Here is a 143,094-nt window from a genome sequence, read left to right as displayed (position 1 = left end):
CATCAGTTTGTTTGCCAGTTGCATTGACTGACATATCTGAGCACTACGAGGATAATTTGTTTGCAGTAATGGACTGTAAAAAAGGCTGGAGTTTCAGAGGGCTTTTAAAAACCACCCTTCTACTCTTTTTATTCACCTTCCAAATACTTTTAGAGAAACAGAACTTCTTCAGAAGTTTTACTTCTTTGCATGGAAACATCTTACATATTCATTGGTGGCTCTGCAGGGTGTCATCACGCAGGGAGGCGGCGTGGGGCAGCGCGAGGCACAGCCAGACCCCCCTGGGACCCCACACGGGCTAGAGCCCCCGCACATCCTCCCTCTGCTGCGCTCACGTTCCCCCTAACGTTGCTTTCATCGTTCATTAGCTGTGCAGATTGTGCACTCTCTGTACCTCCTTAAAACATCCAGTTCATCTGTTTTGATCTGTTGGTACCACTGGTCACATACTGGAGGTGGAACCTTGTTGGGTGAGAACCAAGGCTGCCTGTCACCCCCGCGCCGGCTGTCCCACCCCCAGGGCACCTGCGGCCTGAGCTGCGCAACCATCGCTTCCCTTAGTAACTATCCTGCACCACAGAGACTTTTGTGAGCACTTGAGCTTTTTTCCATAGGTCTTCCATTTCTCTTGGAAAGCTCTCCCCCCCCGCCGAACATGGAAATGGTTTTGTGTATGCAAAATAGCACATATTCTTGGGCAAAGTGTTACCGTTCCAACATCTTTTGTAAGGAAGTATGCTGACTGTCAGTGTGGATGTGGCCTTTCATTTTGGTGTAACAGGTATTGATGTGTTTACTCAGTGTGCAGAAAGCAAATTTCCTCTGTTTTTTCTAGCAATTATAATCCTCTCTCCTCACAGACTACTACTGTCATATTCTAGCAGAAAAAGGCAAAACAAAAGGCTTTGCAATTCCCAGAGCTCAGCTGTACTTTTCCTGCTTTTTAATCCTTGTGTTCTCTGTATTGTGCCATGCACAGTAGTATCAGGGGCTCCTCCTGGGTTCCTGTCTGATGTTTTCATATGGTCAATATGTTAAAACAACAGTACTGTTGGGAAGGTATAGTAAAATCAAATCACCATCATGAGGCTGGAAAAGATCATCAGACATCACAAAATGTGACAAGACCGATGCATGACTTTGGGGTATAAGTTTGCATATGAGCACCTTTAATGATGCAAGCAGCGTTAAAAGTTTCCAGACTGACGTGTCTGCACCCTGAGCCTTGTGCAGCAGGGGTTTGCTGAGCTCACTGCCTGCACCCCCCCGACCAGCCGTGTGGTCCACGGTTAGATGATGTGTTACCATTCACCAGCCTCGGTCAGTTCACACTGGAGGTCCCCAGAGCAAGCTTGTGCAAGCCCACTGCAGAAATGAATTTCACCTTCCACGTACCCCCTGCCATGGCCATCAAGAAGGCAGCTTCTCCAGTGAAGCCCTGTGACCATGGATGATGCACCGGTGCTGCACTCACTCTCTGAATCTGCTTCCCAGCCTTGTCACATTGAGGGCATCCTCTGAGATGCTGAGGACAATTAATGCCCAGCTGAATAACTCTCCAGGGCTCACTGAAGAGGAATGAATATTTCAGTGCTCAGAACCCTAATTGCCACCCTCACAGATTACTCTCCTCATCTCTCACTTCCCAGAAAAATAACACGACTACCGTCTTTGCCCTGTACACTTTGTCCCTCAGGCTAAACTGCTTCCCAGTCTTTACTTTTCCAAAAGCCACTGTTTTCCACTGGGTATTGTGCTGGCAGAGCTGCACGTAACTATTGCCTATATTACTTTGAAAGCATCAGGAACTCAATGAGGGACTTTTTTCTAACCGGGTCAAACCGAGAGCTAAACCTGCACAGTGGGAGAAACACTCCAACACTCAAATCTTTCTTTTCTCCCTTAGCTCCATCTACTGATCTTACAGCAGATTGCACATACTTGCAGAGTGCTACACATACCAGACATGCTCTGTCTTCCATCAACAATAATTTTAAGGTTAATTCTTCAAGAGATTAGAAAAAACCTGCTATCAAGCAAAAGACAAGTGCTTGTGTATGTTTACCCCGCAGGGTTTTTACATCAGAAGTGTGAAGTGAATTACAGGGTACAATAACCCAGAGGAAAGTTAGCTGCTTCTTGGTGAAAAGCATTTTGGAGCCAGTTCAATAACCCACTATGAGACCACACATCAGAACTGTATTTATTTAGGGAGCCAATTGAAATGGAGCCTGCAAGGAGGAGCCGACATCAGAGGCGAGATGCAGCTGAGATGTGAGGAGGGTGGTGTTGCGGCAGCAGGGCAGGGTGCGTGCAAGGCCAGGCCTGCCGGGGTGGGCTGGAGGCACCAGGGGCTTTTGCCAGGGACAGGCGTGTTTGCTCAAGCTCTGGGTGATTTTCCGGCCGGGATACAGCTCTGCTTTCACAAATGCTGGCACTTTGGCTGCCTCTGGGCTCTTCTGAGTCTCCTTTCCCTTTTGCTAAGAATCTCATCACCAAGATGAGCCGTGTGCCCCTCCTAGTACAACCAGTTGAGAGCATTTCCCATTTGGGATAGTGGTATTGTTTGATCATTGTTACTTTGTTGGTCTGTGCTGCAGGATGTTCTAAGCTTGTTTTTACCAAAGGAAAGGAAAAAAGTTAAATGATAACAGGCTTTTCCAATTTGAACTTAAACAAGCATTTTGGGGCAAAATGCCAAAATCCTTATTCAGGAAAAAAACTTCAAAATATGGCTCTTAAAATCCACTCAGGTGGCTTAAAGCCATTAAGATCAATAACTAATGGTTGAGTTTGCCTCCTGCTCTCAGGGTACCACGAGTCACACTGCCAACTCCCAGCTGTGAGCACACAGACCAGAATCTCACATCTTAAAGGGGGCACCAGGAGTCCCATATAGCCCAAGGGCTCCTGAAGCTGCGGCTTCAGGTGCCATGGGATTCAGTATTGCACTTGTGATAAAACCCTAATATTGTATATACAGAGGGTCATAGTCATTTAAGAAAAGGCTGAATAAAAGTGTGGTGGGATCACAAACAACTGCATTTTGCCTTTTATTTTCATTTTGGAACAGCACTTTGAGGGCTCATATTTTGCAGAATTTAGTTAGAAAACCCATAGTTGTTCCTGGGGCAAACAGCTTCAAGGAGAAGCAGACACTGTCAACTGTTTCTCTCCTCTGTGGTCCCCTCCTCCTATTAATAGCACTGGGCATATACTCCAAGGTAAAACTTGCTCTACTTATGTTAAACTGATAGTGTAAGTAGTAAAGTCTTTTTCCCTTTTGGTTTAAATGAATTCTTGCCACTTAAGTTCATGTTTATTTTTATAATATGGACTCTCTGTCGTTTATTGCTCCCAAAGGGACTCCAAATACCATGATGGTTATGAGTGAACCTGGGAATATACTTCTGAATTGCTTGTGATTTATCCTGTTTCTGATGCACATAATAACACAGCTCTTCCAAAGCCTGTTTGAGGCTTTTAATTATTAATTTCTGTACTTTGTGTGGCATCATGTGACAGTTATTGCTGCAGTGAGCGGGAATTACTGTGTCTGTGCTTTCTGGTAACAGCATTGTCACTGAGAATTTCCTATTTCAGGCTGAATCCTGAATGACTATGGAACAGCTTGAACCTGTCCCCAGCAACGGAACAAATGTCACTTAAAACTCGGCCCTTGGCAGCATCAGGACACTGAGGGATGCAGAGCTCAAGATGAAAGATGGGACCAACAGGAACTATGAAGATACATGGTGGGAACAGAAGGGCGACTTGCTCTCTAAACATGCTGCCCACCTTCCAAGTTGCCCCAAACTTCACAATACCTCTAACTAAAGACAATACAAGCATGGAGTGACTCTATATACAAGCAAATTTTTATTCCTTAGTACCACTTGCCAACAGCTCCAGCCCCACATAACTCTTTGAAAAGCCAACAGATCCAAACAGGTAACAGTCTGCCCATTTCGGTGCGTCCATCTGCTCCAACACGGCAGGTCCCAACCCGCAAGGACGCTGTGCAGCACCGTGCGCGCTGCTCGGGATCCGTCCCCCGGAGCAGCACGGGACACTTGCTGTTGCAGAGGCTGCATTGCCCTGGGCGGCAAACCGGGCCCGTGGCCTTGTCCCACTCCCTGCTCCCCTCCCTGCCTCGTGCACCTGGACTTTCTCAGGAGAGACGGAGGTGTCACCAGCCCGGACGTGCGCCTTGCCCGGTGCTGTGTGCAGGGCTGGACCCTTGCACCGAGGACACTGAGACCTGGGTCTGTGCAGAGGAGAAGCTCTCCCTCTCCCTCCCCCCTTCCTCCTCTGTTACTAAATCTGTTTAAACTAGGGGAGAGGGGTGAGGAAGTGAGACCTTTTGGAGAAGCCACATAGATGTTTGTTTTCCTTGGGGGTTTATATCAACATTGGTCTTGACATTTTGCCTCTTATTATGTGTGGCTCTTTAAAGGGTGAAATAATATTTTCTTTTGCTTGAGAAAAGGACAAAGTTCAGACAAAGCGCTCAACCCAAAATCATTTTCTTCTTTCCCAACAGTTTACACATTGTCTATGCTGTGGCTCTGTGTAAAGCACCACTCTGCAAACAAAAGGAGACTGGCAGGAGACGCTGCTCCTGCGGGCGCAGCCCCGTGTCCCTGCCCGCACCACGGCCGAGGCCTCACCACAAACCCACTGCATACACTCCCTAACAACTGACTTCAAGAGGTTGCATAATTGGCAAAATGTGCTTCCAAGTTAGAAAACATCGTTTTTCTGCCCATCTAATCTCCCTCCATCTGGCAAAAGCCAGTTTCCAGCACAGGCTGTTTATTTGTGCACCCACAGAGTTGCTGAAGTCACCAGCTGAAGCATTTAGCACCAACCCAGACGGCAGGGGCATTTTTTTCATCACTGCCCAGGAACAGCCTCCTCTGTCTTCTCCAGCCGAGGCCTCGCGCTGCCCGGGGCTGGAGGGACAGGGATGGGTCAGGCATGGAAGACAAAGATGTGGGAAAACCTCAGGCTTCAGAAAGCTGCCAGTTTTTGGATAACTTCTCCCAACAGTTTTAAGTGAAGAGTTGCTCACGCCTCCTGTCACAGCTCCACGATGTGCCCTGAACCTGGTCTGGGAGCCGCGTCCCTCCCTGTGCCCGCTGGAGCAGGAGAGGTCATGGGCAAAATGGATTTGGTGGGAAAAGGTGCAAAAGCCAGAGGCTGGTGAGTTTGGGAAGGAGGATGCTGCTGGGCTCGGTGCTGCTGGTCATGGTAGGGACACAAAGACCAATTTCCTCTGCTAACCCATAAACTTAAGTGTCAGATCTGCAAGTCGTTTCTTATTAAGGTAAAGTTGTACTTCATTTTTGAATTAGATAAGGTTAGCCACTTCTATTGCCCTTTGTAGACAGATTTTATTTTGTGAAAGATGCTGGAATTTTGGGTTGATTATACTCAGTAGAAAGCTAAATACTGAAATTGTAATAGATTTAGATATTTAGAATTTCTATAGATAGACCGTTGCGTTATAAACACAGTACATTACTAATTTGCAGAATTATTTTACCCCAATATTTAATTGTAACCTAATAAATCTGCATAGTATGAAATCAAGTGAAAACAGACCCAAATAATAATCTGTAAATGTCTGGTAGTAAAATGGGATTTTTCTGTAACTCATGCATTTCTATTTCAGACATATTTTTCTTATTCCATGTTCTCTTTAGGAATGTATTTCACAGACAGCCTGCAAGCAATACAAACCCATAAAATATGTATCAACAGAAAGTTAGTAAATGTTTTATAGTGACAGAACTAGTTGTGATAAGAAGCGAACACAGAGGCCGCGTCACGCTCTCCAGGTGGGACAGAGCGCTCACCCGCCGGAGTTTGCTCGCAGTGACGGAACCCACCCAAGCGACTCCAAGTACACGATGCGTTCCCGTTACCTCAAACCAGCTGTTCAAATGCTGTAGGACACGCGGCAGACCTCTGACCCACAGGTAAAGAGGGAATGAATGCAAATCATAATTCCCCAATTATTTGGGAGTGAAATGTGACACTGGAGTTAGTGCTCACCAATCAGGTTAACAAGTTAGCTGAAACTTTATCTTTCTGTACTTGAATTACTGGGAAATCATCTTGCTGCCCTGATTGAATTACTGGGAAATCATCTTGCTGCCCTGATTGAAGAGATATCAATCACCCCTTGCTTACAGAGGGCTGCAGGGGTTGGACACTGTCCCTGACCAGGCGGTGCAGCGTCCCCATCCCCGTGGCTCAGCCACCACAGCCCGCGCTCCGCAACCAGAAGCGTTGTGTGGTTTCTGTCTCACACACGTGGGAGCTGGAGCAAGCACAGCAACGCATCTCTAGTCTTGAGGCCTTCTACGTGGTCGTGCTTATTAGGGATTTATCTACAGACAAAAAGAGTAGCTCGTTGCCAAACAAGAAGCTAACAAGAAGCTCCCCAACACCTGCATGCTGTCAGTGCAGCCACTGGCCTCGCTCAGGACTGGGTGGGTGAGAATGGGAGCGCTGCCCAGAGCCCCCGCACAGCCAAGACACGGACCCTGCCTGTCCCCCCACCACACAACACCCACACAGGCAGCCCCACAGACAGGGACCCACACACCCAGCTCTGCAGAGCAAACCTCCCCTGAAAACTGCACAGTGACCCACAGGCCCTGTTACAGCAGCGATGGCATTCTGGGTGAAAGCTGATGCTTCTTGGAGTTTAACAGCTCATGGTAAATATGGTGTATGTTGTCAGAGTAAGATTTATCCTTTCCTTTCATTCTCCCAGCTGTCAAATGTGTTTGATTTTTCTCAAGCTTTGAGTGTAGCAGGAATTTAGCCAATAAATACAACTGATGATGATTTTCACTTTGGTTTCAAGCATCTGCCATTCATAACGAAGCCCGATTAAAAATGTAAGAAGATTATTTTTAGTTTTAGAATGTGGCAGAGCCTTGCTACAAAACATGGTGTGAGGCATGAATAATTAAAGAAAAAAATAATCAAGGTATATCAAACTCCACAAAGCAAGTGAGCAAATCCACCCCGTGGCGCTGCCTCTGCTGCGACGTATCCTGCACACAGAGCTCAGCACAGCAGCTGTGCCTCCTGTGCAGCAGGCACCCCTTCAGCTCTCTCTGACATTTCTGTACCTTTTTGTGTCCTACTGACAATGAGTTGCGAGGTAGTGAATCCCTGTCCTGTGAACAACTTCAGCACAGTTTTAGAACCTGCAAATTCTTCAGAAAGTGATAGGGGAAATGCAAGAGCAGCTCTCCAGGTGGTGACAGGAGCAGACAGAACTGTTGAAACTGGATTTTTTCTCTCTCCGTAGGGCTCAGTGGCTCTGTGCATGGAGAGAGGCTCCCCTCCCTGCTGAGCTGGGCTGGCACAGATGCAGCTTTTGTACTGCACAAACCCCTGCCAGCAGCAGAACACACAACCCAGCGTTGCCCCAGCAGGAACCTGCCCCTGAACTCTGCCAGCACCTCCCCACAGCAGTAGCAGGGCCCACGGATGCACCTCCGGCTTGCAGCTGCTGAACCTGCTGCTGGAGCCTCTCTGCCTTTCTCCATTTTCACCGCGTGGATGTTAAAAGAACTTTTCCTGGAAACCGCAGCAGGCAGGGCGCTGTGGCATGGAGCAGGGACTCGCTGTGCCGTTCCCAGCTGTGCTAGGAGCCGGTGGGCAATGCCACGGCAGAACATGGAACCGCTGGGGAGTGACAAAGGAAGGGGATGCAGCTGCAGCCCCACTCTGGCTGTGGTGGCTCTCACTCCTGAATGTTCCGTGTATGAAGGTGTAAACTATGAGGATTGGTTGTTTTAGGGATTCACTTACTTTTACTCACATTATAAAACCATCTCTAGTCTCTTGGAAGGAATTGACATTGACAGGACCAAATTGTCTGATAATAAATTTATCAAGATGTTAATGATCATCAGCTTCTCTGTGTACTACTTGGTAAAATCACTACAGGTCTTCCTATTAGCTGGAACTGCTACCCATTTAGGGCTTGCTTTGAAATTTTATCTTTCCATCTTGTTTTCTGTTTCCTCCTCTTTTTTTTCTTCTTTTTTTTTTTCCAGAGACCTCATCTGTTTGCCAGCATTCTCTGATCAACATTTCTCATGTGTTTCCTATTAAGGCTATGATGTGTCTAGCCATTTTACTTCTCCTGCCCTTTTAAGTGGTGTCAGTCTTTTTGCTTTGCTACTAGTTGCCTTTTATCTCTGCAGTCTCCAATTCTCACCGCACATCATTACCTAACTCTTGAACTATCTTTTTCTTACTCACTATGACAAATCTCAGAGGCCTGTGGCAAGCTCTTGCCAGGATGTAGCTAACGATGCCTGACCAGCCGTCAGGAAAGGTGGCTTTCCATGAAAAACCAGAAGCTGCCGTGACCTCAGTCATGGATGCGGGTGTCTGCCAGGCATCCCTGGCGCTGGGCATCGCCTGAGCACAAGGTGCTCTGCCAAACCCGCGCGGGTTCTGAGAACAGCGCAGACCGCGTTCCCCCTGCCAGGTGCTGGCAGACGCTGTGCCCGTCCCTGCACCTGGTCCCATCCTTGGCTCCCCAAACTCTGGGGTGTTGGGTCCACTTTATTGCACTGGGACAACACCCATGGCTGGCTGGAGAGCTCAAGACACAACTCAAGGATGGTGCTGGAGCCTTTAGAGATTCAAAGACCTTGTGTAAAATGGGAAAAACCCGTTGAACATTATCCAGTATTGATCAGGGTGCTCCTTACAGCCCCACAAGCTCTTTGAGTGTAAGAATTTGTTTGAGGTGCCTATTCTGACTAGTGCCTGTGCTTTTATGATTGTTTTTCTTGCAGGATTTTCTCCTCTTAGTAGTTTTCCTGCATAGTGCACTGTGTATGGTCACCTTAATGTCTGGCTTATTTATTTGTATTTCATGCTGCATTTAATTCAAGAGTGGATGTCACTAATGATCCACAGACAACACCACAGAGCACCACAACTTCAATCTGTAACTAACTATGGATAGTGTCATCCTATACCGTTACTAAGAATAGCTTCTAAATATATAACCAAACCTCAAACTCCAGGGCCTCCCTCACCGGGAAGGACTGGTAATCTTCCCATCCCAGCTGTCACAGCCCTTCTGGTGGCATCAGGCTTTGACGCTCTGCCAGGGACTGCCCCTGAGCTTGTGGAGGGCTAATCCGGGGGTAACGGACACTCTCTGGGATCTGCACTGACGAAATAATTACAGAGCTTATTTGTGGGCAGCGGACATGCAGTACTCAGCTGCTGCCTCTGCAAGTCCACGGGACAGACCTGCCAGAAAAATCAGAGCCTGGCACACGAGGCTGGCGAGCTGGGAGCTCACCAGGGCTGGTGGCATGGGGCAGTGCGGCAGGCGAGGGCCCCTCCCGCCGCTGCTGGCTGCACACACGGGGTCACCGTGCGGCGAGCTGGCAGAAGGCTCAAAAATCACAACTTTGAGGTAATGCAGCCACTTTTCCTGTGCCCTTCACAGCAGATGCTGCGGGATGAGCAGATCGCTCTCCTGAGTGGCACCCACGCCAGCCCCTGCACAGCACCTGTCCCCTGGGGATTCCCGCGTCACCTCCCGCACAGGAGTGCCGCACCGGCACCGACCAGGCACCAGGGTCCCTGTGCTCCCACTCACTCTGGCGGCTGGTGGCAGAGACAAGCAGCCAAATAAGAAAATGAAATTCACAAGAATAAGTGAAAAATCCTTCTGTGAGGGTTTCTCTAAAGGTGTATAAAATAAAAGTCAGATTACACGTGATTTATACAACTTGCCTGTAAAGTCTTACTTTATTCTGGGCTGCTTTATAGGAAAGGTCCTGGATAGCACTTAAAATCAGCTAGAATTCAGTCAAAATATCTTTTCTTTCAATTCAAGAAGAAGAAAATCTTCATTAAGGTAGTTTCAACATAAATGTATTATTTTTTCCTCACACTAAATTATGAACTAAAGACACGTCCCACACGGTCGGTGCTGGTGTTCACAGCTGCAGGAGCCCTCCAGAAACCTCTAAAAACAGCACCACAAGGTGCCACTTCGCCCGGCACCCTGTGCTGCCTGCGCCCTTCTCATGAACTTGCCAAACTTGTGCTTTAAGGATCCACAGATAAAGTGGTAATTGGAGTAAAAACACAGAGCTACTTTTTGTCTGGCTGGAGAAAAATTATGCATTGCTCCTTGAAAAAACAAACCAAAACAAACCCAAGCCCCAGAGCTTTCTATTTTTGTAAGAACAGGAGTAAGTGAAGCAGAAAGCAGCGGACAGTCTCCTTCCACAGCTGTCTTTAGTGGACAAGTGCTGCTGGTTTCAGCATGCATGTTGGTGTTCAAAGCCTCTGGCATTTCTCACAAAATGCCACAGCAAGGGCTGCACAGTGACACCAACAACACTGAGAAATCACAAGACAGTCCTCATTTTTCAAGTGCAAAGTGAGTGATAATTGTTTAAGAATTCAGCCCCGTCCATTGAAGCAGAAAGGTGTTCCAGCTCAGTTTTCCAGGGGGTATGAAAAGGATTTCCTGCAGAGTGGTTCGTTCAACTCACTTTTCATAAGCTAGTTTTCAACAACATCATCCAAAAGCCATTAGTTTCATTGTATGTATCATGCAGGGTTATTTAGTAGGTCAGAAGGAAAATGTACATGGACAGGTGCTTTAAATTACAAGATGGTGGAGGTGGTTAATAAAAAAATACTAGAAAACATTGGTAACCTTATTTTAGCTTACAAAATGGGTTCTGTAACTGATGGGCAAATGGCTTAGAGAAACACTGAGATCTCTCAGAAGTGGTAGGTTCAAAATGCATTCAGGAAATCAAGCTGCTCCCCAGAGATCAGAGCACCATGCGTGCTGTCCAAACATTATGCACCTTTAAAACTATTTATTTCCTTTTAGATATTTGCACCGTGGGGACAACTAATTACATGACGCACACGTCCTATATGTGCGACACAGAGAGAAACCTCAAAACACTTGTGCTTCTTGTCACAACCCGGGAGGTGCAAGAGCCGTGCTGGGCTGCCCCTGGTCTGCTGTGGCTGCCCTGCGAGAGACCGAACCTGCCCCCACACTTCTGGGCTTGGGCTGTGCAGACACAAGGAAGGAAGAGGAGACTGCCCCCAGTTAAGGGTGCTTCAGCCACAGCCACCTCCATCCCCTCGGAGCACCCAGCCTCCTGCCAAGATGGGGTAACAGGTCTCACCATCTAACAAGAACCAAGCAAGGGGCTGGTGGCAGCCGAGCAGCCCTGGTGTGTTCTGGAAAACACTGGTGGCCAGCGTTCACGGCTCATTCCACCACCTCCAGGCCCCTCACCCAGAGTCAGCCAGCACCTACGCAAAGGCAGAGCTGGGCCACGACACGGAGGGGACAGTCATACTGCGCAGCCGGTCCTACTGTGCATGCACAAGGAACTGTGATCACTCTGAAATCCTACCAGTGTCAGTGAGACAGCTCAGGAAGAGGTACTAGCATAAAGAAGAAAAACACAGGAAGGATTTAACAGGGAGATAAAGAGGATTTAATTATTTTATACATCGGAGGCTACTTAAGGAGATGACTACTGAAAGACTGGTGCTTGTAATGCATCTGTGTATACAGTGGGCAAGAAAGGCAAATCTGGTTTGTATAAGAATTCCCCAACATCACTGTATCTTATCTGATTCCTTTGGCCCAGAGATTAGGCTGGAAATCTAATGGGAGTCAACTGCTTTCCAAGATGCTGAATATTTCCTAATTATTCCAGGTTGGAAACATGTCAACAGCTAGAGCACAGATGCTTTAGTATCTATTAATTCCTGGCCAAATCCAGACTGTTCCTCTGTTCTTGAAGTTCAGGGCACAGGAGGAAGGACGAAGGCAACTAAGTTGCAGGAAAACACTACTCAGTCCAGCAGGCAGTAGCAGGGAACAGGCACATCACAGAGGGCATGACTGGCAGCTGGGCCAGCAAAAGCTTTGGGCTGCCCCCCCTGTATTCTGCCTGGCTCAGGGCAGCTGGGGACCAGCGGGTCCATCCGGGGCTGGGAGGACTGAAGAGCAGTCTCCTGCCCACACACACCTGCACGGTGCTCTCAGGCTTCAAACGTGGGCCCCTTCTGAGGCCTGACAGAAAGCTTGTCCTGCCTGGCTGCAGAAAGGCTAGCATCTTTAACTAGTTGGGCTGATGCTGCCCAACCTGCCTGAACTGTGCCCTTTAGCCACCCCAGACCTCATTAGGGTCTGACCTCAAGGCTGGAGAGAGAGGAAATCCACAAAGTCACAGGGAACAAACAAAAGGAACAGAACAACCCCCCAGTTCTTTCTGCCTTAGATGCTCTGATGACGTAGCCTCAGATGACGATGTGCAGCCAATGTGCGGGTAAGAGGCTGGGATTGCTGTCTGGGCCCTGCACTGTGAGGCTGTGTGCTCTGCGCTTCGTTAGAGCCCCCGCCCTGCAAGATGTGCCCTGGGCTGCGTGACTCGCAGTCACTGGAAATTCCAGCTTTTTCCTTTTTCCTCTGCATTTTCCCCATGTGCATAGTTTGCATGCCAGGGGATGAGCTTCTCTGCCCTCATGCTTTTCTGATTGTTTGGTTTGCAGACATGGAAAGATTGAACAACTTGTGCCAATGTGCCATTAAATCTAACGAACTAATTGCTGCAGGAGCAGGTGATATTTCAGACTTTCACCTAGAAAGTATACATGTGTATGTTTTGCTCTGGTATAGCATGCCTAGTGGTGTCTCCTTTCTAGCAAGAAAGGATGGAAGAATCTGTAGGATGCCTTTGTGTCATTCAGCATAGTACACACATCATTATGCAGACAACACATACTCTAGAGAGGGACATTGCATGCTGGCAGTATAGCAGGGACCCCCAGCAGCAGCTCAGCCGCCACCTCGCCAACTGTGTGACAGGAACTGCGCCCCAGGAGCTGCACCCCAGGAGCACGCCCTTGGCCTGGGCCCTTTGCCCCTCACTTTTGCTCAGTCACACTAGGTGCCCCCATGCTGATTGAAGAGCTCTAGCTGCTCTCATGATAGCTGTAAATGAGGCATCATGAATGTGGCCAATTATCACAGAATTGGAAACGTTGTGTTGGCAAATTCCAGCACCTGCAGCTGGGGCTGGCCTATGCCTGTCTCCAGCACTGACAAACAAGGGCAAATGGAGTGAAAACAAAAGCCAGGACACCCACAGGGTGGCTTCATGCTGTGGGTGCTGTTAGGGTGGCCTCAAGGACAGACGCAGCACTGGGTGTGCAGTCAGGCCTCACCATCACCCCACTCACACCACGGCAGGACGGCCGGGGCCGTCCCCTGGACCTGCAGAACCAGCCCCGCAGCACCCGAGGGGCTGTCGTGAGGGGCCACAGGGACTGCCGGTGGCCCGGGCTGGCACCCGCTGCGCCCGAGGAGACGCCCAAGGGTCTCATCCCCTGTCCCTGGAGTATGGGCACAAGGACTTCAGGCAGTTTTCATTAAACTTAGTGAGCAGGAGTAAAACTCTAGAAGATCACATGCGGACCCAGATACTGCCCTGAGCAGCATCCTGACATGTTTCAAACTGAGCCTAAACTAACACAGGACCATACATGTGTTTTAAATGTTTTTGGCATTTCTTTAGCGTGCTCGCAGTGTTTGTACTACTAAACCACAGCTTCCTTCTTTGGGGAAAAGAAGAAAGGTCAGAGGAATATCTAATAAATACAAGCAGAAAAAAGCAAGACATTTCACATCCTGCTGGTATGTAATTGAACTGCTCAAGCTACCAGGAAAGTGCCATCTGGGGTATTTGCTGCGGTGGCTGCATGGCTGCCCTCGTACCAGGCCAAACGTGCCTGCCCCAGTCCCACAGAGCGGGCACTGCTGCTGAGACAGCCTGGACGAGCACTGCCACGCATGGGAGAGCAGCTCATGCAACATACCTTGTGTCTCTTATTCCAGCGGGTGTGATTTTTGCAGTTGCAATACCGTGAAATTTTATATTAGGTGGATTAAGAGGAATTCACTTCAGTAAAACCTCATAAGAGAAAATCTTGCAGTTTTATGGTGTCTAGGTGTGAACTTTCCGTTCTGTTGATGAGGTTTTTCTTGTTTGCAACCAGAGCTCAAGCTCGCGCTGAGCTGGCATGTGGTGGTGCAGGAACACATCACCAGCCCACAGTGCCCCGGTGCGGAGGCCAATGCCTGGGCAGCTCCACCCTGGAGAACATCACAGGTCCTCCAAGAAGGAGCAGCCCAGTCCTCAAATGACCAGTTTAACCTGCCACATTCAAAAAGGCCCCAAAGCAAGGAAATCCAGAGCCCTCAGATTTGGTTTTGTGTATCAAGCTAAAAATAAGCCTCAACATTCAAAGGAAGAAACAAGTGAAATCAGTGAATTTTGCCTGGTTTCCATCCAAAAATCTCAAAGCCACTCAGGTCCTACCAAAACTCACACAGGTTCACCAAGAGCTCATCTGGTTTCCAGTTTCGTTGCCAAAGTTCTGCATAGCTTTACAAGAATCCCAATTAAATCCAGAGTGAATCCCTTGTGAAGCCCTAGGTATAATACTTCTATATTCTGCCTTTTTTAATGCCTGTACCCAAATCAAGGCATCTCTAATGATTGAAAACACTTCAGTTAAAGAGTAAATGCACAGTTGATAGTCAATTAAAATCACTGATGTGGGGTTGTGTGTGTGTGTGTTGTGTTTCCATTTGGAAGCAATTCAACTCAAATTCTAGCAAAGCTCTTCAGAGCATATTGAACTGATTTAAGGAGTTTGCATCCAAAAAAATTAAAATTTAAACAACGAAAAAAGAGGTTAAAAGGCACATTAATGGTTGTTTATAAATCATGCCCTCAAACGTTAAGAAAACACACTGCCCTCCTTGTTGGCAGGAGGGGGAAAAAAGAACGTACAATAGAGGCACAGACATGGGCAGGGATGAGGTGCTGTGGCAAAGCAGCCCCGGCCAGAGGGGCCGCAGCCCATCGCACCGGAGCCCACGGCTGCTCCCTGGAGGGGCCGGACCCCGCAGCAGCGTCCTCGCCTCTCCCCGCCGAGACAGCTGGAGCCTCGCTGTGTGTCAGCCTGTTGGGACCTGTTTTCAGGAGATACTGTTTTAAAAAGCCAAACACTTCTCCTATTCTTTCTTAGCATCTCATTTTTAAACTTGATGAGAGCAAGCTCCACCAAGACAGAGCCCAAATCCAAAGGGACAGTATTAGCACACCTGAACAGGTTTTTTTCCTTGCGTGCACTTACAAAAAAAAAAAAAAAAGAAAGTGAACTGCTTTCATCTCTCTGAAAACAACAATTTCCTATGAAAGATTTTTAGCCCTGAAGGGGCTGTGGGTGTCTCCGCCCCTCCCCATCAATATTCTTTCGCCTGCACAAATGGAAAAAATTGGGGCAGCCCCTAGGCTATTAATACTTCTCCAAAGGTTTCTTTCAAAAGGAAACAAAAACCAAAAGCATAAAAAACCCCTAGTGACTGCTGCAGATTGTGTCTGGAAAATCCAGAGACTTCCCAGTATTGTTCCAAATTCAAAATCCCCTGGGGAAATGGGCCTTGTTTTATAACCAGCACAGGAGCCCACAACTCCAAAAGGGGTGGAGCACACGTAAAAAAAAAAAAAAAAAAGACAAAGGAAGAGATGTGGTATTGAGGGAATTCGCCCGCAGGCTGTGAAAGACAGGGCGAAAAGCAGGGACATGGGGAACGACCCCAGAGCTGCTCTAGAGCACCTGGCCAGGGGTACCTGCGCCTTCCTCCAGCCCTTCCCCATGGCTCCCGGGGCTGTGGCTGGGCAGGGTCAGCACCTGCTGCCAGAGAGAGACCTCGAGAGCTGCCCTTGCTTTTCAGAAACTGCAAACACACCCTGTCCAGCAGCTGTCTGTGCTCTGCCACAGTGGCTGTGGTGCTCCAGCATCACAGGGAATTAAGGTCCAAGAAAATCTTTTGGAGTCCCAAAGTGTTACATGCCAAAATCAGAGGCAGCTTGGAAAAACGTGCCTGCAGTTAAATAAATAGATCCCCTGGCAAGCATGGCAAAGCCTCCATCTCCCTGTGCCCGTCAAGCACACGGTTTGCTTACAGGCATCTAAGCTGTGTTCTGCTGACACATTTGTCTTTATTTGTGCATCCTGCAGAGCTGCATAATTACCTTTCTAACAAAAAGTACCAATGGAAACGTGAGGCTCTCTCAATGCTTATCATGTGGGTTCAGTTCATGCAGCTACATCTCATTGTACATGAGGACAGATGCGCAGGGATCACCCCTGCATTGGAAGGAGCCTGTTCCCTGCACACCAAGCTGCCCCATCCCCATCACTGCAGCAGCAGGACATGCAGTCACTGCCCTGGCACTAACGGTCTAGATCCAGCTCCAGCCCATCTCTCATGGCAAAGCAGCTCATGGAAAAGCTCCAGCAGGGACCCCCACAGTCCCCACTCAACTGTCCCCACTCAGTCCCCTGCCTCCCTCCCGTGCAGCCTTGCAGGCTGCAGCTCCCATGGCCCTGCTGCTCTCCTTTGCCTGCAACTTTGAGACAAGCAAGAGGTTTCTGGCAAAGGATTAATTGGCCCATCAAGTGTTTTCCTGCCTAGCAGGGGGCTTTGTGAGAATCACAGCAGTTAGAGGGGTTCACTTCATGTCACACCCAGCTGCATTTAGAAACAGCTGTTCTCCCCAAACCCCTGGCATCAGTAAGGACTGCAGTACCTCCACAGATGGGTGCTCTACTGTTAATGAAACAGCTGCAGAGATCTCCAAACCCCTCCCGCACAGAGAATGCCATTACCAGAACAGGCAGGAGGCAGCTTGGCTCCTCTTGCTTTCCATCATGTTTCTTTGCCGTCTGTGTCTTTCTCACAGCTTGAGCAGTGGAGGAGTGAGCCCTCCCTCTATTTACATCTCTTTCTCCTGCAAGGGCACAAGGTCACTCCCAGCACATGTGCTGGGGACAAAGCCTCCTGCCATCGCTCCTGGCTTTTCCTGAGTGCAGCTGGCTGCCCTGCAGCCCTGGTGCTTTTAGCCTTTTGTATCGTTCATGATGTTACAGGGTCTGGGCACAGCCAGAAACAATTGCAGCCCCTGCACTGCTGTCCCAGCCCATGCAGACAGCGAGTGCTGCTGCAGCAGAGCTTGCCAGGGAGGGAGTGTGTCTGCCCAGACGGCAGAAGTCTGGCCCGGAGGCAGGCTGGCTCTGGGTGCTGTGGAGGGGCGAGCTCACAGCAAGGACAGCACACACTCTGCCAAGCCACAGGGAAAACCAGATTTCAGCTGGGGTCATGCGCAAAGGGAAGCTGTATAAAGCTGAAGTGGGTTGGGGTGTCACAAACTGGGCTGAGCAAACCGGGCTGGCTGGAACTAGGATTTAGCACACCTAAGACAGAGCACCCCATGGTTTCAGTACTTCAGGTGAGAGTTTACTTTTGCAGGCCAGTCTAACAGCCCAGGGGCCAGACATTTATTACCAGATGTTTACAAAGCAGTTGTATCACACTCAGGATCAGCAAACCACTGACAATTCTGCAAGAGAGCTCACTGTGGTGGATTTCCAGGGAAAATCCCACAGTCTCTGAACATCAGATGCCTAAACCAAGCCCTGAAGCCCTCTGTGATTCAGTGTGACAAACAGGGACAGCTACACAGCCCACGTCATCCCCCAGCGCTGGGTGATGCTTCTGCATGTGCGTGACCCTGCCGAGGTGCCGGGGCCATCTCGCAGTGCCTGAGCAAACATCGCGGCTATGCCTAGGCTAGCGCAGACCTCAGCGCTCAGCTCTTTCATCTGTTCCCCTCCTCCTCACTGTTATTTATAACTGTTTAAAGCACCTATTGAGCCCTGTCTGTAAAAGGCCTGGGTGCTTTTTGATCATGAATCTTTTCCTTGCAGACTTCTCCTGGACCTACACCGTTTTCCTGAAGAGCTGCACACACTTCTGTTCTGTTCAGAGGAGGAGTCCCAAGCAGGGATTATGGAGCTATAAAAGCGGAAGCAGACTGCTTGGCAGAGCATTCCTTGAGATTTGCCAGCCTAAGCACACAGATGTTTCTCAGATGGGTGAATTTGGAAATGAAGATCTACGTGGCATTTGTCAAAGGGCTAGTGTTTCTTATCTGTGACAAACACTGCGCAGGATCCTGTCTGTCCTGCCAGGCTAACGCTGCACACAGCAGAACTACCCATCACTGAAGCTAATCCTGAATAATTTATTAATCTTCTTGTGTGCGCTCGTTTGTACCTCATAATTCTCTTGTCCATAACAAAAAGTTCTCTTGCTGCAGTTGTCCTTCCAGAGCCAGGGAGAGCTGCAGCAAAGGCACCCAAATGTTTTTTTGGAGGATGGACCACCCCTTAACAACATGTTGGCCACAGTAGCCCTCAAAAATGTGCCTGCAAACCCCCTTGGAGGGAGGTGTTTCTGAATTTTAACTGCAGTAACTTTCCTGCCCATTATCTTGCACAAGGAGCTGATCAGAGAAGTGAGCAGCTGCTCGGCCAGACCTGGCGTGGGGCAGGATGCCGGCAGCACATCCAGCGCAGGCTGCTGCAGGACAGGGAGCTTGTTGGTCTCCAGATAGTCCCAAAATGTGCTCCTCCCAATGCATGTGCCTCAGCGCGCACTTGCAATGGCAAAGCCACTTCGGCAGCGCCTGCTCCTGCACACGGTGAAGTTCCCTGCTCTAAGCCGAGACAAGCCGTAGATGGGGCAGAGAAGATGAAAAGGATGTACAGACACCAGAACACATTTGCTCATCATGAATCCTGAATCATAATTCTTCACTTTGGAGTATGCAATAAAAATCCAACTGCAAAGTGCTTACAGTTGGTGTAATATTCTGTAAATCACAAGAGAAAAGAATTAGGCTACAGGTTTCTGAGAAGCTATGAATAATGGCTTGTCAGCATCAGTTCAGACCCATGCTAAAAATATTTTTAACTAATGCATTAACTCTTTCACTGCTACTGCAGATGAAAGTGTTAAGGTCACAAGATGTTACAACTTCAACATCCTGCTCCAGTTCACCCAGATATACTGTGGGTGCATCTTGGACCCAAATCCCCCTTCCACAGAATGAAATTTCACATTCAAAGCTGATGAGAGTGTTAATCAATCATTAGAATATTGCCAAAACCATGTAGCATTATATAAAAGTGTCTGCCAAGAGTCATCAAATGAAGAAGCCATGAAAAAGGGGAAGGGATTACTGGAAATCCCTCATAATGATACTCATAGCCTGCAACATGCAATTCTTGCACAGAGGCTAAAAAAAAAATAAAATCACCTATAGAGGAAAAAGCATTGAATGACAACTAAAAGTGTTGCCACAGGACTCCTTGGGCTCCCGCAGTACCCTCCAAGTTGTCTTTACATCTGCTGCTGAGACAAATGCCCACAAGCAAGAGAAACCCAGTCCTGCCCGCTACTCCGGCACAGCCCCGTGCAGTGCAGCTGTACCAGCCCCGGGTGTGTCTCTGCGTTTGCTGGAGCAGATCCCCTGCCTGAGTGCCCAGTTCTGCACTCTTGGCTGCAGTGGAACAGGGATTTCACCTCCAGCCTTCAGAGTGCAATGTTCCTCACTACTTTGCAGTAAGAACAGAGGCGTGTGGCACAAGAAGGTACATGGCTTGCTGGTCTGAACAGCTGCATGGGGAACACAGTTCGTTTAGACACAAGGTTAATAACACCGAGGCTTTGCAAACTGAGCTGGAACACATCAGGCTCCTTCAGCTACCTTGCACTTTTCCTTGGGTTGCTACTCCCTTGCTGCCTCCCACTGACTCTGCAGCCAGGCCAGTCCCGTAGCCCCCGCTCACTGTGCCCAGGGTGGTCCCTGCCTGCGAGCAAGAGCCTCGGCAAACAGGTGCTGGGGCCAGCAGGAACTGCCAGCAGCAGGACAGCAGGTAAGTGCTTTCTAAGGTGACCTTGCCTGGCTCGTTTCTCACTGCTGGAAACCTCATCAGACTCCGAGTCACAGAACACTGGTGTCCTGCACTGGAGAACTCGCCTGCTCCCACCCGGCAGCCAACAGGCAGCGGAGCAGCCGTGTGAGCAAGGGGGAGCAGGCAGGCGCACTGCCAGGCAAGCATACCAGACAGCACGTCTGACCTCAGGAATATTGATTAATACGAGGACATGACTGTCTGCAGAACGTCTAGCAAAGTGCAGCACCAAATTTCATTCATAAACATCTAAAAAATGCACAAATCCATCTGTGAGCCTTCCGAGCCTCATGTGTATTTGTTCCCTCCCCTTCTCCAGAGGCTGAGGGCAGCAGAGAGGTGCTGGCTGCTGGTACCGGCTTCCCCTCCACCACCAAGCACTCCAGCACATGCATTCAGCTGTGCCAGTAAATATGCTAACTATTAAAACAGCATAACAGCAACAGTAAATAACAATGTTTTGGCCTCATACACCTTTTGATCTGGTGATAACAAACATTCACAAACAATTGAGTGAGGAACAGATCCTCCAGTGCCAGCTGCCTGTGCTCTAGACCACACTGCTCACAACTGAAGCAAGCAACCTTGCCAGTTTTCATTTCTTTCCCTGGCCTACTAGAGTTAATTCTGCAAGTGTTGCAAGGGACTGCAGCTAAACCTTGCAGGACAGAGGTGAGAGGAATGCCCACAGCCCAGTGCCATGGGGACAGACAGCGTGGAAAGGTCTCCCCAGCTGGGGGCACACAGGACATTTGCTTGCCCTCTCCAGCTGCAGGGAGAGCTTCACAATGTAGCAGTTATCCCCAAGCTGAACATCTGGCCGCAGTGCCATTTAGAGAATAATTTCTTATTTTTGACTAGTACTTGCACTGCTATTGTAAAGGCACCTATAGAAGCAACTGCTTGGGCTGTCACTAAAGGTTTTACCACTACGGCTGGGTAATTCATACACTTGAATCCTCAGCTGACAGTGTCATCTGTCCTGGCACAACTCACAGAAGTTTTGAAAGGGAACAAAATTACAGTGTCTCTCATTGCTAGAAATAGGGATCCCAGCACATGGATAAACTCATCAACTGGGCAGGGTGACAAAGCCTGACTTGTGCTGCAATTGCTTTCACATGGTTTGCATCATCGCAGCATCAGCAGTGCAAGTGTTCCCCATGCCAGACAAGCTCCTTGGAGTAATAAAGCAGTTCACACCAAAGTACCGAAAAGGGAAATCATCTTCAAGCTTCTGCCTAGCAGAAATTACAGAGAGCGTTACAGAAGAGCCGGCGAATGGCAGAGCAGCGGGACCTGCTCTGGCCGTGCCTGGGCTGCACTGCGATCTCCACGAGCCGCTGCCCGGTCCCTGCGGCCGCTGCCCCGGCGGGCAGGAGCTGCCGGGCCCCGCCTGCTCTCAGGTGAGCCGGCCGAGGGACACGACACGTCGCCCCAGGCGCTGGCTCCCGAGCAGGCCCGCGCTGGGGGTGTCGGCGGGCACAGGGGCTCCCCGCCCCGGGCAGCAGGCCCGGGCTGAGCAGCGGTCGGGTCCCCCCAGAGCTGCCGTGTCCCCCGCCCCGGGCGAGGGGAGCGGCCCCGCCCCGGCCCCTCCTCCGCCGCGCCCCCCCGCCCCCTGGCGGCCGTTCCCGGCCCCGCCGGCGGGGACCCCGCGGACACCGGCGGCAGGAACCGGCCGCCCCGCCCGGAGTTCTGCACAGCGGCGGCACAAAGCCGGTATTTCTGAACCCACGTCTTAGTCTCTCCGCGCGTGCGGACTCTCCTCCAGGCAGGCAGAGCCCCAGGACAGAGACGAATGGCGAATGAGTCATGAGCAGCAAAAAGTGATTGTCCAGAATAGAAGTAGAAATCATGGTCATTTGTGGCCATTTAAACCTATTCACGGCAGGAGATGCTGTTTCAAGAGAGCTGTTTGGTGCAGAGGGACAGAGGTTGACAAGCGCTGAGCAGAGGACTCGAGGGGGCCCGGCACACATTTCTCTGGTCTCTGCTCTTCCTCAGTCCTCAGCTTTAGTTCAGAGTCAGGTACAAAGTCTCCTTCCCCTCATCCACTGAAGCATAAACATTAACATCCTTCCCTTGTGCGCTGGTCCTAAAAGGAAACACCCCCCACTGTGGTTTGCAAGTGTAGGGATTCTGCAGTGAGAATCAGTAGAAATTATTCACACAGTTGATACAGGAGAAAGTAGAAATACATTATATATGCAGTGTACTGTACTGCCACCAAAGTTATATTCCTATCTCTAGGTACAGGTACAGAATTTATTTTAAGCCGTTATTCCTTGCAAATACATCTGTTAGGAAGCATCTATGAATGCTCATCCCTGCAGTCATTTGAGTTGAGAGGCACTGTGATCCTCCCCGAGCAGTGCTGGGGCTCGTCCTGTATCACAGGGGTCGAGACAACTGCTGTTTGTACATGACCAGGGCAGTGCTTCAGAACAGAACCAACAGCCAACACAGAACTCCCAGGAACGTCAGACATGCAAACCCCAAACTGATAAACTATTCCAAAAGAAACCCTGCGAATGTCAGCAGCTGACAGTGCAGAGTCTAATCCAGCCTGGCTGTTAATTTCCGAGTGACGCATTGGTCATTCTTATTCATTGTGATGTTCATTAGTACCCGGGGAATTCATTACTAACCACATACAGGTTACCTGCATTGTAGCTACTGGAAGAAACAGGCACTTCTGTCCTCAGTTATATTTTACAGCTGTAATGACATCAGTAAAAAGCATTTTTGGAACAGTTTTAGAACTGAAAAGTCAAGGCAAATCTTAGATGCTGCAGTTGCAAGGAACTGCCACAAATACCTTCAGCAGAGCTGGATATTAAAAGCTGTGAGCTTGTTTGGCCAGAGTAAAGTAATAAACCGCTATGTTCAATCACATTGGAATGCAAGGGCTGCAGCAAGCGCGGCGATGCCTCTGCACTGCCATGCCCTTTCCAATGGCTGCTGCATGCAGAATTTCAGCAAAAAATCTGAAGGAAAAGTAAATTCTGATGTAGAGAATACACAAAACAATATTGCAAAGAGCAGCAATGACCAAAAACTAATCATCATGACACTTCAGCATGTATGAACGAAGAACAAGAGACCTGTTGCTGAGAGGCAAAGGGCAGCTGGGCTAAATTAGCTGAGCAAGTTTGAGTCTGGATAGTGTCATTAGGAGAAAAGCAGAACTATGCCATAAACTCTAATGAATGCATTAATGGATGGCTTGTGCCTCTCAAAAGGGGAAAAAACGGTTTAAATAAAGTTATTAACACAGCCCACCTGTGTTTGGCTCTTGGACTATGTTGTTTAAATAGCCCATTAACTCTTGGAGTAACTAATCTTGAAAGTGAATATAGCCTTTCTGAAGTAGACATTTAACTACATTCATATAATTCAATTAGATTGAGCATTCTTAGTCCAAAGCCAGTATTCTATGCTTTCATCTCTAATAATGGTGCACAGACAAACTTGGTTAATATGGTGTTAAAAAAAAGAATTTGCATTTGTAATGGTAACCAAAAAAAAATTTGCTTGACTAAGCCCTAAAATATAACATGTAATTGAAGTGGCATGAGTTAGCATTATTATAATAATACAGAATTTTAAGGTTGCATTTAATTCTAAAAATCAGTATTACAAGAGCAAGCTGAGTTTTATGGCTCTGTGTTAAACTCACACGGGGAAATTACTGATTCTTAAAAAACTGATACTGAGAATGAATTTCTTTTCTGGGTACCAGAGCTCACATCAGTTAACAGAAAATACTCCGGACTGCTTCTGCTTGGGTTTTGGGGGGGAAGGGATGAGGAAGAAGAAAAACAAATCGTGGCCTCACCAAGTTCATCCAGTTAATAAATAGTTAAAGCAAATTCATTAGGAAACAGGAATTTTATAGATTTAGTTAAAGGTTTCTTCCTATTTATGTCACTGAGAAATGATAAAATTCCTTTTATCACTCTACAACTTGTTAATGTTTTACCCCAGGACCACTTCATCTGTAATAAACATCTTAACAAAATATGCATCCCTAGGGAGGAACCGTTAATTTCCTTAAGGCCTCACACATGTAATAGGTTTTTATTGCATGCAGGTGCTTTGTGAAATTGCATTGACTTGTAATAAACGTCCAGTAAAGAGCAGGTAGCACCTACAAGGGGAAGTGTTTGTGCACCTGTCCGAGGGAGACTGAGCACACCCTAATCCTCGCGGGCTGCTCCTCGGCCACGCAGACGTCCCGAGCCTCCCCTTCTAGGGCGCCTGCTGCCTCCAAGCACAGCAAGGTAAACGCTTGGATTTTTACAGTTGCGTTTAGCCAGCTTAACAAATAAATGCTAGGTGAATTTAATATGTATTCAAATGTATTTATTGCTGCTTTGGCTAAAATTGCAGCATAAATTACAATCAAACCCACTCTAAAAGGCAGGGAAAATAACGCATGGCAAATTTTCCTTTTCTTTTGTAGGAAGTTATCTGTGTAAGACTCTCAAGGAATTAAAATATTTTATTAATCTGTTTAGAATTAAGTATAAAGAAAGTTCAACATAATCCTTACCACTAATAATGTACCTATAGTATTTCAATGCGGATAGCTTTGCCTTAAGTGTTTAATTTTTAAAGTTTATTATTTTTAAAAAAACATTTGAACAAAGATGTATCTATAGTTTTCTGTGGATGCTTAGCGAAGAGAGCTATTTTGCTCATCATACCAATTAACGGGAATGAAACCCTGGGGTCTCAAGGGGATCCCCCCAGCAGCAGCGCTGCATGCACATGCTGCTGCTCGTTGCTGTTGAAGCAATTGCTTTGCTGGTTCTCCGTGTGCTGGGGGACACTGGCAATACCAGCCAGCAGAGAACTGCTGCCCCCCTGAGAGGGACATGGCAGGGGCATCTAAGGAAAACTCAGGAGTTCTGTGTTGCCATTCGGGGCAATCCTACAGAGTTTGTATCTTTGAGGAATTCTTAAGTTTAGTTACAAAGTCTAGAACTGACAAAAGTTCTTCAGCAAAACCTCCACGTATTTTCTTCCTCTCTCCCTGCCTCCCCCCCCCCCCCGCCTTTGTCTTTTCTTTCTAAATACTATTTCCTAGTGAAAGGATAGCAAGGCAAAATTGCAGCTAGAAGCCAAATAAATGGTTCTGGAGACCTTGAGTAGCTGAGGCTAGGAATCTCCGAGACGAGACTGGATCGAATGCCTCGGTCTGAGCTGCGCAGGGCAGCAGCTCAGAGGGTAAGGGATGGTCACCCACCTGCCCCTTGGGGAAGCATCAGGCAAACTGCTTCAAAAGCTCCTGTGACACTTAAAAAAAATCTAAGCTTACTTAAAATTTTTACTTAAGTGTGTAGGAGAGCCTTTTGACCTTTAACAGGATTATCACTAACGCACATTAGATGCTTTTTCATTTCACATTTGTGCATTTTTGAAAACTGCAACCATATGCACGACTGAGAACATAAATGCTTGGACTAGCCCAGACAGGAGGACATAAACTTCATAGTCCAAAGCATCACCTGAAATATTTATTAATGACTGAAGCATTTTAGCCCAAAAGTCTGTAAGAATCTGAGAAGTATTGTAGGTGTGTTTAAAAAAGTTATTTACTTTTCACCAACACCTCTCTGAACTTGGTACATAATGTAAAAACTCAGCTGTGATGTTATTCAAGTCAAGAATAACAACAAATATTGAATCCTGACTTTTGGAAGGGAGGTGGGGAAATGTAAAGTTGCTCATTACTGAGTTATAAGAAAACTATTCCTACCAAAGTGAGTGAAGAAGACCATTTTAGAGTCCTATGTGAATAAATAATAAATAGCAGGGAAAAAAAAACAAACACAAAAATTTAAGAGCAAAGACTAAGACAGTGAATTCTGAAGAAAATCTCCCTGTGTTTAAATGGCAGAGGAAAAAGAAACAATAAGTAAACTCACACCTGAGCTAAGATGGCAAAGAAATAAATAGCACTGCAAAAATCAGGAAAGCATTTAAACACATAAGTCACTGAGCACAGCCCCATTAAGGGCGAAGGGGCTGAGCACACACAGCCCAGCCCTGGGCTCTGACCCCTGCGCGGCACCTCATGCCTGGGGAGGCTGATGAATTACACGCACGGCATCCACGAGGGCTCATTAGAAAATATTGCACCGGCTGCGGAGGCAGGAGGAGGTTTAGGCATGCAGGGGGTGTGGGGGAAGCAGAGCGGGGATGCTGAGAGGCTTCGGGGGTGTCCTGCAGCAGGTGATGCTGGGGACAGGGCAAGGAGTACAAGGGCCATTCCCCTGCACCCGACACATGTGTCACTGCTCCCATCTGTGCCGGGCTCAGCCAGGCCATGAGGGGAGAAACAGAGACAGGTTTTTGGGGCTGTCAGCCAGGAAAACCCACCAGTGTTGGGGAGGAAGGTGGTGATGGGGCTGGGGAAGGAGCAGCCACAGCCTGCATACCTGCACCCACAGCCCCAGCCCCCTGGGAGAGGGTGGGTGGTGGGGGCTGTGTGTGGAGTGGGGGTGCTGGGGGGATCCTGCTGAACCCAGCCTGGATGGGAGAAGCAAGAATGACTCCCAGGACCACGTCATGCTCAGTGGGCATTTGGTCTTGACACAAAGAGGGACAGGGGCTCCTGTCCCCCTTGGGCAGGAGCTGGAGGCCAGCAGGGTGAGCAGCAGGGCTCACAGCCCTCCTCTTCCTCGCAGGCTTCGAGCAAGCCCAGCCCAGCTTGAGCTGTGTCCTGTGCCAAGGCACAGCGTGTTTGCTGAAACACAAATAGGCCAGTGGGACTTAATGGTAAAAGGAAAAAAAGCTTATACCTGTCAGCAGGCAGCATTTCAGCAGTTTCCCCCCCAAACGGCCATGTGGCTATTTCCTTCCACCCAAGCAGCCCCTGGATGCTCCGCAGGCTGCACCCCCCGGGGCTGCGCTCCCCACGGGCACGAGGCGAGCATCCCCATGGCATGGGCCACTGGAGCCTGTCCTGCAGGGAAACCCTCTCCAGCACAGAGCCCCAGTGAGAGAAGCAGCAGCCCAGGAGCATTGTGTGACACAGGGGGTGCCATGGCCAACCGCCCCCTGGGCCCCCCAGCCTGGCTGCAAGCGGCAGAGGCACCAGCGGCCCCGCGTGGGACGGGGCCGAGAGCAGCAACTCGCCTGTCCTGCAGCTCTGACCGAGCCGCGTTTAAAGGGGTCAAAAAGTAGGAACCATCGTCTTCAAAGAGGGAGGATTTATAGGGGCTGCCAGGCCTGGGCTCTGCCCAGCACAGCCCTGAGCAGACGGACCCACGTCCTTTGCTTGTTATCGCAGCCCTGTGGCCCATGGGGCTGCCCTGGGAGCTGCGGTTTCTGAGCCACGGTGGTTGCCGCTTCAAATATTCCCTCAGAAAATCTTGACATAGCATCTTGCTTTTCAAAGGGAAGAAAAAAAAAGACAACCCACCAAATGAAAACAAACAAACACAAGAAGACCAAGCCAAGAAAAACAATCAGCCCCCTCAGTACTAAGGGAAAAATAGAGACAGGAGTCATAAAGGCAAATGTAATTAGGAAACATATGAGAAGATTCAAAAAAGTTCAAAAGAATATGAACAAGGAAATGTATAAAAAGTAAATAAAACACATTGTTTAAAAATGTTTCATATTAGACTTCCCCTATAAATGTTTTACTTTTTATTTTATAGATTTCATGCTATTCTAATCAACTTTATTTTTGTAACTTCACAACTGAAACTGCAAACCTTACAGCCTGTTTTCACATTTCTGGTGTGTCCTGTCAATCTTTTATTTCTCTCTAGATGGGGGGGAAATAAAGTCAATGAAGTGAGCCAAAAAAAATTCTAATTTCAAAACTTTTATAGAAATTTCTCCTGAAGAAACTCAGGCACCACATCATGGAAAGATCATAAAGGTTTGGTGAAAACAGTTCCAACTCCTAGACAAATCAAAGACTAAATAGTTTACTATTGCTTAAGAAGAGTACATAAACTTGTAAAGGATATTAATGAAGGTGTAAACTCTTACTGAGGAAAAACAAATCTTTGCTGTAGAGGACTGGGCTATTAAAACAAAGCAAACACAACACCTCATCTGCCAGGCCTTAAACTGTGCCAGAACATCGGAATTAGAGAAGCCAGGTAATCTAAAAAACGATTTAGAGATGCAAGGCTTTTGCTGGCCTGCAGTCATCTGGATGAAGGTCCCATCTCATCTTTACAATCAAAGAGTTAACTCTGATGTCCCAGCACAAATAAGTAAATGTGGGATAATTAGGAAACAAATTCTGCAAACATCTTGAAAGGGGCTGGAGACCTTTGATCTTTATAGAAAAGAAAACATTACAATACAGTCTAGCTTTTGGGGTCTGCACACATTTTATACCAAGGCAGAGGATGGTATCTTTCTTAAAAATCAAGTAACACCTAATTCCATCATACCCTAATTATCTTAACTGATTTCATATGTCTAAAGGTATTTCACCAAAAGATTAGAGTAGAAAGAGGGACTGACAAAATAATTAAATATGCAATTTGCCAAGCTTGGGCAATATGGCTTTGAAATCACCTTTTCAGGAAGTTTTACAGCTTGTTCATTGACATATATATTGCAGCCTTCAGATTCTTATTTAAGCTCTTTTGATTACTTTAATGGATTAATACCCGAGTACCATCAATGTAAAATCTAATACTCAAGCCTGTTTCTAATTTGCCAGAAGTTGCACTAGTTTCCTTTTGGTGTTATGATAAGAAAAAGTAATCTGTACCTTGATACATATATATTTTCTTTTAAATCATAGAATTCCTTCTTCCAAAATAGTTCTGCAAATACAGAAACAGGCCTCTATCTAGTCTCTATTTTGGTTATGTGAAGTCCTTTCATGTTTTCTAAGTTTTAGGTGACCTAACCACCATACACACAGCCATCAACAACACGTGGGGTGGTGTTTTCTACCAGGATAGTGCAGAATTGCCACTCTAATCCTTTCAGATTTATTTTGAGAAAAAAACCCTTGTAATGATTTCATGTCTGGAGCCTTCACAGCTGAACCATTTTAAAGGGCACACAAACCAGCCAGCGCGGCAGCACCTGCCCCAGCGCCCCAGGAGACACTCTCCCGTCCTGCCCGAGGACGCGCTCGCCTCTGGAGCCGCCGCGGCTGCACCGACGGCTCCAACCGCACAGCACCAGACGGGACGGCGGCCCCGCTACGTTTCAGGGCCACCGGAAGACATTGCCGTGCTCACAAACAAGGTTTCTGTGTCCAGCAGGACGACACTGCCGTGCCCACAGATGGGGTTTCTGTGTCCAGCAGCCCTTGGTGAACGTCACCCATCCCAGCTCTCACTACAACCCGCAGTAACACATTTCACGGTATAATGGCACATGGTGTGAAGAACCACCTTCCTCGGCTTGTTTTGCACAGCACAACATGGAAATGTCTCACTCCTGCCACACACACACATATATCTATAGATACAGATATCTATCTATCTATATAAATATCTATCTCTCTCTACACACACCCCCAGCTTACCTGGCCCCTTGTTATTGAAAAAGCCAGGTATGGCTTTTCACCCTGATGAAATATAGGAACAACACTGCTGAAGTTAAGAGGTATTAACAAAATGAAGTGAAAAATATACATCTAGAAGAACTGATTTGGCCGTGGATACCCATAAACATCACTATTCAATTACAATTTGAGCATAAATCAACCAAACAAGTGTATAGCACAGAAAGGCAGCCAACTTCTCAAACACGTTAATCGGTAAATCTCACTTTACCTAATTCACCTACTGAGGCTTCTTGCTCTGCCCTGTGCAGAGACCAAAAACCATGCAGAATTCCTTGAGAAACAGCCTCCTCCTTCCACCACCCTCCGAGCCGCCCCGGCTCCCAGCGCGGCCCTGTCAGCGCCGGCGAGGCCCGCTAGGCCCGGCCTAACCCTGCACCTGCGGCCGGCGGCGCACACCGCTCCAGTTCAGTTTAAGTGTCATAAAACCACCATGAAAGACAAGCTTCAAACATTTAAATAGAAATTCAAGTTTAGAAAGGCACAATACTCCAAACACCAGGAAAGGAACAGGCCTTCAGCCGTTTCTCCAGAAGGCAACACACATTCTTTAAGGAAGAACAGGTTTTCTTGAGATTTAACAAAACAATCTAACCCAAACCAGCACAGCCTTTGCCTCTTCTAGAGGAATTCCAGCCTAATTGTAAACTTCTTCTGAAAGATGAAAAAATAATAGCTGGTACTCACCAGTTGGAAGAAGCAGCAGGAAGCAGCACCCCGAGGCAGCCACTCTGCAAGTGGCCACTAACTATCTCCACAGCTGGAGGAGATGACGAGAACAACCCCCCACAGCAGAACTCTGCCTCAGGTCGCTCCTTTTATTGTCAGTCAGAGCTGGGCCTTGCTGGCCTGCACCTGGCTCCCTTTCTCCGCGTGTCACGCTGGTTTCAGTGGGGCTCCTGGGTGCACCCTTCCTCCTGCTCCACAGACAGACACAGCACCGGAGGGCTGGGGTTGTTTTCCTGTTGGCTTTTTTCAGGTTTATTATTTCTCTGTTACACATTATCGTTTGAAGCCATCAGAAATGACCCAGGACAGGGCAAGTGCATGTGCTGACCACAAACACGTGTGCACTGTTCTTGGTTAGAAAGGCCGTCCGTGGGTTACGTGACGGTCTCAGCGCGGGATGGGCTCTGGTCGCCGCCGCGCGCAGCTGAGGAAGCAGCGGGTGCCCAGGGCTGGCCCGGCTTGTCCCCGCCCGGGGACACGGCCGAGGTCACAGCTCGGCGCTTCACCAGCACCTCTGGAGCCGAGTCCCCGCCACGGGCAGCCTGAGTCCAGACGGGCAGGAGCGGCGCTGCCGCCACGGCGCTGCCGCCACGAGGCTGCCGCCACGGCGCTGCCGCCACGAGGCTGCCGCCACGGCGCTGCCGCCACGAGGCTGCCGCCACGGCGCTGCCGCCACGGCGCTGCCGCCACGAGGCTGCCGCCACAGCGCTGCCGCCACGGCGCTGCCGCCACGAGGCTGCCGCCACGGCGCTGCCGCCACGGCGCCGCCGCCACGGCGCTGCCTGCTGCGGAGCCCGCCTGGGCTGGACGGCGCTGGTGCCAGAGGGTCAGGTGCAGAGGGCTGGGGAAGCAGGAAAAGAATATTGCTGCTTTGATGCCGAGACATAGTTCAGGACCTGTTTATTTATTAGTGTCCATAAAGTTTCACCAAGTGACACACCTTAGGATTAAAAATATATGTAAAGTCACAAGTGTTCCCTGGAAGCCACAGTTCAGTAAACGCCTTTAAAACCAGCTAATTGAACCACAACAGAGAGACACCAAACTGACGCAATCCTTTCCGTCTTTAAAATCATGCACATACACTATATATCAGGGTCAATTTATCACAACGTGCCCCTTCCTCACTGGTGCATAGCAAAAGGGAGTGCACAGACATATTTATAGCAGTCACTGCTTATCAGATGGTATAAATATGTCCGTGCTGAAGTAAATCAAGACACGGATGTGAAGCTCGGTGACCCATGGCGGGAAGGAAGTGCCGCGGAGCCCCGGGCGCGGGTGCCTCCGCGGCACGGTCCGGCCGCCCGCCGCCGCGCACGGCCCGCCGGAGCCGCTCGGGGCTGCGGAGCGCGGGCGCTGCCGCCGCTGTGCCCGGGGCTTTTTCTTTCGTACTCACACTACTGAGTGAATGGAGAGGATTAGAAGGAGCCCACTCTGTATTCTCCTTCTGACCATTCCTCTGCAGCTGTTTACCTAATTGCATTTTGAATATAATGAAGCTGCCCAAGACAAGGGTTTGTCTCGGGTTATCCTAGTCAGGTCGTGGACCTGCCTCCTGTGACAGCAGTGGTAAGGCACCATTAAGGCATGTCGTGCTCCTCTGCTGAACAAGAGAAATAACAAATGGTTTCCCTAAACTTTTAGCTGTTACCAATTCACTCTAACCTGATTGGCACTGTTGTCCAAATTCTAAACATCCCTGCAGCTGAAAAACCCCAAGGAAACTTCCAGATAGTATGGGATTAAGAAAAAAAGACAACCAAGTGAGTTTCCCATTAGCCATCGCTTGTAGGAGCACAATATCTGGCACATCCCCAGGTACAGAAATAGGCTCAGAGTGAGGTGGTGCACAGGACAGGGACACTTGTGGTTTAGGGTCATTTCTTTGCTCACTTGTGCATCTTGTATCTCCTGCAGCCTTGGGAAACTGCTGAGATTTGAGGTTTGCCAAACTGAGAATACAAACATATTGATAGGAAAATGAGTTTAACTTTCAGACAGCAAAACATAATAATTCACAAATCAGCAGAAGTCTTGGGACAGCGGCTGGTGGTGCAGAATTCACAAAAGAATTACAAAAACTGCACAGAACTGGCTTGTTAAGATGACTACTTAGCAGGCAAAAATGCCAGCAAACACTACAAAAATAGAGCTGCTATGTTTCCTTATGGGGACCATTTCAGATAACACCCACTCCTGTGCCTGGACAGTTAGGGCCTTCTAAGAATAAACTGATTAAAGAACATTTTGCAACCTATAAACCTTGTGCAGTTTAAAAGAAGTCTTTTAACCTTGGAGGTCTTATTTTCCTTAATAAGAAGTTGGGAAACCCCTCGCTTTCCCCAGTTTGATCAGCTCATTAACGGACTGACAATATCTCAGGAGCTGCTGATACCCAATGCTTTAATAATAACATCTGCTGACTTCCTCAGGGCCCTTTTCAGAAGAAATTAGGTACAGGTCTGCATGCCAAAGCAGGCAGGGATGTCATGAATCTGCGTCCAGCTGGGAGCAGCAGACAGGCTGCAGATCCACTGTGCCGCAGCCGCGAGGTTTGTCCCGTCCCCATCGCTGCGCCTGCTCCGCGGCCCCCGCCCCGAGCATCGCCCTGCGCGGGGCCGGGGGTGTCACCGACAGGGCTGCTAACTGCTGCGGGATTTTTTTAATCTAGTTTCCTATGAAAACAAGGTTCCTGTGATCCCTGTATGCTTGTCTGTCTGCCTGTCCTGCCCAATAACTTTGAACTCTTTTCTTTACTGATTTAAACCAGATTTCACAGAGAGGTAGAAGTCTCAAGGATAATTGAGTTCCTAAAAGTTTCATATAAATAGGCATTTGGGCAGAAAAAGGAATTTAGAATTAGAGCAGGCAAAAAGTTTGCATTAAGGGCTTAGAGTCCATCGACTGGTTTCTGCTGAGTGCGACAGGTCACTGCTGGGAGACTGTGGGAAAAGTTTTAGGTGTAGGTGGGAAGAGCAGAAAATCTTTGTGTAATTCAGATAAAAGTCAGCAGGAAACCACCTCCATTACCTCCGGCGCTCACAAAACAAACTGGTTCTCACGTATCCCCAAAGTTTGTATTCAGTTTTTGCTGGCAGGGTGGCCCAATTCATGGACACGATGGCCTTGTCCCAGTCAGTGGTGAACTATAAAATGAAGGAGCTGATCTCCAGGCGCTGCCAGCAGCTCTGACTGGGGCTAAACCTTCCTGGAAAGGCCTTTTTCTGACTCCGAAAAGCAAGATTTTAGCTATAACTGCAAAGAAAGAAACAAATGAAGGATGATGTGTTTCTTTCCAACGTGTGGCTGCAGTTACTCGAGGACAGAGGTAACATGCGGGGTTTCACAGCAACGTTTGGATCACAGGTCAGTTTGCAATCACGTGAATCAGCAGCTTCACATCGCACTCGCCAGAACCAGCCCCTTCTCCCTGCTGTGGGGGCTCCCACTCCCGAACCTTCCCCTGGGTGACAACGGGCACAGGTGCCACCTGCCGCCACCACCGCGCTGCTGCACAGGGCGGCTCGGAGCCCGGGGCAGCGGGGGCAGCAGCAGCGGCAGCCGTGGCAGCGGTGGCGGCAGCGGTGGTGGCAGCAGCGGCAGCGGGGGCAGCAGCGGTTGTGGCAGCGGTGGTGGCAGCGGTGGTGGCAGCGGTGGTGGCAGCAGCGGCAGCGGGGGCAGCAGCGGCAGCCGTGGCAGCGGTGGCGGCAGCGGTGGCAGCAGCGGTTGTGGCAGCGGGGGCGGCAGTGGTGGTGGCCGCTGGTGACAGCTCCGGGCCGTGTGGCCATCGGGTCCCCCTCTGCCTGTGTTGTCCCTCCCTGGGACTCTGGGCACGGACACGTGTTATTTGATTTCAGGTTTCTTCACTCACTCATGTTCACTTTGGAGGAACCCCCAAGGATCCACTTTAGTCCTGTTGAATGATGGATGTTAAATCGGGGCCTAGAATATGTAACTGCAGCCGACCTTCCCGAGACACCCTCAGCTGAGCACATCGCGTTCCCGAGGCTGCTCCCGGCAAAGCCCCTCGACCGGGATCACCCCGCTTTGGTCCGGGCTGCTTCCAGCAGCCCAGGCTGGCAGCGCGTGGCACAGCGTTGCTCCTGCACCTGTGCAGGTACCGGCTGCAAACCTACGGCACAGGACGGTCTCCATCGTATGAGCTGGTGGGAAGACTGTAAAATAAAATCTGGCAGAGCAGCTGGATGAATACTCAGTTTAATTTAAGATCCAACACTCACAAGTCAAACTACAAAGTGGTCCCACTTGGGGTATTCTTGCAGTTTTTGGTTTAATTGAGCAAAATTCTAGAGGTCAGATTTCACCCTCAGCATAAGTATGTCATGAGACTTCCAGCATTTCTGGTGGAAAAAAAAAAACCAGCCTAGAACCTGTTTCCTCTGGAGAATTGCACTGCGGTTTGATCGGGCTTTTTCTCCTTGACACGCCGCCCGTTTTATTAACTTCTGCTTTGCTTTAAAAAGAGGCATCTACCATTTTGCTTCCCTGAAGAAGCTCATAATGTTATAATTCAAGTGTCAGGACAGATTAGGTTAAATGTACTGTGTGATTCCCAAAGGAAAACAAACTTCCAAACATACTCTATTTGCCTTGTTACATGTCATGGATTGCATTAGAGCTGAACATGTAATTCTGTCGCCTAATGTGTTAAAGTTGGCATGAATTTTATTCTCTGTGCAAGGTGAGAAATTACTTAGCTAACAAAACATTTCGTTCCCCTCTCTTTGCGTTCTTTCTTTATGAGATTCTGAAATGTGACATTTTCACAAAAAAATCCCTGCACTTATTTGTGAAAAATGTATATTAAAACCAAAACACATCAAATGGAAAGAAATCACAGATGGTTTTATTCACAAGCAGTAGAATTAATGGCCTTCCCTACTCTTTATAAATATTGGAAGCAGATGAGTTCATTACTATTTCACTCTAATAAAGAAAGCCTGCTTTATTTTGACAAGACATCTACTTATCTAGTGTTTCTACTGAATAATAAATCTATTTTCTTTGAAAAATAAAAGAAAGGTTATCAATAAACAAAAACCTGCCTAGAAAATTTGTCAATCAAAAAAAACCCCCAAAATCATTGTTTCTGATAATGCAGAAATGGAATTCAAGGGATTTTGAAAATGTCACTAATTTTCAGAATAGAAAGTTTTGAAATGTTTACTTTGTGGTTGGCTTAAATTTTTACATCTTTCAACAAAGCAAGCAGAAAAGTGAAAACATCTGAAAAGGCTTTTGAAAAGAAAAGAGTCAGCACAAGCTGGATGAAGCTGTGGGCTCCTTTATCTTCGAGAAATCTGCACACATGGGGCAGAGTTTAGGGCGTTTTTTCAGCTCCGCATGCAAACGCTTCCCCATTCAGCCTTCCAGACCCTCCCCATGCTGGCAGCGGCTCCTGCGGATCAACAGCCGCCGGGGGAGGCAAAAGCTGAGTCATTTTTAACCCCGAACAACATTCACCGATGTGGTCATCTTGTTAGTCATGGAAATCCTGTGTTATTTCTATTTATGCTCCTTTCAACACTTATTAACCAAGAGGGAGGGAGGTTTTATTGTAAACTGCAGAAGATGTTTATCCTCTCCAGGGCCATGACAATCAGTTACATGGCTTATCCATCATTTCAGAGAAAGGAAAAGATTTTGAGAAACTCCCAGGGCAAGTTAATTTTTAAAGCCGTAGGAGGGAGAGGAGACAAGAAAACAAACACCACCAAAGCCACAGGCACACAAAGCCCAGCACAGCCCCAACGCCACGGGGCCCGGCCCTGTGCCCGCTGCTTCCCCCGCGACAAGAGGGGATTTCCTGGGGGGAACGGCTGGAGACACCTCGCTGGAGACAAACAACCGCTCCCGGGGCCGGGAGCACCAAGCTGAGCAGGGGAATTAGACATTTTCCTTAGAAAACAAATTCCGCGAACAGACAACATAAACCAGCTCTGGTCTCGCTCTCTTCTCATCCCCACCACTTTGTGCCTTTGAACACCACATGCACGCTCCAGCTCTGGTCTTCGAGCAGAACAGCCCTGGCCAAAGTGTCACCGGTGTCTGGAGGGACAGCCAGGGATGTCTCCTGGAGCAGCAGGGAAGAGGGAGGACGATGCCTTTGCTTCCCCGGGCTTTCAGCATCTCCTAACGACAGAGACCCCTTCCAGCTCATCACCACCAGCAACAACGCTTTGGATTACAGCTGCTTCAGATTTGGTGAAGGATTAATTTTTTTTTTAACATTCAACAATTACTTGAAGATTCTGAGCAGCTGAATTAGGAAATGCAAAGATCAGAGGCCGAGCAGAAATACTAGGATTTCAGTAAAGCCTGGAGTGTTTCAGCAGCAGCGCAATCCCCGAGGCCTCACGGCAGCAGCGCCGGTCACCAGCGGGATGAAGGGCAGCACGTGGTCCCGGGTCCAACCGCAGACACACAAGGGCTGGGGACGCGGCTCCTCCCCGGCAGGCGCCCGGAGCTCGCCTGGATTTCCAGGCAGCAGATGAGCAGCACCACGCGGCTCCACATGCGGCAGAACTGAGGCCACGTGCAGCAGCAACAGCTCTTTAGGCAGGAGTGGCTTTGACGCTCGCAGGCGCGCGGCTCAGCGGTGGCTCTGCGGCAGCTCCGTCCTGCACACCGCACGCCAACACGGGAAGACGTGAGCTGGTGCACCGGACGGGCTCACTCTGGTTTATGTCCCTCCTGCACCGTCGCCTCCCGGCCGGGATATTCAATCAGGTGGCGGCGACGGCTCCCACAGCAGCTCCGAGATGCAGTTCCTTAGGTTTTGGTGGAACAAATGGTACTCACTTTCAAAAGGAGGTTATAAAAACATGTGCATGAAGAGAATATTGGGAACGTGGGTATTAATCTCCTTTAATTCAAAGACCACTCAAAATAGGTGAGACAGAAATATTGGCTGGGATGAGAGAAGATGCCAGAGGTCGTATTTTGCTCCACCAGCTTGGGTCAAGCTCAGAAGGATAATTTAGCACAAAGAATAACAATTTGCAGCTTTAGTGCTGTGGTATTGGCCTGTCCCCACCTGAGAAGTCCTTTTCCCTGCAGGGTCTTGCTGCCACCAGCCACGTGGGTACCGGCCGGCACAGCAGCCACCACCGCTGGGACCCGGCACCGCCACCAGCCCGAGCCCAGGGAACGGGCTCTGCCCTGAGCTGGGCGCTGCCCTCACTGGCACCCGCACCATCCCTGTGCCAGGGATTTTTGCCAGGTTTCGCCCCATCCTGCCCGGTAATGAGGTGTCTCCTCGCTGCTGGGAGGCGGCCAAAGGGACACCGTGTGGCCCCGTGCAAGCTGCACACTGCTGTCACCTGCTGGTGCTGACACACTGCGCGCTGCTGTCACCTGCTGCACGTGGCTGCTGCAGCCGCTGCTGCTCCAGCTGCAACGCCAGGCGCTCGAGAGGCCACCGCCGCCCTGAGCTGCGGCATCTCCTGCATCCAGCAAACCTGAGATCACATCCAGAAACAGAAGCGGCTCCAGGTGCCACAGCTACAACCACTACACAGCAGCTCAGTTCAGAACAAGCACCGACTATTCACTCCTGATGTTTGTAACCACTTTGGAAACACCCAGGTTTGCGGGCTGGGGAAGTCACTGCAGCGATGGTGCGGAGGGAAAAGAGCAGCTGGTACCAAGGGATGCCCCTTTCCGCTCCCGTGAGGCAGAGCTGCAGCATTTTAGGCTTCTTGTATTCCAAATTTAAAACACACACAAAGCACAGCGAACAAACTGATTAAAACAAGTTTTATTTAACAAATTATATTAAGAATACAGACTAAGTTATCACACAATGAAACTTCCCTTTGTAAAATACAGGAGGGTCATCTAAAATAAATATAAAACGTAGTAACATTCATAAGATTAATGCACAGTAAATTCACTTTCAATAACCCAACAAAATGCATAGCATCTTAAAAAAACACTTTGCAACTGCATAAAAGGTTTCTCTTTTCCATTTGCATGATGACATTTAAAACTGTTGCTGTTAGGAAACAATTTCACAATAAATGACCAGAATATCCAAACTGTTTGGTTTCCCTGTATTGAATGAATTGAGCAGCACCTTACTGAGCTTTTTGAGGAGCAGAGGAGCACCCTCGCTGCTGCAACGCTGCCGCGCCCGAGGCTCAGGACAACTCACGCCGACACCGCTCGGGCTGTTCGGCAAGGCGGGCGGCTGAGGTAAGGATGCGATGGCAGCGAGAGGCGCGAGCCCTTGGGACCAGGACCGGGAGCGGTGCAGGGTGAGCTGCGCTGCCAGCCCCGTGGGCCCTGGGGACAGACGTGGGGACAGACCCCGAGTAGCCCGCGGGCAGCGGGGAGGTGAAGGCCAACGTGGGACCAGCCGGCGCCAAGGCACCGCATCCCATTTTCCCCCCCACTGCACCAGCATCCATCTGTCCACGTCGGAGCTTCTCGGGGCTCCGCGTGTGCGGGGTCAGGCTGAAGAGCTCAGGAAACCAGGGGGACAGGGGCAGGCATGAAACCGAAGAAGCCCAAAGCTACAGACTAGCAACAACCTCTCACTACACAGGAGGCTCCCGGGGATCCTCTCCTACAAACACGGTGGGCAAACTCGGTGACAGTCAAAGGAAAAAAGTCTGACAAAGTTTATTCCTATGTAACTACAGCTACAAGATGCTCCCACAGGGAAGACACCGACTACATCTGTCCACACTTGAATTTTATCACAAAGTTCACACTCTACTTTCTGGACTGATTTCTTGCCTTTCCATCGTTAGCACAGCAGACAGCACAGCCCGGCCTGGCCGGCCCGCGAGTCACCGCGGCACACGACCTGCTCTTTGCCGCGAGAAATCCAGGAGGCAGTGTGTCACCACTAATTCACATCAGGTGTATTTTACAGTAAGCAAACCCCTCACTACTGCTTTTCTGTCTCTGTTGCACACAAACGATAATTTGGCAAACTGATTTCTCCATCAGCCACAAGATTAAGCTACCTAGAGACTAGTTTTGTCCTAGAAATAGAGGAAAGGTAACCAAGCACATCTGATAAAGCTCTGTAAATCCACTTTTGCTGCTCTCCATTGACTCATCCCCTCCCCTTACACTCCAAAGGCTTCTCTACAGCCAGACAACATTCACATCAGGCTCCCTGACTATTTATTGCCTGGGCCAATGCTACCACAGTTGCCTTTTGGCCAGGGAGGGAGCAAGATGCAGAGATGCTGGTACCGGGTCTGGCACTTGCCAACGAGGAGGACCTGCTGCGAGGACGCAAGGACCAGCCTTGCAAGGACCAGCTGCGAGTACCGAGGTTAAGGAATAGCAAATAAAACCTGCCTGTGGAAACGCTGATCTGATGCTCAAGATCTTGGGAATTCAGAGGTGAAATAAAAAAGCTTTCCATAATTGGTGGACTGAAAAGACAACACGTAACGGTGAACCACCCTGCGCTGTGTCTCACGGTGCTCCCCAGCGCTGGCTCTGAACCCTCTCCCCTCAGGACATGCCCAGTTTTCAGCCTTTGTCAGCTGGTCTGGGAGCTCAGCTGGCTCTCAGCAGCTGCAGCTCTTTGCTTAAAACACCTCTGTTGCATTTGTACCACGAGAACTGCTGTTGGACTATCTGTGCTTGCAGTATCGGGTATCCTCGCAGAGTCACACTGCAGAAACGCTGTAAAGATCCAACTTGGCTTTCAAGTTTCTTTGCAGATGCACCCTGAAGCAGCTTTGCTAGGCCAGTGTAAGAGAGGGAAGAGTGAGAACCAACTATACAAATATATCCCGAAGATTTCAGAGATGCTTGTCCCAGCTCCATGTCCTGACAGCATTTAGAGCCATCCAGTGTTTCTTGTAGCTCACTGAAGAGAAAGCTGAGCTTGCGATCTTTAAGGCAGCTGAGCAAATGTAACTGTTGCTATAAATATAAAGCACCAATTTTATCTACTGATGCTCTCTAAGGTAAATCTCACAGGAAGGGACTCGAAGCCACCTGCCCGTTTTTCTGGGACGCAGCCAGGAGTGCCCCCCTGGGCCCTGGCCCGCTCCCGAGCGCTGCACCGCTGCCCGCCAGCCCCGGGCACGGGAACGGGCTGGGGGATCCCGGCAGCCGCCCCAACAAGCTCTGCCCCCGCACCCGCTGCGCTGCCCAGCCCCGCCAGAACAGGGACGGGCAGCCCTGGCAGCGCCGCGCGGAGCTTCGCCTACTGCGTGTCCACTGAGCCACAGGAGAAGCGATAAACGGATGCCACAGAAAACTACAGAACAAATGACAAGCAGAAAAATAGAAAGACAAAAGATGGATGAGATGGGCATAGTACTACAGCATGGAGTGGATTTGAACTTCAAGTGAACCTGAGTCGAATGACCAGGCTGCCATGGTGTGTTCATTTGTCGATGTCGGCGTCATCAATCTACCCTTTGTGAGCTTGGCGGTGAGGTCTGGCTTTGCTTTCCTGCAGGATAAATAAGAACTAAAAATGGTGCTGCAGCCTCCAAGTAAACGAACATATCCAAGGGGTCACCCAAACCTCCAGAGCTGGTGCAAATGGTGCAGCTTTAATTCTTTTGCCCAAATATGACACACCTGCAACCAAATCAGCCTTCACTTTCCAATCGTACAGCCTTGCTTTACTGAGGCAGCATCAGAAAATGATTTACCTGATTGGAAGAAGTTGAAGCAAAGACTCGGAATCAGTCTGTCCTGAATGTTACGGTAGTTTGTGCTTATTATCCCAGCAATATGGTATGGTGCCTTAAAACCAGAAATTAATCTTTGGACAAGAAATACTTTACATACGTACAGATAAAAAATACAAGCTGACAGTACAAAACCTACTGTTAGTCACCACGCTGTCCAACTAGAAAACGCGAGATCAATCAAAAGCAGTGCAAAGCAGGTCAGGGCGCACATATGACCCAGACTGAGCGCGGCAATACTGTTATTTGTTACTATGGCAATTGCATTTCAATAGGGTTAGCTAATCAGTATCTTACAATAGAAAAAGTTGTACGTTTTAACACTACTCAAAAATTGCCATTTTGCTGCCATGATGTAGCTTTGTTCTACAGCAGAGACTTGAAAAAGCAGCACGGAGTCAGATGGGCACTTCTAAATAACTTATTACAGCAACAGACTTCTCCAGGACATGCATTTGGCGGGGGAGCAAGCTAAGGTCAGCGAGCACAGGGAGGCTGAGTTCAGGGTTTAATGCATCTAGTCTCATCCTGCACCACGTCAGAGTTCAGTGCTTCCCCGCGAGTGCACCAGGGAACGGGCACATCTCTTGTTTTAGCAGCTGGTGGGGCAAGCATTGGAAAACTGTCCAAAGCATCGGGCAGGTGATAGCACCCAGGCTGTCAGCAGGGGCTCGGCGGGGCTGCTGCCAGCACCCAGCCTGGGAAGAAATACAGGACGTTTGTCACTCCAGGTCCTGACGGACACACGTACACCCTGTGCAAAGCAGGTGCTTCACCTCAGGAACTGCCGTGCAGCTGGTGCCCCCTGCGCCCTCCGCCTTGGCAGTGCGGGGATGGGCCCAGGGCGGCTCTGAGCAGCGATCCCAGCTCTGCCAGCCCAGCAAAACCAAGGGATCCCAGCGCGGGGCTGAGCGCGGCCACGGCAGAGCTGCCGTGTGCCCGGACGCGGGTGGAGGAGACCAGGGCATCGCCGCGCTCGGCCTCCCCCGCCAGGCGTGCAGAGCCCATCAAAACTCCACGCCAGCGCGGTTGGGATGCCCAGGGGCCTGCAGATTCACCGGCCAGATCTTTTACTCTTCCTTAGTTTTAGGGCTCGCTGCTGAGCATCTCTTGATGGTCCGCGAGCTCATGGCTTGCTGTTTGCAGCAGTCTGTTACAGCTCTGGCTTCTGTGACGTTTCTGTCCTGCGGCAGGGGTTACAAAGTGGGGACAACCAAGGGGCTGCTGTCAGGCTCTGGTCACGTACTCACGTGGAGGCGTCTGCAGCAGCGGGGGGAGCTGCCAAAGGGCTGCGCAGTCCGAGGTGTGGAGCGGTGTGTGCAGGAGGAGGTGGTGCAGCACAGGGTGGGCGGCGATGGCAGGAGCCGAACTCTGCCGGGACGGCCCCGTGCCGTGTCCTGCTCAGTAGTATGCACGCACACGCTGCTCCGGCGCCGGCAGCCCCCTCAGGACTGCGGGACGGGTGGGCACCGCGTGGGGCTGGGCGGCAGCCGCGCCGCCGCGCTCTGCTCCGTCCGGAAGCTGTAGTCGTACTGCGGGGCAAAGCGAGAGAGAGGAACCGTGGGCATCGCCGATGCAGCCCGGGCCAGGGCGCATGGCCGCACAGCCACGCAGCCGTGCTCCTGGCCCGTGCTGGGACAATACCCCAAGTAGCACAACGAGATTAAGAACTGGGCTTGAGCACCCTGAGCTGTGACATCCTCTCTGCCACAGGCAGGGCCACAGTGGGGGAGCCGCTGGCACCGCCTGACCCCACACCGGTCAGTCCTGGGCAGGATTCACCCCCTTTCCCTAAAACTCAGCGTCAACACAAACATGACCAGACTAATCCTCCACGTAAAGCAGCTAGTCAGAAAGGTTCCCCTTTGCAGGCCTCACTTACACAAGCTAGTACCACCATAATTAACATTTTTGGTTTGGCAAGGTGCATGAAACTTCCTACAAACAAGACCTTCCACCTGACAGACACCCCAGCAGCTGGCTGGACGCTGCTGCAGGCAGGGACGTCCCTTCGTCCCTTCGCTGGCTGGACGCGGCCGTGCGGTCCTGGGCACCGCGGCGCGGGAGCGTGCCGTAGCAGTGCCATCTCGTGGCACGCTGTGGCACCCCGGCAGAGATCACACGGTCCAACTCGGCTAACGCAGGGTCACCAGAGCAGGTGGCACAGGGGTTTGAATGGTTCCAGAGAAGGAGCCTCCACAGCCACTCTGGCAGCCTGGTCAGGACTGCACCCTCGAAGGAAAGAAGTTTCTCCTCGTATTCAGATGGAACCTCCTGTGCTTCAGTTTTTGTCTGTTACTCCTTAAGGACGAGATGTCCCCGGGTGACTTTGCTGGCACCTGTCCCCAGCCACACATGTTGGGATAGAGCTGCGGAGTTGGATGTGCTGGCTGGGCCAGGGCTGCCACGGGCTTGTCCACGGTGCCGAGAGCCGTGGGAGCCGTGCGAGGGCTGCACACTTCTGGAGGGACGAGCTGGACCGGCTGCTCCAGCCAGCTCCCAGCAGACATGGACTTGCCCATCTCCGCTCCAACGCAGAAACCTCCCGTCTGTCCCGCTTCGTCACGCCAGGCAGCGGCGCGAGCGAGGCCACGGACGCTCCTGCAGCTGCCGCCGCCCCGAAAACCCCGACCCTGCGGCCGCGGCGACCCAGCCCCTGGGGCCGCGGAGAACCCGGGCCGGGCCGGGGGCACCCGCCGAGGGACCCGGGCGGGGCTGCCGGGGCGCGGCCGGCAGGGGGCGCGCGGGCGCTGCGGCGGAGCGGCCGGAGCCGCGGACCGGGGAGAGCCGGGGAGGGCCGGGGGGAGCCGGGGGGAGCCGGGGGGAGCCGGGGGGAGCCGGGGGGAGCCGGGGGGAGCCGGGGGGAGCCGGGGAGAACCGGGGGAAGCCGGGGGGGGAGCCGGGGGGAGCCGGGGGGGAACCAGGGGGAGTCGGGGGGGGAGCCGGGGGGAGCCGGGGGGGAGCCGGGGGGAGCCGGGGGGGGAGCCGGGGGGGGAGCCGGGGAGAACCGGGGGGAGCCGGGGGAAGCCGGGGGGAGCCGGGGGGGAACCGGGGGGAGCCGGGGGGGAACCGAGGGAGAACCGGGGAGAGCCGGGGGGGAACCGAGGGAGAGCCGGGGGGAGCCGGCGAGCACCGAGGGAGCACCGAGGGCAGCGCCGGGCCCGCTCCGGCCGCGCGCGGGGCCGCCTCCGAACCGGCACACGCGTCTTCATTAATTTTCTCTCAATGTCACGATGTCACAGCGAGCAGCACCAGCCCCAAGCTAAATAAGCAATAAGCCTCATTTTTCAACACACAAACACATAAAGATGTCAGCTCAAACTGTTTACTAATTAACACTTAAAAAGACACAAATTAGATATGCGTGGCTAAGAGCAATTATAATCAAGACGAATTTCTCTAGTCATTTGGGAACTGAAAAAAATGCCTAATTGCTGGAACCAATGTTTTAAAAACTGAAATCATGCCAGTTAGCAAATATGTTCATTTAACGAACATTTCATGTGACTACACTCTGGAGAATTGACTACAAACATGAGAACAAGGAAAAATATTTCTGTATAAAATTAAAATTTTAAGCTCCTTTAGATTTACAACTTCTTCATTAAATATACTTGCAAAGAGCAGCCCATGAAAACTTGTAGCAATTAAGTGGTTAAATGAACTGCCTTCCTTGTCAGTTTAAAAGGAATGATTAATATTAGATGCTCACTTTACTAATTAGACTCTCTGCAGACTTTTCGCTCAATGCCAAGCTGAGATGAGGACGGGGTGCACTTTGCAGCCCTGCACAGCCCGACAGCCGATCGCACTGCTACAGCCACGCAGCACCGCGGCCCTCGCTGCCACCGCGGTCCTTGCTGCCACTGCCACCTGCGCCATGTGCCTGGTGATGCTCCCCTGCGCAGCACCGGCAGGAGCAGCCAAACCAACCCCTGGGCCCTGTGGGGAGAGCCCGCAGCGCTGCGGGCTCCTCTGCGCCCAGCGTCCACCCGCACAGCCGGGGCAGACGGCAAAACTGCCTCCAGCGCGGGCTGCACCGCCTCGCCGTGCACCGCATCCTCACGCTCCGGAGGGCGCGGCGCAGTCCTGCTGCACGGACCTGCTGGCTGCAGGAGCGGCCTGAGCGTGCAGCACAGGATTTGTGCCCGTTTCTGTCAGTTTTCCTGACAGGGTGGAGTCCCTCCCTCAGCTCCTCTCGCAGCTTGGAGGATGGGTGCACACATCTGCAAATGTGGCGACAGAAAACAATAACTCTAGGAATTCTTTGGGAGTATTTTTTGCAAGGCATCTAGCTCCAGGGAAAACGTTCCCGCTGCTTTGGAAATCCGGAAGATTTGCTGTAATGGTGCTATTGCTTGCAAGGGAAATAAAGCCATGCAGAAATTCACAATATTTATATGCGTAGCTATCTATGTGCAGACAAGATGCTTCATCAAGGAATATGGGCTGCATAATTATACTTTTCATTACTCTGAAACATGCACAGCCTGTAACGGAAGAGGAGGGTGCCGGAGAGCCGGCAGGTATCAACCTCTCCTCCAAAGGCCGCACAGGCAGCCCCGGTGCCCGTGTCCCCGCGCTGCGCGGGCCTGCGAGGGGCACGGGTGGGGGCCACAGCCGCCCCTCTGGGGAGCGCCCCGAGCCGCCCAGACCTCTCCTGCATCAGGCAACACGCAGAGGGCTGCAGAAGCAAATCCATCGCCACTTTGCTTCCCCTCCGGCAAAATGGACCCGCTGGCCCATGCCCATTCTCGGACAAAATTTCCAGGTGGGCAAAGAGGATGTATTTAGGAAACTGGACTCACAATTGGAATCAAAAAGTGGAGAAGCCATAAAGAGTCTGGATGTTTTGCTATGCCATCTTCTTACACTCTGCCTTTAACCCAGCTGGTTGGCACAAGGTAAGATGTTTGTGACCAATGGAGCTGAAGAAGCACGTGCTGCTGAAACAATTTTCCTCCTGGTCCAAGCCTTCAGCTGAGACACAGCCCTTGCAGAGCAGGCGGCTGCTCGGCACCACACGGCCCAGTCACACATGTGCCAAAATGCTCCCTCGGGAGCACCAGACCACCCTCGGTTTGATGGTTGTCTGCTCCCCGAGCTCCTGGAAGACTCACACTCACTGGAAGTGCAGCCTGGTTTTCCTGGTAACAAGTTACCAGCACCATCAAACTGAAAAATGATGAAGTAGTTTACCTGACATTGCTTAATCAAGTTCATTTGCTTCCCTGAGATGCAAGAGGCAACCTAACACAAGCAGTACCCTGCTTGTAACACGTTTTGTTAATAAATGAGAAAGAAAAGTTAAGTAAGAAAGACATCTGAATTAAAAGGAGAGTAGCAGACTTTGCCGTTAGATTCAACACCTAAAGCTTCTTCACCCGGCACAGATTGCAGTGGACATTGCTAATTCTGAGTTTACTGTTTGACTCTGCATTGACTTTACGCACCAGCAGAGTCTTGAGAAAGACAAGAGAGACCTTTGCCACAAAGCAAGGGACCTTACAACGAGGTGAACACAGCTCTCATCACACTTTTGCTTACTGCCTGGCTGGCTACCTACCTCCTTCTCGATTTCTGCAAGGGTTTTGATTGTGATGCCCAAGAGATCAACCGGCTGCATCTGGCAAGAAAAACAAAAGAAAAAAAAAGAAACAGAAATGTCAAATTAAGGGGTTTTTTTTTGTTTTGTTTAATGTCAGCAAATATTCTCTTACCAGAAATTTACAGGCACCACCTGTAAACACATGCATAATCCTGTTTCTCAGCCCACCACACGTGTGAAGAAGACGACGGATCAGGGATAACAGCTCTAACGCCTTTCTCCCTAAGTGGGGACAGCTGACACCCATCCTGGTGTCACTTTGCACAGGTGGATGTTCAGCCACCTCGGTGCGGCAGGACGGCTGTCACCGGCAGGCACTGGTGACACCCTACGGATCGCTGTGGCCGCAGCACCGAGGTGTGAGTGGCAGCGCCTGCGGGAAGCCCGACCAAACTGACCATGTGGTGGCAATGGTGTCTAAAGGATCCGAGGGGAGGATTAGCACGACCTAATCTCTCTGCATTTGTCCTCGCAGCAGGGACTCCAGCTTTCTGGGAATAGCGGCCCATAAACAACGCTTTCAGAAAGGAATGGTTGTGAAAAACCACGTCCGGCTGCACACGCAGGTTGTGTCAGCAGGAAGAAGAAAGCACAATGTGAAAAATCAGATACAGATGACGGCTTGGTGTTTGCCTTAACAGCTTCTTGTAAATTGATTTTTAAAGAGATATTGTTTTAGGATCAGATGGATTAGGGAACTGGCAATGGGATGCCGAGCCTTTGAGCTCTGGATCACCAACTTAAACTAGCACTGGCTCAGGGATGCTCAAACTCATTCTGAATCAGTACAATCCAAGCTAAGAAACTAGAAATGCTTCCAGCACCATACAGTCTCATTGCTATTTGTATTTCTGACAGTAATAAACCTTCAACTCCCAGGACAATTCAGTTTTAGAAGTGATCTGGCAAAAGCCATTCATTCCCACCCTATGGGAAAGTATTGTCGCAACCCTGGGTCATCTCAAGCACTGTGCATGTATTAGGCCCCACAAAAGAAAAGCTCTCAGAAACAGATAGTTTGTGTCGATGCCTTGTGATCACTCTCCACAGAAGGATGAATTTCAGATGCTGGGAGAACAACAAAGGTGACTCACCCCTTCAGGAGCACAGGCAAACTTCTCCGAAATCATAAAAGGCACTCCATCCATTGCTGAAAGGGACAAAACGAGCAGACACGTCACATTTCCAGCTGACTTCTGACATGCAACTTCACACATTCCCAGTGACAGACCAAGTATTCATGGCATTGACACATGATTGATAGCTCGCAGAAGTTATCGCCAGCCTTTTCCTCCCTCTAGCCTGCCAGTGGTTTCCTTCTGTCCGAGACACAGCTGGGTTAGTCCCTACCAAATCAGGAATTCACAGAACCCTCCCTGCTCTATCCATATACAAGCACCCTCCCCGGCCCGGCCGCTGCCCGCGCCAGCTCAGCCGTGAGCAATGGAGCTCCAACACCTGCAAACCTCATCTGCAGGATGGACACCAACAGAGCACGAGGACAGACACAAGGACAGGACGGCCCACGGCACAGCCGCGTGCAACTGGGCCAATCTCGCTCTGTAGCACAACCTTAATGACGCTAAGAGCACCGTTTGCCTTTATGTCTCTTGTGTTTTCTTCTTAGACAGTGCAATGATGTTCAGTGGTTTTGTCTTGGTATCACCACCTTGGAGTCTTCACAGAAAGCCTCCCACAAGATGTGTCAGTACAAGGGAGACACCTATTTTTAAAACGTGTAACTCAGCAACTTCCACACGACTGAAAATGGCACATTTCTAAGGCAGAGTGCGGCCCCAAATATGCCCACTTTATTTCAGTTACACCTTTAACATCTTATGTCTTTAAATTTCAGCTCTGAAAGAAATAAAAACTTTAAACTAGAACAAATTTAAGCCCTGAAATGCCCTCAAGTAATCCTCAAATAGGGTTTTCTTCCACAAAGCATCTGCACCCATGAACCCGGTGTTTCTCTGCTTGCTGTTTGTAACTTCCATCAGCACCAGAGTTACCACACTAGTAATTTAACAAGCGTTATTTAATAATGCTTAGCATTTTACATTTGCTTTGTATATTTTTGGCTTAAAAAACCCCTTCCACTGGAATAATTTCATTATCAAAGGTGCTATGTGGCAGCCACAGAGCTACATGAAACAAAAGGAAACAGATGAAAAGCAGTATCACCAAATCCAGGAAGTTTTGAACCTGAAAGACCATCTGCATTTGTTATCCCGACAGAAACCTGCTTTGATCAGTCACACGCCGGCTTTTGTAAAGTGATTTAAAGAATAAGCTGTGATGAGCGTGCACGTTTCCCGGCAGCCTCGTCCGTCCTTTGGTCCTCGCGCGCTCCAGCCCCCCCGAGCTCAGAGCAAAGCGGCAGATGAAAGCAGGGTGTGCCAAAGGCTCAGCAGCGCAATTAGCACTCTCCTAAACAAACGAGCTTCAACAGAGCTGTAATTAAGCAGGCCTGTAATTAAGTATATGCCCTTTATCATAACGATCATGCTTAAAAATGGCATGATGCATGGAAGTGTGTTATTAATGCTGCACTCCCAAAGCGCAGGAGCGCGCACAGGAGCCGGCGTGTCAGGCCCGTCACGAGGCTGCTGGTAAAATACACTAAAAATAGAAATCGGAAAACAACATTCAGCGGCTCTTTTCACAGCCAGGCACTAGCAGTCATGAGGATTTAAACACCCACCAGCTCAGGAAACTTTACAGAAATAAAGCACCAGAGGCTGCCAGAGCCCCCCCCGGTGTGGCCTTGGCCCCAGCCTGCAGAGCTGCGCGGGTGCATGGAGGCTGCAGGCAGACGGTGGCACCCCCAGAGATGTCCCTCGCCTCTGCTTCCAGGCTGGACGATGGCCAGGAAGGAAGGAAGGACAGCCCCACATCCCCCACTGGCCCGTGGAGGTGCTGCCCGCCGGCCCGCAGCACCAGCTGCAGGAGGAGTCAAAGCTGCTGCTGCCTACAAAGGGCTTTTTCACATTCACGAGGACTTCAAGGATGAGGCACCCAACTTCCTTTCAGGAGTGTGAATCCAAATCCAAGAAGATTAACAAATGCAGTGACAATTTGTTCCAGCACAACCCTGAACCAACTCATGTTAACATCAGGATGCTGCTGCGATGGGGCTGCACACGTGAAGCTCACGCTCGGGGCTCGCGTGGGTCGAGCCCTCAAAAGCACTGCCCTGTGCACAGCAGCTCCCGGGCCCGGCAGACGGGCAGGCGGTGACGGCGCTGACCGTGGGCAGCGACCCCCAGGGCCAGCAGGAGCTCCCCCCGCCACGCCGCAGCCCGCGGGGTGTCCAGCACCCGGGAACGGGCACCGTCGCTTCCGCCACGCACCACGAGACAGCGCGCAACTGCTTTTACAGCAGCCAGTTAATTTCATAATAAAATTAAATGAAACCAGAACTGTAGGAGGCTTTTAATTCCATGTCCCTTGTTCTGATGTTGTGCTGTAAATAAACATCAGCAGCAGCCTCTCATTTTTTTTTTTCCCTGTTGCTTTTGAAGTGTTCCTGGCAGTCTCTGATGAGCAGAGCACTGTGCTGAGATTCTGCCCAGTGTTACCAATTCCGTGGGCAGCATCGAGACTCACCACAGCCGGGCTCTGGCCTGGAGCTGCGGTTCTTGTTTCAGTCTGGCCAAGAGCTGTTCAACATGCCGCGAAGTCAATTTGTGCCACGTTTGAGACCAGCAGACGGTAACACAAAGGGCTAACAGGAATTGGTGCTGGTGAATGATAAAGTACGGCTTTCTTTCCAAAGGCAACATGTACTGATTCAGAACAAAAAAGGTGGACAAGGTCCCACTTTTACAGCATTACCACCGCAGCATTACTCATATCACCACGAGTGAAGTCACACCTTAATCCAGGTAGGCTGTAACATCTTTAAAAGGTCGTGACTTTAAAATATCTTTAGAGACCTATAAATCGCTTGCACCTTGCACAGGTCACCGAGGGGCTCCTCGCCCAGGCCAGCAAAGCTGCTCTTGCCCTGTGCGGCCGAGCGGGGCTGCAGGACGTCACCCCCGCACCGCCGCTCACCAGAGCCACCCGGACCCGTGGCAGCAGGTTCTCCCCGGGCGACTGCACCCACAGCGTCCGCAACACACTGCGGAGGTGCCTGCGCCTTCCTCCCTCAAGGCAGAACAAAATAAAACGGGACTTCAGACAGCAAAATGTTTCCAATGGCTGCTGTCCCCCAGGAGCAGCTCCTCCCTGAGGGTCACATCCAATTAGCTCAGTCACTGCAATTAGATAAAAGAGCTGGAAGGAGCCAGCAGCCAGAACTGTGTTCCTAAAACCAAGCCCCAAAGGACGGGTGCCCATGAACCCCCGACGGGAGCTGGGAGGCGGCTGGACCCCTCCGGTGAGGGGCACCCAACAGGGCACCGGGGCCACCCGCCGTGGGTGCAGGGCCACCAAACAGCACGGCCAACTTCTAACTGTGGCTACTTCTTCATTATAATTTACTAAGACTTACTCTCGGCCTTTAAAGGGCAAGCCCCAAAACTCTGCTCTATAAATACAACTTGTTAGCTCACTTAGAAATTCTCTCTCTAATCTGAGAAAGTACTGTCGCCCTCCTCTAAGCACACGATAGATGCTGCCTTCTGCGCTGGAGACTCCAACTAAATCTCAGTTGTCAAATTAGTAATTCATCTTTCTTGAATAACTATATTTTTAGCAAAGCTACCAGATTTAAATAATCAGACCTGCCAATGCTACCCTAATTTAAACGTGCTGATGAACTTTCACAGGCAGCATCAGCTAACATAATGAGTTTCTGGGTGACAAAGAACTTCAGACTGTAGCTCTCTACACTACCCAGCGTAATAAGCACTTGTTCTTTTCTACAATGCGCACATAAAAGAGGAATCTAAATAATAATTGCTGTAATTATCTTGAAAAATATGTGGTGATTAATGGTGATTATGAAAATCTGTACAATTGTTCACTGAAATCTCCAATGATCAGATGCTTTCTTGAAACAGCCGTTAAGGAAGAACTCAGGGACACAAAAAGCACCAAAGCTCCTGCCCGAGGACCAGCGACCCGCGCAGCCCCCACCCTGCCTGGGAACTCTGCGAGAGCTCCCAACATGTCCGCGAAGTGACACACGTGTCACTGCGGTACAAAGCACAAAGTTCAACCTGTTATTTATGCAAATAATTAATTACTCTTGTATCCAACTAGCAGTTTGTCATGACACATTAATGACTTGATAGACTTCTGTGAACTAGTGAACACAGGACAGCAGAGCGCTTTTATCGTCATTTAATTTAAAAACGATCCTGTGTGAAATTATCTAGTCGTGAGTGATGGAAGCATAAAGAACGGACTCAGCAAAGCTTCTTTTGGATCATTGCTTTATTAATGGTAACGTCAGGGAAATGAAAAATGCTAACATTGTCATATTTAGCTCCTGGGTATAGATGAATAGCTGCCTCAGTGCTTGGCGGGTTCAGTTTGCACACTGCAGCGAGCGCTAATTCTTCACACCACTATTGTGGGGATACACAGCCACGGAAGAGTTTACATACCTCAACTCCCAAGGAAATAACAGCTGTTTCTGCATTTAAATTCCCACCATAAGCTTTTATAGCTTTGGATTTCTCTATTGCTATTTTTGCATGGCCTTCTACACTGCTGATATTCAAAATATTTAAATAAATAAATAAAGCCCTTGCAAAACATTTTCCTGCATAACTTTGAAAATTAAGCATTGCTAATCCAAACCAACAAAAAACTGCCACCACTGAACATACCATTATCACTTTTAAAATTTAAATGATCTTACATTTTAGAAATGCCTTTCTGTAACATCACAAAAGTCTTCAGATTTTTTCCCAGACCTGAAATGCTAGCAGAGAGTTTATGTTTTACCAAGACGAATGTCTCATAAACCAGCCTACAGCAGTGCCATAAAACCAGCAAAGCTCGGCTGTTTGGAGAAAACTTAACTCTCAGCTAAACGACACCAGAGGAAATAACGTCTCCACGTTTCCATGGGGTAAGAACCCGGTTTGGCAGAGGGCGCGGGCAGGGCTCGCGCGGCCCGGAGCCGCAGAGCTGCACGTCCCGGGGCGGCCGGGTCAGAGCGGGCACACGCGAGCCCACGGCTCTGGTCCGCGGTGCCACCGGGCACAGCACAGGACACCTGCACACACCCGGCCACCTCCGGTGAGCCCAGCATGGGGAGAAGTCATCCACAAGTACGGCAAAAAAGTTTTACAACAGCCTGCAATGCATCGAGGAGCATGTGAGCTTTGGAATAGACACCCTGCTCTCAGCTAAGTCCTCTACTTCTATATTTCTGTACACAGTAATTTAAATAGCAGCCTGAAGAGTAAACATGTGCGTGTGCTCTCTGCTACCGTGCACCGAATCCCAGATGGAACACCACCACTCTGCATTTCCAAATCACTAATGATAGCAAAACCTCAGGGGGAAAACAAAGGCAAACTCTCTCGCAAGCTCCTGCCAAGCTGGCTGCAATCAGGAATGCCGCGACCACCCCAGACTGCAGACACCGCCCCCAAAACGCACACTTCTTTATTTAATAAAGTACCCAAATACCAAGACATTGGTCCCGTTTCCTCTGGCTCCTCACCAGTGTGTTCTCAGCCCGCGCAGCGCAGCCCGCGCTAAGGGACCCAGGGGCGCAGAGCTGTCCCCAGCCCCGCACATCACCGCGACGTGACAAACCCGCCGCAGCCCGGCAGCACCTCCGAGACATGCTGCAGTTTACGTTGTCTCTCGGGCTCGCCATCTGTGCCGTTCCCACAGAGGCCGCTGCCGCTGGCTGTGACGGGCACTGGGGGGCGGCCGGCCCGTGCAGCCCCTCGTTAGCCAAACACGCTGACGAGAGGAGACCAGAGAGGACGGGACGGTCCCACATTCCGCTCGAGCGAGCGCTGCCCAGCAGTCCCGCGGGCAGGGGCACCGGCCCAGCTCGGCCCCGCCGGGCACGCTCACGCCGGCGCCGAGAGGGCCCCGGTGCCGGCACCCGGGCTGGGCCAGGCGGCGCCACGGCAGCAGCGCCGAACCACACGGTGCTGGGTGCGGTGAGCAGGAGAGCAGGGGCCTCCCGGGAAGGAAGGAAACCTCCGTGATGGGAAAGGTTTACAGCTTTCCTGTTCGTCTTGAAATGACTTTGATTAAAAGAACAGACCTGGACGAAATTTTCATTTTTGCTAATTTGATTGTCAGCCTTGATTTTCTCTGTTTCCTGCACAGCTCACAACACAGCACAATTAGTTCTTTACTGCTAGATCAAGACATGAAAACACTCGAGAAAATACTCCTGGTTTTGATTATTTTCTTTTTTAAATAAAGTGAAGGTTAAGTACTGCATGGTGACGGCTAAGTAGTACCTCAGCACTGTGGCTGTATCAGCACCAGAGAACATGGAGAGACTTCAAACAAGCTCTTCAAATTGCAAGTGTTTAGGAGCTCTTGATTTTATTATTTTTTAATAAAATGTCGTCTTTGAAGTCTCCGCACCACACTAAACTTCAAAGATCACACCTAAGCATGTGCTACTTCCAAGCAACAACCCTTAATTAATTAGAGCAGAGCAGATAGAAAACAGGGCCCTGGTGCGGGGCTGCGGCAGGTCCTGCTCCAGGACGGGCAGCTCCTCCAGCCGCCGCGCATGGGCCGCCGCGCTGAGGAGAAACACAGACGCTCTCCAATTACTTTCAGCTCCGGCTGTAACGACAGACAGACTCCTTGGAAGTCATTAAACATGTAATGTCTGGCTGCCACAGCGAGGCGCAGGCAGGACTCCGGGCTGGAGCGAGTACTTGCAAAAGACATCTCGGGAAGGCCCACAATGGTTGCACTGTTCCCCGGCCAGCGGCTGGAAATTTCTCCCTCTTGATGAGAGAAACATCCTGTTGGGTAACAGCCGCTTCCTTGCAGCACCAGTGTTTTTTGCACTTCAGTCATTTCAGTATTGCAGGTTAGGAGCAGGGTATATTAAAGAAACATGCTGCATTTTGTTACAGTATCTGGCCCCGCAAGCTCTGATTTTCCTTTGCCAAGACACCTACAGAGGTGTGATGTTGTACAACAGGGCAGGAGGCTGCCACGTGAGGTGCTGGGCTCCCCGACTCCGGAAGCCTCTGGCCGGGGCCCGGGCGGCGGCAGACACTCACCCGCAGTGACGGCTGCCATCCTGCCCAGCAGCACCGCGCGACCTCCAGCTGTGCACCGACTGACCAACATCTGTCCCTGGAGAGAGAAGGGTGCACAGCACCCTCTCAACATGGTTTTGTTTTAAAGGACTGTATTGTTTTGAAACCAACAGGCAGCTTACGGCTTCCAACAGAGGCAGGGAAAAGAACAGGGACCAGCTGTCCTGAAAGCGCCACGCTCTCCATACCATGAGCACCCTTAAACACGAGTGGAAAGCAGAAACTCATCCCGAGCATGGCTATAAAGGACATGGGACACCCGTCTCCTGCCAGGAGCTCACTGGTGTACCGAACACGAGCTCCCACCATCCAGTGATACAACACCTCCCCAGGAGAGCCTCGACAAGGACCCAAAGCCGAGCTCTGCAGCGCAGGAGAGGAGGGCAGCACGGCCAGGGCCACGGCCACGCTGCACCGGACCCGGCCCGGCCGCGGGAGCCGGCGCCTGGGGGGGCCTCCCCGTCTTCCCGACAGCCGGGCCACAGGGCCACAGCTCTTCTGCAGGAGACCCACCGTGCCACCACACAGCAACTCAGGATCCAGGTCTGCTAACTAATTTAATTTTTAAGTGCTCAGAGTCATTATTGGAGTGACATATTTCTACCAGGTAAATTTCATTTGCATATGCAAATTATCTCTAAATACACCGCACCATTAATATGATCGCTAATTACATAATAATAGTCACCAATCTCTACACAGATCAAACTTACAGTTTTGTAGCTATTAAGGAAATTGTACTTTGTAATTAAGATAATCCTCATTTCCAGATGCTAATTAACTATATAATAATTAGCTTCTTTTGCTAATGCAAATTAAGTATTTTCATCCTTATTGGTAAAAGAGTTGCTTATCACTTAAAAAAGAAACAACCTAGAAATAATCCCTCCTCCCCCTTAAAGGTGAAAAGGTAACTCCATTTTTATCAGTCTCATTTGCAAATGCAAATTATCCCTGATTAATCCAGCCACAGATAAATGCGTCCACCTTGCGGCACCGACGCCCGCCTGGAGCTGGGCATCCAAGGACCGCTGGCGCCCCCGAACGCTGCAGGCCTGTCCCGCAGCCGCCCGCGGCCCCGAGCGGAGCCCCGCGGCGCGGCGGGCACGAGGGAGCGGCGGGCAGCGCCCCGCGGCGCCAGCCTGCGCCCGGCGCCCCGGCAGGGCTCAGCCTCGGCTGCGGCGCATTCATCATCTGCTAAACCAATCCACCCGCTCTGCACCACCATTTGTCATTAATTATGCTAATCAGCAAACCATTACTCTCTGATGACACCACAGCACTTATTAGCTAGTTATGGCTTTTCAAAAGCACAGCTTATTGTGTATGCAAGTGCCGCGCATACATTAGCCTACAGGGAAGAAATGTCCAATTATGAAAAGAAGAAATTTGCTATTATCTCCTCCTAACAAACCAATTTAGTAATTATAGAAGTCTCTGAACTCAGAAGGATTTTTTAAGAAGAGCTGAGTGATGAAACCGGAGAATTTTGTTTGCAATAACTTTCTGAGTTGGAACTAAAGTGACGATAGGGGAATGAACAGTTTTTATTATCGTAATTACAATTCTTGCATCTTGAGATGATCAAAAAGTAGAATTTATCTAATGGCATGACTGTATTTGGCCCTTCCCTTAAAGTATCCGATTTATTTTGGTCGATATAGAACCAAATTGGGCAACACACCACGGACATTTCCGTAGGCCCGGCGCGTTCTCAGCTGCAGCCCGCCACCACGCACGCAGCACCGGCGCTGCCGAGCGCGGGGCCGGCGAGACGCTGTGAGCGACCCGGCGGGCGCGGTGCCGCGCTGGAGCAGCGCGGGGGACACGGCCCGACGCGTGCGGAGCAACGCGGGTGGAGATGGCGTCTGAAGTCCCGGTTGAAGAACAGCCTTGTTGGAGCACCCCATTCATTTACAATTCCTAAGTTGTTTTGCTCACTGCGAGAGGAATACCACTAGTTTTAGAAGCTTAATATGTGTTAAGAGCTCATTAATATCATCAGAGTAAATGGGCCTATTAAAACATCTTTAAGCAATATCTGAACATAAATCTCCCTAAACTATATTTAATGACTGTACTTAAGATACATTATATGCAAGCCTTAATGAGACATTAGATAGCATTTTGAAGATTAAAATTAGAGAATCCATATAAAGTCTGTCCACTTAATGTAGCCTTAAGCTACACTGATGAAAAGCATTACTATCAAATTATTACTTCATTAGAACAAATATTTTCTAATCATTTCTGATTTATGCCATTAGTCGTCTCCATATATATTATTTGTGTATATATATGAGCATACACAAAACAATTTTCTAGTTCCACAGGAGACGGGAGAAATTTTGAGCTTTCTAATGGCTGAGTTAATTACTTGTCTTTTTTCTGGCGAGTTAAAAATAAGCACTCTTTATAAAAAGTCCATTTACTGTATCCCCACTTTTCTAGTTTAATTGGAGATTTTTAATTCCATTAACCACAAGGTCATTTTTTAAGCATTTGCTGGCTTGCTCTGCAAAAATCAACAAGATGCCTTGGACTTGGCCCCTGACTGGGGGGAGGTCTGAGCGCGGTGGCAGCGGAGCAAACCCACGTGAACCCACACAAGCCCACACCAACCCCATACAACCCCACGTGAACCCACACAAGCCCACGTGAACCGCGCCGGCAGGGCGGGCGGCCGTGCAGCCCACGCCGAGCACCTCGGGGCCGCTGTGGCACGGCACGAGGGACGGGACGCGGCGCGGCGCCAGAATTAACCCGGGCCCAACGCTGGTCCCGGACAGAGCCGCAGCACGGGGACACTGCCGCGGTGCCCTGAGGCCAGCGGCAGCCACGGGAGCCCCTGCGTGGCACGTGCGGCGGGACGGGCGCCGGCGCAGCTGGGACGGCTCCTCCAACAACTGAGCCACCGCCAAAACGAATCGCAATAACGCTATTAGCAAGAGGCCTTTATGTGTGGTTTATTTTGTATAAACAGCTTTTCATTAGATAAATGAAGCCCAACAACCTTTATAAATGTTTTCAATTATGAAATTATGCCATTGAGACATCCAGATGACGATAATCAAGGAAAACACCAGTGACACCTCTTGATAAAGTCAGAGCGTGCTGCCTGGATGACTGCTCCTCCCAATAAAATACAGCCTATCCACACCAGTCATTAAAAAACCCCTTCTTTATTAGATGAAATCTGTAGCAACAAGACTATTTTCATTTGTTCTGCCCCAGTCTTCTATCCAAAGGAGAGAACATCTCATTGTAACAATTTTGCATTTTTAACTGTGCAAATTAAGCATTCTTCATAAATAACAGCCTGGTTTTCTGCACTAGAACTCCTTTTTATTAGCAGCACAGTAACGAACAATGAGCAATGTGTTCTATTATTCTTTGTCAAATCACAGAATGCTACATTAGAATAACTCTGCTGGTCAATGTAATATAGTAGATTAAATTCAACTTCTGTGCAAAAACCACTGTAAAACAGCATGATAAGAAGGCTATAAAAAATTTAATTTTACTCCAAACTCCATCAGAAAAAAAAAATGGTGTGAAAAGTAATTTTGCATAATCAGTACACGCCATCTGGAACAATTAACCGATTTCTATAGAACTATGAGGATCAGTCATATCTGCTTATTAAAGATCAGAAATTATACAAGTAATAAATCCTTGAAAAAACTAAGCGTACTCCCGCCTGTCAACGCTATTTTAACTTCAAATACTGAAGAACGCCTGATAAGGCTGAAAAGAAGAGATTAATATATGCAAATTACATCCAGCATTTAAAATCCCCAACAACTGTCTCTGGTTTTCTGTCCCTTATTGCTGCCTTTATGTTTTATTCATACACCAACTCACCTGTCACTTCATAAGCTATAATATTATGGGGGTATTATTAAACAGCATAAAGCCGTGCTTTAATTGGAAAGCTTCATTGCATTTTCCAATTATTTGGAGTAAATTAAAAGCAGATGCACATAGTTTAATAAGGAGTCTAATATCAGTTCCGGGAAATCAAAATTCATTGTCATTACTATGCCGTGATAGTTTTGCGAACTGTACTCAATTTCAGAGGTTTTGAAAAGAAAATCTGTCTATGCAATCTGTTAATTGTCATTTGGTTAATAACTGTCTAAATATCCAAACCACAGAGTGGCTCCCTATTTAAAAAAAATTAAACTATGGCACTCGGAAAAGCAAAACAAATGCAGCGCAGCCCACCCCAAAGGTTGTGCTCGCAGCAAGCAGCGCGAGTCCCGCCAGCGCGGCCGCCCGCAGCCGCGGCAGCACCGGGCACACCGGGCAGCACCGGGCACACCGGGCACCCTGGCTGGGGGGCTCAGCTCTGCCGGGTCCCCTCCGGTGTCACCTCCCTCCACGCTGCCTCTGTCCAGTCGCCGTCCCACGTCCACACCAAAATACACCTTTTTGAATCCCATTAAATATAGCATTAAGTACCACACTGCCATTTCTGAAATACGCAGCTGCAGCATTTTAGACGAGACTTCAGTCTCCTAAACTGCTGGATATTAATAGAGCCTTTTATATGCTGAAGATTATCCAGGTCTCTTAGTCCAAAGACAGGAAATGGCAACAGGGCAGAGAACAAGCTGACTTTAATCTCAGGCTCAGTAAAGAGGTTTCAATGCAGAATAAAGCTTGTGTCACAACTTGTCTGGTTTTTGGACCATCCTGATTAAAATTCAGTGTCACAAAAAATAAATTTAGTTCCACTTCTATTCTTAAGAAGTGCAAAGAACGTACACGTGGGAATCTGGATCGACAGTAAAATGTAGCACAGGGCCTCCCCCTTTCGAGAGCAGAGCGTACTGAAACACGTGAACATAGGAGGGTATCGCCAAACCACCAGAAACTATGCTGGAAGATGAAGATAAAAGCAATTCTTGTGCAGTGATCCAAAAAATAGCATCTTCCTTTTTTTTCAGAACTACCTGTTTTAATAAAGCAGACACACTGTGCCAAGTGAACCATTTAATTATCTGGAAAAATGATGAAGCAAAACAATAGTTTGCAAAAATAAATTACTAACCTCTGATTAAAACGTCTGTCCTCATTACATACAGATAAAAGATACGGTATCTTTTAAAAGAAAATGTACATTGAAGAGAAGTGGCAGTTGTGGCATAGATAGCCTGACACTTTGCAACAAGAAAGAAGTTGACAAATGGGCACTGAAATGTAACAAAATCTTTAATTTTTCTTCCATTTCTTAATCTAGAAAGACCTCTGAAAAAGACTTGCTATTTTAAAAAAAAAAAAAAAAGGTAGATGCACCAAGGCATTGCCGGGTCAGTCGCGGAGCTGCGGGCAGAGCTGCCGGCACCCGGCACAGCCGCTGCTGCGGCTCCAGGGCCGTTGCGGCAGAACTCACCGCCGCGCCGGACTGACGGACTGAGCTCCAGAGGAGGAGGAGGAGGAATCTGGAAACAAACCGCTACCGTCAGGGTGGTGTGTGAAATAAATGCTTCCAACAGAGCTACCCTGACAAATCCCAACTCCTCTCTGCCAAGAGCTGCATTATCCAGCACAGAGAAGCAACGTGGTTTCCTTTTCAGGAACCCACTGGCTTTGATGTTTTTCTAGATCATTAACAGTAGTTTCCACTCTCTCTGCTGCCTCCTGAGATCTGGATTATAAACCCACGTAGAACAAACACCAAACCTCTGTATTTCCTACGGCAGCTAAAGCTGTGCCCCCCGGACTCTGCTGCTGCTTCAGCAGGACCTGGCGCTGGGAGGTTTGTTGGGTGACCCAGCACATCAGCTCTGGAACCGCCGGCCGCAAACGCGTCCCCCTGCCACGGGTCCCAACCGTCCCACTGCACAACCGTCGCTGCTGCGACGCCTGCGCTCACCAGGTACCGCACCAAACCCGCCCAAAACCACCCTGCCACCTCACCAGATCACAAGGGCTGTTCTGACCTTTCTGTGAAGGGAAAATAAATATTTAAATGCAACAAAGAAATATTTACATATAAAATACAATCATAAATAACCATTTAAGTAAGTATTTACCTCTTTAAGGTAAATATTAAGGTAATAGCTATGGGTGTACGTTTCCAAAACAAACAAATTGGAGATGTGCAGACCGTGCTACCCGTAAGAGCTGCCCACAAAAACCTCCTTCTCCGCGGCCAGCTGGCCAACGCGCACCAGCCCGCGCCGAGCTGGCAACGCGCTGCTTCCCTTCCCCAACACTTGGTCCAGTTTCTCTGGGGAAAACACTTCACACAAGTAACTGTGTTGATAATGTGGTTAAAGATAATCACAAAATAGTACATTTAAGATAAGAAATATACACAGAGGTATTGCTGAGTCAAATAACGGCTTTGAAAACCTGTCGCTCCTAAGCAATGAATGGCAAATACCACAGCCTTGCTGACAGGCACACAGGTTTCTGGCTATGGGATGACAGCTGTATCTGTAAGTCCATACGCTTGTTTCATACACAAAATGGGTACAGAGAGGCTCTAATTGCTCTTCACACACATCCTGATGGGTCTGTGCAGGAGTATCTCATACACTCCATGCAATGCTACACCATTTCTGTCCCAACAGTCCAAGAGCAGGTCAAGAGAAGGTACAAGTGTTGACTGTCCTATATTCAAATTCCATCACTTTGTATGCTACAAACACACCTTTCTGCAACACGATCTGCCACAAGACTCAGAAGCTGGCTTCAGTAAAATTTCAGGGCAAAAAGACAGCCCTGCCCAGCAGCGTGTGGGTCGCCCGCCCCAGGCAGCGGCGGCGCTGCCGCCCGACCTCAGCCCCGCAAACCCACCGCAGGGACACACGCCGCTTGTGCACCCTGTGATCTCCCACGAACCACAGCTGGGACCATTAAAAACCTCGTTTTACAAACTCGGTCACTAGTTTCCAACACAAAATCCTGCCCTGCGCTCTGCAAGGTGTGTTTGGACCCTTTTCCATCCCTAATCCTTCTCCCGAGATGAGGCGGCTGGGTACATCTAAAACTGGCAGGTTGAAGCGATTCTGAAAGCGAAGTCAGAGGTGGGAGCGGGGGCTCTGCCGGGGGGGGTCCCGCGCAGCCCCAGGCAGGGATGGCTCTCCCCCGCAATCAGAATTGAAGGGGCTTTCAACAGCAGATATTGTAATTCAAAGGTTTATGTTTAAGTGGCACTTACACTGCAGAAAACTCGTTGGAGGAAAGATCCCCAAGAGGCATCAGCATCATGGCCTGAAACACTGTTTATTAACTTCAGAGGGAGCTCCAGTGGAATTAGAGCCCATCCAATTAGTGAGGTCTGCAGGAATATTTGCACTCCTAAATCTCTTGGTTTCTGAAAGGGTTAAAGCTTATTATCAGCATATAATTTACAGGTCCTTTCTCCCAGGAAAGAAATAATGCACAGTAAATGCCACATTCATTTTAATAATACATGTTACAGTCTGTGCCCAACATCTGCACAAAGGTAAAGCAGACAGATTTTTTTGACATGTCCCACTCTGCCATCCAAACACAGGCTTTTTGTTTCTTAAGTGACGGAAGGTTTAATCAAGAAAGCAGGCAATTCATCAATCGAAACAAGGCTGCTCACACCGCCCTGACAGCACACACATGGTTTTATACAGAAGAAACCTGGCCACCTGTCAGCAGCACCTTTTACATCAGGATATACAAATACACCGAGTGATCAATCCTCCAGCTCTTCCCATTCATTTCTTCGTTTTCTTATTATATTTTTCTTTATGCTAGATGTTGCACTCATTCTCTGCAGGGATAGATGAGAGACAAGGCAAGCTATGGCTGTTTATACACTATCATAAAAATTTATATACCCTTAGAGTGACTTATTTCCCTTCTATTTGAGTACCATTATTATAAATAATTTTTCACTTCATTCAGGAATTTTCCCTGTACGTTATTATCCGCAACTGCCTGAGAGGGCTCCCTCTCTCCCTCACCGTCCTTGTGGCTCTGATAAGCCAAAGCAATATGCAGCCAGAAGATGCTGAAGTCTGAAATGAAGGCAGTATGCAGTCACAACAACATCTTAATTAAGCTGAAGGCCATGAAGAAAGACTATGCTGTGAAATACTGAGCAGTGTCTGTCGACAGGGCTGTCTGGAGCAACGCATTCTTCTTCAGCAGCTGCCTGTTCCAACATGGATATTAAACCTGTCAGCTCCTCGGCTGCTCCCAGCAGCACCCAGAGACCTCCCGCAGATCGACTCTGACGTGATTCTGCCTTTCGGTGTCAGGACGGGGGCTGCGAGCCGGGGCTGCCGGGCCGAGGACGCTGCCGGCGGCGCGGGGTCGGCACAGTGGGCGCCGCGGCACGGGGGCCGCCAGGTCCCACGTGTACCCTGCCCCTTAGTTCACTGTGCAAAGGAGAGTCTCCCGAACCTTCTGGTCACCCGACGTGCCATTGCCAAGACTGGAAACGGCAAGAAACTGGTTAAAAACTGTAATTACTGCTTCCAGGACCATTTTTCCTGGACTTCAGCTTTGCAATAATAATTACATTACACACTCCAAGGAGTAACAGGACAGCTCCAGTGGGGATCTGGCAATTTCTGACAAAATGTACTTTGAGATACAGAGGAGAATCAAGAGCCAAAATTCATTTCACCTTCCATAAAAAGGCTGAACCCCAGATGGAAGTGTCGTTTTCACTGACTACTGAGAAAATCTTGGGTGTCTACAGAGAACCGAGACCATGCTGCGACTCTTGATTTCACCCTCCTTCACAGCCCTCCCTTTCTAAATAGCCCATCCCGTCCCCACCACAAGAATCCACATCGAGGAGATACCTAAAGTGGAAGGTAAGAGATGGTTCATAATGGCTTTTGTTTCCCTGCGCCAGCACCAGGAAACCTTCAGTTTGGCAGGAAATACCCTCTGGCGGCACTGGGGCCCCGTGCCCGCAGACCCCGTCCCCTCGCCCTCCACGACCCGCAGAGCTGCCACATCCCACCCCTCTGCCGGGACCCCCCACTGCAAACCGCAGCCTGGCACAACAATTAGGGACGGCAGTGGCAGCGCGTTAATAGACGTCGCGTTGCCATGGCACTGCAGCGAGGCACACGCTGCCGTGCAGATACAACTGCTGGCTGCAAACTGCACCGATGGAACAGGAAAGCCGAGAATGGTTTCCACAGCGCGCCGGGGGCTGCTCCGCCGCAGCAATGCCGGAGCACAGAGGGAATTGTCACAGCACCTCATCACAGCTGCTGAGAAGGCAGCAGCGCTCAGGAGTTATGCGTGAAGATCCCTGCCAATGCACAGGATGTTTCATATGACAAGACCCTTTCTTCAGAAACGATTCCCAGCTGCAATAGCCATTACAGCACATGTATGCACAACAACTTGTAAAACAATGTGTCTGGAGGAGAACGTCCAGTTGGGGGAAAAAAAAGAATTATATACTTTGGCTGAAATGTGCTCATGCAAATGTGGAAGACTGATGCCGTGCCTGGTTTTGCAGGCCTGTTTTGTGCTTTGCCTGTAACTATCTGGTAAAGTATTCAGGTTCTTTGCAAAAGAGGTCCCGTTCCCGGGCTGCAGTGCGAGCAGAGGCAGGCCAGGAAGCCCCCGAGCAGGGCTGTTCTCAGAACGGCCATGCAGAGTTGTTGCCTTGCTGTTTGCACATTCGATGCTTTCTCAGGAGAGAAAGCACAGCTTTCTGTCCTCCACACAAGACTGCCTCATGCGAACACAAGAACATGCCTTCCCTTACATTTCTACATCTATTAGGGCAGAAGAATAACAAGAAAAACGAATACTGACAAGAATTATGCAATTGTTATATTCCATCTATGTAGGAACCCGAAGCTGCACTTTCAGTCATAGATTACCTTTTAAATAACCCTCTGATTATGGTACATGAATTAATGCCATGTTCCTATGTTAGAAGTGTCACTCACTATTAATAGCAAGAACCTGTGAATAGCACATTTTTGCCATCTTCTCTTCCCTGATTATGCACAAGCACTACCTATTGCACAGCACACTGAATCTGCCGCTGCTTCTGCTGGGTTTCCAAACTGTCCTGAAAATCTCCCTCAGAGTCAGGTTTAAAGCCAATATTTTTCTCCTCTTGCAAAAATGACATAACAAGAGAAACTGTGGTTAAGTGTGATTCTACAATGCCTATCACAATATTTGTTCAGGTGTAATACTACTCCAAAAAAAAAAAACTTTTAAGCAAAACTCTCTTGCTCCCCAGCACTACTCAGCTGAAGCACAGAACATGTGCCAGCCCCGTAAGAGAAGAGGCAGGTGAAATGCAGTTGTGCTGCAGCTGCACATTAACATATTTCTTTAGTTTGCAGAACGGAAAGTGCTTTTGCCCTGGTTCACAAACAGCTTCCAGACCACGCAGCTCCCAGCACATCCAGGAGTGACAGACTCCATGAAGTCCCGTCCTCCTGCGCCGCGAGCACCAGGCTGCTCCTCCTTCAAGCAAGCACTTAAAGGCAGCACCTCCTCCAGAAGAGCAGAGCATCAAGGACAGCTCACAGGGACCCCGGCCCCAAACCAAACCCACTGCGTGGCCCTGAAGCACAGTAACATGTACCTGTACCTGCACGGGTGAAAGAAGAGGCTTGATCCTCACCACTCTATTTAAATACACACATTTTCCCTGCAGACCAATGCTAGTTAAAAATAAAAGCCAGATAAAATATTCATTGGTAGTTTTTTTTCCGCATTGACATCTGGAAGCTATTACTAGCTCTACCACTTGTAGGGTGAACAGAGAGAAAACAGCAGCCAGAGAGACCAAGTGAGCACGTGCGAGCGCACACTTCTTAAAGACAACGCACAACCCCCCATATCCTAAGATCTAATTTCAAATTTGCCCTAATACTGGGGAAACAAATCTATGCAGTGCCAGTATTCAGAATACAGACATGGGAAAGAGTGAAGAACTCATCTGTTTTTAATGTGTATGTTTAGTGTAGCAAAGAACAGCATGTACGAAACCCATCCTTGCTGGGCAGGACAAAGCTGGAACAGGCAGAGACATCTCTTAGGGCTCAATGTGATGACCACGAAGACGATGAGCAAAGTTTGTGTCAGTACAGCTTTCCATGAGAGCTCTCATGGACCACCTCTGCGGGCAGCAGCATCCCTCCCCAAGGGCTGCAATCTTCAATAGGTAACATTTGCTGGCAGTAACGCGTGTGCCTGGGCATTCTGGGGGGTCTCTCTGCACCCCTCCTGCTCTCGACACTTTAGTGGCCTTGATGAAAAGCTGGGTGTGTCTCACAGGTACCACACACCTGGCTGGCTGTGCAGGCAGGGCTGCTTTGCTTGGTTACACTTTGGTTACGCGGAAGAGCAGAGGAACCATCGCGTGCCCCAACTTACCTGATATGGCGTACAAATTCGAGTGCTGATGCTCCAGGTCCAGGCGAGTGCTGTGACTTTTCCCTCGAAAGCTGGCAGGGAGCGTCAGCGAGATGTGCCTAAGGAAGAGAAGTGGGAAACGGAGAGGATGTTACTACAGAGCAAAAGATGCTGCTGCTGTCAGCTCACTCTTGCCTGAAGATTCCAGTCAGGTTAAACAGCAAACACCTATTTTAACATTGCTTCCAAAAGCCAGAGTGGGCCTCAAATACCAGGGGGAGACTGAGGTGGGGATTCAGCCTTTACAACCAAGGGTGGTTCTGCTGCTTCACCTGCCCCCTCAGCCCAGCGGTGGGATTGTCTGCGCCCCAGCACAGCCCCCTCTGCCCTGCTGGACACCGGGCTCAGCCAACGACCAAAGCGCTGCCAAAGCACAGCACGCGGCAGGTCCCGGTGAGCGGCAGCCGGGCCGGCCTGCGCGTGGGGCGAGCACAGCCCCCCCGCAAACACGCGTCTCTGTGCTGAGCCATCAAGACTGCGTCTGAGCACCCCGTGGGACTCAGCGGCCCTCCCTTCAAGGCAGAGCGCACTAACAGCAAGCCCTTCGGGTTTATCTGTGCCAAAAACTTCTGAGTACCTTCATAAATAAGATCTCTGAAAGCCCCTTGCTGGCTGAGGCTGCTCCAAGCGCCCCAGAGCCACTGCCTGCTCCCCGAGCGCGGTGACCGGGGTGACGCACATGCCCAGATCCCCACACCAGCCCTGAGAAAAGTGAAGCCAAACTTCACTCGTTGGCTCCCGCCACAGCCGTGCACAACAGCCTCCCTCCCAACAACGCTCTGCCCAGCATTCCCGCAGCACAGGGATATTTTTACATCTTCCATTAAACCTTCCTATAAATAGGAAAAAACAGAGCTTGTGGAAGTCAAGTTGAAACTATTTTCAGTGGCTCAGAGCTTATTAAAAGGAAAATGCAGCACTCGACAAGCCTGGCCACAGGCTAGAAGACGAGGTGGGCGACCTTCCCGGAGCAGGCGGAGCGGGAGGGTGGGATGTGACCCCAGGCAGCCCCGTGCTGAGGGGCGGCTGCCGCAGGGCTGCCGGAGCTGCTCTGCACCGGCCTCCGGCACCCAGGACAGACCCGACACCCTCGGGCAGGGCACAAACAGCCAGCGGGACATGCCAGGAACGCTGCCGGGCACGGGGAGCTGAGCAAGGCTGCTGGCAGCGGTGGGCACGGCTCTGCCACCACGGCTCTGCCACCACCGCCACGGCTCTGCCGCCACCACGGCTCTGCTGCTGCCACCACGGCTCTGCCACCATGCAGCTCCACCGAGAAGTCTACCACGAGAAAAGACTTTTTGCCAGTAAATGTTATTGATAGCCCATGGATTTCTATGCTTTGATGAGCGATTCGGGCTTCTCCCTTTTAATCCAAACCTGTATTGTTCCAATGCTGATCCCAAGTCTGTGTGAATTTCTGTAAAGCATCATTAATCTTCCAGACCGCACTGCTGTACGTTATGAAGATGCCCCCTCTTCCCAGAGCGGTTCGGTGCAGCAGGAGCACGGGGCAGCAGGTTCCGTTTCACAGGAGCCAGAGCTGCCGGGCACGGCGAGACCTTCGGCATCGCCCTCCGGCCAGAAAACCAGGGCGGCTCCTGTGTCCCCCCACGAACACCCTCTCTGTGAGGACAGGCCCTGTGTAGTCTCCAGCAGAGCAGCAAATCCACGTTCTTAGCAGGTTTTATCTATTGAGCAAATCATCTGGAAATTATTTGTCTTTAAAAACAGCATGCATTTTGTGAAGAACTACGTATTTTTAGCCCTTGACGCAGCTAATGGTGAACAGCATGGATAAAATAAGAAAAAGCGAACACCAGTTTGAGTTTGCTTGTGCTTCTCAAAGCCATTTCTAACCAAAAAAAGATGGTGTGAAAATATTTTCAAATTTGGCTAACAGTTAGCTGTTTAAAACACAATCCATATGAAAGTCCTTGCAAGCAGAGGCAGGTTTGTCATGAACACACTTTAAAACAGAAGACCGCTGCCTGTAGGCATTACACGCTTTTCATTTGTTTTTTAATAGTAGTATCCAAAAATACTTTCTGAGGCACCAAAACAGCTAACAGAAAGACTTGCATGGGGGACTGCTTATTTCACCTCTAAACGAACAGCAGGAATTGCTTTGGAAGTAAACAAAGCAAGTCTAGTTAAAAGGCCATTTTCTGAGCAGAGTATTTCAAAAGTTTCTAGCAGCTTCTGCTGCAGGAGAGGCCGGCCCTGCTCCTGGACAGCCCCTTCGCACAGCCCCCCGCCAGCCCGGCTCCCGCAGGCCGCGCAGAGGGCACAAGGGACATCAGCGGGGGACACCGTGACGGTCCCACAGCGGCTCGTGGAGGCATCGCGCGAGCGCCAGGAAGGAGCCGGCAGCTCCACAAGCGCACGCCGCAGCCATCCCGTAAAGCTCCAAACCTTTCGTTTGCAAATGAGTTTCCGAACCACATCCCCAGTTGCCACCAGCACCCCGGCAGCTCGCGCCAGCACCGGCTCCGCCAGTGCCATATGCTGACGTGCTGTGCACGCTCCACGCCGGTAATTAAAATGAATCGCTGGCATCCAGGGGACTCGGACCACAGAGATGAACGTGGCGGCAGGAGGTGACGCACCCAGACCGCAGGTGTCTGTCTGCTCCTGGCGTGGGGCACACGGAGGTGCTGGGGCGAGCACCTCAGACCTGCCCTGGCAGGGTCGTCAGCCCAAAACGCCGGTTCAGCTGCTGCCGGCACTGCTGGCTCCAACACCGGCTGTTCCGAGGGCATCTGGGAAGGAAGGACAGCGTCCCTCCCTCCCACGCCACCCCCAGGGCCACAAACGAGCGGCACCGCCAGAGCCGGGTCCTGCCAAGGCGAACACGGAGCTGCAAGACCACAAGACGAGGGCAGTGACTGCTACAAGATCAGCTTTTCCCTTCCCCCGTTCCTTGTTTAAAAGCATGAGATTGTAGGGAAAAAACAGGAAACAAAGTCTAGTTTATTTTAAATTAATGCAAACTTTGGCCAGGATCGATATAACTTATACCTACAAAGTTGGTTGCATAATGCATTTTCCTTATGCGTTGTGAAAGCTAAGTCATTTTGCATTGTAGAAAACAAAAAAAACACAACCAGAAGAGAGGCTGCCATTGAAAAGCAAGAAAATCCCAATTACGAAGTCCCCAAGTTCCTAAACACATATCGTGAAAGTATGTGCAGCTCTGCAGCATATGGCAAATCAATTACTAGTTTAAATTTTAAAACAAAAACATGGTAAATGTGTTGCAGAAATAATCAGCAACAACGGTTTGGTTTAGATTACAGCGGCCACTAGAGTTTTGAACACAATTAATCATCATTCCAGGCAATGGGAAGCCATATTGACACTTATTCCTAATTTGAATATTTAATTAGGGTGAAGTTCTTCATCAAATTATCACAGAACTGGGAGGAAAGCCTAAAAGATTTAAACAATTACTACTTTAACCCTTCACCGACTGCTCACCTGTGAGCACAGGGATCTCTCCCAGTTCTGCAAAGCACGAGGGTGCCCAGGCGGCCAGCGGGGACGGTGCTGAGGAGCCACCGCAAACCCCCGGGAAAGGCCACGGACACTGGGCAGAGCGGAGCCGGCAGGCACTGCAGCACCAGGGGCACTTCCCTTTGGGGTCTGGGTTTCTGTTGTTTATTTGGTTTTTTAACTGAAGAGCCTGTCCAGAACCACTCGCTGGTTCACGTGCCAATGGACAAAACTCTCTTTGGAGGGACACCAAGGCGGCCGCCCCCCCCGGCCAGGAGGGCTCCAGCCCCTGTCCCGCAGCCCCCGCGCACGGCCCTGCCTCCCAGCTCAAACAGCCCTTTATGTGCTGTATTAATCCATATAAGAAAATCTCTTTTAATGAGGAGTGATATAGTTATGAACTCTCTAGAGTCATAATTAGAGCAAACTAATTGAAGTTGTGTTTTGACACACTTTCCAAATTCACGGGTACTGCATGACATATTCACAACACTACTGCTGCACAGCCATGGCGACAGCAAAATCATTAGGCTAATAACGCTTATTTGCATTCTTATCATGCCAGCAGCATGCCGTTAAATACTGCTTCAACCAGTGCGCGTTTACTCTGAAAGTTTCCACTGAAAGATATTAACAGTAATTATTAGTACTTTAGTGGAATCTCTAATGCTAAGGAATGGCAACTCACATTAACTATGCCCATGCCAATTATTTTCCTTTTGAACCGTCACAAGAAGTGGTTTTCTGCCTCCCCACTGAATCAGAGCAAGGAAGCGGATTTGGGGCTGCTGGTCCGTGGGGAGGAGGAAGGACGGACGGACGCCTGCCCAGCCCCAGCGGCCCTCGGGGCTCCAGCCCACGCCGAGGTAACGCCCACACCATCCCAGCACAGGTTAAACACCAAAAACACTTTTCCCCAGCATATGATAATTTCCAGGCAATTTAGGATGAAACAACTGCAGCAGCACAGTTCAGGACAGGGTGGACTTAATTACTCTCTTTAGATTTTTAGTCCTTAAATCTACAGAACAGGCCTACGTACAACAGCAGCAGAAGCAGCACGTGATCAGATCCTTCACGTGCTACAAAGGGGTTTGAGGTCTGCGCACATTATGGCCACTTTTTGAATGCTTTTGGAGAGAAACTTGCATAGAACAGGCCCAGGAATGCCCGACAGTTCCAAATCAGTTATTAATAACTGTCTGCAGGAAGGTGATGAACTGCTTTTGAAGTTAGGGGGCAAGTACTCATAAAAAGCAACAGAGGATCATAAGAGGAAATGCCAGATATCAAAGGATGCTTCATAATTCATATAAAAGTATCCACAATGCACAGCAAAAGAACAATGGTAAGTTTTTGCTTTCCAACTGGATTGGATGAGCATGGTAGAAAGAACAGGCAAAACTTTTAAGAACTGCCTCATGTTATCAAATATATTAGAAGCCTTGGTGCATGCTGCAGACTGGAATTGTCCTGTTCTTGATGTACCGCTGTCATGACTACAATTCATCTTAAACAAACTTGAGAACAGTGCTGCAAAAGTTGCAGTCTCATAGGGATAAAAAGAATCATATCTTGCATAATCAATGAATTAAGCACAGGTCATGCCTCACAAAAAAGCAAAGGCAGAACAATTAAATTCCAAGCTGTAGAAAGCTAAAAACACACCTATAAGAAGTTAGCGTCAGGCTGTAGCTCTCAAGAAACATAATTCGACTTGAAAGCTTTGCCTGTCGAGGGAGGAAAAGCCCATTTCTAAGAAATGAGCTGCTGGAGTTTCACTGACAGACATCACAGGACGTCTCAGCAACCACTGGCTCCATCAGAACGCATTTTCCAAACTGCAGGTCACAGACAACGCTGCAGCAGATACCCCTGGCTCCGGCAGTGTCCAGAATCCCATCTACAGTGTTTATTCACAGCCCTTGACTTTTACTGTGCTCAGGCACTGCGATGCCAGAACACCTACCTCATACTCCAAAGAACTGCAATGAAAAACAAAACCGCGAGGCAAGAATCACCTCGGGTAATGGACTTCATTCCAGACAATCTATTCTAATCGTGTAAACCAAATATTTAAATACTTTCTAAAACCTTCCTGACCCTTTGCCTAAAACAAGCAACATATGGGCTTTGCAAGCATTTCATCTCATTCCAAGCTACTAAAATATCCTGTTTCCCAAAAATCAATGAGAGCTGGCGGTGCCAGATTCAGATTTTATAAAAGCCCAAACACATGAGAGAATGAAAAAGGGAGTGAGTGATTCTTTCCACTTTTAGATTTGCCCGTTTCATTGTCCCAGCTGTACCAAGGGCAGGGCCTGCCCAGCACAGGGCAGACGCCCCCGCGCATCCCGACGGCCGCGGGGATGGAGCCAACGCTGCTGCGCCACTCTGTCAAAACTGCAGCAACCACCGGCTGATCCGAACAAACCCCGGCAACGCTACCAAGGGAGTGTGATCTACTGCAGACCAGCAACCCAAAATGTGAGGCTTCATGCAGGATGAAGTTCCTGCAGCTTCCTCTGTACAGGGATTAATTTAGATCAGAGGACTTAAGTAACTAGGATAGAACAGCTGCCAAACAATAGAAAAACCCCAACAAGTTTAATTTACACTGCCTGAAAGCCTGAGCTGTAGCCCATTAAATTGTTACAGGCAGAGGACGGCAGCAAAGCACGGAGCCCTGGCGCTGTGCGCGCTGGGAAGCGGCGGTGGGTCCGGGAGGCTGCAGCGGCAGCTCCGCGCACCAGCCCTGCCCTGGTGGGAGCCTCCGGATAATGGAGCAGTAGGGAAAACCTGCCAAACAGCAGAAATACTCCAAAAAGATAAATTACAGACAGTATAAGCTTCCTCAGTTAGGATTTTAAATTCTGTCAAATCAATCAGCACACCAGAGCCCGGGTCCCCGCGCCCCACAGGACTGTCGCCCGTGGGCGAGCCCCTCGCTGCCGCCCGCGGACCTGTGGCACCCGGCGTTGCCACGGCTCCCTGCAAAACCTGTTCAACAAATATTCCACATAAAGACCCATTTGGGAAGAGCACGTTGTCAGCACTTTGCCAGTAATAAATAATGACAGTCCAAACACTTTGCTAAAAGCAATAAACTCAAGAAGTGTTTTGGAAAATGGTGAAAGTGATTGATTTAAAGAAGGAAATATCTGAACGCAACCACATGCACTTCAGGGTGAAAGCACAGATTACAAATCAACAGTGGCAGAGATCATATTAAATAGCAGACAACACAGAAGTTTTAGGGAAAAAATGCTCAATTCCCCCGTAGGGCTTATTTAACAACTGAGTATATAGCTCCTCTGAATGAATACCTTTGGTTTGTACTTAATGACCCCACGCTATACCCTAAAGAAAACATGCTTCCAGGAATATTGCTATACCAGGAACAGGGCTCTATAAAGAAAAATGACTCTAAGAGTATCGAAGCCTCTTCACTCAGAGCACTCCTCAAATTTTTCAATGCATCCTCAAAATCAGCTAAATCAATCAAACTTCTTCTAACTACAGTTAATGTCTCTCTTTCTCAGCTGCTGCAAGGTATTCTTGTGCCTGGAAACCACTCATATTGTTTAAACATTTTTTCCTAATCATCATTTTCTACCACTAAAGCATACTGGACTGTGACCAATTTTTGCACGTCTTCATCCAGCTGAATTGGATGCCAGCCATACGGTCAGTGCAGTTCATAACAAATTCCTTATGGGAAACAGGCTCTGGAAAACCGTGTGCCAGCATCCCTTACCCACTCCAACAAACCGGCCTCTTCAGATCTGCACGGCGTACACGCATCACAGACATTTCATTCTTAAGTTTTGCTTCTTACCATATCCACTGGAATGGGTCTATGGAAACACTTCCTCCAAGCTTTTGTTTAAAAACTGGGAATATTGTACTGTATTTCACAAGTGATTTGAGCCTTCAAGCCAAAAAATATGTTTTATTACTTGTAAATCAGAAAGCAGTTTTACTTCAGAGCTCTTTTGATGAAACAGATTAGAAAATGCAAGTCCATCAAGAAAGCAGCATTTTGTAGAAAGGATCAGACTGTCACGTACCCCACTGACGTTTCTCAGAGCAGCCTCCAGTCAAAGCAGAAACCTCCAGCCCAAAGTACTCCTTATTTGGCAGCATCTGGTTCAGATGAGGGACTTTAAGGTAGACCCCACCACTCTGCGAAAGCGTCCTGGCCATGGGGCTGCCAGCGGCTCTGCCGGCGCTCCACGGCAGCTTTCGGAACTCTTGGCTTTGTTCCCCACCACAGCAGAAAAGAATTGAAACCCTGGAACCTTTTCCTCTGCAGACTCTCCATAAAATCTATTTAAAATATCTTAAGAAAAAAATTAGGATAGCTATTTATAAATAATATTATTGCTACTTAGAAAATAGGGAAGGTAAAAGGCTTTCCACTTCTCTTCAATTAACCCACTGCACAGACTAAGCCCAGCTCATCACCAGACTGAGCCCCGGTTCCGCCACACGGGCTTGGTGCTGCTTTATTAGCTGCCACCTATTGCACATCATCAGCCTCCAGCAGAAAGCCACACACCAATCGCCCGCCAAGCTTACATGACAAAGTTCAAACACCATTAATAAATCAATTTGAAAAATCAGACTTCTCTGCTGAGAAAGGAAATTCTTACATTCCGTAACATTAAACTCCACTGGGAGCAGAGGAACGGGAGCAAATAATTTCCCTTTTCTAAGGAGGGGCGGCTCAACTATTTAAAAGGTAATTGGGAGCATGGGAGGAAAATTTACACATGCTGCTCTTATTTCAGGGTTTAAGTAGGGCAGTTGTGTTCGTATCCAAACCGAAGCAGCGTGTCCCTGGTGCAAGACTCCCGACAGGTCAGCGTTTCAGAGTGGAGCGCTCGGTGGCACAGCCCCTGTGCCGCGGGCAGGGACGGTGCGGGCGGCAGCACCAGCGGCTGGTCTGGAGCCCGCCAGCCCCGCGGGGCAGGGTGGAACACGCACACACGTGCGCAGGGCCCTGGCTCCGGCCTCGGGGGGGTCAGGCAGAGCAGAGGCTGCTCCGTGCCTGGGCATGGCTGCGGCAGAGCCCCGGGGATCATCACCTCCCCGGGACACACCGGCACGGGCCCACGGCAACGCTGGAGCCCCTCTGGACCTGACAGAGAGTGCCCAGCCATGCTAACGCGTGCTACAAATACAAGTGGAGCGCAGCAAGATCTTCCTTCTCCCTGGTAAGCCATTAACCTTTGAGATGACAGCCTTACAAACTAAATGACTGAACGATTCCCAGGGTCAGCCCGAATATACATTTCCAAAACCTGACATCAACAAGTGAAAGTTGTGACTGAATCCCAGTCTCACCAAGAGGAAGATTAAACGCCTGTGACACATCATCTGCAATCAGAGTGCTCCATTTCCCAAAGTATCTGTCACAGATTGATAACATCCACGCAAAAAGTTAAGTGCAATTATGTCTGTCACTGTAAAACACACTTCAGCAGCACTGACTGACATCTTGCTTGCAGCTGACAAATTGTGAGAGGGCTGTTTGAATGACGGTGGCAGAAACTCCTGCAGCACCTCAGAAGGGATGGAAACGTGCTCTCGAACCGAAGAGCCGTTTTGTAGGCAGTTGCAAGGCAAATGGTTTGAGGCTGGCTCTGCGTGCATTCACAGGAGTTACGCACTTGCTCCCAAAAGGCTGGAACTGGACTCAGGGAGAAGAGAACATCACACGCAAATCCTGCCCTACCCACCCCAACAGAGCCCAAGACACGGAGGGGCTGAGCCCCAGGACACCTCTCCAATGCTTGGGACCTGTGCTTGTCTCCAGCCCATGCGCTGGCAATTGCCGATCCACAGGCTGGGTGAAGCAAAAGCGTGCGAAGTGCCAGATGAGTTACCTTTATGAGCACCTGTTCTGGGCAAGGATTACTTTCTTGTTCGCCAAAGCGATGTCACATGCAGCACTGGCGAGTGCAAGCCTGCAGCCCAGAGCAGAGGTACTGAGCAAAGTCAGGTTAAACTCCCATCGGCGACTCAGCCAACAAAAGCAGCTCTTTAGTAGCAGCCTTCTAGGAAACTGCAAGTGTGTTTCTCCAGGCTGCCGTAAGTGCCAAGAAGCTGTCGCAGAATTTGGAGAGAAAAGACAGTGAAGCAGCTTGATGCCGTGCACAATGGCATGGCTGTGCTCCACAGCACAGCGAGCCATCCTCCCCGGGATGTGCCAGACCTGCCTTTAGAGACCATTAAACCAGATGCCTGCAGTAGGAAACACCAAGGAGAAGAAATGGCTGAAAAATAACATATGCAGTCCAGCACAAATATCAGTTAAAGCCTGCCCCGTGCAACTCTGGCTGCGAGCCACAACCCCGCGACACGAGGGGGAGCAGCTGCTGATGTGCTGCAAACTGCAGAGGTCAAACCTCTGACACAGGACAGAGCTCGGATGTGCCACCATCCGCTGCCATCAGTGACTTACATCATGGACCAGAGGAGGAAACACAGCTGGTATAGAAATAAACCTCTCACAGTATAAAGTCCTTCCGTTTCGGAAGGTTTTGCTGTGCAGAAGCTCACCGGTGTGTTTTACCGGTTTAGTTTATATCCAGTGTCAGCAGTTGTTCTGAAGCACCCAAGCATACCTTCTTGATTTAAAACAATTTTATAATGCTAGACAGCAATCGAAAAGAACAGCTCAAATACCCGCCAGCCTAACGCAGAATCTCCACAGTGCCCTGCCTGGCACCGCTCGCCGCTCCTCTGGGCACTCATGGCAGCACCAGAATAACTCACTGCTGTTCCTGTGGATATATCCACATGGAATAAACCAGCAAACTGGCTACCAGGGTAATCTCATCTCTCTATGGTGACGTAAAAATAAGAGGTTACTTGTGACTACAATCTTCCATGAACATTAAGTGTTGAGTAACTTAACACATTGCTGATAAAGTACTAGAAAAGGCTTTCAAGTAGTATGTGTTCCCCGTAATAATGAAATATTTGCACGATGCACCTTTATATACATTTCTATTTCTTAAAAAATATATTGGATAATAAATAATCAGAGTAAAAAAACAGATGTGAAAGATGCTTTGAATGATCAGGCTGGTGGTGTAAAAGTTACCTGTAAATCATGTACAGGGCACGAGAGTGGAGCTGGCTACAGACAGCTGGTTTTTACTAGGAGGCATTAATGTAACATTCAATTATTCCACTGCACACTGGCTGTTTTAACTCAGCCAAATTAGAATACATTTTATATTGACTATTTTGACATTTGCTTTATTTGGCAAGTAAAACAAAACTGATCCAATTTCCTTGCAGCCATTGTAAACCGTAAGCTGTACAACAAGAGGTTATAAAATATATAAGCCTTGTAAACACTTCTTTTTAGACTGTCGCTGATGCTCTGAGCTCTAATTTTGGCCCTGTTCCCAATAGTTCTGACGCTGCTCTGCAGCCTTCGCTGCCAGGCTATAAAGTGACCCGTCCACACTTGGTGATTAAGGACTGCCATTGACATTCTCTTGCTATGATAATTTTTCCTCTTTATTGTGGAAATCTGCTCAGGCAGGAATTTCTTGCAGACAGAAAATGAAGATGTGTGCTCTCAAATCAAGACATCTTTTCCTCTGATCTCGCATGGCTTGTGCTGGGATGTAGCTTATGTCCAGCGGAGCTTCAAAACAAGGAATCAGCTCCCGGTGGGACAGCTGCAATCTCCAGGAGACTGCTGGCTTCTCATCTCTTTTGCCTCAGCTCTGTTTGAGAAGCGAGACGGCACCTCTGCCCGCAGCACACCTGAGAGCGCAGGAGAACCAGGTGCGTGCTACGGCAGGGACTGAGCAGAAGTCGGGGAAAGAAATGCCCGAAGGCTTTGGAGAGCCCCGAGCCACCGCACCACAGCGGATTTAAGTCTGGGTCACAGGTGAAGGCTCAAATGTGCACACCTGCCTTAAAAAGACACCCAACAGCTTTTTTGGGAACAGTTTACAGCAGTTTAAAAGCATCGCTCTCTGAAGTGACCTGTAAATCAAGACTCGGAAGGACATGAGTATTTTCCATCCACACGATACAATGACCTTTGCGTACAAACCGATCCCCCTGGAATTCCCCTCTGCTGTCTCCTTCGAAATTCTCTTAACAGTTATTGTAATACTGTAAATGTATCTGCAGCATATCAAATGCCTAGTGCAAAAATACACGTTCGCTTAATTAAGCAAAAGCCCAAAGGGACCCGTAGAGAATGTGCTGTCCCAGCATTAAAAGTGCTCAGTTTAACCTGTCTGGGTTGGGTTGTTGCTTAATACCACTCTGTTTTGTCCAGATAAATCCAGCAAGTAAGCTGTCAATACAGGACTGTTATATGCAAGTATACACACAAGTGTACACATTTATACACACACAAATACTGTCTACAACACAGGGAAAACGCCCTGGGCAGTCACTACGGCAGCGTCTGCCCACAGGTGCTGCTCCGGTCAGCGCTGCGGGACGAGTAGCCGGCTCCGCACGCTCAACAGCAGCTGCAAGACTGGGGCACAGCCATGGGGTCCGTGAAAAGGAAAAAAAACCAGGGCCAGTACTTCAAACCACAAGTGGACTGATTCTGGAGAACAAGCAAAACCTATGTCCCTATGCACTAAAATCTGTACGAATGCCTTTCCCTCCCTTTGGTCAAGGAAAGAAATCGGCTGACCCACGCGTGCTTGTGGGAAAATACAACATCCCACACAGTTTAAAGCAAAGTGCGGTTTGCTGTTTCCCTTCCTCTGCAGGCTTTTTCTTTCTTCTGACTTCTTCAGCCACATGTCTTTACACAATGACAGTCAAAGGAACTTCCAGAAGGGAAATACTTGAAGGGACAACACATTCCCTCATTATCAGATCATGCCACATGATCGTTGATACAGTACCCTGATCTTGATTCCACCAGGCAAAGTCAGTAACAATACACCACGCAGCAGCAAGCAGAAGGGGCTGGAAAGTAGAAAACTTACTTGGGCAGGTTAGGAGCTGGAGTCGACGCTGGTGCCTGGGAAGGAGGAGTGGCAGGCTGGGGAGATTCATGGTTGCGTGGAACTCTGCCCATCCGGTACCAAATGCCCATGCTGTTCAACTCCCTGTGTAATCAACACAGAAGACATAAACACCACAAACAAAGGCTGCACACATGCACAAGTATCAACACCAATGTGTCCCACGAGCACCGTGGTTAGGGAGAACCAGACTAATTGGAAAAGAAAAACAAAGCAGTTAGTTAATTCCTACATAAAATTCAGTAACACTTCTGCTTATGCAGACTTTTCTAGTGACAAGCTTTAGCTCTTACAAACTACTACTTCGTAATTATAGGAAAACAGGGTGCTTAGCCTTGGCACAATTGGATTTAAAACAACAGGTTCTGGAGTGAAGGGTACCTACCCTATGAACGTGTACTGCGGAGGGGCTTGTTTAGATCTGCCCAGGATCCGGATATCGCAGATCGCTGCCTCTGTGGAATCTCGAGGGATGAATTTAATGCACAGCCTCTTCTTTCTGAAAGCTATTTCTTCTGCAAAAACAACCCAGGACACAGGGTGGTTTTTATGCGAGATTAGGGTATAAATGTTATTTATTGTCTCTCCAGATATTAGGCAGATAATCATGGCAGGAACTAGAGCCAAAGAACAGATCCATGTCAGCAAACCAGACAGTGCAGTGACTGGAGAAATCTTCCATCAGGAGCTCTGTGCACACTGCGTGAGATTTGTCATTAGGCACTGCGATAAACCGATCCTCCCTGGCACCCTCAGCAGCGACGGTCAGACGTCACGTCTGCCACAGAGCACTCACTACAGAACAGAAACTGCAGGTGGTTTTTGCACTTCCATGTACTTCTCACATTTACTTTCTCTTTCCAAGGTAATGCTTGCCTTGTTTCCATGTTATCCATCAAGAAAAACTCAAGCCCAACAGAGTTAAGGCTCATCTGTACAATGAATTCATCTACATGCATGCAGATATACCCACACCCAAGTACGGGTCAGCGGCGTGACCGGGGTGGCACGGGCACAGACACGGGTGTGCCCTGCGTGGAAACCACGGCTTGGCTCCCCCCAGGAGCCCGCAGAGTCCCACCGGGAGCAAGGCGAGGTTTCTGTTGTGAATGCAGCCACTTGAGAGACATGACAGAAGTCTACTGATAAACTGAAAATCTAAAGTGCAGACACTGAATTAAAATCTGGAAACAACTACAAGTGCCTGCAAAATAAAAACCCTTCAGTTTAATATGAATAAATATCCTCCAGCTTAAAAATATGCTCTCACTTCAACAGATGGCAAGCAGCCCTGTCTCCGTAGGCTCCTCCAGTTTCGTAAACCGCACCTTGGAGAAAGCAATCCATCCCGGCCTCTGAAATTTGCTGTCGCACCAGCACCAATAAACGTGCAGACAGCGTGAGGTGTGTCACACTGCAGCATCTGTGCATGCAGCTTTGCAGTTACAGTGCTGCTTTTTAAAGATGTTAAATACCTGTATCCCTGAAGTCTAGTCTTCTCCTGCTCTGGAAAACAAGGGCTTTTATATGAAATGCCTAAAACCGATTTTAGGAACCGAGGGTTTAAGGCTTCCACATCTAAAAATTTTCTCAGAACCTAACAAGGAGAACCATATTTAATATATTTACTACAAGTCAACTGCCACTTAGAAAAGAGCACAGTAACACGTATAACCACAAATTAAACTCTGAACAAAATCAATGCCTCTTATTTCACTTTCACAGTAAGTACAAAGCTGACTATTTGCTTTTGTCTTTGGTCTCTTTCACACTTGGCTAGAGCCTGCAGTCTGTAGCAAACTTGGTTTAGGAGCTTGATTCATTCATTACACATGCTTAACCAGAGTTAATTTTAAGTAAACATATTATAAACACTCAATCGAAATGTGTTCATTCATGCTAACGGGGGCAGGGATATGTACCACTTCATTAATACAGACAATGCCTCTGCTTTAAAGATTGTATGGGTCGCAATCCAATGCATTTAAAATTAATTACTAAGTTTCCTCCCACCTTTCCACCAGGACTTCCACAAACACTCAAGCAGCACAGGGAAGCGTCCAGCACTCCCAAGGGCGAGCAGGACAAGCCATGACTGTCCCCGCACCATGCGTGCCCAGGGATTGCCAAGGAAACGGGTGACCCAGGGGAACGGGAAACGGGCTGCAGAGCTTCCCACTTCCCGGTCACGGCTTCAAATCGGATCAGCAGTGACGAGGATGATTTTCCAGTCTGCTGCAGACCTAGGTGAACTATTCCCTGCAAAACAGGCTCACCCAGCTCCTTCCTGCTCCTAACTGGGCTGGATTTCAGTCCTGACGAGAGCGGGCAGCAGCCCGGCTCTCCAGCACAGCCAGCACCAGCGGGCGGTGTCCCGCAGCCCCGTGTCCCGCAGCTCGGCCACATGTGCTCCCCAGGAGATCACCCAGCCTCCCCGGGGGCTCATCCAGCCTCCCCGCGCCCCGAGCCCGAAGCACTGCCGCAGAGCAGAGTGCTGCGACCAGACCCGGCTCCAGCTGCCGTGAGTCTCAGGGGACCCAAATGCACCGTTTGGGAGCTGCTGGCTTAAATGTTGCAGCAGGCCATTCCTGCCTTGCAGAAACGAGGATGGTATTTTCCCTGGACATTCCACTTGTGCTTTTCCTCGGCAAGCGCAAACACACCCCACCACCCCCAGCACCACCTCCCAGGACACAGGCCTTTGTCTGCTCACGGAGGGAGGCGTAAAGCCGGTGTGCATGAAGCCAGCACCACGAGCACACGCCCTTCCTTTCGGCACCCATTTGTGAACATCCCTCAACACCACAGTTCTGTTCCCGCTGGGCCTAGTCCATCCTTGCAAAACAAAAGAAGGAACTATTCCTGCCCAGAGCTGCGCTGCTCTACAGGCAAGTGGGTGACAGTCAGGCAGCAGCATTAAAAAGCCTGAATAGTACAGGAAAACCGAAGGCTGTTTATGGCAGTCCAGAGCTGCCCCAACATGCACGTGTAACCCCAGGGAGCAGCAGTGCTGAGGTGCACAGCCCCGCACCGCCCCCCACACAGGCACCACCGCAGCGGCTGCTCAGAGCACAGGACTGATGAACGGACACCAACTTACGAGTATCGATGGTCTCCTGGATGGGGATGAAGCCCACCGGTAAAGTGTCCTTGATATCAATGAGCTTCATGTCAACCAAGACATTGCCTAAATGACTCTTTGGAGAGAGAAAAGACACAATTGACTATGACAACATCACCAAATTCAAACCCAGCTTTTCTCACCCACTGAACCCCAAAACGTCTTGTCATTGTATTTGACCATCAACTTTAAAAATGGTAAGGAGGTACCAAGCCAACAGTTGCGACTGTCCCCTCTGCAGGAACTACATGATGATGGACTGGGAGATACCAGACAACTTGCAGCACCTATGGACTTACACCTCGTCTACTGCCATACTTTTGGATCCTTGGAAGCACAACCAAATTCTTGCCTTTGGAAACACGTCAGTTCAAAGAATTAACTTCACTAACTCAGCCACTAAGCAGGTCACCTTAGCTCTCACACACTCTACATCTACAGTAGCAACACAACATTTCTGTGACAGTAACAGCAGAAAGCATTTCAGGAAGATAGTTCATGCAGACCCAGCCAAAGTTATTACATGCATTAGCTAATTAGTACTGAATAGACATGGTTCTAGCTCCAAACGCAGGCACACTCCAGAAGAGCAGGCCATTTGGAATGAAGAACTTCATTTGGAGTCCATATGAACTGATGCCTCGTCCTATTAATCAAGGCTTGAAGAGCTCAAAACACAATTCAGAATGACAGCCTCCACAATTGTTTAGAGACCAGATTTTCTTTGCGGTTCTCGTTAAAGCCAGTATTGCTGCCAATAATCTGGATTCACGTATGGAAGAAAAACACACTTTACTTACTGCACAGCCTTTATAAACAGAAATGCAATACAGAACAATTAAAATTTCATCCTAAGCCATCAAACCATGTCTGTATCGTGTACTGTTACTGGCTGTTACATACCTCCTTTAGCTTTTATCTGGCAGAGCATTTCAGGCCCCTCGCCCACATGAAGCCCATGGCCTCACGCAGCACGAGCGCATGTTCCGCCCGGCGTGGAGGTCTGGCCCTGGGAAACCCACCCTGAGAGGAGGGGCTGCTCCCGCCGCCCATCGGTACGGCCACGGTGAGCCAGGAGCACCAGCCCCTTGCCAGCGCCCGCCACGGCAGCGCTGCCCACAGGCTGCTGCCCGGGAGCTCTGCCAGCAGCGCCGCGGCATGATGTGCCGCTGACACGGGGGTTCGGACAGCCCCCACGCGGGACACAGCGACTTGTGTCACACCTCCCATCACGCTCCTTTGACTCACCCTCATCGATATGAGGAACGTATGCCCAAACCATGCCGAGCCAAAAGCCCAACAGGCACCGACCGAGGGTATTTACACTGTCTCTGGCAGCCAGCAGTTGCTGCTATCCTGTAATTATTTCTGACAACCTCACATTTAAGGTAGCCACAGATAAACTTAATACTCAAATCATCACAAATCTTTCTGTTTAATACCCTCTCTGCCTATTCTGGGGCTATTATTCCTGCTACTGCAGGTACACTAGGATGAAAAGCACAATTATTGTCAATCCCCGGCAGGAAGCGATATTTCCCATAGCTCGGGAGCTTTATTTGAATCTAAGAGGCAGGCAGGGAAGTGGATGGAATGAAGGTCAAATGCTGGAACCTGGCAGCCCCTGGCTCTCCTGTCAGGACCCACAACGGCCTCTGAAGCTGCAGTTGTTGTTCTGTTCCTGTTGTTGATGCAAGCACAAGTACAAAATGGTATCTCCATACCCTGACGACTGAGACACTGAATATCCAAAAGACGACAAAAAGCAGGATTACCCACTAGATGGAGTGCATTCATTGTAGAATTAAGTAGTTCCTCAGAAAATAGGAAGTTTTCACACTAGCCTGAACCAAAACCACAGAAGAAGGCATCAGGCTCTAGCTGTACATGGTCTCTCCTCCACAGAAGATGTGGGCAGACAACTGCTCCAATCAGAAATCACCTTATGCTTAGGAGCCATACTAGAAGATTACAACAATATGGCAGCATATGCACGATGTGGGCAAATTTTCAAGAACCAGTACCAAAACCAAGAAAGAAAGAAATGCTAATCCTGCAGGAATATATGTATGATGCCCCTGGATTCAGAAACAAGCATTTCCTCCATCAGCACTACCTGCAGCATTTGCTTCTCTAGGTAATTAGAGTCAGAAGCTCATCAGGATCATGAGCATGCAGTGCTCATTGCCACAGCAGGAAACACTAGTGTGAGGGGGGAGCTGAAATGCAAGCATTCCCTTTTCTGCTGCTTTTATTGCAGATTTTGCCAGCTAATTTCTTTCCATAAAGAACAGACAAAATGCAAATATCGAGCTGCTGCAGTTTGCCTTCTGACTCACCGAAACTCAGCGAAATGCCTGCTTGAATTATAATTGGCTCCATAAAATGAATTATCTTATGGGTAAGAGCATACCAGGCACAGACACAAATCATGCAGATACTCAAACGGACTTACATTTTCTTTTGAAAATGATCTTGTGAAGCACAGGTATCGTGTGACCTTGGATTTAAATAGGCCATCTTTCCAGAGGTCAGCATCCAAGCCATCTGCTGTTTGTGCAACCTGCAAAGAAGAGACAGAGGGAGAGAGGAGACACGTGAGCCAAGATAAAGTTAATATATGTGCAGTACTTCTTCCTTGGACCTCTCCTAATTAACGGTAGCCCAAACTCTCACTGCATCTCATTAGTTTCTTCACAAGGTGCCGTGCAAAGAACTTCCGAGAGGAGGTATAAAAAGAAGTTCTAAAAATGCTGTCTCTCGGGAGTCTGTTCATTAAAGATGCTCTGAGAAAGGCTACCTAATGAGGAAACAGCGACTTTGGCTACAGCCTCCAAACAACGGCTTGGAAAAGTCAGCATATCAAGGCGCTCATTACCACCCCACACGCAAGGGCGCGCTGGGGCAAGCCGCGAGGAAGGGTCTGTGTAGACAGGCAGAGAAACTGCCCAAGCTCAGTTTTATTTTCACAGAAAAGCCATCGAGGAATTCTGGCTCCCAGGCCAAAACGCTGTTTCCAGCAGCTGGGGAAAGCCCTGGTCACTCAGTTTAGCAGCAGTGCCATGTGCGAGGAGACACTTGCAAACGCCCAACGCATCCAAGCCCAGTCAGATCAGAGGCACGCACTGCATGGACGGTGATGGAAATGGACCCTCCACCGAAGACACAGAGGCACGTCCCGAACAGAAGGGCAGGAGCAGATCTTGCCTTCGGGCTGATCCACAGAGTGGGCACGAGGCAGCACTGTGCGCAGGGCAAACTCAGCACTCACCTGGTACAAGCTGGAAAGAGCCCCGGCCCCAAAAGCTTTGTTGTCGAATAAGAGAGGAGAGAAGGCGGCAAACAGGTGAAGGGTAGCAGAAATAAGACCACCCCACCAGACTAACATCCAACCGATGGCTCCCAACAGGAGACTCCCCTGCTGCAGCCTGCGGCCCAGCTGAACTCCTGCCTGCTGCCTCTTGGATGGGCAAACCGCTGCCCTGCGGCTCCTCCAATCTCATTGGACACAACTGACTCAGACCTTGGCCCTGGAGCAGCCTGATAAAGCGCTGACATTTGTTGTCCTGTTCGCACCCATGTTTTGTTGAACAGAGACTCTGCGCAGGGCACAGAAAGCAAGAGATGTGTGCTGACACAACCCTCCAATTATCCAAAGTGCAGGAGAGAAAAGCGTGTTTATTGTTTGATCAGCAAAAGGAGCAAAGTGCATTGGCTGCTCTGCGTGTTTCATCAACTGCTGTTTGCAAGACCCTGCTCAGCTCAAGCGCCTGTACGACACACAGTTTTATGGCCAGGCTTCTGCAAAGAAACATGCATCATTTTTAAATAGTAAAATTTTAAAACAGGATTTTGGTGGGCAGCCAGGCTGACCCTGACAGCCTGTGGGGCAGCGCAGGAGCTGGGTACTGCTGGCAGCTGACGGCAGGACCGAGGTCCTTGGCTCCCAGGAGCCAGCAGTGCCAGGCTTGGCGCACAGCGCTGCCCCCTGGGGACACGTCCCTGCTGAGCAGCCATTCGGGCCCCTCCGATGCATCCCCACCCCGCTGAGCTGCCTGTCCTGGCAGCACCAGGCACCCTCGGAGCCTCGCGGGACGTGACCAGCAGAGCAAAAAGCAGCCAGGGGTAAGAGCTTGCCATCCCCAGAGCCCCACAGGAATGCCAGCAAAACCATTCCTGCTTCTGCCAAAACGCAATAGTCACAGGCAACGTCCTCAGCAACTAACCCTGAGTGCTCTGCCTCTGCATCATCCTGCTGAAGACTTTTTCCAAGCCTGGAGAATGTAAGCATGCATTAACTTGTCGGAAAATTCACAGGGAAAGAAAACAGAGCAATATAAACAGGAAACCTCTCACATCCTCTGCTGGGCTCCTGCAGTCAAGGAGGATCCCCGACACCTCTGGAAGCAGAGTGGTGCCCAAGCAGCGCAGCTCCGCGATGGCAGCGTGCCCTCGGTGCGGCAACACGGGAAGGGAGCCAGCCTGAGAAGCTGCGGCAGAGCTGCCAGGCACCGTGCAGCCCAGCTCACCACGTCCTGCGCTTGGCTAAGAGGAACGTGCGGGACAGAGGACACAGCACCCGGCACAGGGCACCCAGCGCCCCAGGCACAAGGAATGCTCCTTCTCACGGAGCTGGGGGAAGACACTGCTCAAGTACACGCTACAAAGAGAGGGACTTGATGGAGTGACACCCGGTAAGGAAGGTGTCCCCCAGCCCACCCCTCCAAGCGCAGGGTAATCTCCGCACTGCCTAGCAGTCAGCACAGAGTTACTGCTACCACAGGACAGGCCTTGGGCAAATGGGCTCCCAAACCGCTGGCCCCATGGGTGTGCAGGGCGGCCCTGGCTGAGCAGCACCTGGGGCTCTTGCCCCGGAGCAAAGCCCTGGCTGGAGCTGGCGTTCAGTCTGCAGCGAGGAACGCGGCTGCGCAGGAACCACACCTCTCCCACCCCCGGCTCCTGCCTCCCACCTCTCCTCCCTTTCCTCCCCACCAACATGCTCAGTCCTGCCAGTTTGGGCAGATTTTCAGGAATCTAACTTCAGGCACACTCTGTACGCTTTGGCAAAATCAAGTCTTTGGCGTGCCACTGTCCGGCGGGTTTGGGCACCAGGACATCCTGTCACATCAGGGCGGCAGCCAGAGCAGCCCCATCGCAGCGGGTGCTGTACAGTGGAAAGGACACGAACTGCGGACCATGGCGCCCAGGCAGAGCCAGACTGTGGATCTGCCATACAGGAGGCTGAAGGAGCAGGCGTGTGGGAGCCACGCTCAAAGTCCAACACTGCAGACAGAGGGCACATCCCCACAGCCAGACCGCTGGTCCCACGGCCAGACAAGAGCTGCTTGTAGACAGAGGGGGAGGCAGGAGAACCAGAGGAAAGGCAGCCTCCTCTGTGTGCCCCCTAGGAGAGAGCGACCCACATTCACAAGCGTTATTACAACCCCACTGTAATTGGATTAAGCCACAGGAAGACTCTTTTATCTTGTTTAGTTTAAACTGCGGTAGCGCTGAAGCTCCCTATTAAACCACAGACAGGCTATCTGGGGTGAGCGCTCTCTCTGCCCAGTCATTTAGGCAGAATGCAATTCTGTTATCACAACTCTCACATTGTCCCGTGCTCCTTTATCAGGGCAAGCAGCTAATTACACAGCCTGGCTCACACAGGTAATCAGCACTCAGAAAAATGCCGTAAATGCAAAAACCTTCCAGGTCTTTAAGGAGCCTTTTCACAATTTCCTCGCTGATGCCCTCACTTCAGCCTGATCCATTTTCTTCCCTCTCACACTGAACAGGGTAAGCAACAATCCAGAGTACAAGACGTGAGCAAAGCCTCAAGTCGGCTAGTTTCCACTCCTGACATAGAAAGCTGGGCAGATGGACTACAAACCAAATCTTTCCATACAGAGCTCTGCAAGCCCAGTATTTTATGACATTTCACTGTTTGGGACACTAATCTATGCGGGGGGAAAAGTCATGCTGTTGGTTACACAGCAACCAACCCAAGGAACAAGCAGCTGTTAAACAGTGACCTCCCTTTATCCATTCACATGTTTATCTCTGCTGTACCCAGCTACTGGCCAGCCTCCTGCCAAAGCTTAGTTTAGACCTTTGCATTCTGTCCATCAAAATCATCCTTGCAATTTCAGCTGGATGTGAAACTCTTGCTTCCCATTCTGGAGCTTCTCATCATCATTGTGCAGTGCTGATATGTGGGATTAAACAGCTGATGTGGGATCCATTTATTCGGAGATATAATTTGTGCAATACTTAGGACTCCTTCAGGATGAATGTTACTAGGATTATTAAATTTGCATGCCACAGTGGCCAGCTGTTTCTCAAAACCCCTCCTCCAGGTAATCAGGCTTCTCCGGAGTGGCACAGATGAAGTACCACGATTGCACCCACAAACCTCCACTGAGGGAAAGCACTAAGTGCTGTAGGCTGAGAGGTGGGTGGCTGGATATCAAATTACTTCTTAAAGCACATGTCTGAAGGCAAGCCCTCTCTGGAAGAAATGCTGTTCCCAGCAAAGTAAAGCCTCATTAGCACAGAACCAAAGCATTAGCAGCAGCAGCCGAAATAGCTCTACTTACTACATCATAACCTGTCGGTGCTCGGTTCCGGGACGCAACCACCCCGACACCTGTGATGGGGTCCATCGGCACATCAGGCAAGGCATCGGAGAGGTCTCGGACTTCAGGCATTATGGACTGATCCTGAAAGAAAGGAACGGAATTACAGGGCTGCTCAGCTGCACAGCCCAGCAGCAGACAGAGCAGGGAGAGCCCGCATGCATGCCACAGTGCCTGTGCTGACACACCACGGACTGCCAAGTTAAACACAGGATTAGGCCAGACACACCTTCTGCACTTTCATTTGCTTCTGATAAGAAGGTGCATTTGTGCAATGCCCAATACGTTTGGAATTTAGGCAAGCAGCCTCCTCTGAGATTAATTTTGTTGCTTCCAGGGTACTTAGCATGGGCTGGTCGCCATCTAGCAACGATGGGAAAACCCAAGCTCGTTCCCTTCCCTCTCACAGAGCAAATCTCACCCCTGAGTCAGGCTGGCTGAAGCAGCTCTGCCATTTTAAGCAGCAGGAAATCTGCTCCCAGGGGCTTCAGTGGGAGGCTCCCCGTCCATTACGGGTGTTAGACACGCTGGGGGTTCCCCTGCGAGTCTTCAGTCCCAGCACACCCTCCTGAACCAGACCATTTTCATGTAGCAGCACAGATGTATCTGGCGCTGTATGCAAAATCGCGCTTGCTGCAGAGCCTCAACACCAGGGCAACACAGATGAAACAGCACAGGACAGTCTGATGCAAAGCAGACAGAGGCCTTGAAGAGGCCCGAGCATCTTCCAGGAGAAGGGAGACATTACCGCGTACTTCAGGGAGGGAGATACGCAAAGGGGTCAGAAGCAGGTAAGACCAACCAATTTCAGAGAGATGCTGTTGCAGGAAGCAGGAGGAGAGGACAAGAGAGCTGCTGACACAACTCGCTGAGGAGGATGGGGAAAGGTGCCACTGCCTCAGCATGTGGTCTCCTGCAGAGACAGCCAGTTAGGGCAAGTCTTCTCCGGCTTTCAGGCAGGAATGCCCCAGGAAACCTCCCCCCACGCACCCCCAGATGAAAGAGCAGTGCTTTGTGTAAACAAGCGCCACTGCTGCAGAGCCAGACAAGCCGTGAACCAGAGCTACTGAATCCAATTCCCTCCTCAGAGCAATTAAACCCCAGCATTTCTAGGCCATGTAGACAGCTGGTTACTTACTGCTTCTAGAAAAGGCAGAGGTGAGTGCTGGTGCCAGTGGGACCTGGGTTTACACTTCACAATGCCCAGTCTGAGCAAACATCGTGCTGCAGGCAATAAAAAAGAGCAAGTCTGGGCCCTATGTAAATAATAATAATGTCATACCAACAACCAGGCTACCTGAGGAGTCTAAAATAACAGAAATCAGTGAACAGTAATGGTGGAAACACTATCGCCAGTGAACCAAGCCTGAGAGAGGTTTCTGCTTCGGCACCTAGGCAAGTACCCAGCACGCACGGAGCAAAGCAGACCCACTCAGCTCCCTACACAGTCCAAGCCTCCAAAGCACAACCAGACGCGCACCCTGAGCCACAGGGCTCCCCATCCTGTACCCAGGGGCTCCCTGTGCTCAGGGCAGGCAGAAGCGAGGACCGTGCTGCAGGAACGCTGGTGGCCCCGGCACAGCCCTGACAAACCCCACACTGCTGCCTGCACTGCTCCACCGGCTCAGCCAGATGCCTTGCAAATAATCCAGAACCTGCTGCCTAAAATGCACAGTACTGAGCAAACACAATGTGAATTCAACAAAGAACTTACAATCTGTTCTTCATACAGATGCATGTTTTCTGAAACTTTTCCAAGTCACTCTCGATAACGTGACGACTTGTTATTACGCACTGGGAGGAGCTGGGAGATAATTAATGCTGATATGAGCTTCTCTTAGGCTATTTTGAACTGAAATCCAGGTAAGTGATGATATTCCCCAGCACGCTGAGAACACCGCACTGCAGGTTCCAGCACAGCTGCATCGTGGGGAAGCAGATCCGCTCCCTTGGCACCTCCGGCCTCCAGCAAACCCGCCCTGACGCTAGCTCACACCAACACCTCGGGGGTGCCCCCTCTCAGGCCTGGGAGAGCCCAGGCAACAGGAGCCCCCAGTGCTCCCTCCCATGCCACAGCGCTGACGGTGGGGACAGGGCTGACACGGGCCAGGGACCTGCTGCTGAATGCTGCCCCAGCAGGGACTCAGGCAGCAGCAGGGCTGTCCTGGAGAGGACAAGAACGGGGCTGGGGGGCTCTGGCACCACTGCAGGAGTGGGGTCAGCGCCCCTACCCCCGGCGCAGTGCCGCTGGGCAGACCCCTGGCCTGATGGAACCTGTCCTTGGCGAGAGGAGAAGGGCACCTTTGTCGGAGCACAGCAGGGGGAGGGGAAGCGCCATCAATCCTGGCTTTGTGTCGGCTCGCACAAAGCCCCTCTATGGCAGCAGTGGCTGAGCACGGAGAGCCGGGCCTTCCGCCTTGACAGGGTGGGAGGCGGAAGCTATGGGTGAGACGCCATGCAGCACTGGCGCAGGGCCCATAGCGGCACCCCGCTGCAGCAAGGGCCGAGCCGAGCTCCCCACGCCGCCACCGCTGCGCAGCGCCCAGCCGGACAGGCACCCTCCTCTTCCTCAGCCTGCGGCCCACGCCCACAGCCAGGGAAGACGGGCGGGCAGAATAGCTGCCCAGGAAACAAAGCTCCAGGTTTGCGGACAGCACGGTGCTCCCTGCTGGGGCTCCGCAGCCGCAGGGCTGGGCCAGCGCCCGGCACCGCAGCACGGCAGCACAGCGAGCCTGCAGGCCAGGGGTGCGGGCGGGCTCTGCTGCACCAGACCAGCTTCCCGCTGTGCCGGTGGCATCGAGGACTCATCTGGAACAGATACAGGGCAGCAGCCATTGGTCTGCACACTCGGATAAATGTTTTTCTGAACTCTGCACAGGTCAGAGGGGAGTCTCTGGCTGGGTAATCATGCAGACGATTAGTTACATTGCACTTCTCCCCCAGGGCATCTGCAAAGTTTGGTTTCTTTTCCTTTGTGCCTTTGAACTTAAAAACAAAAAACAAACAGCAAAAGAAAGATTAAATTAAGGAGCAGGATTCTATAAATACTCCGATTAGACAGCTTGTTATTTTACTGAAGTTCTCTTTAAACAACGCGAGCTTGACCTATATGCCCACCTAACATCATGGTGGCTGAGAACTCAAACCAGCTGACCGGGAGACACCTTTCAACATCCTGCGCTGAGCTGCATTTGCCGAGCTCTATTGAAAGGCTTCCGCTGTTCCACCCGCTGCAGGGTTATTCTGGGAACAGCCCAAAACAATTTGAAGAACATTTTTCCCATTAGTTGGGAGCATGCTCGCTGGAGGTCATTCTCAGCTGCAGGACCACATCCCGCCTCCGGCAGGCCCAGGCAGCCAGGGGAGGCCGGACGCGAACCCGGGGGCAGAGAGAAGCTTCCACACATCACGGAGCCGCTTGGACAAAGCCAGCGGGGAAAGGATCTGCCCCCACCAGGGAAAGTCACCGCGCCTCCTGCCCACACCAGACCCCAGCAGCACACAGCACAGCGCGGCAGGACAAGATGCACAGAACCAGCTCCTGGCACGCGGCCACTTTTCTGCTGCCTTCACTGTCCGTTTCAAGTATTCCACTGCGATGACTGACCACACACACTGCCGAGCTTTGGCTGGGACACATATATAGCAAAGGAACACGTTTTTAGAAATTAATGTATTATTGTGAGTTTATAGAGTATTTTTCCCTCTTGGTGTTCCTTTTCAACAAGTTAGGCAAGTTCAAAAGCTGGTGGGTACATGACCAGATCAGGCCTGATGATGTACTTGCTACAGAAGCATCACGCTGCCATCAAAGCGGGTCAAGTTCTGAAGTTAAATAGCAAGGGACTTGGAGAGAGAATGGTCTTATTGTTTCTCCCTTCAACTACAAGCCCTGCACTTTGACGCTGACTTGCTCTTCCCACAGGCAGAAAAGTATAAGCTAAGGCAAAACTAGAAAACAATTATCGACTACCTCACTGAGTTCCTGCAGCCCGCAGGAAACAATCCCATCAAACCAAAGCAGACACGTTGCTAAAACCCTTGTTTGCATGCTGAGGTTATCACTCCACCATTTTGAAAAGGTGGTAGGCACTGCTGGCACAACGCGGGTTGAAGTTACGCTGCCGTACTCCATGCGCCTGGTCCTCCCACTGCATCCGGGAACAGGACACAGCCTCAGCCAGTTTTCTATTTCTGTTCATGGAACAGGACATAGTTTCAATCAGAAAAACAGGAGACCGTGGCAGGCCACAGGGTCAGAGGCCTGGAGGCCTCCATCACGAGCAGGCAGAATTTCAGTTTCATTTTTCACCCCAAACGAAGGTATGTCTGGAATCACCCCTGCACCCAGACTCCCATCTTCAAGACAACTGCCCCCTATCAGCTGCAAAATCTCTACAGTTTGTGACTTAGCTGGATGGAAACAGGAACTTAAGTCAGGAAATGAGCAAAACTGAATTTTCTGTTGCTTCACAGCACTTCTAACTATGGGCATGCATTTGAGAAGAGTGTCCTATTTCAAACCAAAATAGGTTTCCATACACAGACAACCTTGCACCAGGGCAGCAAAATTTAAATGACATTCAGTTCAGTTATTTCTATCTTGGCACATGTATGAACAATCCCGGGGGTCTACAGGAACCCTTAAGCCTGGGATTCACTTTGCCAGAGCAGTATGCACTGCAAGACTGAAGTGTTGTATGTTTTATTTCACACCTCCAGAAACTCAAGCTAAGTCTTCATCCCAGTATTCTGAGAAAATCTAGCGGGTAAAGCTCACTCAGCTAAAAATTACAGCAATGACACTGCCAACCTGCCACACAACACACAGGCTCTACTAAGGTATGCATTAGCATGCTCTCACCCAGTGAAAATACAACACAAGATGGAGAAACCTCAGTTTTCGCCTGACCAGCTGAACACCTGCTGAAGCCCAGCCTGTCTCGTGCTGGCTGAAAAACCCTGCTTGTGTGACCGTGACCAAGCTGGGAATGCCCCAGCTCAGAGACAGCACAAAAAATGCTGAAGCTTGGAGGATCTTTGAGAACCTCTCCAGAAACCACAGTGAAAGCTCACGAGCCTCAGTAATGCAAGAGGTAAGTACACAAAACACAGACAGCTCGGTATCGGTGCTCCGGCCAGTGGTGTAAAGAGAGAGCCCACATTATCCCCTCCACATACACAGAAACCTAAGAACAGGTGAGAAAATGGGCAGTCAGGCAAACCCACACTGCGACCATTTGCAGTAAAAGACACACAAAACACAGGCTTTTTTTGTTATTTTCTCTAACCAGTCACTAACAAAATCTGCAGTAAACTCTCGAGCAAGTCAAGGTCACCCGGGCCTCGCCCCACCGCCTATCACCGACGCTGTTTCTGCCACCGGCCACCAGCCCCCGCAGAGCCCTTAATGCCACGAGCAGCCCGGCCGGGACCAGCCCGGCCCGGCCCGTCCCCCCGCGGCGCCGGCAGCCGCGCCCGACCCGGCTGCTCCCGCCGGGCGCTCCGGGGCCCGCAGGGCTCCGTCCCGGCCCGCAGAGCCCCGGCCAAGCCAGCGCCCCCGCCCGCGGAGGGGCCGGGAGGGGCGGCCAGGCCGGGCCCCGCTCGCGGACGCGCCGCCCCCGCCGCGCAGGAGCCCCGAGCGCCCGGGAGGCCGCGGCGGGTCCGGGGACACTTAACTGTTGCCCGGGCGCTGGGCGGCGGGTCGCGGCTCCCCCGTGGCAGGCAGAAGCAGCTCCTCATCGCCCGGCGGGGCCGGCGCGGCGCGGCCCGGCGGGAGGAGCGGCGGCGGCGGGGGAGCGGCCTGCGGGCCCGGGCGGGGCGGGGAGCGGCGGGCAGGCCGCGGCCCGGCCCAGCGCGGAGCCTCACCCGGCGACGCGCGTCGTGCCGGGCCCCGGGCAGCGGCGGGGCCGGGGCCGGGGCCGCAGCGGCGCAGCTCGGGCTCCCGCCGCCGCGCAGGCCCCCGCCGCTCCGCGCCCGGACCGCGGCGCGCAGGGCCCAGAGCCCGCCCCGCACCGGCCCCCGCGCCGCCCCGCGGCCCCCTCGGCGCCGCTCCGACCCGTCCCCGGGCACTCACCGCGCCGGCCGCGCAGCGCTGCCTCCCACCGCCGCCCGGGCCCGGCCCCGCGCCACACCGGCCCCGCGGGCCGACACGGGCCCGGCCGCCCTGCCCCTCCCACGGCGGGCGCGCCCCGGGGCCCAGTGGCCCCCGCCTCCCGGGGCAGGGGCTCTGCCTCGGGTTCCACCGACCGCCGGGCTCGGTGCTCCCGGGCCAGCTCCTGCGAGCCCCGCACCACGAAAAGTTGAGCTTCATAGAGAAAACGGTTCCAGAATAAGAGCCGAATAATTGTAATTTGGTCAATGTAACCTCAGTCTTCCTGCTGAAACCAACTACACCTAGGAGATGGGCAGCAGCTGCTGTGCACTGATGAAGGGCAAATTGTGTCCAGCCAAACTGGTTTTCTTCTTGAGAAAGCAGTCCCTGGGGTTAGAGGATAAGCAGTTTTGGGAACAACCTTGACTTCAGTAACATATGGGATGCTCTCACCATGGCCTGAAAAACAAAGCAAATATGCTCCCGAGAGGTCAGGGATTGCCAGGCTGGTTGGGTAACGTGAAGCTGTTAAGGGTCTTCTCATAGCATGGGAGACATCCTGACCCGAGGATCGGCAGAGGTGTGGTTCTGCTCAATATTATCACATGCCAGTGATGAAATTGAGAACACACTTATTAACTTAGCAGATGATGCAAATCACAACATAACCTGGAAGAGCAGCATGTCCTGTAGCCATAATCATATAAAATAAGCCTGCAGCTGCCCTCCATTTGGTTTTGAGCACCTTACCCCAAGGAACCTCATCAAAGATAATCCGGAGAGCAGCAAGGTTGGTGTAGGGGTTGACATCAATGGCCTTTGATCTAAGACTGGAAGAGTCAGCTGCTGATGTAAAGAAAAAGAAAAATTCTTGGAGTAAAGAATGAAATAAAGGAGAGAGGAAAACACATGAATTTGTAGGTGAATTAAAGAGGAGACAAAGAACTGATGGTTGTGAAGTGCAACAGATTCTGCAAAGGTGAAAAACTTTACAACCACAAAGAGTGAAACACAGCCTGGAAAGTTTTCATCACTGGCCAAGTTGAAAGCCCTCTTATCAGACATCACTCAGTCACTCCCTCGGGGCAGGGATCAGGCACGATTGTCTCCCTGGTCCTTCCTAGAGCTGGTTTCCTCTGACTGTTTCCCATGACATGATGCCCGCTCAGAGCCACGGTTTCCTTTGTGCTGGAAACTTGGCCTCTGTGACTTACAAGAGGAGAAAGATCTCAGATTACGTCATTCAAATTTCCTCCCACTTGTCCTCTTTTGCCCTGACAGAATCAGGCACCATCTGAAGGGCTGGTGCATGGATTGGAGGGTCCATCTCTGTTGTTACAGGGTGATTCCTTGTCTGATGTTCTACCTTTAACTACACCACTAATACCCTGTTTTTCTCCTTTCTCCTTTTAGCTCAGATTGGGTCATCCTTTGAGGAGCTCTGGTCAGCCTGTTCTTTTCCCACCCAGATAACTGTTAGCTTCTTCCATCCCATTTGGACTCTGTCCAGGTATGTCCCTTTAGCCAGGCCGAGCTGAGCAGGAGCACCTGGGCCAGTAGCCCGTCCCTTTCCTCCCCAGGTATCTCCAGGCTGGTTTTACACCTTTCTGAGGTAGGAGGGAGCTTGGCTGAGCGGGAGTTTCTTGCAGGCCCGTGGCTGGTCTGTAGTTGTTGGTGCCTGCAGGGCTGGGCACAGCTGGGGACCAGGGGAGTTCTGGGGTTTGACCCTCAGGGTTGTTCCAGCTCCTTGCTCTTCATTCTGGTGTGGGCAGACTTACAACCGAGAGAAATACTGTGAGCTTTGATTTGTTAGTATTTGAGAGGTTTGTCTGAAAAGCAACATATGCGTTTTGTATTCCTCTCTGTAAAGCAAAGAAAGTGTTCTGCAACAGCAGAATCCTGTCACCCCACTTTCTCCTGCATACAACCCTGGACTGGGACCAAACTTTCCTCCTCTTCTGGCTGGTGCTTCTCTCCAGTAAAGCATGTTAGACCGGTGCTTGCTGAACTATGGTAATAACTGGGTATTCTTAATTATGGTTCTGTTCCCTCACTGTTCAACCAAGGCTTTCGGGCTTCTACCGCATACAGCCCTGATGCCTGATAGTGGCTTCTGCACTCAAAGATTAAATATATATATTTTTGGGTTTTTGAGCGATAAGGAATACAATGCATTTTTTTGATTTGGAGAGTAATTTAGAGAAAAGGAAAGATGATGCCTAGTGGAAATGAGAAATATATGTCCCATACATAATATATGCCCCAAATGCCCTATTACAAATACAACAAGATTTCCTGAACTGGAGAAGTTGTTACACATTACAGTGTGCTAATGCTCCCCCATGGAGATGCTGATACTGAGAGAGTCTTTAGTGTAATAATATTAAAAATCCTAGAGTTTCAATAAGATCCTCCCTGCTACCACGGCAGTAGGAAATGAATTGATTTCAAAGGAAGACTCTAATTGCTGCTTAGAATCCACAAAATATTCTAAGATACACTGCTGCAAACATATATCCCAACATGTCTATGGCATGAACTGCAATAACATTTGTTCCAAAGAGACAGTCACTTTCCAGCACAGCATAGCTGTGGTTTCAGCTTTGCCCTGAGAGAAGCCCCGGGGAGCGGCGGGTGCTGTGGGGAACGGCGGCTCTGCCATGGCAGGTGCTGCCGTGGCAGGTGCTGCGGTGGCTCTGCCGCAGCGGGCAGGCTGCGCGGCACTGCCAGCTTGGCACTCCTGCCTGGGGAAAGGCACCCTTATGCTCTTCCACAGAGCAAAAACACACGCTCCAAATCAGCAAGTATTTGCACACTTGGTGTTAGGTACATGAATAACTACATCGGAGTTAGCTAATCTGCCAGTGTAAAGTTACTCAAAAGCATAAGTATTTGCAAGTGTAATGTTTTCCTCTGAATATTTTACATAAATCTTTTTCAAAATGCATTTATTTACTTCTGTTTATTCAGAGTGTGTCTTTTCTCACGAGTTCTACAGTCAGTCACGTACATGCTGTCCAGTTTGTACCAGTGTTTTGTTTTCAGGACACTGAATAGAAGGGATTTAAGTCAATCTTCGCTACAGTGCTGGAGCTGTGGCAGAATGAACACAGCTCACTTATCCTTGAGTGGATGTATGCCAAAAATCTGCATCTTCCAGAGCATTGTTCCAAATAAACATGCACATTCTGCAGGCCTGTGAGCTGCACAGGACTCTGTCGTGTCACACAGTCACTGCAGCAGCAGCAGGGCTTTGCTGGGGGATGCGCTGGTGCCAGGAGGGGACATGCAGCACTGCGGGACCCTGGCCCAGCTCTGCTTCACATGCACCGTCCCTCATCCCAGGGGAGCAGAAATTCCTGGCAACTGCTGGTCAGGCTTCACCATCAGGAACAGATCCCAGTTTGGGGGGGGTAAAAAACACTGTGACAAAGTGTAAAGGATCTTGCATCCTCATCCTGACTGTAAACTCAAGTCCTTGTTTAAATCCTTTATGCTGCAGGAATTAATCTCTCTCTGTAGCCACATTTAGCGTAGCAGTGAAATACTGCTGCATGTACAATTTTTTCCATGCCTGCCTTTAGAGAAAAATCAGCCCAGAGTTCAGTTTCATGCTGGAATGGCTGCAGGTTGAGGCTCAGCTGCTGCCTGCTGTTTCTTGGAGTGAGATTTAACTTGCTGCCTCCTAGTGCTCCAGAATGTCTTTTTGCAGCTACAACTTCCCTTCTGTTAATATGTTTCCATTTTAAGTGTTCTTTATTTTAAAGGGAATGTAAAGATCCATCTCCTGTGCACGTTTTAATTTGGGCACCTGAGTGAGTGGGCAGGCGTGCTGTCCCTGCACATCTCTGCCCAGTCCCCAATGCACCCTGAAGGTCAGCAGCCCACAGGGAGGAGGGAAGCGTGCAGCTACCTACCAAGAAGGCTCCGCGTGGTTTGTCTCTAACAACATCCCGCAGGGTTTGCCAGAAACCTGGAGAGTTACTGAACCTCCATCCTCAGCAACACCCAGCACCTGGGGCACAGCACTGCCCAGCAGAAGACAGACAGCAGCAGGGCTAGACCCCCACTTTTACAACAGTGGCAAGTTCTTAACTACAGAGCAAACAACCCACTCCAAAGGTTTTTAAAGACCTGCAAACTCTGCAGCAGACACCTGCTTTCTACTGGGACATGGGGGGTTGCTTTTTAATTATGAGATCCCAAAGCATTTCAGGTGGTGACATGATCCTGAGAAGAGATGCAGAGATATTTCAGGAGCTCACGGTAGCCAAAGACCCTCAGACCACCCAGCAAGTTTCACAGCAGTTTTTGCATTTCGTTTTACTTTGAGTTTAATCTTTTGTTCTTGTTCAGCAAGCCTGTATAATATTTCCTGCAGGGAAAATAGCTCACTATTTTACTGCTGCCATCCTCCTCAAAGTCCAGCAGCCTTCACCTCCGAGCTACGGTGTTAGTTCCTTGCCACTTTATTCTGTCCCTTTCAGTTCAGTCTGGCCACAATGCTGAGGAAGTGTGCAACTTCAGCCAAGGTTAAAATGCATCATTGCTGCATATAAGCTGAAGAGTGAAACAGCACACAGCATCACTGCATCCTTGGTTTTGGGGCAATGCACACGGACCTCAAGTGACAGCCAACAGCAAATCTCACCTGACCAGCACTGCGGCAGAAACCTGCAGCATCATTAGTGATGTGCTGTGTGACCCCAGGAGGGGATGGCAAGTGATTTTTAGAAGGGGCAAGTGTCTGTCTAAGCACATGGCTTGCAGACACCTGCAGCATGCACAGGGCTCTTTACAGCACAAAGCAGCAGCATTCAGCCCACTATTTATATATTATGGATCATAATATTTAAGTGGTCCAGCTATAACCCTGTAACTAGTTTTCCTTGACAGCATGAGTATTGCTCAGCACATACCAACAGCTGTCTGTAAAATGCATTTATGAATTGTTCATAAATTTCCCCAAAATGGCAAACCCCACACTGTTGCCCCCCTGCCAGCAAGGGCCGCCTGGATTTGTGAGCCTTGGTTCAAGTCCCTGCAGCCAAGACCAGCCCTGTTTATTCTGCAGAAACACCCTGGGACTGAGGTACAACTGGGGTTCTGCCCAAAGAGGGGGCAGAAAAAAACTCCACGCAGCTTAATTACCAAGGAGAGCCACACATCCACATTCCCAGATTATGAATAATGGCCACAGTGAGATGGAAACCTTTGCTTGAATAATTTTGAATGATGAACACATTTGGGGAAATAATGTTTTCTTTGCAGACCTCCACGAATGAAATGCTGCTGCTTGCCTTGCTGCCTGGCTCCGGATGGGCACTGTCCCACCTGCTGTCCCCAGCAGGCAGAGGGTGGGACATGGCAGCACTGTCACTGCTCTGCCAGGGCCTCCCTGCAGGTACCTGCAGGACAATCCACAGATGGTGGCCAGCAGGGATGCGGAGCTGCTGTCCCAGGAAGGTGCTGTCAGCAAACAGCGCTCAGGTGATGGGTGTTTGCACGCAGGAACACCAGAGGGTCAGTTAATAGGTGACCGTTTGCCAGGCAGCGCTGGGCAGTCAGTCACGGCTCAGCTACCTTTGCAAGACTTTTCCTGATGCAGCTCCTTCTCCATTGAGCCATGCAGGACCCTGAAAATACAGCTCTGGTCTTCAGACTCCCGAAAGCAGGGCCACAGCCAGCACCCTTCCTTCCTCTTAAAGCAAAAGAGATAATAACCATCCTGGCTGAACTGCTGCAGCCAGAGAATCAGTGCCCCCCATCCCAGCCCCCAGCTGCACCCCCATCCCGCTGCAGGTGTGCAGCAGCGCGGGGTGACGCCGAGGGCCCCATCCCCTCCTGCAGGAGCACGTCAGCTCCCTCTGTCACAATTCCCAGGCCAGCTGGCAGCGTTAGACGCTGCTGCTTGGCTCCTTGGCTGCTGCAGCTTGTGCATATTAGCACCCCAGCGAGTTTCTTATCCGTCTGACAGGACTCAGTGTGGATAATGATGCCAAAGCTGGTCATAACTGGACAATTACAGCATCACTGGGAGATCAGGAAAATTCCAATCCAAATATCCTTAGCAAAGAGCCAGCAGAAACAGCCAGCGCCCCCCCAGCCTCACCTGGCTGTCCGCAAACACAAGGTCACTGCCCCAAGGGCAGCCCAGCACCCTCAGGTAAGGGCAGGATCTGGCCAGGTAAATTATGCAGCTGAGGATCAGGACCAGAAATGGGGTATAAGCTCAGAAACGGGGACTTCACGGAAAACCAACACCCTTTGTGGCCAGTGGCTGAAGCAGAAGCCCCGGCTCTGCCGAGCAGACCTGTCCCTGCTGTGGCCACGGGCAGAGTCGCCTGCGCAGGTGGCTGCAGCGGCACAGGGAGGGGCTGCACGCTCAGCACCCGCTCCAACGGCCTCCCAGCTTTACTCATACACAAAGCATCACATCTATACATCCCTTTATGAAAGCACACTTAACAATCCTTACAAGGAGGGAGATAAAACCAAAACGAAGCATATCAGCCAGTTCCCTCAGAAAGATTTCTGCATCGCTGGGAAGTACAAGAGGGTGGTATCATGTGATGGGAGAGCCTACAGATCACCCAGCATCACTAATGAGAAGCAATTCTTTGAATACATAATTTGACATCCCATTTTATTTTCTTTCCAGCTCTGAGTTTACTCCTACATAAGTTTTAAGGTTTTTGTTCCACAATTACAGGCCTGCAGATCCCTCAAAGCGCATCGTGAGAGCACAGACACTCCTGAGGCAGGACTGCTCCCCCTGCCAAAATCATCAGTTCCTTACTAACCAAAGGGAGGTTCAGCACAGAGCAGGACGGCTTTGCTTTCAGGGTGTATGATATGCCTCAGCAACACAATAATGAGCTGACATTAGAAAGAGAAGGGCTCTTCCAGCTCCTTTCTAGCCAAGAGGATGCTTGTGCCAAGTGTAGCTTTCATATGGAAAGTGATTCATTTTTTCCAATGTAACTATTTTAAGAACAATTTTTATAACAAAGAAAAAAACCCTCACCTGAGTTTAACAGGAAGGCCCATTCACAGAGTTTCTTCTCTTTCTGTCGAAGACCTTTTGGAAGATGCTCTGCTCCCTCTGTCTCTTGGGTAGTTGTGGGATTTATTACAGAAACTTCTCTTGTATTTCATTGCTTGACAGTTCTGTTTCTCCTCTCAGTGCTACCCTGGGACCGAGGGAGGGGAGGAATTGGTGCCTCAGTGCAGTACCAGCCAGGATGCCCATGACAGTCACCAACAGGCACCTTCCCGGGGCTCAGTGGGGTGGGAGCGGGTCCCTCTGCCCAGGGCAGCAGCACAGCCAGCGCTTGTGCGAGCTCCTGCACACACGTGCAAGCACGTGCGGATGTGCTGGGGCTCTGCTGAGGCCGCAGGGCAGGGACCCCCGCACCGGCAGCCCCTCCCGGTACCACAGCACAGGAAGCAGGGCTGGCCACGGCCACCCCCTACCCACACCACCCCGTGAGTCCATGGGATAAACAGGCCTGAAGCCAAGCTGGGAAGCCAACCCACAGGTCAGACCCAGTGGCTACCAAACAGGCCCAGACCTGAGCTTAAATGGGCACCTGGGCCAGTGGGCAGGGATGTGGTGTGCCCAGGTGGGGCTGCTCAGGGCCATTAGGGCAATTAGTGCCCCACTCTCTGGGGAAATGCTGTGTCTCCCACAGGCGCGATGAGCTGTGCCCGTTCTCAGTGGCACTGAGGAAACCCCAGCTGCACCATGCTCAGGGCAGCCTGCCCACCCCCGCGGTGACCCTGTGTCTGTACAGGCCACCTGTGCTGAACAGAGGCAGACCCTGGTGCGGCTCCCGGGGCTCCGTGGCAGACAGGACCTCGCCGCGCTTCGGCGGTGCCGGAGGAGGGAGCGTGGGTGGGCGCGCGGCTGCACCACTGCCCCGTGCCGGGCTGCCCAGCACCAGCTCCCGGAGTGGACTAGCTGTGCAGCGTGTCCCCACGCTTGGTCACTGCCCTGCTCCTCCCTGGGCAGCAGAACGGGCTGAGAAATGTCTCATCCTATCCCGCCCCATCTATTGCTGCTGTCGTCTTAGAAGTGACAGTAAACCAGCATCCACATTACGGTGACATTAGCCGAATAGCTGCCACAGGGCTGCCTCCCGCTTTATGCTTTTCAGGCAGAGGCCAGCAGCAAGAGAACAAAAACAGTTTTTATGTTGCTTCAGAGCTGTGTCGGCTCAATGAGCCAACAAACCCTGCAGTGCCAGCGAGCGTCCTGCTAGCGCTGCTTAGCACGCGGAGCATTAAATTATTGACAGGATGCTGCTTGTGAACCTGCAGCACTCCTGACCCAGATACTCGTCATCACTAAACCTGGAAGACAGAAGTCTCCAAAATGTCAAATTTGCTGAAATATTCATGTTGTAAATACAGATGGTAAAAAATCTCCAGCGAGGTTACAGCCTGCGTATTTACTTATGTCAGCTCCACTAGCGAGAGCGAATGAGTCAGTCACTTTATTAAATTCACACGCAATAGCAAGGAAGGCGATGCATGATGTTGAATGGGCTTTAGGTGACACAAGCTCCTTGCATACATTACCTCGTCTAAGAAAAAACACTCCTCTCTTCCTCCGCTGTGACACAATATTAACTCTGCTTTCCCCATTGCCCTGCTGGAAGCAAGTCAAAGCTGCAGCATTATTTCTGCAACAGAAGGTGCAACAAGCAAATGGGAATTAATTCTGAATAATGGATCCAGCCGTGCCGGGGACGAGCTGCTCCTGCGCTTGGGAACGCAGAATCCCGGAGAAGGCAGGAGCTGCTGGCCCGGCCGGGGGTCCCTGCCCAGGATGAGCTGTTGGAGCCGTGCAGCAGAACCGACCCTTGCAGGAGTTAAATTCAGCTCCGTCATGGGAGAGATGAGCACCTGTCCCGGGAAGATGGATGTGAGGGAAGCTCTCGGGAAAGGCAGCCGGGACCCTGCGCTCTGCTGCTTTCTGAACCAGCTTCTTGGACAGACCCGCGCTCCCGGCTCCAGCTCCCCAGGCTGCTGGTGGCGCACGGGGCAGCTGTGCTGTCCCTGGTTGACCTCCTCCCCAAAATCTGGAGAGATGCATCTCCCTCTGTGACTTGACTCCCACCATTAGCCAGAAACCTCCCGTTTAGGTGGAAGCACAATTTTCCCTAAACCCCATCATCAGCTGACGAAACAGTTGCGCAGTTTTCAAACTTTCTTATTTAGAGCTGAGCCTGTAGCTTCCCTTCCTGCTGCTGGAGTACGCGGGCAGGAGAAACATCAACTCAGACCCGTCACAGCCACAGGGAGCTGGGCCAGTCCCACTTAGCACTGGAGCCACAGGACCCAACCCCTCTTCCTACAGGCAGAAATGCCTTTGGCACCCACCGCGTGGTGACTTAATTCCTTCTGAGGATTTCCCAGCAAGGCTGGAGCTCCACAGCCCAGTGTGTGCACCCACCCAGAGGGACCTCCTTGCACAAGGGCTGTTTGCGGGGCTGGAGGGGACAGCCCGTGTGTAGAAACGTGTGCGGGTGCTCTGCACAACCAGGAGCCCGTTGCAGGAGCGGAGGGTACGAACCGAAGCACTCCAGCTGCCTGTGCCTTGCTGCCCTTGTGCAGTTGTCTGCCAGTTGTGTGTGCCGATTGCTATGAATGCCACCATCTGGTGTGCCACGTGGACATCATAATCTTTTCTTAATTACATTAGCAGTGCAATCAGTTACTGCATTACAAGGCCGGCGATGAGCTTTTAAATCTTGGTGGAAATCATAAATAATTGCACTAAGTACCAGGCGCCAGATGTGAGTGCCAACTTCAGTTGCTCTAGATAAATAGTAACCTTACAACAGTGTTAGATAACGGTCCAGTCACTGCTTTTCATGGCTTAACAGTGGCTGCACTCCCATTTTTTTCCAAGCAGGCTCTATCCCCAGTGGTAGATTAAAAGAAAAAAAAAAAACCAACACAAACCACAAAAAGGATTTTTCAAAATGTTAAAAATAACAGCAACATGGAAGAAAAATATGTTCCCATTTAACAGGGAGAGTGAGTGGGTTCCAGGCGGCCTCCCCTCACCGTGAGCCCCTCGTGTCCCTGCTGGGGAGGGAAGGGGGTCAGCCAAAATCCAGCAGGATGGAAGGACACCAGGATGCACGGACACGGCAATGGAGCCCCCTCACCGGGCAGCAGCCGCGGTTGAACATCCCTGTGCCGTGGGGCAGGGCTGCTCGGGCTCTCCACCAGGCTGGCTGAGCCAGGGCTGTGTGCTGAAAAGCTTTCTCATTTCAGGAAAATTTGGGGATTTTTTTTTTTAAAAAAAGGATGTCTGAATCACTGACAAACTTTTTCATTAACTTCTTTGGAGTCAGGAAATTCACTGAAACAATCCTGCCTGTGACTAACTTAAGACCTGAAGGATGAGCGTTCATCACAGAAGCAGAGTCTCACCCCATCCCCTGTGTCCCCCGCGGATGTCCCGCTCCCAGGGCAGCACGTGGAGTTTTGGCTTTGCCATGACCGTTGTGCCCGTTGCCAGCAGGACGCTGCAGCTCGGTCACCAGGCAGTCGGGAGGAATCAGCTCCTTGCCGGTGACTGTGGATGCCCAAGCTGCCAGTGCAGCATATTTTTCAGATGCTGTTCAGAAGCCGCCCGATGGGACCTGCCGTCCCCCACACGTACCCATCTCTCCACCGGCCCCGCTTGCAGCCGGCGCAGCCCCTGCCTGATCCGAGGGGACTGTCGTGTTTTCGACATTGCTGGGAGGTGGCAGAGAGCGGCACGTCCTGGCTGCGACCGTGCCGTACGTGTGACACAGGCACAGCCCCGGGGCTCCCGTCCCCGGGAGCTGGAGCAGGGACACACGCCCCCCCGCTGCACCTGGGGCTCACCCTCCCACAGCCCCCCGGGAGAGCGCACGGTGCGCATTGGCATGCACCCGGGAGAACGGGAGCCGATACCATTGCAGTGTTTAAATAAGCAAAGTTTTTGTGCAAAGCAGAGGTTAATGTACTTTATTGTTCAATGTCATGTTTATAGTGGTTTGTTGGAGGAAAAAAATGTGATTAATTGCCCAGAAACCCACGGATCTACAATTATTTGGTTGTTGTGAACAAATAAAGGGCTACAGTATTCATCATATTCAAATGAGGCAGTAAAATAAATGATGGCATGCCGTTTATGAACAAAACCTAGCCGTGTTCCCTCACAATCTGAAAATGTACTCGAAAAATTGTAAATGAGATACAGCCATTGTCGAGGGCTCACTGGTGATTTGTCTTTGTGTAATGTTTTGCAGTGCTGACCCATCACTTGCCTGTTTTAATTTATGTCACAATATGCACCTTCATTATGCACTTTATGAAAACGAAGTGCCAATTTGTAATAAAGACTTGTTTTCAATGAAATCTCCTCTTTTTGGTAGGTGTTCTGCTTTTCATTAGCACCCATTTCACCAGGCCTAGTTAAAGAGCACAGGTACAGACTAAATATGTCCGATCATTCATCATAATTTTGCTTTCCACTTTGTCACAGCTTGGGTATTTAAGGAAGATAGATGATACAAGATGTTGTCTCCTTTTCAGACTCTTTATGCTCTGGTAAGTGTGTCCGATGCAGAATTATTTTGCCACTTTATTATTTTCCAGTGAGTGTTTGTCACAGCCGCTCTGCTCGGCGCAGCGCCGGTGTTTGCTGTCACTCACCGATGTCTCGGGGCCGCGCAGCCTCCTCGCTGCCGGCAGCTCGGCGCTGAGCTCTGCCCGTCACCGCGGCTGAAGCCAAAACCTCAGCACCCGTTCCCTGGGGATCTGTTTCTTCTCACCCCGGGCAGCCGCGTGCAGGTGACACTGACGCCCTCAGGCAGCTCAGACTGACGGGGTGTCCCATGGTTAACTCCATTCCTGCGCAAACCCACTCCCCTCCATGCCGTGGACATCCCATCCTTTTGCTGCCCAGCGGCAAGCCCGGCCACGTCCTGCCCAGACCCTTCTGCTGTCCAACGAACCCTTGTCACCTCATCCTCCTCTGCTCTGACCCTGGACTGCCCCCGCGGTCGCGAGTGACGGGGTTGCTGGTGGTGTCCCCAGCTCAGGTGCCGGGCCTCACGGCACTTGGAGCAGCCCGTGCCGCCGAGAGCTGCAGCCGCACGCCTGCGCCCCGCGCCAGCCCCAAGCAGCCGTCCAGAGCGGGAGTGCTAACGAGCTAACAAATGTCTCACAGGTTTTGATAACGAGCAGCATGCCAGAGCCAAGGCCGCGCTCCCCCTGCCCGCAGCTCTGACTACGGCGCAGGCGGGTGCCGCGGCACCGTCCCTGCCGGCACGCCGGGACGGGCACACCGGGCACAGCGGTCTGCAGCTCCATCCTCTCAGACCGGGAGAAGCTTTCGGCCTCAGCTGCCAAGCAACATCTTGTGCATAGCAGCAGCCGGGGGGAAAAGGGCTGTGGATGTTGCTCGACGGCGGGGCTGGCTCTCCCCAGGCTGGCACGCCGCGGCGGCACAGATGTGCGAGAGCAGATAGAGCCGGAGCGCAGAGGTGCCAGGAGGCTGGTGGCAGTGCCAGGGCCCGTTGTGCTGCAGGGACAGCTCGGGACGTGTCGCTGGGAATCAGCTGCCGCCGGCTCGGGGCAGCAGCGCTTGCTTTGCGCAGCACAGTCCCGGCAGCTCTGTGGCTTTGTGTTTGTGATCTGCTTGCCACCACCTTCCTCTGTTTGGTCCTTCCCAGCTTCTGCTTCCCTGGCACGTGTGCACAGGCTCATCGGGGCTGGTGATGGAACACCAGGTATTTTCAGCCATTCCTGCTATCACCAGAGCCTTTGTGTTCAGGCACCCTGACTGCACATGCACAGCGGCTCTCCCCAGTCAGCAGAAGGGGAGAGAGCTGGGGTTCCCCCAAGGATTCTTCTCGTGTCTGGAGCCCTCCTTGATACCCAGACACTCACCAGCAGGTGCACAGGCAGAGCCCCAGAAGTCCTGGGCAGGGAACGGCGTTTGTCACGCAGCAGAAAGGAGCTGAACACGTTTTGCTGTTGCCCACACTCACTGAGTCTGTGAAAACCAAGAGATTCATGTTTAAACTCCCAAGCCTGTCAAGGATGAACAAACGGTCCCACCACCCGGGGAGGTCCCTGAGCCAAGAGGCGCTTGGGAATCGCGGGGCTGGCGTTCGGCTGCGGCTCCCGGCACAGCCGAGGGGGGTCAGCCCGGGGGGCAGCTCTGCCCCCGCCGCAGCCGCTGCCGGCCCTGCAGCTCCCGACAGCCACGGCCATGGACCCCCGGCCTGGGCTGCTCAGCAGGAATGTGGCTTTTTTAAAGACAACGCTTTGAGCTGGGACAGGTGTCACACCCGGAGAGGGCTGGGACCCACCTCCAGGACAAGTTGGCTCTATAGCACCTATAGCTCCTCACTGAGCGGAGCACAGACTGCATGAACATGTTAACTCCATTCCTAAAAGCGTGAGAAAAAACCCACCATCAGTACAGCTTCCAGTTCTGCTCTTTAAGTATCATATAATTTAGATTAACAGATATTTTGCAGATGCCACTGTACTTGACAAGATATAATTATTTTTAACAAGAAAAAGTTGGTTTTTTTGACTGCTCTCTGAATGCAGGGCTGTTCCCAAGCAGTGATCGTGCCACGCATTGTGCCGGAGAGAACAACTCTTGCCGCAGAGCTGTAAAGTCTCCTTTTCTATTTGCATGTAGTATTTATGCTAATATTTGTGACTCACGAAGATGTCCTTGAAAAGACTGCGCAATTCGTTTCAGGGGCAAAATCTCTGAGTGTTTCAAACCGGTGCTTTTCCTTCTTTCTCAGCCTGCCACAGATGGGATTTGCAGAACGGTCGCAATGAAACTCTGGCAGCAGCCCAAGCGATGGCTGGGCAGAGCCTTCAGCTCCCTGGAAGAAATGCCCCACTAATTAATCTTGACTGAGGAAAGAAAAGAAAGCAAAGCACGGAGGAAAGAGAGAGGAGAAGGAGAGGCAGAAGATGTAAAAAGGAAGAAAAGAAGGAACTGCCGCCGTGCAGCATGCCAGGCGCGGCCTGTCCCTGCGCCACGGCACGGCCGGTGCCGCGGGGCTGTGGCGCCGGGTGGGAGGGGGCGAGCAGGGCCTGGCACCGGCGCGGCGGCCCAGGAGAGGGGTCGCCAGCGTTGAGGATTTTTCATTTTCTAGAGCTCATCTGCCTGAGTGCTTAAAATATCTTGCATTTCGATGTCTCTCTGTAAGAAGCAGAGGAGCAGCAAAGCCGGAACCAGGGCTGGGGGGGACGGAGTGAACCCCCAGGTGACTCATGGGGGAACGCATGGGGGAACGCGTGAGCTACGGCCCTGTACTTCCGGCTACCATTGCACAGCTAAAACCTCCCTTTTCACCAGTATCTGAGCCACAGCCAGTCGGTAACGACACCAACATGGTATTTGCGTTTCTCACATGAACCATTAAATCTAAAAGCAGCAGAGGAGGGAGAAGCCGGAGCACACGCAGGTTCCTCCGCCACGCGGAGCCTCCAAACCGCCCCGTCCCCCGGTTCTGCCCGCCCGCCCGCGGGCCAACCCGCCCGGCCTGCAGCGCGGGTGGCAGCACGTTGGCTCGGGCCAAACGCCCCGTCCCGGCAGAGCGCGGCGCTGGGCACCCGCCCGCCCCGCCGGGCCCGCCGCGCAGAGGCCACCACGCGCCGTCTGCTTCTTCAGATCAGTTTTCCATCAAGGGAAGTGTTTTCATTGAAATGGAAATACTTGTGGGGATGTCAGTTTTGATGACACCTTTGATGGGAGAAAGATTAAACAATTTTTTTCCCTTTTTATATTTGGTTGAAAATTTTGATTTGATAAGGTAAAATATTAAAAATACATTCACTGTTCTTAAATTACTTTTGCTTAAAATTGCATATAATATTAAATATTTAGCATTATGGTATATAGTGCGTTGTATTTATTTATATATAATAAAACAATTTGATATTATCAAGAAGGCAGCTCAGACGTTTCCAGATGCTTCTAAATTATTGTTGTTGTTTTGTTTTCCCCCCCCATTCTACAGTGAATATTTAAGTTTTGTTCCAGTTTGAGAGGAAGGTGTGTTCTGAAGTGCCAGTGTGTTGCACAGGCCAGACGCGCCGCTCTCCGGCCCGGTCGCGTCCCAGGTTTCCCCGGGCTTGCAGGTGCTGCGGTCCCCGGGCTGTCCCGGCCCCGCGGCAGCGGCTCGCTCCCCACGCGGCGCGCACCTCCTCCCGCTCACTCCCCCGTTTGGGCACATGCCAGACTAAGGAGTAATGGTATGCAGAATGATCTCAAACAACTGCTTATTAATAATCGTGTATCATGTGAGATGCATGGTATTGATTTAAATCCACAGGGCAGCTTTGGGAAGAGAAGCTTTAATTTATAGAAACACTGATGTCTGATAGCAATAAATAATTAGGGCGATTGCAAAAAAAGGGTTCACAGGGCACTGCCCTCCAACTCCAGCTGGCTGCTCTTATCCTGCTAATAAATTGGTTAATAAAAGGAGAGAGAGAAAGCCTGGATTCTGGGGTTATAAAAACAAATGACATTTTTATGTTTAGTGGACAGGAAAGAAAGGGGAAGGCAGAGAAGTCAGCCGAGTGCACCAGGAATCACTTTGCGGTTTGCAGTCAGAATTCCTTAATGACATTCTCATTATAAGTTCTTGCTGCCAAATGCTGTTTGCTTTTGCCTTCAAAACTGTCTGCATTAATAATGAGTAACTCTGCTTGGAAGTTATTTACATAAAGTATTGTTCTCATGTCACTGTGCCGACAGCCGCGCTCGGGGAGGGGGACAGTGCTGGGGAGCCGGGTCCCACAGCCAGCACAGCCGCCCGAACCAGCGCTACCGCCTCCAGCCCGCGATCCCGCTCCTGCTCCGGCCAGCGTGACCTGCGCACCGGCGGCTGCGACAGAGAAGGACGAGCACGGGGTGACCCCACCTGCACCCCGAGCCCCCGCTCCCCACACAGGGGCATGGGCAGAGTCTGCCTCTTGCCCTGCACCCAGATTTTTGGGTGTGAAACCTCGCAGAAGACCAGGAGAGACAACTTCTGCTCTTTTTTTTTTTTTTTGAAACTTGTGAGATTTAATGGAGAATTTTGGAGGTTCCGTAATGGGTGGAGATTTTGGATGGGAATGGTTGTGAGCAGCGCAGAACCCAGAGCCACGAGCCGGGGGTTCACCGCGCAGCCCTCGCTCCAGGAGGGAGACGCAGCAGCGATGCCCCGCGCGGCGCCCGCTCTGGAGCTGCGGGCGGCAGCGAGTCCCCAGTCACACGTAGCACCTGATGAAGCGATTTCAGGTGTTACCAGATAACAGCGCTGCCTGGCACCGAGGAAACAACACTTTCCACCCACACACACGAGGATGCGACACGGCACCACCCCATGTGTTCTCACACCGTGATGCCTCATGATCCCGGTGCCGGCGTATGCACCGCGGCGTCGCACAGCTGAGCCATCCCCGTGCCTGTTTCTAGGGAAAACGGCCCATTCCCTGCAATCATAGCAGGGGGACAGTAGTAAACAAACCTCATTTTAAAAGATTGTGCAAATGAGCATCGGCACCGCAGCACCGTCGGTCCGACGAGCTGCTGGCGGCTGAGGCCGCGGCACCATCCGGGTTTGCAGCCAGCTCTTCTGGAAGCTCCTACCTGTTCCACCACCACAAGCGCAGTGCTAACTGGGGCTCATATGCCCCTTGATAATATTGTCTTGTGTTATTATAAATATTGTTACTTACATTACAGTAAAAATAGCAACCCCCTTGGGAAATAGGAGACCCTTTCACCAGGCAATAAACCAGTGCAAAATGAAAAGCGAGACCTCACCAAGAGACCAGTTAAAACTGGGATGGAAGAGGAGGCGGTTCCTGAACAGAAGGAGGTGAGGACATCCTAGAATCTTCTGCAGGGCAAAAGTGTGTAAAAAGTCTAGTTTCAGTTTAACAGAAATGACTTGCTTCAGGAAAATTTAAACAGCTAATTCCAACTTTTTATGTTATGTACACTTTTATAATAGTACAAAATTGAAATGAAACAACAGTCTGAAGTGGAAAATTGAAATGTTCTCCTCTGAAAAGGTTGAGGCTGAATGTTTTGACCTTATCAGAAAAACTTCCCCTCACACCCCCCACTTTTCTTTCGAAACAAATTTTTGTCAAAGGCAACACATTCCTACAAAACATCTTGTTCTGATCAGCTGGCATTTCCCGACAGAGGCGGCCGAGCCCGGAGCCCCAGCAGCCGGGCTGAGCTGGGGAGCCACCGGGGCCACGGGTGACGGTGTCGCAATCCGGCAGAGCCAGAAACACCCCCAGGTGTCACCCTGAGCCTGTCACGTCCCCACCAGCAGCTCTGCGAGATGGGACACGCCGAAGTGTCACCAGGCACCTGCACAGAGAGAATGAAGCCACCCTGTGCCTGCTCCGTAGATTCACCCGCATGGCCCAGAGCTGGGACAGGTTTTTCCAAATATATTCAGTTGGCTTAACAGCACATTTACCTTTCCCTGCAAAATGGGCTTGGCCACAGAGACATAAATGGGGGGACACCAACACCTTGTTGGTGCTGGGGTCTGCGGAGCCTTTCTGAGCCCTGTGACCAGCCCAGGACCCTCCGAGCCCCAGACCCGACTCACCTGCAGCCGCGCCGGGCTCCTCCGCCACATCTCTCTGGTGACGGTCACCTGCCAAACTACCCCTGCTCCAGCAGATGTCAAGGGTGTTAATTCCAGTAAATTTTGATGCATTATGTTTACTCCCGGTTTGACTGGCAGAGCCCTGCCCATCCCTGCGGGTACAGCCCTGCATCGCCTCCTGGGCAAACTCCGTAGCTGCTGCTGCCTCGGGCACAGCTGAGCACCATCGGCTGCTCCCCAGCTGCCTCCCCGAGCCAAGAAATCACCTCCCGAGTCCTGCAGGTGTTTTCACTCCTGCTCCTGGCATGCTGCGCCTGATCGCCCAAGTTGCTGCCCACTTCCCAGCCATTCCCAGGGCACGGTGACAGCCCCATAGCATCATCACCTGCACATGGCCCCGGGGGGCTCTTTGAAAACCCCGGCCTGGATATTTGCCATTTCGGTTCCCCCAGTGACGCCGCCAGCTCATCCTTGGCCTCGTAGTCACTGCTGAGCCAAGAGAGCTGCGGCAAACACAGCGTGAGGCTGCACAGCTCAGCGATCAATAACCCGTGCCTGTGTGCAGACAGAGACCAGGGGCCCGATGCTGCCCAAAGGCAGCGAACATCCTTGTGCACCCGCACGCGTGAGCAGCGGCCCACGTGCAGGTGGTGGCCCAGGCAGGCACAGGCGCAGGCAGGCGCAGGCGCGGGCAGGTGCAGGCACAGGCGCGGGCATGGGCACAGGCGCAGGTGCGGGCACAGGCGCGGGCACAGGCACAGGCAGGCGCAGGCACAGGCGCAGGCACAGGCGTGGGCACAGGCACAGGCAGGCGCAGGCACAGGCACGGGCACAGGCGCGGGCAGGCACAGGCACAGGTGCAGGCACAGGCGCAGGTGCAGGCGCAGGCACAGGCAGGCGCAGGCGCAGGCAGGCACAGGCACAGCCACAGCCACAGGCGCAGGCACAGGCGCAGGCAGGTGCAGGCAGGCGCAGACAGGCGCAGGCGCAGGCAGGCGCAGGCACAGGCGCAGACAGGCGCAGGCGCAGGCAGGCGCAGGCAGGCGCAGGCACAGGCACAGGCGCAGGCAGGCACAGGTGCAGGCGCAGGCACAGGCACAGGCACAGGCACAGGCGCAGGCAGGCACAGGCACAGGCGCAGGCAGGCACAGGCGCAGGCAGGCACAGGCGCAGGCGCAGGCAGGTGCAGGCACAGGCGCAGGCAGGCACAGGCGCAGGCAGGCACAGGCACAGGCGCAGGCAGGCACAGGCGCAGCAGCAGCAGCCGTGCTGTCCCACGCTCCCAGACCGCTCACCTGCCGCATCCCGGAGCCTTCCCCTGGCCCTGATCTCCCGCTCAGAAGAAAAGCTGCACAAAGGGCCATAAGAAATCACCCAGATGCAGTGAAAGATTTTCATGGCAAGAAAACAAATAAAATGTTCATAGTGATGAAGTGAAAAATAAAACATGCTTTCAGAAAATGGTCCTTTTCTTCTCCATGCCTGGGAGGGGGCGCCTGAGGGGGAACATACACAAAGGTGCCGAAGGTCTCAATTATCTCACCGCTTAATTATTCTGTCTCTCAGAAGGCATCTCCAGGCAATTAGAATAATCATTCATGCCTGTGCTTTACCAGGGACTCTTGCATTCTTCCTGTGAAGCATCAGAGCTGGATTGTAATTTTTTTTTTTTTTTAACTTTAGCAGTGACCTGCAACTAAAGGAAAAATAAAAGTTTTTTGAAATATTAGTTTAATAAGACATGAGAATAATATTAAGGATATGAGCCTCCCTTATTTATTATTTATATGTATAGTGTGATTTAGAGATGCACTTGAACCAAACAAGTCACTACCAAGGAGTGGATCTATCTCTCTATATATATATTAAAAAAACCTGCAATATTCGCCTGGAGATTCTGTCCACATATTTGGAGATTGTGATTTAACATACACAGTTTATCAAGGCTGGTGTGCTGCACAGAGAGACTGGAGTTTTATGTAAGGGTATAAATAATCAATGCACATAGCAACTTTAAATTACTGCTAATGTGTTTTACTTATGTTCCCACTAGAACGATATGTGAAATAACAGGGAGTTGCTAGGCACACACTTGACAAATAATATCCATGAGTTTCCATTTTTATTATTTTTATACATTTCTTATTAAACTGAGCGGCACAGTTCAAGCCCGTGCAGCCAGCCCTTACTGGTGGGTTACGGCAGCACGTGAAATGGGGTTAATGCTGCTGCCAGCACGGGTGAGGGGCTGCGTGGCCCCGGTACCCCCGGCACCCCCTGGCATCCCCTGGCACCTCCTGGCACCTCCTGGCACCCAGCTTATCCCGGAGACCATCTAGTCCTCGCCCAGCTGGGACGGGGTCCTGGGGAGCAGCAGCCGACACGCGGGTGCTGTGTGGAGAAGCACGGCCTCACCGGGCCAGCCTCAAGGATGCCGTTCACAGAAATTCAAATATTGAACATGGCGCTGACAGGAGAGACACTTGAATAGATGGGAGGAAAGATTTGCTCTAAAGCATGCAATCATCTGACATGTGGACACCGGGGCTTTTACAAAAACCTTTTCTGTGCTTAAGTATTTGGTACATGAGCAGCAAAGTGCGCGCTGCTGCAGCACTGCCCTGCATCCATAGCGGTCCCATGCTAAATCTCAGCAGGGAGCTTTGCTGTTTTCCATTAAAACTGTTTAGCAAACAATAACTATTTCTTTGTAAACAAGTCTTTAAGTGTTTATTACTATGTCACCATCAAAAACATTTAGCTTTGTGCTGTGTTTAATGGAAGAAAATTAACAGAGTGTTTTAAAAAACATTCCTCTAAGAAATGCTAAAATGGTGAACGTATTTCCCGCAGGCTGAGAGCAGCCCAGTGACATTGCCACGACCCGTTTCGGTGACACGCACACCCCCTTGCCGTGCAGATCAGCAATAAAGAGCCAGCAGTCTTTGCACAACATGCTTACACACAAACCAAACATCATTCTTCGGGAGGAAGTCCTACACTATTAATGTTGATTGAAAAACTTGCATTAACCTCAGTGAGAGTGCATGCAGACTCATAAATACGAGACCTAAATTAAATAATTGTCATCTAAGACTAGTAGCCTACAGGTCCTTCTTGTCGTGGGTGAACTACCAGCTGTCAACAGGGTGTAGCTGAGTTCTGGAGCTGGGAGCGGGAATATTAATTTGGTCAATACGACTGTCAAGATTATCCTTCAAATGCGGTTCCAAAGAGCGAGTGGCGGGGGGGGCGCGGGGCAGCAGCTCCCGCCACGTCCCGTCAGGCTGCGGCGACACGGAGACACGGTGACACGGTGACACGGAGACACGGTGACACGGACGGCGACACGGCGACACAGAGACACGGCGACACGGCGACATGGCGACACAGCGACACGGCGACACGGCGACACGGTGACACAGCGACACGGCGACATGGTGACACAGCGACACGGCGACACGCGCTCGTGCACACGCGGCACAGAGGGAAGTTGTCCCTCAGCACCGAACTTGGTACGGGGGGGGAAACCCTATTCAAGTGAAAAGCAGCTTTGGATCTTTAATTAAAAAACAGGGTTCACAGCACCAGGGCATTGACTTCCACTAGTTAATCTCCATCACTTCATTTCACCACCAACTTCCATACTCTACAAAACTGCTGGAGACAATTTTTATTGATTGCTCTTCAAGCCGTCAAAAGCGTCCCTGGCTGATCATATGTTACCCCCAGACACCTTGTGCATTTCAGATAATAACTTGGTGCTCTAGAGAAGAAATGAATTGGATGTGCAGTCAGTAACTGTCCAAGTGAATCATGTTACTATATGTCAGCGGCCTAGGCTCTGACTATCATTTTAACAGAGAGAAATCCGCTATTTTCATGGCTGTTTGAAATTATTTTCCAGATGAATAAGATATAACAACAACTACTTACAGTAAAGAATAATATAGGGAATCTATTTTCTCCTTGGAAACAAATCTTTCAAGTATAATACTGTTTAATATTATTTAATCTGTAACTACAAACATGAAATTTTGTAACTAGCTTTCACGTAGTACAAAAATCTTGTGATGTGAGAGAGTGGGAAGCTGAAGCTGGTGTGGGCGCCGGGTGGTATTTTGTATCTCATAACTGCAAATATAAAAATCCATACAGACACGAGTCTCCGGCCACTGGTGCAGAGCCCGCTGAGGGGCTGAGCCCTGGGCAGGGCTGGGACCCCTGGTGCCCCCCGGCGCCCCCTGGGCCCTGGGACGTCCCTCAGACGCCCTGAACCAGGGCAGCGTGTGCCGGCACACAGAGGCTGGTTGGAGCTGGGCAGCTCTTCACATACAGATGTTTTGAGGCATGCGTCATATCTGTGTGTTAAAACAGCAAAAGTGTCACACGCGCAAAAAGAAAGGGTTGTTTGGTGACTTGGAGACGGTGTGGCAAGGACTGCAGCTCCATTACCAGCAGGGACAGAAGTCATGGCCACTTTTAATTGCTGTTGTGCATTAGGTCATCATCTCTATTACTGTTGAGTTATACTGAAATGGTTAAATAAACCATGAGATACAACTCTTGAAAAAGAGCAATTTACTCCTTTGGTGGATGAAATAAAGTTGAGGCAAACTATATTTACTCTGATGAGTTCTGTGGTTTCTATGAGACCAGGATTTATTTGCATACAGAGTTGCGTCCATCACATGAAAGCAGCCATCCCATCTGGGCACCGGAGCTGCTTGCCATCCCTTAGCGCGGCGGTCCCAGAACAGTTCAAGAGACCGAACCTGGGCCGGCGACGCCCTCCTGAGCGCGGCTGTGTCACCGCAGCGCACCCCGAGCAGAGAGGCCTTTCTCAACAATCTGCCTTTTTCTGCGGTACCTGTCCCAGCGACGCTCCTGGGGGAGGGAGGGGCCGGGCCGGGCCAGGCAGGCGCCAGGAGCGGTTTGGGTTTGGCACAACAGTGCCACCCCCTTCCCTCCCTCCCTCAATCTGTTCCCGGCTCCTCGGCTTCCAGCGCCGGTCCCTGATGTTCTGTCACAGGCTCCCGGTGGGAGCTGGAAGCAGAAAATGCTGCTGCCACTCGTGACGGCTAAGCCTGCTCGTGTTCCAGCTGGTAAGTCATAAAGGAACGGTAAAACACAACCCCCTCAGGGCTGCTGGGAGCCGGATCGAGTTTTTCCATCTCTCCCCAGAGATGGCTCTTTATTCTCACACTGACAAAACTAATGGCCTCGCCAGGTCCGACAGTGACAAAGCAGCCGATGGCGCTGGCCCCACCGCTGTGGTGTCACGCATGATGGGGACGGACCCCGTCCCGGTCCGGACACGGGTCTCTGTTTGAGTCCCACTCATGCTGACACAAGTCCAGGCTTCTCGCAGCTTGAGATCATGTTTCCAGATAAATATTTAATTTTTAAGAATGAAATCTTAATTACTACACCAGGTTTCACAGCGAGACTGTAATGCAGGAGCCCTCCCCATGCTCAGGCAGGCGCAGCTGGTCAGGGACCCTGCACCCACGCAGCACCTCCCCGCAGGGCCCCCCAGCACCCCTGCTGCTCACCATGGCGCGTTTGGGGTTCCCCGTGGAGGTCCCAGCAGAGCCGAGGGGCGCTCACTGCTGCCGCCCGTGCGTCACCGCTCGAGGTTTCCTGCGCTTGGGGGTTGGTGCCGGTGCCACTCGGCGGGGCCGGGCAGGTGGATGCCTGCACACGGCGTGCTCCTCCATCATTTAATCTGGAGTGATGCATATAGAAATTTAGATCAGGCAGCTTGACATTCCTGACTGCTGAGGCTGTGAATCGATGGCCTCTCTGCTCCCTGCCGGGGAGATCGATTCCCCAAGCACAATGGATTGGTTTCATCACTTTGGTTTCACCTTGTCAAAGTCATGTCTGATTTACTTTAGTCTGGAGGGCAGATTCTAAGTATTTCATTGCATTTTGCAGTCTCGCTGTGTGTCTTGCTCGTTGCCCTGCCCTCCGCGCGGCAGGAGCACACCTGGCACCCAGGTGTCCCCAGCAGCCCTGGGCACAGACCCCCGCCCGGGGAGGGCAGTGTTCGGGTGGGTCTTGGTGTGCACGTCCCATGGGGATGAGCAGAGAGGAGCAAACTGCTGGGTCCGGCCAGAGCACCCCAGGAGTCAGAAGTGAAACGTGGCCCAGGCTCAGACGTGGCTGGAAACGTCCCTGTGATCCGTGTGTCCCTGTTGGGAGTCCCAGGGCTGTCCCGGCTGGGAGGAGGCTCGGTCCAGCCAGGGCAGTTGATCTGGTCAGAAAACCAACAGTTTGCATCGTTCACCAAAAGGAATGAAAATTAATATATTTGACCTGCAGCTAGTGTGGCTGCAAACTCACCCTGGGATAGATGACAGCCAGTCCTGTGAGCTTCCTAATGGCCTGTTGTTAGCAAAATTATTTTCCCAGTGCTCAGTTTGGCCCAAATTCTGCTTTGTCCAATTACACTCCTGGGTGAGTTTCCTGAATGTAAGTATTGATCACTCTTCAGACGGGTTTTCTGTCTGTTCTGTACATTACCTCTGCTCTTCTTCAGGTAATCAATTATATTTTTATAGCTATGGGTATTAATCAATATACACTAGCTATCTTAATTGATTTGTCTAAGGCCTTCAATCTGCAGCCCATCAGTTATCCGAGAGGGTCAGGGCCGCGTGTGGCGGGGGAGCGGCTGTGCGGTGTCCCCGCGAGGGGACGTGCAGCTCTGGGCCCTTTCCAAACTCTCCACTGGGCTCTTCCCGCCGTCCCTGCGGCCATCACCGCTCTGACCCCCCCCGCTGCTCGTTATCGTTATTTATCTGTTACGTCTGCTTCTGGAGGCCACAGGTAGGGTCAGGGAACATTTGTATGGAGAATTAGCAGTAATATTTCAGGGGGGAAATATATATCTCCTGATTTAAACAGAGCTAGGAAGGGCGAGTGGGCTGGGAGCCGAGCCCACGCTCCCCGCTGCTCCCTCTGCCTGGTCCCTCTGCCGCCCCACCGGGACCCCGGCGCCGTGCACGCGGGGACACACGTCCACACCGCCTTCCACTGCGGCTGGTCGCACGAGTGACTTAAAGTTTTGATACTCGCATGGACAACAATAAACATTTATGATGGAAAGGACCCACGAGATGCTCCTGCTCTCCGGGGTGGTGGGGATGTACCTTTGGTTCACACAGAAGCCCCCAGGCTCCGTCCCGCGCGAGCCACTGGGAGCGGGGCACGAGCTGCCGGTGGCACTTGGCCGGGTGAGCACCGGGCTGGAGCCAAGCGGGCATGCGAGGGTTAATTTGGGAAGATCTGTGTTGATAATAAAGCTGCTTTTTTCCTGGCGATGATATGATCGGAGCAGGGTTGCTATGGCAACGGTGGCTCTAGAAACCCCAACTGCTGGTGGTGGCTGCCGGGTGCTCCCAGGACGAGATGTGCCCATCGACCCATCCCCTGCCCACCCCACCATCCCTGCCCACCGCCCCTTCCCTGCCCGCCCCACCATCCCTGCCCACCATCCCTGCCCACCATCCCCTGCCCACTGCCCCCTTCCCTGCCCACCACCCAGCCCTGCGCCCACCAGCCCACCCTCCCCACCGCCCCAGCGCTGTCCCCACCTCGCGCCCCCGCCCCATCCCGCGCCACCGCCCCGGCCCGGCTGGTACTGGTGCTGGTGCTGACACGCACGTGACACGCTGCTCACTAAATCACACACCCTCCTCCTTCCTCTGCTCCCTCCCTAGCCCATTAATGAAATGAAATAAATTTTCCGTTTTTAAACATGAAGTTTTAAAAAAAAGCTGCAGTTCTGCGCACAAGCAATTCCCACTGGGAGGGGAGAGCGAGGAGCACGGGGCCCGTGTGCTAAATACAGAACAAAGCCTTCTGTCTGAAAATACCTACGAGGAGCTAACAAATGCTAATGACAAAATAATGTATGGGGGGTTTAACGCTGGATGCTTTTTATCAGCAAATTAGCACAGTTATTATGCTGTAAATGCATTTAACAATAATTTGTTTCAATAACTGTAGAACTGGTATTTTAAAAAATATACACCATATTTAGAGCACTTCATCCATGAAGGACCATTATTGTTTTTTTCCTCCCAAGAGAGTTATAAAGGTCTCTCTTACAAGTGAAAGAAATACAATCATCACCCTTCACAGTTCAGTTATTCTCTTTTATTTTATTCAGAGCCATTTAAAGTTTGTGTTTTTAAAGGAAAAAGGAAGACTGCCTTTAAAGGGTCAGGTCTGGAGAGGGCTTGGGGACCTGTGTGCTGTGCTCAGGTTTAAATGGGATTGCTGGGGCTGCTGGATGGGTGAGCCGGCAGAGCCAGGAGCAGGCAGGAACAGGCGGGAGTGGGCAGGAACAGGCGGGAGCGGGCAGGAACAGGCAGGAGCGGGCAGGAACAGGCAGGAGCGGGCAGGAACAGGCGGGAGTGGGCAGGAACAGGCAGGAGCGGGCAGGAACAGGCGGGAACGGGCAGGAGCAGGCAGGAGCAGGCGGGAGCGGGCAGGAACAGGCGGGAGCGGGCAGGAACAGGCAGGAGCGGGCAGGAGCGGGCAGCAGCTCCTGGGCAGAGCTGAGCTGCCCGCTCCTGCCCACACTCTGGCATGGCGGCTCTCGGTGGCCGCGGGGCACAAGGCAGGGCTCTGGCAGGACGCTTGGCCAGGGTCCCCGGTGAGGGGCCACGTGCCCGAGGTCACCTCCTGCAGCACCCACAGCCCAGGAGGAGGAACGTCCTGGGGAAGGAGCGCATGAAGGAGCAGTGCAGATTGGCTGCAGACTGGAATTTTTAAGAACAGTTTGCTATAAAGGGTATTAAATGGCAATGTCAGCCTGTGGATCCCTTATTCCAGGGGCCATGCAGGTGGGTGAGTCACTGGGATGATGCAGGTGGGATACGGGCATGTCCCCTCTGCCAGTGGCAGAGCAGGATGTCCCAGCTCCTGCAGCCCCTCACAGGCCTGCGAGGAGGAAGAAGAAACTCTTCACCGCTGAGATGGTGCCCATGGCCCAGCAGCCCCCGCCTCCGCCAGCGCCCCGATACCGGCCCCGTCCCCGCGTGGCTGCAGCCAGCCCCGGCCCTGTGCCCGCTGCCCGCGGGCTCTGCCCGTTGGGTGGTCTCAGCAGCCATGCAGGCAGCACTGCTCTGTGCTGGAGCTGCTTGTTTACAGCCTGGCTCTTCAGTCACAAACCATTAAGGAAGAGAAACAGCTACATAGACACTCACCGAGAAATGGATTCATGTGTAAATCAGCTGCTTTTAAAATTTCACTGAGCATGAAAGTTCACCTTTAAAATCTACATAAACCACAGCTGTTCCCAGGGCATCCAAGGCGTAATCCTGAGCCAGAGAGGAAACATTCACATGTTTAACACAAGTACAAGACTGTCAGAAAGCCCAGCCTACACCTGCACCTTTACACACCCCTTCCTGCTCCTCTCGGTCAGGATCCGGCGCCGGTCGCAGCACCCAGCACCCAGCATGGCTCCGCTGCAGCGGTGCTGGTCACCAGTGCTGGCCGGGAGAGTGGGCCAGCTGGCCACGTGCCACGCGAATGCACGGAGAGCCTGTGCCTCGATCTGGAAGCTGTGATCTGATGAACAGGCTGCAGGGGCTGGCTTTCCAGGAGGCACGAACGGGACCCTCGTCTCCACCGCACTGCTGGCACTGCTGGCACGCACGGCCCAGCCATGTGCGAGTGCTTCTCCGGGCAGTGAGGCCATGTGGGAATTCCCGAGAAACACAACCCTGGAAGTGCCCGGTACGTTCTCAGGCCTCAGGGTGAGTTTCAGTTGTGTTTCGGCTGGAGAGCAGCTCTGCTCTTAGCTCACCCTAGCAAGCACTACTGATTTATAAAATCACACAATAACTTTCAGGACAGTCTACTCACACCATAAACATCTGAAAGAAAATCCATCTCTTCTCCATGCAAAAACACTGATGAGTTCATGAACTGTACTGTGCAATAAATCAGTTTTGCTCGTGCAGGAGAGCTGAGGTTTTTTAGGTTCCTAATAGGCACTCTGACAACGTGATTGCTCCATATTTCTTTGTAGCTGTCACCTTTGCAGGCCTGTCAATGCTCCTAATCTTTTTTCATTGTGATGTCAAGTTTTGGTAAGTGAAGAGGTGGGAGGTGGGATGGGTTGTGAGCGATGCTGGGGCCGGTTCCTGGAGCTGCTCCTGAAGCCCTGTCCCTCCCGGCGGGAGCTCAGCGGGTGGCTGCTGCCCTGCCCAGGGACACGGCATCGCGGCGCTCGGTCCGGCACTGCGGTGAGGGGGCGGCCGCCAGCCCCCAAGCTCCCCTCCCTGCTCCCCATTGTCCTTCCCCGCCCTCACCAAAACCATCCTTCCCTCTCCCCTCCCACCAGACCCGCAGATGCAGACGTGCTGTTCCCATGACAAGAGCCAGCTCTGAACTACTGCTGCATACAAGGAAACATACTTTTAATATTCAGCACCTGGATAGACAATAAAAACTGGGACAAATAATCTAGTTGAGGCAATTACCTTAGCATAAATGTATATATTATTTATAAATTGCTTTGAATATATAAATAATATTGATAAAATTTGCATGAGTAAAAAGAGACATAATTACCGCATGATGCCTCAGAGCAGTGGATCCTGCTGGCTGCTTGCTGCCCTGATTCTCATCCTGGGGGACCCTGCCCCAGCCCTATTTTGGTGCTAAAAATATGACATACACATTAAACTGAGCTAAAAAATAGAGCCTAAACCAAGCAAACCAGCTTAGAAAAGTCAGAGCTGCCCACATGGCCTGTCCGAGCAGGTTTGGCTGGGTTTGGGGTGTGACTGTAGCATTCAGCAGTGAGCCCCGCAGTGATTTACTGCCTGGGCACTGCCAGGGACACCACGATGGTGTCACCAGCCACCGCTTGCCACTGCAGCCCTCGATACCCCCAGCCAGCCCTGCCTGCTCCCCCTCTGTTCATGAACGGGCCAGGAAACACCGTGGGCTCTCACCACTTTCCAGCCTTCACCAAAACCCACCCAGAGCTTCTGTAAAGTTAAATTCTCCAGCAAAGTGAAAACAGGAATGAGGAGAGAACGAGCCCAGCCCTCGCCTGGTTCCCAAGGATGTCAGATGAAGTTGTCTGAGCTGGCGCGTCCCACACGCCACACGCAGCTCTTTAATAAAATTGGCTGAGATTTGTTGATAAGCCTGAAGCAAAGTCAATGTGAAGTGTCAATCCCCACCGTTCGCGGGAGCTTTCGGGGGTCAAGCTGCTTCCTCGGTATGATCGTTGTATCAAAGATATGTCAGCCGTGTGTTAACTGTTTTCTTATGAATCGCGCTGGAGATCAGACACGAGGCATAGATAACGTGGAGCACAGGGCTGGAGCTGCACTGCGCTTTGCCAGCCCAGGCTGCCGCTGGCCTTTGGGGCTTCTCCAGTCTCCGACCTGCAGCCACAGCGGCCGGGCCAGGGCCAGGGTGACACGGCCCCGCTGGCGGCACGGGGCTATCTGGGGGCGGCGAGCCGGGGGGCACAGACAGTCCCATTGAGCTTTGTGGGTGCCACCAGGTGTGCCAGGCTGTTCTTTGCAGGATGAGCATCTAATGCTTGCATGGTCTGCACTAAGTGAAGCTGAATGAGAAGAAATCAAAAGAAGAGGAGTTTAATTAAGTATCAACCCAGATTTATGCAACTTTCTCTCCCCATCATAAATATTAATAAGGAGCAAGTAGTGGCTCCATGTGGCAGGCACTGTCGAGCCATGAAGGGATGTTAATTCCAGGCTCTTTGAGATGGACTAAGCGTGACGCAGAGCCTCTTTGATTTGGAATATTCCTTGGGTTTGAAAGTTAAATAACGTGAAGGGGGATTTAGTAGGTAGTAAACCATTAGCGAATCCAGGATTTAAACTCCAGTACGCATGTAGCGTATTTCACGATTGCCAGACTGATTAATGGAAGCGTTGCCGGAGGAGCTCCCTCCCCACGCCAGGTCTGCACGGCCGGGCTGGCAGCGGCGGGGCGCGGGGCTGCTGGGGCACAGGCACCGTGGGGGCAGCAGAGGGACCTCCTGCGATGGGGACAGCCAGGGCCATCCCTGGTCCTGCACATCCCACAGGCAGTTATTAAAGGTGACACTGCCAGCCTAAGTAAGGACTCACAGAGCCCACTAAATCTCTAGCCATCCCTTAAATAAAACTTTATGCTGGCTAATAAATTTTAATGCCACTTGTCAGTGCTTGATAACTGCAATCACTTAACGGAGGAGGAGAAACCCCAGTGCTGGAGCGTGGTGCCTGTGCCGTGCGTGGTGCCCGCGGTGCTGCCCCTCCGCGCGGCCGCTCACCGTGTCCACCCGGGGAACAAGCAAATCCTGCTGTTTCCCCCCACCCCAGCAGCAAACCGGCCCTGCCTGGAGCGTTCTGGGGACAGACGCCTTCCAGGGCCGGGGAGCAACTGCGGCCCAAGGAGAGGAACACGGGGCCCTGCAGGTGAGGGTCACGCTGAAGCCCAACGACAGCACCACCAGCGTGCCCCAGCGCACTCTTTACATGCACCACATCTGCTCAGTTGAAGTCTTGATTTTCTTGTCCTCAGACTGTGCCGCCTGGTGCAGCTATGAGGTCTGCTGGCAGCCCTGACCGTTACACTGCACAAACCCGCAATTTCAGTGCTGTGTTTGTGTCCAGTTGACGTTAAGAGTAGGAAGGGTGTGAGGGTGGGGGCTGTCCCCGGGCACACCACGCACAGCGGGGCTCTGGCCTTTGGCTGCAGCTGCTCAGCCACACTGCAATAATCAATAATGATAATAATTATTACAGGACCAGCAAGAATTTTCTATCAAATCAAATCACACAATGAATAACTTTCATGTTTTATTATCTGTCACCTCCAGCCCAGCCCAGAGACAGCTGTGACCACAACCAGGGCAGGAGACCTGCTTAGCTGTGCCTCTGAAATCCAGGTCGCATCAGCACAGCTTTAAGCCGGTCTGAATTAGCATGGCTTTGGCTCACTCATCCTCTGGCCATCTATTTTTAGGCAATATATAAGGCCAGGAAAAAAATATCCCTACATGGCCTCCAAGCCAAGCGACTGACACGTGAGTGCTGTCCGTGCCCCGAGGTCTCGCAGCCCCCCGCAGGCACCGGGGGCTGCAGGGACAAACCACCCGCTGGGGCGACCGGCAGCAGCCTGGCTGGGCCAGCACCGCGCAGCCTGCTGCTGGAACCCACCAACCCTCGGGCAAAGAGTTGGGGGTTTTTAATTTGCTGGTCGAACAGGGAGCGAGCAGAATAAAAAGCAATTGATGCCATCTCAAACCAGTAATTTTCAGTGTGTTTGGGGATAGAAAATAAAAGCATTTGCTTTTGGAAGAATGAAATGATGTGTTTGGGATTTGCGGGGAATTGTAAAGAATAATCAAAAAAGTTTTCAGTTTTCAGAAAACTGCTTTTGAGGCCAAGAAATTTGTTTGATTTCACAAAAAAAAATCAGTAGTCTGGGAGCTGTGTTTTTTCCCCACTAATTCAAAACACTGTCCCAGCTTTACTCAGGACCCTGGTTAACTCCAGAGTTTATCCCACTGCAGCATCTCTCGGCCTCCTCCCATGGACGCAGGAGTCTGCTGGGATCTGGCTGCTGGGCCAAGGTAGTGACTGCTGCTGGGAATGGTGAATCTCACCACAGCCCCACCCGTAACCCTGCTGATGGATCACCTCACTCGTGGAATTCACCTTTTTGTCTGCACTGTACGGTGCAGCAATGGTTGCGGCTGCCAGGCCTGCCCAGCAAACCCCAGTGAGAGGAATCACCTACAAAGGCGGAATGTGGGAACAGACGAGATTTAACTCACTGGACAGGGGAGCATCGTGCAGGCAGGAGATCCGTGTGGGAAGGATCAGCTCACTTTGCATAATAGCATTTCCTTCCCCCGCTTGCCCCACATGCTGCCTTGCAGCACGGCTGCACACTGAGATTTCATGTAATTTTGTTTTAGTGCAGAATTTAATGTTAAGTTTAAATATGTAATTATCTTTAATTGAAATTACATCCATGCTTTTCATTAACAAGATGCAAAGAGTGAGCAGTATAACGCAGAGAGATGCGAGATCCAGGCTGCACGGCACACCAAGCCAGGTTGCAGGTTTGCTGGTGCTCTGTCCCGGGCCAAGTCCCGTGAAATCCTGCAAGAAGTTTCAGGAGCGGGTTTGCACAGGCACCCGGGATGGATGGGACGGTGCAGCCCCCGCCTCGGCCCTGGCTGCACCCAGCGGCCACTCCCTGCGTTCGCAGGGTGCTGGTGCAGCCCCTGCACCCCGAGGTGCCTCCGGCCCGTCTCCACCGCTGCTGCTGCTCTTGGCCATGCCCTCGCGCCCCGCCCGGCCCGGCGTCTCCTCTGGCTCCGCTGCAGGACGCAGCGCCAGGCCGGGAACAGCGCCCCGGGAACAGCGCCCCGGGAACAGCCAGGGCGCTGCTCGACGTGCACCCGGGAACTGCCCCGGGCCCCGGCCCGCAGGAGCGCCCGCTCCTCCGGGGGTCCCGGCGCCGTGTCCCCCTGCCGGGCAGCGCGGGCAGCGCGGGGGCAGCGCGGGGGCAGCGCGGGCGCAGAGCGCGGGCAGCGCGGGGGCAGCGCGGGGGCAGCGCGGGGGCAGCGCGGGCAGCAGCGCGGGCGCAGCGCGGGCAGCGCGGGGGCAGCGCGGGCAGCGCGGGCGCAGCGCGGGCAGCGCGGGGGCAGCGCGGGCAGCAGCGCTGGCCGCCGGGTCTGTCACCAGGGGGTAGCATTGGTTCGGCGCTGCCGCTCCCGCCGCGGCGCACAAAGGCTCCGGCACCGCCGGGCCTCACTCCTTCCGAGAGAACGGATCTCGGTTTACTCTGTGAAGCAGCCAGGAACAAGGCATTTCCATAACTGAACGTACAATTGCATTTGGAAGCGACCACAGCCCTTCTGTCATGTTGCATGGAAAAAATAATCTGTTTCTAGATTTAGTCCTTTTCAGACCTTAAGGTCAGTGATTCAAGCGGACGTTAAACTAATACAGCAAGACAACGTTGTTACAACTGTCTGGTGGCTCTTCTGGAAAACTATTTGCCCTCAAATTCTCATACTTGGTTTAGAGCTGCTCTTCAGCCAGCTTTGTATCCGCCGGGGAGCGCAGGGGTTCACCGGCACACCCAGAGCTGCAGCTTTTAAAAACCAGAGCAGTCCATAATGTATTTCTGCACCTTTACAGTTTGGATGGGATAACCCAGTCCCTCACCTTGGCACCGGTTGAAGGGGCACACAGATGAACCCACCCCGTCCCAGTAGAGGGGATCCCGGCACCGGCTGTTGGTACCCAGGAGCCCTAGTTGCCGTGAAGAAAAGGCTCATCAGAACCAGAACTCAGCAGCCAGCACTTGCCATGGACCTTGGTTCAGGCTGGGAAAAGCATTCTACATTTTTAATGTAATGTTTCCTAATGTTTCACCCAACAACCCATAAATTTCACAAGAACAAGCCTATAAAGAGTTTGGTTGAGCAGAAAAGGACAGATTGCTACAGGCTGTAACTGCAGAGTGAATGGTCTTTGAGGAAGCTCTTGACAAACAGCAGAGCAGGTTCCATACATGCACGGGACCATTCATCAGGTTGGCTGGACCCTGCCCTCCGCTCGAGGCCGGCAGGGAAGGCAAAGCCCATCCCAGCTGCTCCTCCAAACCTGCCTCCTGGCCATGGACGGTCCCTCGCTCTGCACCAGCCATGGACACCTCCTGGGGATGAACAGGGCAGTGCAAAAGTGGCACCAACACTCCAAAGGAGCTTTCTGAGTAGAGGTATGAGCACAGCATATTGCTGGGGCAATCAAACAGAGGACACTTCTTACCCCATCTAATCAGCAAATTTAAATTTCTCTAAACAATTATTTTAAAAGCAAGGAGAAAGACCTTTCTGTGTGAATGATTACATTGCTCACTGACCATGCTCCATGAACTTGGGTCTTTGTTGCCACCAAAGCAGTTTCTTACCTTTTACATACACAATTCCTACAGATTTGTACTAAATGCTATTCAGACTTGTTAGTAACAGTCAGGGAGACAATCAGCACATGCTAAAGTCCTGCTCTGACAGTGCAATCATTAAATACCAATTAATCAGTTAATCAGCACCAAGGATACACAGAGCAATGCCAGTGATGGCTAGTTTCTAACCCTGAATGTTTAATGCCAGTTCCACGTATGTAGCTTGACAGGTACATTATTTTTGTGTGAGGCAGTTTCAGACAGTGGGATTTCCAATCCGTGGGCCAAGCTGAACCAGCACTACAAATGCTTTCCCACGTGTACTCATTAGAACAGCTAAATAACTCCCTTCCTCCACATCACCGGTGTTTGCATCTTCTGCTGTGGTCATTTTCAGCCAATATCCTTGCAAGGGAAATTTAGTAATGCTCCTGAAAAGCGCTTTTTAAATGCAAATGCTTAAATATCCTCATAACCGTGTAACAGATCATCAGTGTGAAGTTGACACTCAGATGCATAATTATAATGCCGTGTCCTTGTTGTTACCTGTGTGAGGTGGGAGGAATGAGAAACAAACTGTGCATCCTGCATAACCCACCACCTGGCAAGAATTCCCACTGTGGACGTCAGGCTCTCCTGTCCCATAGAGCCAAGGCTTTGTCAATGCAGAAAAAAAAAAAAAAAAGAGAACCTGAAGCAAAAAAAATGTTCAAGAACTTAGGAATTTGCTTCCAAATAAGAAGAAACTAAATTTGCCATGGAAGCTGTCACAAATGCCTCTTCTAGCTGTGGAGATAAAGATGCCAAGACCCCGGAGTACCAGATCTTGGCCCTCGCCAGGACTCTGGCTGACGCGTTCCTCACAGGCTCTGCACAGCTGGAAGGACCCAGCGAGCTCCTTCACCCAGCACCCGCTGCCCTTTTCTCTTGGGGACACACTGTGGCCCCGGGAGGAGCCACCCCACGGGTCAGCGCTGGGTCTCCTCTGCCTCTTGTGCCAGGGATGGCTCCTCCTGCCCTGGGGACCCTGAGGTCAGCGCTCACGTGAAACAGTTCCTCAGCACTGACATTTGTGGCACTGGTGCTTCAGCCCCAGGGGAGCTGCTTGAACAAATCTATTTCTAGAGCACTCCTTGCTCTTCCTTCCTTTCTCCTCCAGCCCATGACCATTCACACTAGAAAGTCTCTCCATATGCATCCTTTTGCCCTGCAAACCCCTGAATGCTTCTCACAGTAAAGCCAGGACAGGTGGCCCCAGAGACCTTTTCACCTCAGGCATGTCCTGCATGTGCCTTAACCTGATTTGGATGTGTCTGTGATGTGAGTGATACACCTACCCAGGGCTTGAGACCTCCAGAAGCCACTGCTCGTTTCCATAGACCCCCATAAATGGATAACTGGCTCTTTTAATCTTGTTACTAAATTGTAATGGAATTATCCCTCTAATCCTTTGGAGCAAGAGCAGAACTCAGCTACCAATATAAAATTAAAAAAAAAAAAAAAATCCCTCAACAGTAGTCATAGATTTTAAAAGTATTTATTTTGTGCTGCTCTCAGATATGCTGTATATAAAATTTTATTTCAGAGGAATAATGCCATGTAGTGCACTTTGTGGCTGCACTGTGATTAAGTCCTTTTTAATCTGCTGTGTATGTTGAGGTGCAGCGCTTTCCCAGCACAGCTCCCTCCCTGCCAGACTCTCTATTAATGGGGTTACCGGCTTATCGGGAAGAGGCAGAATTACCCAGCTACAGGAGGTTTTTACTCTGATCTGCTTAGGAACCTGGGCCATTTCAGGGCAGGGAGGGCACTAGGATGGTAAGCCTGTTTCTTCCTCAGGACCATGTTCTCACTGCTCCATTTTCTTGCAAGGAACTTTCTAGCTGATAAACTTGTTGAGAGTGATTGGTTCCTGCTGCTGCTCTGTCTGCCTTGCCATAGGCAGGAACTGGCTGCTGCCAGGACGGGCAGCTCACGCTGCTGCCTGTGGGATAGGGAAGCGAGGACAGAGCCAGCAGATGGGTCAGCAAGTGCCCAGTAGCCGAGGTTGCATGGTCACAGTCATAGTGGGCACAGCAAACGTGTGTTTGGTGGCAGAAATCATTGGCAACAGGATGAGGAAGTGCAGTTGGCTCAGGAGCCTGAGGTACCCGGTGCCATCAGGAACAGCCAGCTGGTGCTGCCATCCTGCTGTAACTGCTGCAGCATCCTCCTCTTGCCAGCATCTGAACAGGTCCTGTTCATTCCTTTTCAACCACAGCTCCCAAATCTTGACTCTAAGAGGTGGTGGTGAAGCAGGGATGGGGACTAGGGCAGCAGAGGTGGTGGTCAGGCCAAGCAGAGCATGGCAAGGAGGACTCTTCTTCACACAACACAACCCAACGTCATAGAGCACAAGGAAAATCATGTGGCTGATACAAAAGTGTCCTCTGGGAATAGATAGGGTTACAGACAGAAACACATCACCGCTCATGCAGGGGCTTGTAGCAGCGTTTGTGCAACATGAATCAATAAACCTCAGCAAGAGGGACCTCGGGCCCCGGTTTGCTCTGCGCCTGGCACGTGGGGCAAGGCAGGGAGTGAGGAAGGAGTGGGTTAGGGATGTGCTGGCGTCCTGTCACAAAGCATTTGCTGACCTTTCTGTAAATATTTCTCAGAAAAGGCTAAATGCCTGGGTCAGTTCAGAGGGTGCTGTGCTGTGATCAGCACTTTGCCTGAGGCCATGGCCACGGCTGCGCTGACAAATAGCAGTTGACCTGAGCCACTGCGGGCGCAGGCAGCGGCGCGGGGGTGAGCCTGGCCCGCAGCACGTGTGTGCGCCTGCTGCCTCCCGCTGCCCAGGCCTCATTTCCAATGGCTGCAACCCCAAGTAGCATGCAGATGATGTTTTAGGGAAACTAATGCAATTTAGTTTGCAGAACACGAGATATTTATGAAATGCTGCTTCTCACCTGATGACTTTGCCCAGGTTTTCTAACCCCAAATTAAAGAGGCCTTTACCACTCATGTTGCAAACACACAATATGAAATGGAAATAGTAATTTCATGGAAGTTCATATCATCTGACTTAAACCAACATTACACAGGGCAAGAAAGGGGATTTCGCAGGGATGATTCCAAATGTGAAGCATATTCCTTCTTGTCATTTGACGGCAGAAACTACTACATGGAAATTAAAGCTTGGCGATTCCTACCATGATGTCTTATAGACCAGAACCCTGCAAATACCGAGCTGCTAAATAAAAACAGCTAGAAAACTCTCCACGAACACCATCTATTGGAAGGACATACTGCGGCTTGCGCATATTTTGTCAGTCCTAGCAGTCCACGAAAAAGCTGCCCTGGTTTCTTACATGAGTTTAACTCTGGATCACATTGGACCAGCTTGCATTGGTGAAAATGAAGCTGGTGGGATGGAACTTGGTGACAAATCTTCACAACAGCGTCTGAGTGCAGGAGGCTGCACTAGACAAGTTGGGCTGGTGCAGAGCAGCCCTGGGTCCCGTCACGCTGCTCTGGCCACATCTGTGAATGAGCAGTCTGGGGATGGGAGGTGAGGGAAAGACTCACTGTGCAGCGAGCCTTCAACATGCTTTCCTTTTTATGCCAGGTACCTGGTGTGCCAGTGCTTTCCTGAGCTATTTTCTCTTCCCAGCCTGACCCAAATGCTGTCTGCGACTGTGCATGACTGCACCTTGCTTGTGCTCACCTCTACACAATTGCTGCCTGCTAACATCCCCCTCTTGCTTCCCAGAGGTGGAAACACAGAGGGAATTCACTAAAGGTAGCGTCAGAAGTTCAACACCCCCATGGCATGCAAAATGCTTCAGCAATGCTCAGGAGCTTGGCGCGAGCGTCAAGGACCCAGCATGCCTCCCCCCTCTGACACAGGCAGCTCCGCGAGTGAGTGTTTGCACGGCGGTTGTTCCATGACGGGTGTGCACAGGAATGTGTGTGCATGTGTGCGTGGGAATGCCTTAGGCCCCAGCCTGCAAAGATTTATGTACGTGCTTAACTCTTAGCAGATGAGAAATCCCACTGAGACTATGCATGTGCTACAGGTTAAAGACAGGCATAAAGCTTTGAAGAGTCTAAATCTTAGATTATAAAGATTATAAATTTTAGGAGGACAAGGACAGCCCCTGTCTATAGAACAGCAGTGTCCTGCAGACAAGAGACAGCCACTGCCTGCCATTGCGCCGCCTGCCCTTCACCCTCCCATTGGTACCGGCACAGCGGGAGAGCCCCGGGAGCACCATGGCATGCAGGTGGCACCAGCCATCTAGTTTTGCTTGGTATAATTTCAAAAAGCAGGGCAAGAGGAAACTATTTCCTGCTACTCAGTATTTTTAATTCAGATTTTCACAGTTCTGCCTGTCCTAAATCCCAAGCAGATGGTGCAACTCAGCCCATCTCCTCCAGCAAGGATGATCCCTGGGGCCTCCCTGCAGAGAGTATACATTTCAAAAGATAATTCCACAAGGGCTTCTTACCCTGATCCAGAGCCTTCTGGGCATCTGTACACTTCATCACTCTTCACACAGACCTGCCCTGCCTTGCACCAGCTCCCACCGGGGTTTTCTTTTCTCTTTTGAAAGGTAAGCAGAGTCCCAGGCTCTTAGATGCAGCCTTAGAAGCAAAGGTAGCTGTGAAACACAAAAAGCAAAAGTAAAAAACAAAAAATAAAAAACACAAAAAGAAGGAAAATTCCTGTATGACTTCCCTGATTTATGCTATAAAAATGGGAACTGTCCCCTTGCCTTCCAAACGTGGAGGTGACCGCAGCCTCGGTCAAAGGGCACAAGGGAAGCCCTTTGCAAAGCGGCCCCTTCCCTGCACCCACAGCACCTTTTTGTGCTCGTGAAGCATTTCTGCCCTAACAAATCCCATTTGATAACTGTTGCAAAAGCCTCACTCTGAATATTTAATAGCATTATTGCTAGTTATCAGCACAAGTAGGTGATAAATCACAAGCCGCCTTTACCCAACACTAGGCAGAGCCATTAGGGGGGTTCAATCTCATGTCCCTCCCTGCCTCCATGTCAGAATGACCATTAATTAAAAAGAAAAACAAACAACCTGCCCACACCTCCTTGGGTTTCACTCCTTTAAGAAATAAAGATACAGAAGCATTTAGAGACTCTGGCCTGGGCCTGGCTGTCCCCAAGTGCCACAAGCCCAACTTTTCAGTGCCCTTGACTGCCTCCGGCTCTGCCCCCTCCACCATGTACGAATGAGGTGATCTTTTAGCTGCCCTTTGTCTTGGAAAAAAATTAATTCTCATTTGCATTACCTCGACTAAATGTCACCCACCGATATTTTGTTAGACATTAGCAATGCTGGCAGAGAGGGGCATGGGATAATTGCGTTCTGCCTAGCAGTGGGATTTACATAATTTCAGACAGCAATTAAAGAATCCCTGGGAATTTTTTTTTTTCCTCTTCCAACCTCTCCTACAAAGAAAGTGTTCGTTTACATTAAGCGCTCAGCTCCTCGCTGTTCATTTGCATAAAATTAAAGGTTTTTGTGTTCTGGAACAGCAGGGTAACATTTAAAATTCTGTTTCAAAAAGCTCACCTTAGAATAATAAAATGTTAATATCATTTCATGGGCTGGAGAAGGTTGCCAGCTGCCTTTCACTTCGAACTTTTATCCAATACTAACTGTTTGGGTGGGTGATATTACTATTATTTTTTTTTGTTAAGATATAAACTTTCTTGAAAAAGTGCAGGGATGTAAATGTGCTTACCGATGGGTCTCTGCAGGGCTACTCCAGAGCAGAATGTTTGTTTACTCCATAGTTTTTTAATTAAAAAATCATGCAAAAGAGCAGCAGTGGAATATTATAGGCTTTAATGTGCTGTCATACTCCAGACTATGAGAGGAAATGCAATTTGGACCAAAACCCTTTCATTTGCTTTCCTGGAGATGGAAGTGGCACTCCAGCGAGCTCCGTAACACGAGGACACGTCCTCTCCCAACTGCAGCTCCCTGCCCGGGCAGGGCGCGCTGCCTGCGCAGGCAGGAGCTCCGGGCAGCAGAGGTGCCGTCGGGGAAAGGCAGCTGAGACGCAGCCCCCAAGGCTGGGGGTCCCCAGCCCCCCGGGAGGCGGGGAGCGCTCGGCCCTCGCTGCCAGGCCCGCGCCACAGGCAGGAGCCCCCAGCGCCAGGGAGGGGACAGCAGCTCGGGGGTCTGTGCCGCGTGCTGTTTGGGAAAGGGCTGGGGCCAGAGACAGCCCAAGCTGAAGCTCTCCCAGCCACAGCTGCCCTTATTCTGGGCACTCTGTCAGCACTAAATTTTTAAAAATGACATTTCCACCTGAAGACAACACTGTTGAGGTCCCTGACTGACCTTTCTCCATCACCAGGGTCTGGGGGCCTTGTCAGCAGCGCTGCCTGTCCCCTGCTCCAAGGACAGAGCCCCAGGCAGGATCCAGCCTGGGCACCGGTACCCATCGGGCTGGGGGCGCAGGGGCTGCCACGGGCCATCCTGTGCCCCAGCCTCTGCCCCGTGTGGGGTCAGGGCGTCCCCACATTCACCCTTCCCCCATTTGTCACCTTTGTCCTCATGCCACTCACCAGCACCAGCTCTGCTCCTCTGCAGCCACCGCCGGCCACCGGCCCTCGTCCCGTCCCGTCAGCATCCGTCCCCATCGCTCCCCTCGCAGCGCGGCTCGCGCAGCAGCCAAGGCAGGAGATCTTCCACCTGGCAGTCCTCTTATCTGCCACCATTTGGGGCTGCTGTAGGATTGTTGCAAAAAAGTACTTCATTAAAAATGAATCAGAATCCTAGCCGCTGTGTTATCTGACTGGTTCACAGGCAGAAGAATATAGAGCACGGTCTATGGTCCCTGGTGCCCATGTTGGATTCCTGCTTTTTTTTTACCTCCAGGCTACTGAAACTCCTACCTGCCTGTAAGCAAGTCCCATCTTTTTGTAATGATTTGCACAGGGAAGCTACAGCTTCACAACTGCAGTGGACATGAGCACAGGACAGACTCAGGCTTGTAAGCATCCAGCTCGCCAACAACCTGGTTTAAATGTTTTCCAAACTGTCTCTCTGGGAACTGAGAATTATCATTGTATCCCCATAAAAATGAATATAAATTCGGATCAGCATGCTGTACTCTTCACATGAGAAGCTTACAAGTAACACACATGCCAGTCTGGTGTCAGCCGGTGTCTTCATCACCCACGTCTGCCAGGACACATCCCCATTCTCCAGGGTTTCTGTGGTCTCCGCATGCTCCTCCTGAGAAGTTTTAAAAGCAAAAAAAACCCCTGACTATTGTGAATGTGCAAAGCAATGAGCAGGCAAAGCCAAGGATGAAGAATAAAATGTTTTACTCAGGAAAAAGCTGAGTAACTCATGTCCTCTGCAAATGCTCGGAACATGTGGCAGCAGAGGTCCCCAAAGAGCAGGGTACACCACCCCAAAGAGCCCGGACCACGCATCCGCTTCTCCTCTGGCATCTCAGCCCCTGGGACTGAAAGGACGAGATGCTCTGATTTATAAAGAAAAGAAATTGCATTTTCTTTCATTGTGCTTTTAACACACTGAATATTTTTCCACATCTGTTGCATTGGGACTAGCGGGACTGATATTCTCCTGCTCAAGATGCCCCGTGAACGCTGCTGTCCCGCAGCACAGATGTGTTGGCACACACCAGCCAGCCCTCGGCCTGGGGGGAGCCCAGAGCATCGCACACCAGCATGGCACACGTGCAGAAACGTGGACGCGCTGCCATGTGCTGGGCTCACAGACACCGACACACACACAAGGACTGCGAGCAAGCGCAAGGCTGAGGAGCCAGTGGTGGTGCAGGAGCTGATCAAAATCCAGTGCTCCATCCCCAGGGAAACGCCGACTCTGCAGAAGCTATTTGCCTTCTGGGTGAAAATGAAACAAACTTTTAAAAAATGAAAATGAAAAAGATTTGCTTGCAAATTTCTCTTAGGAAAAAGTCAAATTAAAAATTTCATTTTGAAATTTGTTTTCATTACTTTTACATTGTTTTATGACATCAGTAGTAGTGCATAATGTGACCTGTCATATCATGTCAAGTCATGTCTTAATATGCATAATAGTAGAAGAAGTGCATAATATTACATGTCATATTGACATAATCAGAATATTCTATTATTATTGACTTTGTCAAACTAATTACAACACAGACAGGAAATATTTTGCTCTAGAAAATAAGATTAAAAATGTGCAGCCTATAACAAATAGTTATTTCCCTTTGCAACCGCATTTTTATGTTTTCAATGTATTAGTATAAAAATATTTAGACTAGTAGATTACATAATGTTATGTACTGCTACATATAATGCCATGAAATAATGCAATAAGAAATTAAAACAGTCCAAGTGAAATTTTCAGTTTGAAACAATTTCAATTTTTCTTAAAAGCCAATTCTCAAAACAAAAACTAAGAAATCTGTCTATATATGAAACCTGAGAGTTCCCATGATGTGATACCCACATGAAAGCAGCTGTGTAGCCAGACCAGCAGCGCAGGTTCGGGCACCCGGTGCTCACACCTGCCTGCACACACAGACGCACCCGCGGCTGCGTCACAGCCCCCAGCTCAGGCTCACACCGAGCCCACTGGGATTTCTAATTGACTTGACATGTTATAAATTGCCTAACTTGGTTGTGATTGCTGTGAAGAATGGTACTTTAAAGGACTCAATATCTGTATATCTCCCTTTGATAAACATTGGCTTGCTGAGCTTAGATCTTATTTATTTACCCTTGGAGCAGGTTCATTACTATGTATTAGGTAGATATGACATATTTATGGAAATATGGGGACTCTTTATGGAATATATTAAGATTAAATAAATCATTGACTATGTGGTCAAGAACTACAGCAATCCTGATGAATGATCCCATGATTTTTTTTTGATCCTTGCATAATTTTAAGAGCCATCCCCTTTGTCTCCCTGGCCTCCTGCAGAATTTCCCACAGCACCCCGGGCACTGGGCAGTGCCAGCCCTTGGCACGGGAGGAAAGCTGCAGGTCCCGCCTGGCCCGGGAAGGCACCTGGGAGACCTGGCACATCCAGATACCCAAACCCAGCCCTGGGAACTTGCTTAGCAAGCTGAGAAATGGTCCTGATTTCCTTATCCCATGTCATCCACTCACAGTAATCCGCCACATTCATCCATTAGCCAATGAATTTACATATCTAATGGTGCATTTTCACAAATTAGTGGCAATTACATTTAAACCAGGTTTTTGATACAAATCAATGAGAGCCACAGCTAATGACATAAATGTTATTTCACATATCCCTTGGCCTCAAGACAAACAGAGATAAGCAGAACACAAACTGCAGCGTGATGCTGCCGACAGAGGGGCAGCAAAAGGCTTTTCTGGTGTCCAGGCTAAAACAGAACAGAGCTACTACGAAGGCTTCATGGCCACCCTCTGGCCTGTGGAATTTGAGTTTTTCCTCTTCTCTTTCTTCCCAATCTCATTCGTGTTTTAATCGTTGGTACCTGGGGTACCAGGCAACGGGCACGGCACCTCTGCAGGGCACGCACTGTGTTTTCTTTTTGGCTCAGGACAACTAATAAAAACCTGTAAATACCAGGGGATTCTTAAGGATAGTTAAGTAGCAAACTATCTGTTGATAATAAAATTTGCTTGCTTCTCACAGATATCCAATTTGCCTGCTATCTAGAGAAAGGAATTGGGTGTCTGCTTCCTAAATTGTTTTAATCTCTGGCAAAGAGTGCTTCTGGCAGAGTCCCTCAGCTGGAAAATAGGAAATGAGTTAGAAACAATAGACAAACGTGAATAATACAGAGCTTAAGATGCCTGATCTTGATCTTGAGAAGTTCAAATAGACTCCTCAATCCACCTGCGTGTCACCACCCTGGGAAGGAGAGAACCCTTGCTGGGGGGACAGGGACGCTGTGTCAGGTCTGGCAGCGACGTGTGCTCCCCTGGCTGCCTGGCACAGGGGCGAGCAGGGACGCAACGTCACCTCGTCAGGCACAGGCAGATGCCCACGCCACTGGGGACTGACACGGTACTATGGGCTTTAACACAAGTGATCTTTTTTCTTCATCTTCCCTTCGAGGCATTTCTGCACATGCCCTGCTCTCCCTCAGAGCCCAGCCACTGCGGCGCTGGCACTGAGGGTGGGTGCGTGCTGCCGAATGCCCAGACACCCATCGCACATCCCCGCTGCCAGGCTGCACCTTTGCTTTCCTCTTTACAAGCATTTTCTTGATAGTTCTGCAAACATTTTTCCACAATAGTCTTAAAGGATTTCAAGAAATCTTACAATCTTGGCAGAAAAAACCCCCACTTCTGCTTATCTTTCAGCAGTGAGGCTCTTTCTTTTATAACCCTGTTAGTAACATTCACAACACTGTGACACTAATTGAACTTCTGTATGCAAAGAGGCCCCTGAGAAAAAAGTTGCCCCCCAACACCAGGACAAGCCCTGTGGCAGCCCCCTCAGCCCTGCTGCTGCGCCCCAAAATCTGCCTGTGCCTCCTGCCGCAGGGCAGAGGATCCTCCAGAACCGCCTGCGCTTTTGGGAACAGATACCACATTTCTTCTTCCGATTTCCATCCTCTCCGCAAGGACAGTGCTCGCAGTGTCGCACACGAGCGCTGCCCTGAACACTGAAGGAAATGCTCCTTTCCATCGCACTAAGTGAAACAATTCGAACCGGGAAAATCTTGATAAAACTTTAATTAGGAAAACGGACTCCATCTGTAACATATCCCCATTCTCCCCATGTATTAACCCTTTTGCCATAAATCTGCCACCCTTGAAGAAACCTGCCTTCCTCACAAAACCTACTCAGGGTTCACATTATTTTAATCAGTTAGAGGGGTTTAATACATTATTGATTTTTAGGAGAATTGAAAAAGCTCCCGTATTAAGTCCAGGTTGCTTATTCTTTCTGTATATGACATTCAGGTACTTGTGAAAAATTATACCAATTATGAAATCAGCCATTTACTGCTTCAAAGTGCAATCAGTTGTCACACTGGAAAGCACTTGCTCCTGAATATTATTAGTTGGGCTATGTGCACAGGAAAGTGCTGAGAGGAAAGACTTTAACCAAAGGGCAATTGCATGAAATTTACTTAGAAATAGCTATTTATCACCCTTGGATTTCCTACTGTTCAAATCCACTGCAGACACTTTATGGAATGAAACAGCCATCTCACCAACGTAACTCAGCCAACTGAGGGGGTTTTTTCCTCACTGACATTAAATGAAAAATTTAGAAGTCATTGTAACAGCTTAAAGATGCATTATCCTTTTTGATGTGCAATTTTAGCTTCATATCAAAAGCCATATAAAATAACCCCCGCACAAACACAAAAAAGGAACTTTTAAAAGTTTTATGACATGTAGTTCATCTTACCTTTTATACATCTAGCAGGCACCGCTTCTCCTGCTGTTCTCAGAGACCATTGTGTGATTACCACGATGGGGGAGAAAAATATTGCCATAGCAGCAGCAAAGCCAGCTGAAGGAAGGATTAGTCTCTGGAGCCTGGGAAATGGAGGGGAGAAGCTGAGCACCAAAACACTGGCAAATTCCTCCAAAGCCAGAGCACGGTGGAATCACAGGAGAGCTGCCCATTAGAGAAGCCTTCAGTTGTGTCACAAACTGCCACCATTAATGGATTTTGCTGCAGGCAACAAAGTGAGAGGGAACATAAATTAGAGAGGGTACATTCAAGAGAAATTTCTAGCTCAGTAAAGATGTCTTATCTGCTTGTTTTCCGGAGTGGACAAGAAATTTAGAAGGCAAGGTCAACTTCTTCTCAAAGCAGGAATGGAGCTGGTCAGCCAGGGAGCACTGGTGCAACACCACAAACATGCAGGACTGACATGTGTTTGATCAGCAATAGAGGTGACCATCGCTCCTGTTCGATCAGCAGTATGTGTGACCATCAATCCTGTTTGATCAGCAACAGGTGTGACCATCACTGCAGGGCACTGGGCAAGCACAGCCCCTCACACACATCGTACATCAAGAGCCTCTTCCTCCTTTCCTCATTTCTCCAGGTGAAATACACAACAGGAATGGAAGAGCTGAGTGATTTCCATGTTGGAAGCGTGGTCGGGTGGGGAGTGGTGAGCCTGAACATGGCCACCACGGGAATACAAAGAGGGAATTCAAAACAGCTCCTGAACCACTGGGTCTTGCAGCCCTAAGCCAGGAGTGAAGCAAACTTCAAAATTATGCTGGTTTAGAATTTCAGGTCCAAATCAAGAAAGGAGAAAGGAGGTGCTGAAATGAGCTGCCTTTCCAATATCCTTCAGTGTGGTGTGGGTGTCTCAGATGTCTGAAACACAGCATGTTACAGAATGCACCAACAAGAGTCTTAACAAGTGATGGCAACCAAGATCTAATAGCCCGCTTTATAGCACAGAAATAATGCAAAAACAGAACACTTACTATATTTTAACTTAGCAAAAGGATTGTTATAATACCATTTAATTTAATAAATAGTAAAGTATTTATAAATGAACCATTTCATAAAGTGTTACCAATTTCTCCATACACAATAATATGATTTGCACAAACGTTTGCCCTTGAGGCAATAGAAATTTTCTTTGCAAATCAATCCTTACAAGGACTGTAATTAGTATCTGTTAAGGCAGCTAGCAGTACCTGTAGCTGCAGTTCTCTCATAAAAGCCTTGATTGCTGCAAGCTCTCACACAAAGCTAACGACACGGAAGGAAAATGCACACGTTGTCTAGACTATTCATTTTAATCAGGCAAGAGTGATTTTTTGTGGCCCATTTGATATGACTTTTACACAAGATACAACCTCGCTCCACAGGGGCTGGCAGAAAAGGTCAACACTGCTGTATAAAAATACATTGAAAGAAAGAATTTAGAAAAGCCAAAACTACATTTAAGGACCAGTATTGTTCAGGCAGAGCTGCAGGTGTTACATCTATCTAGTGATTTCTGAGAAATTTATAAATGCACTAGTTTGTTTTAAATGTTCAAAAATTAAAAAGTCAGGGGCTTATTTTGTGCTGGCTTCCTTCCTTAGCGATTGGATGCAGAGGAGAATTGCTGTGAGATGGTACACGTTTGAGTTAAGGTGGGTTTTAGCAGACGCTATTCCCTCAGAAAAGGTTTCACGCCCCAGGTGGGTCCAGCACAAACTGCCCAGGAGGGCAGAGACCCCACGGCCTCAGCCAGCGGTGCCCGAGGCTGCAGCTCCCAGCGCCGTGTCCCCCGGGTGACTGAGCCACCCCCAGAGCCCCAGGCCAGGCGGCTGCCGGCCCAGGGACACCGTCCCACCGGGCCCCTCCCGAGGATCAGGTCTGCAGCTATCTTGGCCAGCGCTGCTGCCTCAGGGTGTCTGCCAGGAACCCGCAGGAGCAGACTGTGCCCAATACCTTGTGTGGATCAACCACAGTCACAAACAGCCCGAGTTGCCCCGAGGACCCGGGTGCACCACGCTCAGGGTGCAGGTCCCAGGAGCGCAGCTGCGGGCAGGACAGCGACCCGCACCCATCCCAGCGCTGCTGGCCTGTTCCTGCGCTCACGCTGGAGCAGCACTCAGCCATGCCAGCTGCCTCCTGCTTAAATCAATGTTTTGCAGACTCTGTCATTATTCCATGCTGTTCCAAAGCAGTGTTTTGCTGGGTGCAGTTTAGCTAATACTGCTCTTGATGATTACCGCTAGTGCAAAATAAAATTAGCGACCCTCCCCTGGCCAGCAGGAACACCGCAAGCGGAGTTGGAGCTGCTTGGAACAGCAGCATACAAAGGCAGCCCTGCACTGTGCACTGATAATTAAACCCTGTGCCAGGGCTCGGACGGGCAGCTTGCCCAGGAATGCTCCCGCCCAGGACCCGGACAAAAGCCACCGTCTAGTGGTCTCTGCTCTGGGACATGCCACTCCTCTGCCGTGGCTGGCACAGGACGTGGCATCGCTCGGCACAGCCATGGCTACCCCGGCACGCAGCTCTGAACCAGCCTGGACACAGGGACAGGAGCCCTTTGATCCCTTGGACACAGGCATGAGTTGGGGTGTCCATCTGTCAGAGGGGTCACCTGGATCACCCCAGCGCACTCAAAGTGCCACCAAAGAGCACAGCAGGAGCCAGATTATTCTGTGAGTAGGGTCTAAAATGCCAGCTTTAGGTCCAAGTTTCAGCATTAATCATGCCATTCATCATCATTACCCACAGTCACACCAGTCACTGCCCCAAAGGCAGTGGCAAGGCCTGATGCACTTTGTTGCTCTCTCCCTCCAAGGGAGGAGAAGCCAGGCATCAGTAAGATCATTGATCTGGAGCATTCACCTGTCCTCCTGAGCAAGGAGGAGGTTAATTTATCACAGGATGGAGAAAACTCAGTCTTCAAATTCTCTGCTTGCTCTTAATTAAACAAAAACTAGGATGTTGGCTAAGCCTTACTCCGAGGACTCGAGGCGGTGGCTCTGTGGCAGAGCACGGGCCTGGCTTCCAGGAAAAGCCCCAGCGCAGGGGAACAAACCGCCCCCCGTTCCCTCCCTGCTGCACAAACCCCTGGGACAAGATCTGCCAGCTCTGCCTGGCTGTGCGGCTCCGACCCCACAGCAGATCTGCTGCTGGACCCTCACACTCTCCAAAATGCATTAGTCTGCATGGAAAAGTATATGTACGAGGAGATGGTGCTTTAGAAATGACATTGCTTCTGTTCAGAGAAAAAATAGAGCCCCAAGCCCAGCACTCACCAGGACCTTCTGGCTCCTGAGTGACAAAGCAGCGGTTGCCATGTGCGAGATGGGACCAGCAGCTGCACAGAGCACCACAACATCAATGCTGCTGCCGAAGAAGCGCTACCAGCTTAGCTGGGGTGTTTAAGCTATGTGCCTCCTGCTCCGAGGGCAGAGCAATGTCTCTGGCACGGAGGGTGATGCTGAAGAC

General features: G+C 50.7%; 1 protein-coding gene across 5 annotated transcripts; it reads right to left on the bottom strand.

Annotated features, from left to right (window-relative positions):
* Positions 1-38,049: 38,049 nt before the first annotated feature.
* Positions 38,050-94,501, bottom strand: MVB12B (multivesicular body subunit 12B). 5 transcript variants are annotated; one of them, XR_010607262.1, is made up of 11 exons: positions 89,584-89,663; positions 88,407-88,529; positions 84,266-84,373; positions 81,790-81,886; positions 79,075-79,204; positions 78,651-78,773; positions 66,127-66,224; positions 47,641-47,696; positions 46,505-46,564; positions 40,900-42,470; positions 38,050-40,694 (listed from the first exon to the last, which is right to left on the bottom strand). XR_010607262.1 is itself a non-coding variant. In XM_065648231.1 (11 exons), exons 3-11 carry the CDS (start codon positions 88,515-88,517, stop codon positions 42,384-42,386), a joined length of 870 nt encoding a protein of 289 aa, XP_065504303.1. In that variant the 5' UTR covers positions 88,518-88,529; positions 89,584-89,669; positions 94,125-94,501; the 3' UTR covers positions 38,050-42,383. The 5 variants fall into 5 exon arrangements, 4 of the variants coding, with proteins under 4 accessions (XP_065504303.1, XP_065504304.1, XP_065504302.1 ...); XM_065648231.1 differs by adding an exon at positions 94,125-94,501 and having other exon boundaries at positions 38,050-42,470; positions 89,584-89,669; XM_065648232.1 differs by lacking the exon at positions 89,584-89,663 and adding an exon at positions 94,125-94,246 and having other exon boundaries at positions 38,050-42,470.
* Positions 94,502-143,094: the final 48,593 nt, after the last annotated feature.

This window comes from Caloenas nicobarica, chromosome 19 (assembly GCF_036013445.1).
Source record: "Caloenas nicobarica isolate bCalNic1 chromosome 19, bCalNic1.hap1, whole genome shotgun sequence".
NCBI classification, from domain to species: Eukaryota; Metazoa; Chordata; class Aves; order Columbiformes; family Columbidae; genus Caloenas; species Caloenas nicobarica.
Note: the sequence above shows the minus strand (reverse complement) of the source record. Positions and strands in the feature narration are given on the sequence as shown.

Bases quoted from the DNA above. Each gene is read 5' to 3' on its own strand.
- MVB12B (XM_065648229.1), bottom strand. From the start codon at position 88,517: ATGCCTGAAGTCCGAGACCTCTCCGATGCCTTGCCTGATGTGCCGATG. The intron at 78,774-79,074 runs GTAGGTACCCTT...TTGATTACACAG, and splicing joins CCGCAGTACACGTTCATAGG to GGAGTTGAACAGCATGGGCA. The intron at 66,225-78,650 runs GTAAGTTTTCTA...TCTCTTCCTTAG, and splicing joins CCAGCTCCTAACCTGCCCAA to GCACATCTCGCTGACGCTCC.